The 143492-nt window shown below is 44.5% G+C and overlaps 6 protein-coding genes and 1 non-coding gene across 11 annotated transcripts in view; 3 read left to right on the top strand and 4 right to left on the bottom strand.

The window, feature by feature from the left end:
• Positions 1 to 6954, bottom strand: part of CFC1 (cryptic, EGF-CFC family member 1) — a gene marked incomplete at its 5' end in the record, with an annotated part of 8852 nt that extends 1898 nt beyond the window's left edge. The window contains 4 exons of the mRNA XM_045796717.2: positions 5355 to 5464; positions 5758 to 5872; positions 6621 to 6791; positions 6879 to 6954. Of these exons, the coding sequence (XP_045652673.2) occupies positions 5355 to 5464; positions 5758 to 5872; positions 6621 to 6791; positions 6879 to 6954 (472 nt within the window). The remainder of the gene's footprint in view (positions 1 to 5354; positions 5465 to 5757; positions 5873 to 6620; positions 6792 to 6878) is intronic.
• A 22060-nt stretch (positions 6955 to 29014) lies between these two features.
• On the top strand, positions 29015 to 32994 carry LOC123791751 (ral guanine nucleotide dissociation stimulator-like). 2 transcript variants are annotated; one of them, XM_045796716.2, is made up of 5 exons: positions 29015 to 29122; positions 30274 to 30467; positions 31086 to 31145; positions 32087 to 32280; positions 32543 to 32994. In XM_045796716.2, the coding sequence occupies exons 1-5, from the start codon at positions 29027 to 29029 to the stop codon at positions 32986 to 32988; spliced, it is 990 nt and encodes a 329-aa protein (XP_045652672.1). In that variant the 5' UTR covers positions 29015 to 29026; the 3' UTR covers positions 32989 to 32994. The 2 variants fall into 2 exon arrangements, with proteins under 2 accessions (XP_045652672.1, XP_087721030.1); XM_087864904.1 differs by lacking the exon at positions 31086 to 31145.
• Positions 32995 to 65926: 32932 nt separating this feature from the next.
• LOC123792006 (ral guanine nucleotide dissociation stimulator-like) lies at positions 65927 to 120236 on the bottom strand. 2 transcript variants are annotated; one of them, XM_087865251.1, is made up of 7 exons: positions 120178 to 120236; positions 119035 to 119151; positions 69801 to 69911; positions 68456 to 68649; positions 67780 to 67839; positions 66645 to 66838; positions 65927 to 66382 (listed from the first exon to the last, which is right to left on the bottom strand). In XM_087865251.1, exons 3-7 carry the CDS (start codon positions 69894 to 69896, stop codon positions 65937 to 65939), a joined length of 990 nt encoding a protein of 329 aa, XP_087721377.1. In that variant the 5' UTR covers positions 69897 to 69911; positions 119035 to 119151; positions 120178 to 120236; the 3' UTR covers positions 65927 to 65936. The 2 variants fall into 2 exon arrangements, 1 of the variants encoding a protein (XP_087721377.1); XR_015725989.1 differs by lacking the exons at positions 65927 to 66382; positions 66645 to 66838; positions 67780 to 67839; positions 68456 to 68649; positions 69801 to 69911 and adding an exon at positions 82514 to 83718.
• On the bottom strand, positions 120064 to 120135 carry TRNAE-UUC (transfer RNA glutamic acid (anticodon UUC)). The gene has a single exon. It is a non-coding gene; the product is annotated as a tRNA-Glu (tRNA).
• Positions 120237 to 121289: 1053 nt separating the features above from the next.
• Positions 121290 to 126059, bottom strand: VMA22 (vacuolar ATPase assembly factor VMA22). The gene is made up of 5 exons (XM_045797161.2): positions 125890 to 126059; positions 125707 to 125810; positions 125537 to 125619; positions 123966 to 124097; positions 121290 to 122179 (listed from the first exon to the last, which is right to left on the bottom strand). The coding sequence occupies exons 1-5, from the start codon at positions 125998 to 126000 to the stop codon at positions 122067 to 122069; spliced, it is 543 nt and encodes a 180-aa protein (XP_045653117.2). The 5' UTR covers positions 126001 to 126059; the 3' UTR covers positions 121290 to 122066.
• A 582-nt stretch (positions 126060 to 126641) lies between these two features.
• IMP4 (IMP U3 small nucleolar ribonucleoprotein 4) lies at positions 126642 to 130725 on the top strand. Of its 2 annotated transcripts, XM_045797160.2 has the most exons (9): positions 126642 to 126802; positions 126945 to 127053; positions 128721 to 128804; positions 129525 to 129634; positions 129713 to 129845; positions 129933 to 130087; positions 130169 to 130263; positions 130383 to 130456; positions 130540 to 130725. In XM_045797160.2, the coding sequence occupies exons 1-9, from the start codon at positions 126800 to 126802 to the stop codon at positions 130650 to 130652; spliced, it is 876 nt and encodes a 291-aa protein (XP_045653116.1). In that variant the 5' UTR covers positions 126642 to 126799; the 3' UTR covers positions 130653 to 130725. The 2 variants fall into 2 exon arrangements, with proteins under 2 accessions (XP_045653116.1, XP_045653114.1); XM_045797158.2 differs by having other exon boundaries at positions 129933 to 130263.
• Positions 130726 to 141291: 10566 nt separating this feature from the next.
• PTPN18 (protein tyrosine phosphatase non-receptor type 18) overlaps positions 141292 to 143492 on the top strand; it is a 19306-nt gene continuing 17105 nt past the window's right edge. For both annotated transcript variants that reach the window (XM_087865250.1, XM_045797157.2), the window contains exon 1: positions 141292 to 141943. In XM_087865250.1, coding sequence (XP_087721376.1) covers positions 141851 to 141943 — 93 coding nt within the window. In that variant the 5' untranslated portion in view covers positions 141292 to 141850. The remainder of the gene's footprint in view (positions 141944 to 143492) is intronic.

Here is a 143492-nt window from a genome sequence, read left to right as displayed (position 1 = left end):
CTCTCAGGAGGACCAACGTCACCCGCTGTGCTTAGGGAGAAAATATTAGAACTTAGGAAAATTTACAACTAAGCCTTACAATATTTACTGTACTTATTAGAAACTACTGAATCAATTGTTCTACTGCCATTAACTCACCTCATACCAAAAAGGAAACTCTGCTGTCAGTGGATGACTTATTATAACCTAGGATTTTTATTATATCCTTATCAAAAGGCCTTTTTTAGACTTGGTCGGACATAGCAGAAATTTTTATCACGTGGATTAGTCCTGTGCATATGTGAAAAAGAAGATATAAGTAAAATCAAGTTTGCACATGCTCTGCATGGCAACTGTCTCACCACCACTGAATGGGGGACATACTCAAGTATTTTTACTGGAGTGCAGTGGGAAATTAAAACAGAAAAATGTTTGAAGACCACCCTGGATGAGGATAACGTCATATTTCAATGTGAGGTCCAGAATTTAGCATTCCTAAAACTCTCCAATTTGCAAATACCTCTGGGAGCCACATGGCTCCTCTCCTCCATGACACCCAGAGAATCTTACCCATTGGAATGGCACCTATCATGGGAGAATGTCCCCAGGGGGCAGGGCAAAGGGTCTCTCTCTCTCCCACACAGCATGTTGCAGCTGGAAGGCCATCTCTCCCACAGGCCTACAGGCTGGTTCTGGCCCTGTGAAGTTTGTTTGCTTGTTTGGGTTGGTTGGTGCCAGAAATACATCCTTTAAAACTCAGTTGGAAGCATGAGGTGAAGCCTCACCTGACCTCAATCTGACATCCACATTCCCTGTTTACCCCTGAGGTACCTGAGTTTGCTACTTCACTGTGTCAGTACTTAGACTCTAAATTTTAGAACAGTAAACTGGTTCTTGAGGCTAATGAAATACCAGTTCTTTGAGGCTACGTGTGGGAAGAACCACCACCTTTGTATAATGAGCTTTTGGCCTGGCTCAACACTAAGCTTCCTGCTAGCTGGAAGCTTCTCTCTTTCTCTCTCTCTCTCTCTTTTTTTTAACCATAATTAACTCAATGCGCCTCAATTAGTGGATATTGTTCACAAACTAAAAAACACATTTCGGTAAACTTGCATTTAAATTTCAGATTATGAAATAATTTTTTAAACCTCATTATATTGACTTGAACACTGTTGATGGGGATGATAATAAAATAATAATTTATCTTGTGCATCATACATAACAGATGAAATCCTTTTCATCTTAACAAATCAATGGGGCAAATATTCAGCCCTAATTCTGCAGTTGCAGAGACTGAAACACAAACAAGACATTCAGCCTTACATAAAGATCATAAACATTATACAGGTATTTCTGGGGATTTCGACAAGTATTTTGGAGGGATTTTCCCATGCTTTGGGAAAATCCGCCTCAAGCATATTGTTTTTAGAATACTAAAAATTGTTTCTTTTGATTGCAACATAATAATAGATAACAGCTTATATGGTGTTTCTTCTATGGAGCTGTATTTGGAACTAACTAGTCAAAGACCATCTATTCAATATTTATTTAGAATATTATTCACAAAATACTTTTTAGATTATGGAAGAGAAAAATGACAAAATACCTCACACCAACAAACAAGATTATTTGGCATAAATTTTATCCTTCAACATCTATGTGAGGGTAGAGGGCAGGTTGAGAAACTAATAATGTTCTTCTGAATTAGAATACAAAAACATGCCCTTGAAAAGACATTCCATTTGGCATTAAGAAAGCCTGTCATTCTTGAACCCACAGAGCATCAGAGTAAGAAGGGCCCTTTGAGGTCTTCGGCCTTCAGGTCCCTGGAGGTGCCAGAGGGTCAAGATTTTGTAGTGTGTTGTTACCTACTGGCAACTCACCCATCCACATGTATCCTTGATTCACATCTTTTTCATTATATTATAAACATAATTTACCGTTCCGCCTTCCATATGTTTTTCGAAATCCTCATAACATCCCATTAAAGGATTTAAAACATTCACTTACCTATTACTCTGCTTTTAGATTTAGAATATGGCAATATTTTCAATATTCTAAATAACACTATCAAAAATATATTTAGTTTGTATTGATAATTATTCTTATAGGAAGAGTACAGAAAAGGCTCAGTAGTTAAGATTCACATCCTGAACCTTTTTTTTTTTTTTTTTTTTTATTTATTTATTTGACAGAGATAGAGACAGCCAGCGAGAGAGGGAACACAGGCAGGGGGAGTGGGAGAGAAAGAAGCAGGCTCATAGCGGAAGAGCCTGATGTGGGGCTCGATCCCGTAACGCCGGGATCACGCCCTGAGCCGAAGGCAGACGCTTAACCGCTGTGCCACCCAGGCGCCCCGCACATCCTGAACCTTTATGCACTGTTGGTGAGAATATAAACTGGTGCAGCCACTATAGGAACGGGTATGGGGGCTCTTCAAAAAATTAACCGTAGAACTCCATATGATCCAGCAATTCCACCTCTGGGCATTTATCCAAAGGAAACAAACATACTAACTCAAAAATATATATGCACCTCCGTGTCCACTGCATAGTATTTACAATAGCCAAAATATGGAAGCAACCTAAGTGAACACTGATGGATGAATGGACAAAGATCACATATGATGTAAAAATGTATAAATACGATATAAATGAAATGAAGATGATATAAATATGGATGAAAGAAAATATATGATAGATAACACAAACACACGCAATGGAATATTTGTCAGCCATATAAAAGAAGGAAATCTTGCCATTTGTGACAACAGGGATGGACCTTGAGGGCATTATGCTCAATTAGATAAATCAAATAGAGAAAGACAAATACCATATGCTCTCATTTATATGTGGAATCTTAAATAAAAAAAACAGAACTCATAGATACAAGAAGTTTGGTGACTGTCAAAGGTGGGGGTTGGTAGGTGGGCAAAGTGGGTGAAGATCAAAGATCAAAAGGTACAAATTTCCAGTTGTAAAATAAATAACTCATGGGGATGCAATGTATAGCATGGTGGCTATAGTTAATAAATCTATATTTGAAAGTTGTTAAGAGGGTAGATCTTAAACATTCTCATCACAAGAAAGAAAACTGTAACTATGTGAGGGGATGGGTGTTAACTACACTTAGTGTGGTGATCATTTCACAATGTACAGAAATATCGAATCTTACGTTGGACACCTGAAACTAATATAATGTTATATGCAAATTGTATCGCAATTAAAAAAAAGTTCTTGACAAAGTTCTGGGATGTCCTCATGGACATAAATGGTAGCAATTTTATTCATAGATTAATATTGTTACTATTCACAGACTAATAGTAATTATATCATATGCTATGGTACGTTTATTTGCAGTATTTTTAAATAATTAAATGCTATAAAATATATTATTTCTAAATTGACAATTAGCCTTTTGTGATAATCTCTTAAGAAAAACATATCAGACCTGTTTATTAGCTGTAGGAGTTAACTCCTCTAAGCCTCGGTTTCCTCAAATATAAAACGTATAATAATACCTATTTCATGGGCTTAACAGAATCAAATGGGATAAAGTGCATAAAGTGCCTGAAATATACTGAGAGCCATCATCATTCTCATCATCATCCCTCATGTCATCATAACCTCTGTCAGAAAGCTGCCACAGTCATCTGCCCTGAGGAAGGATCAATGGGTCAAACAGGACAAGAGTGTTCCTGTCCTTTTGGCACCTGACAAATTACTGTTTTGTTAAATGAGCAGAAGTCACGTGTAGGAGCCATGGTCGCTGTCCTTGGCAGACAGCATTCCCAGCCTTGGATGTTTCCAAGGATAGAAAACAGTAAGCAGATAGTCTGGAATCTAGTCCCTGCCCTGTTGCTTCTGAACCCAAGCTGGCCTTGCACAGGAGACTGGAAATGACCACAGCTAGCCCCTTCCCCACCTTACTGCTGGGAGCACCAATGGCATGTAGGAAATGACTTCACCTGTGGGACTACACAGGTCCCACTTGCAATTCTAATACCTGCTCCCTAATTTGTGTCCCTCTTTCTCTGGGGCACAAACGGGACAGCCAGTGAATCAGCGGCATAAGCCCAGCAAATGGAAGGAGAGGGAGGGCTTTGGGAAACCTGGGGGGCATGAGAGAAAGAGGACAACCTGCAACATTTTGCAATACTGTACTCTAATCACTCTCTCCCTACCGGCACTGCCCACACCATCCACAGCAGGATGAGAAGGGAGGGGCAGAAGGTGGGGTTGATGGGCTGTACCCTCATTAAGCATCTCTTGACAGCTCAGCCTACCCAAGGTTGCACAAGAGGGGGGGAGGAGCGGGAAGGTGGACCGGAAGCTGAGCATTCATTAAGTGTGCTCCTCCACTGGTGGCCCCACCAGTGGTGCTGCCCCCCCACTGCAGCCCTGACAGTGGGCAAAGGGGTGGGAAGTGGCCTTGAAGGGCTGTGATATCAGTGAGTGTACCCTTCAACTGTGGGATTTGGCCAGAGATGAAGAAGGTGCACGGAGGAACAGAAAAGGGGGTTTAGGAGCTGTGCTCACTGCACAGCCAAGGCCCCCAGGGCTAATGACGAGGCTGAAGGGGTGTGCCTTCATTCACTGTGCTTCTCACTGGAGTCCACGCAGAGCACACTCAAGAGGGGAGAGGATGCAGGATGTGGGACTGAAATGCTGTGCCTTCTTTACCTGTGCCCCTTGGGCCCTGCCCAAGGTCAACAGCAGAGTGTTACATCTGTTTTCTGACTCAGTAAGGAAATTCATGTTCCTTACTGAGTTTTACAAGCGAAACATTTGCGTTGAGTTTGCTCACTGCTCACAATTCTCACAAATGATGTTCACCCGCTGTGTTCTCCACACCCTCCTGGCTTTTAATATGCGTGGCAGGCCTGAGTTGACGTTACAATGTACCTTCCTTCTCTGGGAGCCCTCCCTGGCTGGCTCTGAAGGGCGGCCCCTGGCCATCCCTGACTGTTCCTGTCCTGCTCCAGTGCCCTCCTCATTTCGCACCTGAAGAGATGGGATTGCCGTGGTGGAGGGAAATCACTGGAGATTTAGTCGGTAACCTCTCTGCCAGGCTTGGCTCTGCTTACCAGCTTGTGTGCTCCCCAAAGTCGGCTCACCGAAAGAACACTTAAGGACACTGTTTGGAAATCACATTTAAACCCAGCAATGGGGGCACAGGAAACTTAGGAATCATTTTAAATAATAATGATAATATGCTATGTGATTCACAACGAATGTGACTTTCCTAAGTGATGAATCAACCCAGCTTCTCATTTCTGTCTCGCCTGGCACAGCTACATCTCTATGGATTCCTAGGTACAAAGGAGCAATGTCCTGCGAGCGTGGACTGTGTGCGCAGGACGCGGATCCTCTTACCGCAGCGGCCCGGTGTCTGCTGGGGGAGACAGTGCAGGGCTGCGAAGACACACCTGCAAAGACGGCAGCGGTGGAAAGTCCAAGCTCCATGCATTAGTGCGCCGCATTCGCTGAGCGGACAGAGAGACAGCGTCAGCCGGGCCCGCGCGCCTGCGCTACCCACGCCCACGCCCACCCATGCCCCGCCCCGCCTGCCCTCCCCGCCCTCCGTGTCTGCTCCCCTCCACGCCCCGCCCCGCGCGTCCTTCGCCCCCGCTCTCTTCACTCCCCGCTCCCCTCCCCCACGCCCTCCCCGGCGCCCCCTGTCCGGCCCCGCTCCCCTCTGCACTGTCAAGCCCAGCTTCTCCCCGCGCCGGCTCTCATGCCCCCGCCCAACTCGCAGCCCGCTTCTGCACGCGCCCACCTGTGCCTCTGGTCATGCTCGCAGTAGCGGCCGGTGAAGCGGGCGGGGCATACGCAGAAGCTGCCCAGCACGCAGGTGCCGCCATTCCTGCAGCAGCGCAGTCGCGGGGACGCACCTGTTGGGGGGAACCCCTGGATGTTAGCGTATGCCGGCCTCCTGGCCCCAGCGTTAGACTGCCCCGGACAGGGCTTCATGAGATTGCCCAGAGAGGCCATAAAATTTAACTCCCTGCCGAGTGTGTTTGCTCAGGTAAACCCTACTCGTTAATTTAAGGATTAAAAACAAACTGCCAGGGGTACTGGGAGGTCAGCAAGCAGCTCAAGGACCCAAAGAGAAACCCTGGCTCCTGCAAGTAGGATTTTCTCTCTTCCTTCCTTTCATATGTTAAAGTCAGACTGTGACTTCCTGGGACAGTGATTAAAAACAGGCCCTCAGGGCAGGGACCACCCACAGGTAGGATGACTCCAGAAAACCCACTCAACCCCTTGTCGCCGCCAGAGGGACAGCTACCCCCCCCCCCTCAGCCAGTGACACGGGGTCTGGAGCCTGAGAGTCTGCAATAAACCAAGCAAGGGTCCGCTTTTAACTTGGGTTGGAGTAGTTGCTTTGAATATATTTAAGTCACACGCCTCTAGACCTGAGCTGCATTGTACCAATGAAAGAGTAAAACTTGTTTTCACAGCAAAAGAGCGGCTCAACTAGGACCTATTTTTCACTTTATCACCATGCGAAGATGATAAAATGTGCTCTCTTGGGTTTCTCATTTTATCCTTAATTTATTCCAGGTTGTTCTCAGTTCCTAAACTGGGAGGCCAGTGATGGAGATGACCACAAAGGTATTTGGGGACAAAGCGCCTTGGGACCTTGGAAAGCCCTGAAGTAGGAACTTGAATTCTGGGGCCGCCAGGCATCCATGCTTCCATTCCCCTCCGCAACGTTATTCAGGGTCCAGCTGAGTGTTTTCTGCTGGAGCTTCTGGGCTGTAGCATTGTTGATTTCTTGTCTGTTACCTTTATGTTTCTCTCTTTGATAACCTTTTAAAAACATTGAAAATATGAGACTAATGATGATTAAGAAATAAATATACAATAAAAAGAGACTATAAATAAAATGCTTCTTACTGTTGTTTCCCAAGTGGATGATGTGTAATGCCAAACTGATAAAAAACAGAAGCCTAGAAAGTTTAAAGAAAACTATTGAAGTTTAAAGTATGAAAAGTAGAAATGTACACATGCTTAAGATGTAAAGCAGTATCTATAAACAGAAGTCTATACAATATTTAATGCACAATAAATATTATGCCATCATTTTGTAACTTGTAGATGTCACTTACTGTTGTCATGACTTAGAAATTTTGAGACCACGGAAACGTCCATGTCCGTTAATGAGAAGGAACAACTGTGCATGCACTGCACCGTATTCTGGAGGCTTTTAAATGCCCCTCCTGGCCCTCAGATCTCGATGATGTGCATCCTTACCTAACGGGGTGTCTCCGGGTCATTTCCCACCGACACGCGTCTGGTGTGAGCGTCTCCTTCTCTCACCAATACACTGAGGATCGGTTTCCAAGGAAGTCGAGTCTTACCGGATTTTGTATTTGAAGGTATCTTTACTCCAGGTCCTGGAAGAACTGCATTAGGACATAAGATGGATAAGGAAAAAAGATACAGACGTTTCTTACCCTCCTCTAGGCCGTGAGAAACAGCAATGAGATCTCTGGGTTCTGCTATTGAAGCCCATTAGCCAGTGAGCTGCTGTGACTGGCAGGGCGCATGCTGAGCCTCCAGGACTGTCCCCTCAAAGAGACCCGGTGGGGGCGGGGTGGGGGCTGGAGGCTTGGGCTGATTCTCTCAGTAGTGTTAACAGTGCTGACAGCCCCAGGATAGTCAACCCCTGATGTAAACATTGGTGGCTAAGGCAACAAGCCTTTTACTCACCGAAAAAAAACAAAAGAAAAAACAAAAAAATTTAAAACCTCACCATGAAATGAAGTTTTAACAGGAAAATGGAAATTTTATATTGCATATCCTTGTATGGTGGTGAGGGCCCAGCTAGAGAAGGGAGCCATTGTGTGGGACTTTGCAGCAGGCATGGGTCCCAAAAGTCTTGACTAGGGAACATGAATATAAAGGAAGACATTTCACCACCTGCTTTCTGAGGATGTATCGATCCTTCCACAGACTGAGCATTTTCTCTGTGCCTAGCTCGGTGGTGACTGTGTCACATACGTTAGCCAGTTAAGACAGCATGCCTCGGGGGCAGCATTTTTATTATCCCCCATGTAAAAGGAGAGGCAACAGAGGCTTAGTCCCTGTGGCAGTTAGATCTTTAAACAGTATGTAATGTACAAATTTTATGAGAAGAAGCCTACCATGTGCTCAGTTTGTGAAGACCACGGAGCACAGAGGTGAGTGCCCCAGTCATTGTTTGATGTTAAGCTCTGGATCCAAGAGGGGAGTGATTGCCAAAATAAGGGCTGGGGCCCTTTTATCACCACTGAAGAGGGCACTTTGCAACTCTGGGGCAAATGGTTCTGTGATTTTAACATAAAAACAGCTTTCTAGAAATAGCATGCTTCCTCCAAGGATGAAATAGTCTTTTTGATACTGATTTAATTCTTAAAACCTTTAAATGTGAGGTTTATGAAAGAGGCTGTTACATAAAGCAATAAAGCAAAGGGAATTGGTGAGCCTTGCTGCCATGGGCCTCCCAAGGACTAGTTCTGTGAGCTGCCAGGACCACGTGGGCACCAGCAGACCTGCTTGGGAAAACTCTGTGGAGGAAGACCCCTCACACCTTCAGGGAAACATCTGTAACTGTAGTCATGACAAATATACCTTTATTTATTTTTTTAAAGATTTTTTAATTTATTCATTTGACAGAGAGAGAGACACAGCCAGCTAGAGAGGGAACACAAGCAGGGGGCGTGGGAGAGGAAGAAGTAGGCTCCCAGCGGAGGAGCCTGACGTGGGGCTCGATCGCTGAACTTCAGGATCACGCCCTGGGCCAAAGGCAGATGCTTAACGACTGAGCCACCCAGGCACCCAACTGAACCACCCAGGCGCCCCGACAAATATACCTTTAAACTTAATGGTTATTGCTGGTTAACTACAGAGTTTCGTTAGATATAAAAGTATATGACTCCAAATCAATAGAAACTTTTTGGAGCAAAATGGATTGTACACTAAAATAAAACCATGTATAATCTAAAGGACTCTATTTCTTTGAATAAGAAGTTTTAAACCTTCAGTTTACATGATGATATCAAATCCAAACTGTTCTGATGACATTACCGTTCTGGGAGTAGCATCCAAAATCGAATGTCCCCCCCCCCAGACTGTCTTTCATTATATTTTGTATTGTGGACACTTTTGAATAGACACAAGAGCCAGGATAATGATTCATTAAACTGGGGTTCATAGATTAAGTATTAACCTTTGTCAATCTTATTTATTCTGCACCCACCCCCCCCATTTTTTTTCTGGAGTCTTCGAAAGCAAATCTCAGAAATCATTATAATGTCTCTGTCAAAGAAGATTCCAAAAATACACACTTTATAAGGAAACTGTAGGGAAAGCAAAGGAAATGTCTTGCCAGCAAGACAGGATTGAGAGTCCAGAAAGAGGGATGGAATGTCCCATCTCTGGCTATTTGCTTAGACAGCTCCAGGGAGGGAAAGGGCTGATGGCCTAGCGGTGAGAAAGCTGCTGATACCTATTTTTCAGCTTTCTGTCACTTGCTCTCATTTACCCACATGTATTGTAGAAAGGAGTTTTGCATTTCATGGCAGAGGAGCCCAGGTTTGCTTGGTGAACAAGGCCCAGCTGGAGGGGGCTGCCTGAGAATGGCCAGAAGCCTGGTGAGGGGTAGTGGATCCCCGGCTCTGGAGAAGGTTCTTTCTTGTTATCAGTTGTAAACAGATAAGATTGGAGCCAACCAACCCACCAGACCTCCAGTGGAACTTCTGACTCCCTTTGAGCTGACATAAAGTGTGTGGGAGTTGGGACACCGTGTCCCAGCATTGAGGACCACCCCACCTCTGTGTTTTCAGTACTTGAAACGGTCTCTGAGGGAAACATTCTGCAACAAATCAGGTGTAATGGAATTCTCTGAGAGTGACGAAAGTGGTAGTTTTCCATGTGTGCTGCCTACTGGCGTCTGTGGGGAAGCTCTGAATCCCTCCTAAAGCCACACCTCAAGCCCTCCTGCTCAGAATCCCTGGCATCAGGATTGTGTAACCTGCTCAGGGAACTCCAGTATTTAGCCAGGACTGCAATCCGACTGCCTGTGTTCTAGGGGGCTCAGTGGTCCCAATGCTGGGCGTGCTCCTTTCGTGTCTTTGCATTCCCACCTTGTAGCCCAGTGCCTGATGTATGGTACCACACAATCTGGTGTTGTTCGTAAGAATACAAGAATAAATGGATTATCATACCTACACCCATTTTTTCAGTGAGGAAATTGAGATCTACCAAGTTAAGAAACTAGCTTGGGGATATGTGACGAACTGATGGCCAGCTGTGTGGAGGCTTGAACCTAGGCTCATCTGATCCACACTCTTGTTTGATTCAAGTTGCTCTAAAATTATTGTTTAACGTAGACCAGGCATACTAGTCTCACTGAGTCACAGATCGTTCTACTTTATTGTCATCCATTCTTACAACATAGACATTAATTTCTCCATCTTCTAGGTGAGAAAAGTGAGGTTTCAAGAGTTGAGGACTTGTACAGTGTGTGCCTCACAGCAGTGGCCCAGGCGGTGAAAGCTGAGCTGCCCCTTGCAACCATGACAGCGTGCTGCCGTCCCCTGAAGGGGGCTGAGGGCTTCTGCGTGGACACAGTGGGAAAGACTAGATGGAGAGTCACTGCCCCAGTTGTGCAGGTAAGGGAGGGGTTTAGAGAGCAGAAGTATTTACCCACACAGGGCAATTCCAGGACGCAAGCTCTGGGGGGCAGTGTTGAGAGCACTGCCTGCTGGAGGGAGGGAAGTCTTATGCGAATGACAAGGAGGACCACCGGGGTCATTAGGAGGGGTGGAAGGGAGGAAGGAGGAGCTGTGGGTGGAGCCACGTGATGCAGGAGGAACTAGAGCATAGAGAGGCCAAACTATGGGGAACCTCTTGGATGCTTGGGCAGGAAGTCATAAAGACCTGAAGAGGGATCAGGTGGGAATTAAGAGGAAAGAACAAACTCTAAACAGATTTAACAACCAATATCATTTTTCTCCAATTTTGAAAGATGTAATATATTCTGATGTTAGGGTGAGGGTGGCCGGTGACGCGGGTGGCAAAGAATTGCACAAAGCGTAGAGCCACAAACAGGGCAGAATTGATTCACTCTCCAAGGGAAGAGAGGGCCAAACACCAAGAGGAAGGTCAGCCCCGAGTTTCTGTCAGGCTGGGCCTTTCAAGGAGTTTTTAAGGATGTGAGAGGGTTGCAGCTGTGCCCATTGAGGGGTGAGGGGAGGGGGTTGAGTCTTGGCCAGGTAGAGCAGGAGGTGGCAGGTTATTTGAGGTGCTCTGTCCCAGATGTAGGTTATGGTCAGGCCAGAGAAGAATATGTTTTGTGGTTGGGGTCTACTTTCTCAGAATGTAGGGCACTGTGATCTAGAAAAACAAACAGGTAGGGCCAAGTGCAGACACTTGTGAGTGTCACCGATTATCAGCACAGTGAAAAGACAACATACTTAACGGAAGGAAATATTTGCGAACTACCTAACTGATGAAGGGTTAACATCCAAACTATTGAAGAACTCATACAACTCAATAACACAAAACAAATAGCAGTTATAAAATCAGCAGACTTCAGAATAGACATTTTTTCCAAGAAAACAAATTCACACACCACGGATCATCAGGGAAATACAGCTCAAAACCCAAAGAGGTGGCACCTGACACCTGTCAGAATGGCTAGTACCCAAAAGAGCAGAAATAACAAGCGTTGGCCAAAATGTGGAGGAAAGGGAACCCTGCGCTCTGTTGGCGGGACTGTAAATGGGTGCAGCCACAATGGAAAACAGTATCAAGTTTTCTCAAAAAATTCAACTTAGGGGCACCTGGCTGGCTCAATCAGAAGAGTGTGTGACTCTTGATCTCAGGGTCATGGGTTCGAGATTCATATTGGGGGTACGGATTGCTTCAGTAGAAATACTTCCAAAGTAGATAACCGCATCCTCTGACAATCCCCCTCCTACGCGTTAGAATCAAAGAGACTGAAATCGCTAACTCCTAAAGATACCTGCGCACCTGTATTCATTGCCACATTATGCATAATAGCCAAGGGGGCATGCTAAGTGAAATACATCAGAAAGAGAAAGACAAATACCACATGAGTTCACATATATGTGGAATCTAAAACAAACAAAACCCAGGAAACAAAACATAAGAAAAGAAAAAACACAATAGCTCAAACTCATAGATACAGGGAACATATATATGATTTGCCAAGGTGAGGGGGGAGAAGTGGATAAAGTAGGTAAGAAGATAGAAACTAACAAAAAAAGAGAATATCGGGGCACCTGTTTGGCTCAGTCAGTTGGGCAGCTGCCTTCAGTTCAGGTCATGATCTCAGGGTCCTGGGATGGAGCCTCCATCGGGCTCCCTGCTCAGCGGGGAGTCTGCTTCTGCCTCTCCCTCTGCCCATCTCGCCCCTGCCTCTGTGAGTGCGCCCTCTCTCTTACTCTCAAATAAATAAATAAAATCTTTAAGAAAAAAAGAGTATATCAAGAGGGAAATTGGAGAGTAAATAGGACTTCAATATATTAACTTCTAGCTTCCTATATTTCAAGTACCTCAGTGAGTTCATTCTATTACATTCAATTCTTCTGACCTATCAGAATTCCTCATTATGATGAGGTCCTATTTTTTGAGATGAGGTGTCCATTTAGTAAGTATTTCAGATCAATAAGTACAGAGTGCTTACCTTCCTAGGTGTGTGAGTCTTTGAATATTTTTATAGCTTTTTGAAGTATAATTATGTAACCAAAACTTCCCATAGATCTAAGTGTACAATTTCATGACTCTTGATATACGTACACACCAGTAAAGCAATCGCTGTAATTAAGGTAATGTACGTGTATCCATCACCCCCTGTTTTGTACTCCATGGTTAGCTTGATGTATAACTTCTGTTGCTCCCTGCAGAGTCACTCTTGCTCAGGGAGAAGTTTTTCTATAGAATGAAAGAATAGCTGGACTTTCTTGCTCTGTATTGATAGGAGGTTGTAATAGAGGTTGATCTAAAGATAAATTTTATGGGCGACTGAGGGGCTCAGTTGGTAGAGTGTCCAACTCTTGATTTTGGCTCATGTCACAAATTTAGGCTTGTGAGGTTGAGCTCTGCATTAGGTGCCATGCGGAGCAGGCAGCCTCCTTGGGGGTTCTCGCCACCCCCCCGCCCTTCCCCTATGACCCCGCTCATAGTCACACTCTGTCTCTCTCAAAAAGAAAAAAAAGAAGAAAAGAAAAGAAAAAAAAAGAAGAAAAGAAAAGAAAAAAGAAGGAAATTTTTGAAAATTAGCCAATTAAAAAGTTCCAAGGCCTTTCCTGAAGGAGAGGCCATACACTGACAGCTTAGAGAACCTAGCCCATTTGTGTTGGCAAAAGCCTGAGTGGCGGGGGTGGAGTAAGTTGTGAGAGTGGTAGACCAAAGGGACAAAATAAAGATATGGGTTGGACTGAATTCATTGATAGGAATATGCTCAGTCAAGAGTTGGGATTTAAAGGACTGCCCTGACCACTTGCACGTGGTATTGATATTCTGGACCCTATATTGAGTCGATAAGGGCCAAATGCTGGGATTTCCTTGGTATACTGTTGAGGAAGGCAGGAAGAAGTCAGGAAGCATAAGAATCAGGAATGTTGGAATGGACCTGTGATGTGTAGTCTGCTCAGCCATCCCTAGTCATGCTTGCTAAGAGATACAGCCATCAGTGCACCACCTTCATCAACACACTTAAAGCTGCATTGGTACAGGAACCAGCGTCCTTGAGAGCTCTGTGGGAGCTGTCCTACACTGTAGGAGAAGATAGGAGGAAAGGACGGCAGGAGAGGATGCTTCAGCCAGCAGAGTCAAGGTGTATGCAGTCCATAGTAGCCAGAGACAGAATGGTAACCAGAGGATGGGAACCTCAGGGGTATGTGCTGTTGGGCAGTTGATTAGGTCTGTCCAGATTGAAATTGTTGAGCAGTGTATGAGAAAAATAAATACCTAGATACAGTAGTTACTACAGTGAAGAGTCATGGTCTCTTCCCCAGCTGTGAGCCCTAAACCAGGGTGGGCCTCTGAGCCCCTAGACTGAGGGAGAGACGAGAGCCCCTTGAGGAATGACTCTACAAACTTCTAGATGTGTGCCATGCATCTCTGCTCCCCACCCCCGGCTAGTTTTCCCCAAATGTCTCCAAAGGTACATATGTTTACCAGTGGGACCAACTCAGGACAAAAGGGAAATACTACATTTTCTGGGAAGTTGTATAGAATGATTCTGAACAGATGCTGATGCCCAAAGACCAGGACTGTTACATGGCCTGCCCATCAGTCGGAGTAGGGCTTTGGGAGGTGTGCAAACAGAAGGAGCCTTGGCCCACATTTAACAGTGTGTTTGCTGAGACCACAGATTCATCCTGTGCTCATTTCCACAGTTCCAGAATGTGGAATGGAAATACATGTATTACCACCTGGTGGAAGTCCCACTTTGGTTTTCTGAACCTTGGAATGATGGTTATATGGGGAGACAAGAGCAAAGAGAGGCCCTTGGAACCATGCCTTCCCTGAGACTAAAGCACAGGACATGCAGCATCCTTGGAGGGGCTAGGAGAGATTAGTAAGATTATGAAGCTCTGCAGAGAGACAGGGCAGGTTATTCCAACCATTGCTCATTTTACTAGACATCTCTACTGCCAATACCAGATGGGTCATGGAGACTGGCATGACTTTGACAAATTTCATCAGATGAAGATGCAACTACATCTGTGATTCTGTCTCTGGATTGCCCTGTGGAGGAATGCTGCCAGGTGGAACCCTGCAGCCCATGGGAACAAACCTCTTGCCCTGAGGCACTGCTTCTGAAGGAATGTCTATGACCAGCAAAGTCATCAGCACAAGCTCAGAGCCACATTAAAATCGTCACTGCTGAAAGCAGGCTAGACAACTGTCAAGGGGGGCCATCTGTTAAGAATGGAGATTTGGTAAATATACTGAGAAATATCCTAGCCAAAAAGACAGCAGAGACACAGGCATACTGAGCTGGTGAGTGGCTGAGGGGAGAATTGCCTGCATCACCTGTTGGTTTTAAATTATAGAGTGATTGGGCAGACACACACCACAGGAGCTGTTTTGACTATAACCTGCCTCCTAGATTGAAGTGAATTCTCTTCCTTGCACCGACAGAACTGAACTTGATTGGGCATTCGGAAGCAGGCACTGAAAGGAAGTAGAAGACCCATGACAGTGATCTATGAGCAAAACTTCTCTGCGGCCCCTCTGTTACCCCTGTGCTACACCCATTCTCCTGGGGACTGCTAGCTTTCTCCAGCAGAAGTCACTCTGCAGGTGAAAGTGGTCATTGGGAGGGAACACTGGCAGGTCACTTGGCTCAGAAGACTTAGTCTGGTTGCCCAAACCTGCAAAGTCCCCAGGGTGGACAAGGCTCACTCCCCCAAATTCTTTCTGAGGTGGCAGCTTTAAGCTGGCTCAGTCACTCCCCACTTAGACTGGCTGCCTCATGGGGTCCCGGGCTTACCATACTCAGGGTGCTCGGGTGTCTCTTACTGGAGGGAATCTCAATCCATCCTGCACCACCTCTCCTGGCAGGGCCGTCCAGATTCCTCTAGGTGTGTCTTCAGGGGGAAGAATATGCACGTTTGTGCAGATTAGCACTTGGAATTACGTGGTGTCCGGGTACCCCAGTAGCTCACTACTGGAACCCAGCCTCTCCCTACAGATGCCCTGGTTCAGGTCCTAGGCTCCCCTGAGCTGTGTCACCCATGCATGTGCAGTATGTACTCTGTCAGCTGGCCTTTGGCACTTGGGGACCTCCAGGCCTGTTGGGCTCAGGCTGGTCTCCCAAAGCTGCATAGCATGCAGAGGGGACAGTGCCGAATCCCCCCAAATCTTCCTGTGGTGGCAGCTTTAAACTGGGGACTACCAGTCCCCATGTGGACTGGCTGCCTGATAGTGCCCTGGGCATACCAGTAAGCAAGTCTCTTAGTGAAGGATACGCTAGCCAGTGGGCTGGGCTGATGCTGGCAGGGCAGTACAATTTCCTCCATCTCTGCCTTCAGGGGGACTGTGCACATTTGTGCCGAGTGGAGCTTCCAGTTAGGCACAGACTTGGTCCTGCAAGAGCTGAATCCTGTGATCAGGACTCCAGAGACCCTTGCCAGTTCCAGATCCCTCCCAACACTGATCTGCACAGCTGCACATGCCCAGCACATAGTCCTTCAGCAGACCTTGGGCACTGGGGCCCTCCAAGCCTGGGGATTAGTGCCTGTCCCCAAATGACTTCATGGTGTAGGGGATGGTGGAGCCCAGCTCCCCAAAATCATTCTGAGGCAGCAGCTGCCAATTGGTGGCACTCAGGCGTCATTTGAAGCTGTTACCCAATAGTCTGCATTGTGTGAATGGAGGTCTCAGTTCTTGGATTCTCCAGAAGATTTATGTGGGGATCTGATCTGTGCTTGAATCAAGACAGTCAACAGGGATGTAGCAAGCACAAAACACTTAAAGTGAAAGTACACTCTCAAGGTGGGAGGATGGGAAAGTTCCGGGAGGTGGAACTGAGGTAGGAAAGAACATTAGGGTTCGAATCCGATGGCCAAGAAAGAATTCTTGAGACCTCTTTGGTGCAGAAAGGTGGTTTTATGAAAGCACAGGGACAGGACCCCTAGGCGTAAAGAGCTGCACTGGGGTCCTGAGGAGTGGCCAATTATATACTTTCAAGTTGGGAGGAAGTTAGGGATAGGGTAAGTCTCTAAAGAATTTTGGAACAAGGTTTCCAGGCCCTTTAGGGGGCTAGCTATTGTCGGGAAAAGGTCATTTATTACCTTCTTAATAAAACCTTAGTCATGAGAACCTTCAGATGGGCCATATGCTTGGGTGGTGATTACCAACACATATCTTGGGGGGTTTAGAGATAAAGGAAGTTTCCAAAGGAATTTTTATATGTTAAAGTAGACCTACAGGATCCGGGCGGGGGGTGGGGTGGGGTTCGGGCTAGTGTTCCCTTTCACCCTTAGCCAAGTTTTGACATCGAGACAGTTGAGCCCCTAGAGGAATGTCACTCTGCCTGTTTCAAGGACTTATCAGTGGGCCGTAAGTAGTAAGGAAACTAAATAATTTTTCTTTTGCCTTTGTTTCCCACACCAGAACTGGCCCCCTAGGTTGTTTTGGGATTAGATATCATAGGGTATCTTAGGGCTGGGAGGAGCTGTTAAGGACAGTGGTGTGCTCTCTAATGGAGGCTGCTTCCAGTCATGTGGGAGACTCTTCCCACAGGCTGGGAGGTGGAGTTTTTGACCCTACAAGATTTGTATGCCAGTAGAGCTCCTGGTTCCCCCCATCCCAGACTCCCTGGCAGAATCCAACCTTCATGCAGTATTTATAGGTACCTATTTGGTGACAGGCCCTGCTCTAGCTGCATGGTGAGCAAACCCCAGGTCCTTGCACTGTGAAGCCTCCACTGGAGGCCTGAGGACATTGAGCTGGGGGCACAGTGGTTAGTTTCTTGCTACCATGGGGCCCAAGCAACCCAATGGAGAGGGCCTTGCGGTGAACAAGAGTGGATGAAGACCACCAAGAATGGGAAATGTGTGACTTCTGCCTGAGAGGCCGCCAGCTTCACCTGGAGCTCACCTGCTTGCAAGGCAGCACGGAGCAGGTGGGAGGGCCTTGGGCCTGGATTTTGGTAGCACCCCCCAGCTCACTCTCAAGAATCACACTGAGGCAGCAGCTGCAAATCCTTATTTGGACTTGTTGCCGGATCAGGTCAGGGGCTCTTCCAGGACCGGAGAACCCAGAAGACTCTTCTTGGAAGAATCACCTTCCAGCCAACGAGCAAGGCCCTGGGAATATATTCCAGTATCTTCCAGCTGTGCCTTTGGGAAAAGTATGCTCATTTCTGCAGGCTATGCCTTGAAATTAGACATACTCCTTATGCCCCTAGAGACGCACCCTATGACCAGGCCTCTCCGGACACTTGCCTTGTTCCAGATCCCGGGCAACCTTGAACTGCAAGGCCCGCATGCACAGTCCACGCACAGTACATCTGGACCGGTTGCCTGATTGGGGACCGGGTGTCTCCCTTGCCAGACGGTGCAGCGGTCTCTTATTGGAGGAATTGCCAGCCAGTCGCCCTTCCTGGCCCTGGCTGGTTCAGTACCCTTCAGCTGTGCCTAAGGTGAGCCTATGCTCCTTTGGGCATGTAAGGCACGTGATTGCACAAACCCCTTGTACCCTGAGAGCCATCTCCTGTAACCAGCGTCTGCAAACCCTTGCTGTGTTCCAGGTCCCTGGTAGCCTGCACTGAGCAGCCCCGCATGTTCAGTGCGCACTCCTTCAGCAGGTCTTGGGCAGCTGGGGCCCGGCCCCAAGCAACCGCACAGTATGCTTGGTTAGAGGGAGCCCAGCCCTAGATCTTTGTGAGGTAGCAGTTTTATTTTTTATTTTTTCAATTTAATTAATTTTTTAAATTGAAGTATCATTGATATACAATGTCATCCTAGTTTGAGGTATACATCAGAGTGATCCGATATTTTTATACACTACAAAATGATCCTTAGGGTAAGTCTAGTGACCGCCTGTCGTCATACAAAGTGACTACAATTATGTTGACTATATTCCCTACGTGTCTATTACATCCCCATGGCCTATTTATTTTATAACTGGGAGTTTGTACTGCTTAGTCCCCTTCACCTGTATCATCTGCCCCCGACCCCATCTTCCCCCTCTGGTAACCAACAGCTTGCTTCCTGCATCTATGAGTCTGTTTCTGTTTTGTTTTGTTTGTTTGCTTTGTTTTTTAGATTCCACATATAAGTGAAATCATACTAGATTTGTCTTTCTCTGACTTTTTTCACTTAGCATAATACTCCTAGGTCCGTCCAAGTTGTTGCAAATGTGAAGATTGCATTCATTTTCATGGCTGAGTAATATGACTTATGTATACATACTACATCTTCTTTATTTATTTATCGACAAACACATAGGGTTGCATCCAGATCTTGGCCCTGGTAAATAATGCTGCCAGAAACACAAGGATGCATATAACTTTCTGGATTGGTGGTTTTTGTTTTCTTCAGGTATATACCCAGAAGTGGAATTGCTGGGTCATACAGTATTTCTATTTTTAACTTTTTGAGGAACTTCCGTACCGTTTCCTGTAGTGGCTGCACCAATGTGCATTTCCACCAACAGTGCACGAGGGTTCCATTTTCTCCACATCCTCGCCAACACTTGTGATTTTTTGTCTTTTTGGTACTAGTGACTCTGACAGGTAGGAAGCCATATCTCATTGTGGTTTTTATTTGCATTTCCCTGAGGATGATGAAAAATGTTTTCTCCCATTGGCTGGGTTGCCTTTTCATTATGCTAATGGTTTCCTTTGTTGTGCAAAAGCTGTTCAGTTTGATATTAACCCATTTGTTTATTTAAGCTTCTGTGGCCCTTGCCTGAGGGGACTGGTCCAAAAAGTGTATTGCTAAGACCAGGGTCAAAGAGCTTCCAGACTATGTTTCTTCTAGGAGTTTTATCATTTCAGGTCTTACAGTTAAGTCTGTCATTCATTTTGAATTTATTTTTGTGTATGCTGTAAGACAGTGGTCCAGTTTCATTCTTATGTGTGTCCAGTCTTTCCAACACCCTCTATTGAAGACACTGTCTTTTCCCCTTGTATGTACTTGCCTCCTTTGTCATCAGTTTATTGACCTTTATAAGCATGGCTTTCCTTGGGCTCTCTATTCCAGTACATTCCTCTATATGTCTGAGTTTTGTAGTAGAGTTTGAAATCAGGGAATGTGATTCCTCCACGGAGGCTGCAGTTTTCAACTGGCCATACTCAGTCCCCATTTGGACTCTGGATGGGGACCTGGGCTAGACCAGCAATAAAGGCTCCCCAGTCGGTCTTACTGGAAGATACCCTGGCCAGCCTGGCCAGCTCTGCCTTGGCAAGATTGGTTTCTCCATCTCTTCCTTCAGTGGAAAACTGTGTTATTAGAGTTTGGAATGAGGCAGGTGGCCTTGTGCCCCCAGAAGCCTGCTCCAGTGACCGGCCTCTCCCGCTTCTTGCCCTGTTGATGCACAGCGCGTGCAGGGGCAGTAAGCACCCTTGGGCAGGCCTGTGTGCTGAGGCTGCTTCCAACCACCTGCATACCTTCCAGGGTAGAGGGAGTCAACCCCCAACTTTTTCCGCAGCAGCTTTTAAATGGTGACAGTCTGCCTGATGGGGTCCAAGTCTTCTCCGGCACTCAGTATTCCCACGTCTCTCATACTGGGCTGGGGCTACTTTGTCAGTCGCCTGGTCCATCCTGGCAACGCAGTGCAGATACTCGTGGTTCTACCTGTAGAAACGATGAGCATTTGTGTAGCTTAGTGCTTGGAAGTTGGCATATGTTGAGTACCCCCTCGAGCTCAGGATGATTTTTGGTGTGTGGGACCTAGAACTGGGCAGAGGTCAGGAGACGCTGGGACACAGGATCAAGATCTTGGGGGAACAAGGCCTCCGTAGAATCCCAAACCCTAACCTACATAAATGTGCATATTTCTCCTGAAGGCAGAGAAAGAGCACACTGTCCTGACTTGTCAAGGTGGGGCCAGTGGGTTGGCTGCTGTAACCTCCAATAAGAGACACTTAGTGCCCTGGTTGTTGGAGAAGGCCGAGACCCTAGAGGAGGCAAGTCCAAGGGGGACGGACCGTCACCACGTGCATCTACAACCTCAGGGTGAATGTGCAAGTGGTTGGGTCTGGGCTCCGGCTCAACAGGCAAGCAAGGCCCTATAAGGCCCTGGTCGGCCAAATGGGCGCGTCCTGCCCACATGCAGGCCGGGAAGTGCAGTGTAGCCAGTGATCCAGAACAGGCCAAGAGTCCCAGAACTGGGCTCTGGGGGGACAAGCGTTAACCTACCCGATGGGCAGAACTCCCCCTGAAGGTAAGGCTCAAGTTTACTCGTCAGCTCCCTGAACAGGGTACTGAGGGCTGGTCAGGGGGCCATCTAATGAGAAACACCTGGGAGCCCTGGTTGCAAGAGCAGGGACTCACCCTGAATGGTGGAGAAGCAGGTGTTCCGGGGCTTAGAAGAAAATGCCATCAAGCTTCCTCGACACCTCCTACTGGCTGCTCTCAGGAATGAAGGAGTCAACAGAGAATAAGAAAGCATGGGATCCAACTGAACTGGAAGAAGACCCTGTCCCATACATTGGGAGAAATGCTTTTTACAATATCTGGAGAAGTCCAGAAAGCAGAACATTTGAAGGCAGAAGGCTCTAGCAGACCATGACTGAAGAAATGTGAAGGAAGTGTTAGTGTGGGCCAGTCGATCAAGGAGGGCCTCCAGGAGGAAGATTTTAAAGAATTTTGGCGGGTGGAGGGGCATGGAGAAAAAAGAGTTGGAGGGTAGACTCCTGTCCGGGGAAGCTGGCAGCTCACTTGCCCAGGCTGGAGAACCACCCTAAGGGCTCTGACAGTGTGGTGGTGATCCTGCAATTATAGTCGGGCCCTGGCCTGGACACTCAGCTCTCCTGAGAAGACTGATAGAGGAGCCAGCGGTGAGCTAACCCTGAGCTGAGCTGTCACTGACAGGAGGGGCTGGAGTAGGGTAGGAAGTGTTCACAGGGCTCTTTTGTCCTTGAGGGAAATACCCAGCCCTGGGCCTAGAGCTGGTTTGGGAGGAAGCTGTTTGGTTAGCTCCCTTTCCCTCCACCCAACCCCCTGCCCTTCCTCTCCTCCCGCACCCGTGACGCCTTGGGTTTCTTCTGGCCACCCCGGGAGGTTGGGCGTTCCCACCTGGGTCAGCCAGTGGCTGGTGGGGGCTGCGGGCTCCTTGGGCGCCTGTCCCACTCTGCCTCCTCCATGTGCACAGCCCAGCAAGGATGGCTGAGCCTTCCCATGTCTGCCTGGATCTGTCCAAAGTGTTCTTAGCACGATGAGGGGTTGGCGTGGGATCTTAGCTCAATAGGGTGTGTGCTGGGGTTAGAAGGGCCCTCGGAGGTGATCAGCCCCCTTGTATTACAGAGGAAGAAATTGATGCCCCTAGAGAGACCTGAGCAGGACTAGGCAGTGCGTTAGTGATGTAGCAGGAATTGGGCCCAGATATCCTTGTTTCTGGTTAAGGGCAGTTCCCACGGCATCTCCCAGAGTCTGAGGAGAAATCCTCAGGGTGAATGGCTTTCTGCAAGTCCTCAGCATTACTCTTCCTAACCCTGTTCCCAGAATGACAGCCGTGCCCTGAAGGCACTTACAGCTTAAAAGACAACTAATTTTTTAAAAGATTTATTTATTTGAGAGAGATAGAGATTGACGTATTTATTTGGGAGAGAGAGCCTGAGAGAGAGAGAGAGAGAGAGTGTGAGCCCGGGGTGGGGGGGTGGGCTGGCGGAGGGAGGAATCTTCAAGCTGACTCCCTGCTAGCATGGAGCCCTACAAGGGGCTTGATTTCAGGACCCATGGTCTCTTGACCTGGGCTGAAACGAAGAGTCAGACGCCTACCAGACTGAGCCACCCAGGCGCCCCAGAAGACAAGTATTTTTCTGTTGCCTCTTGGTAAGCAAAACCTGTCCCTGCCCTACAAAACTGCCCTGGCTCCCCATCACCCAGGGGAGAAAGCTGAGCTGTTTAACACAGCACACATAGCCCTCTGGGAGTGGGCCCACCCTGCCCTGCAGCCCCCTCCAGGCCCTCACCTGGGGGCACATGGGGCCCAGCATCCCTGTGCCCCTCTGGGCCTTTGTCTTTGCCGCTCTCATCCCAGGGTGCCCTTCCCCACTAAGGGTGCGGTCCTACCACCGCTCTTGGCTCAGTTCAAATGTCACCTCTTCCAGGAGCCTGCCCTGTTCTTCCCACTGGAACCAATGTCTTCCTCCCAGAAAACTGCTCTCACACCACTCTGGCTCTCAGCACTTGCTCTCCTGGAGCACAGTCCTTTGCATATGTTGCCTTTGCCTTCCTGTCAGTCCTGGAGGGGAGATCTTACTCATGTTCACGTCTTCCCGAGCACACAGCCTGGGGCTTGAAATATGGGAGACCTCACATTTGCTCAGGGATGTGTCCTTACTAGCACCCCAGGCCCTTGACCCGGGAAGCCTGTATGGAGGACCTATTTTGGCACCTTCCCTTAACCCCTGGCTTCCTCCAACCTCTCTGCTTCCATCAGGCAAGGTGGTCTCCTCTTCCACCTCTACTGTCCCTTCTCTCCAGTCTTCATACAGCCTTCCCTCTCTGCCCCAGCCCCTCCTGACCACTCTGCCCTCTGAAAGCCCAAAGCTCCCCTGTGTGCTACACCTTGGCCCCGAGTGCATCCTGCTTTGCACTGCTGTAATGGCACAGGGACTAGTGGCTAAGAGTTCAGACTGGCTGTGTGACCTTAGGCAATTTCCTTAACCACTCTGTGCCTCACTTTACCAATAAAATAGGATAGTAACAGACCTACCTTGAGCATTAAGACACTATACATAGAAAGTTGAAAGAGCTCAATAAAGAAGAGGTATTACAATTAGTTATCTTTTTATTCATGCATACAAGTATCAGTTGAGCACCTACTATGTGCCAGACAGCAATGCCACATGCGGGGGGAAATTGGTGAGTGAGTGAGAATACATGGACAGGGGCGCCTGGGTGGCACAGTCGTTAAGCGTCTGCCTAGGGCTCAGGGCATGATCCCAGCGTTCTGGGATTGAGCCCCACATCAGGCTCCTCCGCTGGGAGCCTCTGACGTGTTCAAATAAACCTTCTCCCACTGTGTTCCTCTCCTCGTCCTCTGGGACCTCCATTATCCAGATATTATTTCACTTTGTGGAAGTGCTGAGTTCTCAAAATCTCCCTCCGTGATCCAGTAGTTTTCTTTCTCTCTTCTTCAGCTTCCGTATTTTCCATTATTTTATCTTCTATATCACTGACTTCCTCTTCTGCCTCATTCGCCATCCTTTTAATAGTCTTCATTTGGTACTGAATCTCTGTGATAGCATTTTGAATTGGGGCCTGTCTAGATTTTGGTTCTTTTATTTCTACAGTGAGGGATTCTCCAGTGTCTTCTATGCTTCTTTAGCCCGTCTAGGATCTTTCTAATCATTGCCTGAATTCTAATTCAGATATTTGACTTATATCCATAGTGACTAAATCCCTGGTAGTGAGTACTACCTCCTGTTCTTTTTTTGGGGTGAATTTCCCCATCTCATCACTGTGTCCAGAAAAGAAAATCAGAAAGAAAAAATAAAATACAATGAAAGGAATCAAACAAACTATACACATACATATATATACATACACACACTATAGATATGTACACACACATTTATAAAATGTATATGTATAAACAAAAATAAGAAAGATGAAAAAATAAGAAAAAACTGAAACAACAAATAAAAGGCTAAAAAATAAAAATACATAGAATGCTACTCAGTGTTTTCCCTAAGAGCTGAAGTTTTACAGCCCTCTAGGATCAGTAAACTTGACAGGAGTGAGTTGTTTGTGCTGGCCTCCTGGGGGAGGGGCCTGTTGCACTGACTCTCAGGTGTACCTCAGCTAGTGCAAATGCACGTCTCGTAAGCAGAGGCGAGCCTCGGTGTAAGCAGCTCTGGATTCCAGGATGTGGTGCTGTTTCACTCCCTGAAGGCTTGCAGCACCAATGGGTGGGATGAGTATGGCTGAAGGCTGTTCTTTACCCAGGAGCTGAAAATTTGCCCCCAACTCTTCAGCGAGCCCTCACAGAAAAGCAATCAATCAGTCTTAACCTCCTTGGCTTCTGTCAGAACTCTGTGTTCAGGGGCGCCTGGGTAGCTCAGTTGTTAAGCTTTTGCCTTCAGCTCAGGGAGTAATCCCAGGGTCCTGGGATCGAGCCCCACATCAGGCTCCCTGCTCTGCTAGGAGCCTGCTTCGTCCTCTCCCACTCCCCCTGCTTGTGTTCCCTCTCTCACTGGCTGTCTCTCTCTGTGTCAAATAAATAAAATCTTAGGGAGAAAAAAAAAGAACTCTGTGTTCAGCCTGCCAGTGACAAAGCATTTTGATCTCAGGCATGCGACTGAGTTCCAAGTCCAATTTCTATGGATTCCTGTGGCACAGACCCATGCTGTACCTCCTGGGTGTCGTGGGTCTTGCCATGCTTCTGCCTCTTGCTGGACCCTTCCCAGAGAAGTGATCACCCAACTGTGCTGTGATTCGAAGTTGAGGGCTATATAGAGCAGAAAGCCAGTTCCTAGATTCACGGTTTTCAGCCAGCTTCCCCAAACTGATGTCTGGGAACTCTGACGTATTCAGGCACCACCCGTTCTTCTTGTGACCCCCCCCCCCCCAGGACCCTGAGATCATGCTGTCACACCTGGGATTCCACCCCGCTTCGCCACTTGAACACCTGTAAGCCAGGGACATCCCCCACAGTAGCAGACTTCTAAAAGTTACAATTTTGCACTTTCTTCTTACAAAACTTTGCAGCAGCCTCCTTAAGCCTGCAGCCTCCCCTCTGCTGTATCCTCAGCTATATCACCCTCACAGTTTATTCCCACTCACACCACGTGGGCTCTGAAGCTGCAGCCGGTGCCCCAGTGGGAGCTGGAGGTAGCTCTTGAGGTGGTTCAGGATGTTGCTGTAGCTCCAGGAAGAGAAAGTATCATCAGCATGATTGGCTTTCCATGTCCCTTCTAAATAAAGGAAACTTTTCCCACCACTCAGTGTTGTCTGAGTCCAAGAACCAATCCCTGGGAGGTCTGCCCAGACTACAGGCCTTGGGGACAGGGATCTGAGAGTATTCATTACTTCAGGCCCAACCACAGGCGATGGAGGCTTGCTCTGTGTGACCCAACCTGTTCCCTCCCCAGGCCGATATCAGCCACCCCTGTCCTCCTCACCCCAGCCTCTGTCTGTTTTTCCTTCTCCCTCTGGCCCTCCTCCCCTGCTTGTGCTCTTTTCTCTCTAATGAATAAATAAAATCCTTAAAAAATAAATAAATAAAAGAGTGAGTGTAAAGATGGACCTTTTAGGCCTTCTAGACCTGGCGGGAAACACTCTCCTGTGTGTATTTCTTTGTCATTTTTCCCCTTGCGCTGATGGCTCCAGGAGTGCTTGACCTCCTATGGAGTGAGAAGGCCCATTGTGGAGGGACTCTGGGTTCCTGAATGACCACATGAAGGTGTTCAGCCTCCAATCTGAACAGCCACTCAATACCGTCATTTGGGGAAATCTATGGTGACATGCTACCAAAATTTGGGGAGTCATTTGGTAACTCAGCTTAACGTAATATACCTACAAAATGTTGAAATCACCAAGTTAACGTCAATAGTTATCAGCCTAGTACCTTTAAAAATGACCAGAGGGGCACCTGGTTCCTCAGTCAGTAGGGCACGTGGCACTTGATCTCGGGGTTGTGACTTTGAGCCCCACATCGAACACAGAGTTTACTTAGAAAAACAAAACAAAAGAAAACAAAAGGACTTACAAATGACCAAAGTCAATTAGGCTCTAACAGTTGAGCTGGGCGGTGGTGGGCTGGATCCTCTTGCCTGATCATTCAGCCACTGCGACCTGAGCACTCAGATGATGCAAGTGCTTATCAGTCAACCAGGTTCTCCCTCTAGGAGCTCAGGTCTACAGGGGAAGATGGACAAACATGAAACAAAAACATGAATGAGAAGAGCAATTGCTCCGTAGGAAAAGAGCAAGGGACTACAACTGGGTCCTGAGCTCCACCAGGTGAGGGGTCTGACAAGGCTGTGCTGACATGACATTGAGATTTCCTGTGTCAGGAAAAGAGGGAGACAGCCCTGCACAAATCTGAGTATATTTAGCCTGGCAGGGAGCTCAATGATGCAGAGGATTGGGGGCAGAACTTGTTGTCAGAGTGGAGGTTAGAAAGGAGGCCAGGGTGGCTGGAGGAAGCTGAGGAGGAGAGCAGAGAGGAAGGGAAGGAGGGGCAGGGCCTGGGGCAGGTCGACAGTTTCAGGGTCCTGCTCCTAGTGCTGTGTGGCCACATTTTCCCACACTCAGTGGCTTAACCCAGAAACACTTACTGTCTCACAGTCTCAGCGGTGCTCAGTGGGGGGCTCCTGCCAGAGCCTCTCAGTAGGTTGGGGCTGTTGACAACACCAAGGCAGGACCTGCTTCTCTTGGAACCTGAGCTCACTTACGGGTGTTGGCAGGATTCAGTCTATCTCCAAGGCCTGAGTTCTTCTGTCTGTTGTTGGCCTTCAGTGCTAGGCCATGTGCACGTGACTGTGCCATGGTTGAACATAGGGGCTCATTCCCCAGTGCAGGGATCTGAGAGAGAACAGGGGTCAGAGTCAACACGGGGCTGGGCACTGAGCTTTTATAACCAAATCTTGGAAGGAGCTTTGGGTCATGGTGCCATGTTCTGTGGAATGGAAGTGAATCACTAAGTACAGACCACACTCCAGGGGAGGGGGTTACACACGGATGTGTACACAGGAGTTGGGCATCCGAGGGAGCCAGTGAGGAGAGAAGGTGAAGATCCAGGCTGCACCTAAGCATTCACTGGGGGCTCCGGAAAAGGTTGTGTTGAAGTAAGTGGCTATAGACATGGAGATGGCATGGGGGCGAGGGTGAGCATTGATATCCTAGAGAGGAGGCATTCCAGCACCTTCTTGTCTGAGGAGGAGCCCAGGTCATGGCAACCCACTGAGTGGACCCCTAGCCACATCACACCCATTGGAAAGGAGGTGATGGTTGCAGCACAGGACAGGCAGTCTCTAGGGGTAAGGGTGGATTCTGACCTTCTTGGGCCAAGGCTCCAATCCCTTCTTTAGGGTTTGCTTCGGAAATTAGAAAGCCTAAGATCTTGGGAAGCTATTGCTCATCCTTCTGTAGGTGGGGCTGTCATCTTCTGGGCCTCCAGAACGTGAGCACTGATGAACACATGTGTGCACACAAGAGCGAGTGTGCACGTGCTCACGTGCACACACACACACACACACACACACACACACACACACATACCAGTAGGGACTGTGGGGCAGGATCTGACCAGTAGCAGCCTCAGAGAAGGTGAGAAGAGGAGGAAAATGTGGTTGGAGGTATTTCCTACATGTGACACCACTCCTCCAACCTCCTAGATATTATCCCATGTATGCCTGTGGACGTCTGGAGGAAATACATGCTAGAATAATCTGTATTGTACAGACAAGACACAGACCATCCCTGACAGGCACGATGGCATATCCAGGGTCAAAAACAGGTAAGAATGGAGAGTTGTGTCTGAAACCAGGTGTGTTTCCAATTGGTGCCCTGGCTGTACCCAGACCTTCCCTGGGGGCTGTGGAGAGGGGTGTGTTGGTGTTACTGTATACAGATGTGGCCTTGCATGCAGAAAGGGGATGAGCAGCGGGCAGCCCAGAGCATTATTTGGGTAGATGTCAATCCAGGAGTGGACTCAGGGAGGGGATCCCAGGCAGTGAAGTCACTTCCTTGACCACAGACCCCAACAGAATTTGGAACCCCGTAACCAGGCACCCACATTCTAGTGCAGTCCCATATCAGGCTCACTTGGCTGGAGACATTTGATAGTGAAAGATGTTCTCTTGCTGCTTGCCCACTTCCCGGGGCTCTGGCTTCCAGAAACCCCAGGGTAACGGCTTACTCTCATGCTGCAGACATTGGCTCAAACCTCGCCCCCGATGCCTGAGGGCATTTGGTAGGAGGGGTCATAAGGTAATACGGGGAAGCCTAGGCCAGGCCAGGTCACCTCTCTGAGCCATCCCAGGGTAACCCCATCCCTTTCTCTTGAGGTTCAGGGAAAAAGGGACATGTGGGGAGGTCCTGCCCTGGGCTGGAGGAGGTTGCGGGGCAGTGGATACCCTGGTGATTCCTTCATGTTCACTCCAATGTCGTGGTGGGCAGGGTGGAAAGAGGATTCCTGAGGTGCCTCTTACCTGTGCCAGAGTGAATCCAAGGGCCTGAAGCTGTGTCACTTTTCTCTCCTTGGTGGAGCTGTGTGCATGCTGGGGTGTGGTGTGTCTGGAACGCCGTCCCCGGGGTCTGAGGACCAGCAAAGGTAGCCAGAGAGGGCTCTGAGGCCTCCTGCCTGGCTGACACACACTGTCTTTACAGAGCTCCACACAGGACATGGGGCAGGAGCTGGATGATGAGATCCTCTGCTCTACCTCCTCGAAGGACAGGAAGGTGCCCCACAGTGCCAACAGAGACCGGCACTGGCTCAGGGTGAGTGCGGGTGCTGGGGTGACCCAACCCCCAAGGCCCCAATGCAGCAAAGGGGCCCCAGGTCCAGAAGCCAGCCTGCTACTTCCCTGGGCTCCCTCCTAGAGTCCTGCTCCCATAGGACTCTGCATCCCCATCTCCTCCCCAAACTTGCCCTCAGGGCCCTGCCCCTGCCTTGGCCAGATGCAGAGTCACTCTCCACATATTTGTAGGAATATCAGAAAAGAGCCTTTAAACCACGTCTCATCCCATTCATCTAGAATCGCCTTGCGCTGTGCTATGCATTTTCCTAACTAGTGCTCCTAGGGGTCCCCGTTCTTCTGCAAGTCTTGCACCTGAACATGGTGAGTTGGGAGACTCTTCCCCAAAGGCACATGGGGCTCATGGCACTGTCTCTGGCTCTGCCCTTTGGTTGTGAAAGACCACATCCCTGGGACCCCTCCAGGGTGAGGAGCAGGGGTCTCATTGTGCTGCCCAACATTCCAGAAGGCCAGTCAGTTACCACAGCCATTGAGCCCTTCACTGATGCAGGACTTTGATGTGATTCCCTTCTGTTGCCAACTCACAGTGCTGCACTAAACATCCTACTTGCCCTAATATCCTGAGCCCTCTCACCTAAGAAAACGTCTCTGTGTTCTCATCTGAAGAATGGAATATGTTGTCAGAAATCACAGGATCAACGCCATTCACGCAGGGAGGTGCTATCAATACTCAGCTAACAATCTGATCTGAGATACTAACATATTCAGATATCACCTACTTCAATTCCTTGTGCGGATGCCAAGAAGCTTTTTCCTTTTTCCTTAAAGAAGTATCGATCGATTGGTGGATAGATGATTTGAGAGAGAGGCAGGGCTCGAGAGTGGGGAGAAGCAGAGGGAGAGACAGAATCCTCAAGCAGACTCTGCCCTAAGGACGGAGCCCGACGAGGAGCTCGATCTCAGGACATTGAGATCATGACCTGAGCCGAAACCAGGAGTCTTACGATTAACCCAACGAACCACCTGGGCACCTTATTCTTTTTTCTACCGTAGGCCCTCTTGTTCCCCCTCTTGCCATAAGTCACCGAGATCTTGGGGTTTGGTCTGCGCTCCAACTCCCAACCCTCCTGGTGGCTACAGTGCTGACTGCATGTCTCCTCTGTTTCACTTCAGGGTAAAAACGGCTCAACCATGAAGACGAATGAGCCCTGCGTGCTCTGGACCAACCGGGCTGACCTGCTGAAGAAGCGAGTAGAACACCTGGTGCCCGCCTTCCTAGGCAGAGACTTCAGCTACATCTCCACATTCCTGGGCACATACAGGGCATTTGCCACCACCCAAGAGGTGCTGGACCTCCTGCTTACAAGGTGAACACCCTGCCCCTAGCAGTCCAGTGGGATTTGGCCACCTAGTGGTTGTGAGTCTTGGGAATGTCACCAAACTTGTCCGAGCCTCAGTTTGCTCCTCTGACTGGGGCAGAGTTATTATAGGGACTCAGTGGTGTCCTTTAGGGAAAGTACACTTGGGTGCCTGGGCCTGCGGAAAGGTCTGCTAGAGGGGCTGTGGTTGTGCTCATTTATCATTGTCCCGCTCCTCGTGATGAAGCCTCTGCCTCATCCCTCACTATCACCGAGGTCTTGAGCTGAGCTGTTTTGCCATTTGAAAGGGAGATTTGAGACTCCACCTGGGGTCTGTGTCCTGGGTGAAACCAGAGCAGGGATCCCTGGGGGTGAGCAGGGGGCCCAGACCCACTCAGATATTTGTGGTGGGGCTGGTTGGGCCCCTTTCATTCATCAAGCATTCAGGAAGCCCCACTCAGTGCAGGCGCTTTCTCTAGGAGCTGACTGTGATCCCTGCATGGAGCAGACAGCACCCCAGGGCTCCAGACTAGTCGGGGGTCAGACAGTGACACTAGACATGTTTAGAGGTAGCAGCCACAGGACACTGCATGTGATGCCCCCCCCCCCCCGCCCGGCCTCCTCTAGATATGGGTGCGTTCTCTCTGACTGTGATGATCTCGGCGGAGCCCAGAAGCAGTGTAACACGTGAGTAAGAGCTTTGGCTAATACAGGAGGGCCTTCCCTCTCCATGAGGGCAGCGAGGGGACCGTAAGTTGGAGGGCCTTCTGGACCCCCATCCCACACACCTGCGATTCCTGTTTTAGGGTAAAGGTCTGAAGGCTTCTTCTGGAAAAAGGGAAGGGGTCCTGGGCAGCTGTGGGAGGGGTGTAGGCACCGTGGGAGAGCAGAGGGGGCTGGAGGACCGCTTCAGCCCCTAAGAGAGTCATTCCCCATCCCCGCCCCCTCCCAGCCCTGTCTCTACCCCAATCCTGGGACCCAGAACAAAGGGTGTGGGGACCATCACACGCAGTAATCTGTCGGAACCTGGACACTGGGTGTTCAGAAGGTGCTCAGGAGACCCAGTGAGTGTTCAGGGACCAGACGTCCCCCACTCCGTGGGAGATTAGCGTCAGTGGAAGGAGACCCACTCATGGCACCTAGTGAATGAGGCAGCACGTAGGCACAGGAGGTAAAGTTTGGGGTATTGGGAGGGTCCTGGGAAAGCCTGGCTAGAGACAGAATCCCTTTGTTCTCTCCTTGGTTGGACATTCACAGAGCAGTGCTGTGTGCAGTGAGGGCAATGTACAGGCCAGACACCACCCCTCCCTGGCTGCGTGCAGTTGAATTCAAGTGGCAAGTGGGCAAAGAGACAGACTGAGTGCGTCCAGCTCCCCCAAGAAGGACACCGATGGTCACACCGTTGATCAAGGACTCCCACTCACAAAGGCTTTTTGCCAGCCCCTCCTCTGTGACCAGGCCTATCTCAGGCAGGATTGCCAGATCCCAGGTGGACAAGGAGTAGGACAGGCCTCTGACAGTCAGGAGCTGGAGGCCCAGGGGCCCAGGTTCCCACAGGGGTTCCCTGGGACATCTGTGTGGGACGGTGCCCTGTCCTCTGACTCCTCTGCTTACCTGTCTGTCGCCAGGGCCATCGCCTGCATCCTGGACACCTGGCTGGGCCAATATTCCCGGGACTTTTTCCAGCCCCCAGAGTTTCCTTGCCTGAAGATGCTGCTGGCATATATGGCACTCAATATGCCAGGCTCAGACCTGGAGCGCCATACCCAGCTTCTGCTCTCACAGCTGCAACACCTTGAGCCCACGGAGCCAGAGGCTGGGGGTGAGGAGGATGGGGGATGACAGCTGTGGGCCTGTGGAGGGGACATGGTGGGCCACACAGAGCTAGCCTCCATCGCCTGTGCTTGGGCCGAGAGCAGTGAGTAGTCTCAGATCCCTGTCCCTGTGGGCTACAGTCCAGGAAGACCTCCCAGGGATTGGTTCTTGGACTCAGACAACATTGGCTGGTGGGAAAATTTCCTCTATTTAGAAGGGACATGGAAAGCCAATCATGCTGATGATACTTTCTCTTCTTGGAGCTACAGCACCAGCCCCACAGCAAGACCCTGAACCACAGCAAGAACTCGCCCCAGCAGCCACTGTGGTGCCCGCTGCAGCTTCAGAGCCCGAGCTGGCTGAACCCATCACTGCTGCCGGAGCTCAGCAGTCAGACAGAGCAGCGATACCACTTGCCATGGCCGGGCCAGTGCAGCTGGTAGTCACAGCTCTAATTCATTCTCCTGAGCTGGGAGAGCCAGCTGAAACTTTGCCTGTCCCGGAGGTCGAGCAGGGTCCTGCCCCTGCTACTGGGGTTGCTGCCGGGCCTGAGCAACCCCCTGCCTCAGTGGAGGAACCAGCCCTGGCCCCAGAGCAGCAGCTCGTGCTGGCTGCAGCCCCAAAGGATGCCTTCGCCTTCCCTGTCGTTGCACTCTTCGTCATTCTTGTGTGTTTAATACCCCTGTATTGTGGCTTAATATATTTTGTTCTTTAAATAAAGTAGAATTTGAGTTTACATAAAATTTCAATTGTATATCGAGATGCCATCAGGTATATTCAGAGTGTTGCACAACTTCTAGAACATTTCCATCACAGAGACACCTGTGCTACTCATCAGGCACTGCTCATTCCCTCACCCCAGTCCCTGCAACCACTGCTCTTCTCTCTGTCTCTGGTACTTTACCTTTTCCGGCATTTTCATGTGCCTGGAATCCTACAATATGGCCTTTCGTGTCTGGCTACAGAACACAAGAGTGTAACACCCAGTGCACCATGCAATACGTGCCCTCCTTAATACCCATCCACAAGTAATGAATCCTGGAACTTTACATCAGAAACTAGGGATGTCCTGTATGGTGACTAACATAATATAATATAATAAGATAAATAAATAAATAAAATTAAAAAAAAATAAATATATAGATCCTTTCCCAAAGATATTTGAGGATAGAAAAGCCATACTGTAGAGCAGGAGTCAGCAAACTTTTCTGGTAAAAGGCCAGATAGTGAATATTTTAGGCTTTGGGAGCTATACGGTCTCTGTCAGAGCTAGTCAACTCCATTGAGGCAGTGTGAAAGCAGCCTTAAAAATATGTAAACAAATAAATGTGGCTATGTTCCAATAAAACTTTATGGACACTGAAAAAAAAAGAACATAGAGTGATTCATAATTTTGTTCAATTTTTTATAAAAATAACATTGGTATTACAAAGGAATGGGAGTGCTTGTTCCTGAGAGAACAAAGATTATGGGAAGCCCCAAAATGAGTTATTTCCATTATCTGGGATAGGGTTCCCGCTTATAAGGATGCCTCGAAAGGCAGAAACCACAAGAGAAATGTCTGGGTCCACGAGACACATTTAAATTCTTTCGTTTTCCTACATGGGCCACATTTAAACTATTCTAACATGCATCTTAAATCTTCCCATTTCTCACTAACGAGTCAGGTAATAAAGTAAATAGTTCTTTAGGTTTTAGCCATATTATGTGTATTTAGTAAAATAATGATTTAAATATGAAGAAAAGAAGACACATTCCTTCTACCAAGAAATAATCGCCCATAACACATGGTGTCTCTTTTCCAGGCCTTCCCCTCCGAGTGCTGTGTGTGTGTGTGTGTGTGTGTGTGTGTGTGTGTGTGTGTGTAACACGGTGGGGCAGGGAGGGTTCCAGGGCTGGGCTCTGTTCTACCTGATGTCTCCACAGTGGACAGGCACTGTGGCTCCTGTCCCCTTGGGCATTCTCAGTGGTGGCACTCAGCAGCCCCATCCGTTGAACGACTGAGCCATTTCCAATTATTTGACTCTCATAATTTAAGTGATGTGTAGTCTGTGCCATAAATCTCAGTTTCTTTAGGACTGATTTCTACAAGCACAATTTCTGGAACACACCTTACCCACATTTTTGTAGTATTGGCTGCAGGCTCCTCTATCTATGTTCTCTTTATTAAGGGGCAGCCATGCTCGGGAAAGGCGGGACCCCGGAGTCTACAGATGAGACCTGAAATCATGAGATGGACAAGCCAGCAGGGAAAAGCCTGCCCACACCCCCCTCAGGTGTCCTCTCCCACAGGCGTCCTTGCCCCATGTCCTGGGACACACCTCACCCAGACCCTGGCCCATAACACGCTCCAGCCACTCCAGTCCCTCCTGCTCGATAACTCAGCTTCTAACTAGAGCAACCAGACCCAGTTTCCGGGCAAGTGGAGGGGTGCATGCCAGGCCACTCCTGTCAGCTTGCTCCCTGTCCATCCTGGCTGGACCCATCCTCTCAGGGAGGAACCTCTGAGGACAGCACAGGTCAGTGAGTTACAGACATGTGTTCATCCAGATGTAATTTTAGTGGCAACGGCAAGAACTACTTGAACCTCTATGAGCAGGAGAGACCTTTAGAAAGCACACTGGGTGCTCGTGGAAGCTGCAGGGTGGACAGAGCCTCCACCGGGGCTTTGACACTGGACACAGCCCCTCCACAACCCTCAGGCTCCTTCAGCAGGGGCCCTCTGCCCCTGCCATCCCCAACCTTGGTATCCCTGAAGTTCAACTTGTGTGAGAGAGGGGGCTGTGTTTCCTGCTCAAGACACCATGTGAGGAGAAGGGGGAGATCCCTCTCCTCCCATAAAGTCAGGTATGGGGACTCCACTTGATCTGAGGCAGTTAGAGAGGCCATGGTCAGTAATCCCTGTCTTCTGTGCCACAAGATGGAGCTCCCCAGGCACAGAAGATAGATCCTCAGACAGAGGACATTTGGGGCTCTCCCTGCAGGAAGAGAGAGAAACACCATTGAATGGCACTAGGTGAGAAAGGAGAGCTCTGAGCACTAGGGGAAGGGCTGCCATGGGCTGGGGCTCTGCCATATTGGTCAGGGAGTGGCCAAGCTTCGTCCTACCAACATTTCCATCAAAAACCAAATGCACCTCCAGAAAATATTTTCAACTCCAGCCACCAGAAGGCTCTGTGATCCTGGCAGCCAAGGAGGCCTAAGATACTATGTACCAATGATTACATAGTAGGAGGAGAGGGGGACAGGTGTGATGATACTGAGGGCAGCTCATTCTGCTTGCTTTGGAAGGAAAGAGCCCCATCACACTGCACCCCAACATTTGTTCCAAAAACAGGTGACAATTCAGGGAGCTCTAGAGTGCTAGTCTCCACACTGAGGATTGTCCATGTCCAGGACACAAGCTCTGGGTGACGTCCTGTCCCAGGGCTGGCCTGGGTCTGATGGGTGAACACCAACCAGTGTTGTGGGATCCCAGCTGAAGGACATGTCACCCATACTGGAGGAGATGAAGGCTTTCTGGAAGGACAGTTGAGTCAGGGGGAGCCAGCCTTGCCAGGCAGAGGGGACAGAGTAAGTCAGAGGCCCAGAGCCCATGGCAGCAGTGGGCTCACAGTGGGCTGACTTAAGCAGATACAGCTAAGGGTTACTGAGTGTGTTTTGGGAACATGAATCATCTCAGTCCCCATAACAATTTCATGAGGAAGGTAGAAACGCTAGCCCTGTTTGACTGATGAGAAAACCGAGTCTTTAAAAAACTGCCCCCTTCCATGCTCCACAATGAGGCAGAGGCAGGATTTGAATCCAGGGCTTGCCGCCTCTGTGGACCTCACCTGACAAGAAGGCTGCCTCCAGATGCTTCAGAAGGGACTTCTCAGCTCTGAGGTTACGTGAACGTTTGTGCCTGGTGCCCAGGAAGAAACCTCCTCCTGCACAGATAAAGGCTGGCTGGTACTGGGAGAGTCCTCAGGGCCACGGCCTGCCATCGTTAGACAACAGACCCAGGCCAAGCCCCAGTCAGAGGTGGCACCACTGCCCCCGAGTTCAGTGAGGTCTCCAGACCTGGGGGTTTGGATGTGGAGCTTTGCACACCTCTGAGTTCCAGGGAGGAACCGTGTCAATGGAGCACAGAGTCCAATGGCAGAGAGACAACAGTCTAGCCCTTTCTCAGCCTCTTTGTAGCCGGGTGACCCCAGGCAGGGCTCTGAAGCTGCGGACACCGTCCCTAAACTAGAGAACGTAACGGGTACTGCTAAGTGGGTTGTAGAAAGCAGTGACTGGTACAGCTCCTGCCTGGTGCGTGGAGTACATGGGGAGCCAAGAGGAAAGGCAGTCATGTCGGTGACCAATTTACCCATGTATCTGTTCTTCCTCTTGTAGATTCTGGTGTCATCCTTAAGAAAACATGTCAAATCTAAGGTCAGGAAGGTTTATTCTTAGGCTTTCTTCTCTGAGGTTTATAGTTTTAGCTCTTAAGTTTAGGCCTGTGATCCATTTGGGGTTCATTTTCTCTTTCATTTTAGGTGAGGGTCCACCTTCATTCATTCATGTATAATTTTATGTCTCTCCATGTGTAAGAAGGGACACGTTTTAGTCACTGTAGTACCTTAGGTTGTTACTTGTAGGGAATTGTCCATAGATCCCAAAGAATTTGAAGAATAAATAATCCTTGAAGCAATCCCCTAAGACCATAAAGAAAGTCCTAAAGGAGATTAATTTCTATCTGCCCTGGAGGTGGAGCCATGTCCTTATTAAGAGCATACACCACCTTCTGGTGGCCGCAGGAGACATTGCAGGAGTGCTGCAGGGCTCCCTGATCTGTCTGCAAAACAAGGCACATTCCTCCTTGGACATCTTCAAGGATTCCCAGAGAGATCAAAAACAATTCTGTAAACCTCATCTATCAGTGTCTGAGAGACACCTGGTAATAACTCCTGCTCATTATGGATTTTTCAATTTTTACTTGTAATTCTGTTGAGTTTTATCATATATTTTGTAAGACCATAAGTTATGTGCATACAAGTTTGTAATTACAGTAAGTTACTGATAGATTGTTTCTTTTGTGATCCATTTTATCCATAATTTCCCCTAAAATTGTATTTCATTCCATACTAAAATAGCTGTATTAATTTTTAGTTACTTTTCTGGTATACATTTTTCCATCATATGATATTTAATAAATGTTTTAAGCATGTCTTATTAAAAAATTCTGTAAAATTCAATGTTTTGTCTTCCATGAAATCTAAGAAAAAGTAGGCTTTTTCCCAAGTGCACTATTTCTAGAAGTATTTTCTGAGCAGCTGAGTCAGGCACTGGGTTCCACCACAGAAAGTAGAGAGAATGGTGGATGCCTCCCAAGATGCACAGGATGTAGGGTGGGGAAGTGTTGGGAACAACTGGTCTACGCCACAGCTCTGTATATCCGGTTTAAAGAAAACAGCAAATTAAAACAAGTCATACTTATGGGTTCCTTTGATTATATTAACCACAAAACATTTTAGAGAATTTGAGAACTATTGCTCAGCTAATCCGTATCCTTTCTTCTAAGTTAGATGGCATCAACTTATATTCCCAGTTAATTTTTTACTTATTAGGAGAACATTGTATGATATATTGAACACTTAATGACTCTACAAAAATACTCATTGAACTAATAGATGAATTCAGTAATGCTTAAGGACACAGATTCAATATATAAAAATGAATTTCATCTCTATACATGAATAACAAGCTATCATAGAGAGAAATTAAGAAAATAATTTTTAATTTATAACCACTCAAAAAGAACAAAATACTTAGGAATTATTTTCACCAAGAGGTGAAAGACCTATATACTGAAAACCATAAATCATGAGTACAAGAATTTGAAGAAGACAGAATTCAGTTGGAAGACATGTCATGCTAATGGATCCCAAGAATACATGTAATCAAAAGGTCCACACTACATAAAGCAATCTAAACATTCAGTACAAACCCTATCAACATTTAATGGCACTTCTAGAAACAGAACAAATAATCCTACAAAGTGAATGGTACCATAGAAGGCCCTGAATAGCCAAAGCCATCTGGAGGAAGAACAAAACTGGAAGCGTCATGCTTTCTGATGTCAAAGTGTATTACAAAGCGGGGCGCCTAGGGGGCACAGTGGTTAAACATCTGCCTTTGGCTCAGGGCGTGATCCCGGTGTTCTGGGATCAAGCCCCATGTCAGGCTCCTCCGCTGGGAGCCTGCTTCTTCCTCTCCCACTCCCCCTGCTTGTGTTCCCTCTCTCACTGGCTGTCTCTCTCTCTGTCAAATAAATAAATAAAATCTTTTAAAAAAGTGTATTACAAAGCTGTAGAAATCAAAACAGTATGGTATTGACATACAGACAGACACATAGATCAATGAACAGGATAGAGATTCCAGAATTTCCAGTTGATCAAGATTAGAGCAGAGATCAATGAATTAGAAACCAGGAGCACAGTAGAGCAGATCAACAGAACTAGAAGCTGGTTCTTTGAAAGAATAAATAAAATAGATAGACCACTGGTAAGACTTATCCAAAAGAATAGAGAAAGGACCCAATTTAATAAAATTATGAATGAAAAGGGAGAGGTCACAACCAACACCAATGAAATAGGAAGGATTATTAGAAACTCTTATCAACAGCTTTATGCCAATAAATTAAGCAACCTGGAAGAGATGGAGGCCTTCCTGGAAACCTATAAACTACCAAGACTGAAACAGGAAGAAATTGATTTTTTAAACAGACCAATTAATTATGAAGAGATTGAAACAGTGATTAAAAACCTTCCAAAAAACAAAATGCCAGGGTGTGATGGATTCCCCAGGGAATTCTACCAAGCATTCAAAGAAGAAATAATACCTATTCTCCTAAAGCTATTTCAAAAAATAGAAACAGGGGCACCTGGGTGGCTCAGTCGTTAAACATCTGCCTTTGGCTCAGGGTGTGATCCCAGAGTCCTGGGATCGAGCACCACATCAGGCTCATCCACTGGGAGCCTGCTTCTTCCTCTCCTCCTCCCCCTGCCTGTGTTCCCTCTCTCACTGGCTGTCTCTCTCTCTGTCAAATAAATAAATAAAATCTTTAAAAAAAAAAGAAACAGAAGGAAAACTACCAAACTCATTCAATGAGGCCAATATTCCCTTGATCCCCAAACCAGGGAAAGACCCCATCAAAAAGGAGAATTACAGACCGATTTCTTCATGAATATGGATGCCAAAATTCTCAACAAGATCCTAGCTGATAGGATCCAACAGTACATTAAAAGGATTATCCATCATGACCAAGTGGGATTCATCCCTGGGATGCAAGGGTGGTTCAACATTCACAAATCTATCAGTGTGATAGATTATATCCACAAGAAAAATCATATTATCCTCTCAATAGATGCAGAAAAAGCATTTGACAAAATACAGCATCTTTTCCTGATTAAAACCCTTCAGAGTGTAGGGATAGAGGGTACATTCCTCAATCTCATAAAAACCATCTAGAAAAGCCTACAGCAAATATCATTCTCAATGAGGAAAAGCTGGAAGCCTTTCCCTTAAGATCAGGAACATGACAAGGATGTCCACTCTCGCCATTATTATTCAACATAGTACTAGAAGTCCTTGCAACAGCAATCAGACAACAAAAAGGGATAAAAGGTATTCAAATTGGCAAAGAAGTCAAACTGACTCTCTTCGCAGATGACATGATACTCTATATGGAAAACCCAAAAGAATCCACCCCCAAACTATTAGAAGTTATAGAGCAATTCAGTAATGTGGCGGGATACAAAATCAGTGCTCAGAAATCAGTTGCATTTCTATACGCGAACAATGAGACTGAAGAAAGAGAAATTAGGGAATCCATCCCATTTACAAGAGCACCAAAAATCATACGTTATCTTGGAATTAACTTAACTAGAGACGTAAAGGATCTGTATTCTAGAAACTACAAATCACTCTTGAAAGACATGGAAAAAGACAAAAAAGATGGAAAAATATTCCATGCTCATGGATCGGAAGAATTAACATAGTATGTCCATGCTACCCAGAGCAATCTACACTTTCAATGCTATCCCGATCAAAATACCGAGGACATTTTTCAAAGAACTGGAACAAACAGCCCTTAAATTTGTGTGGAACCAGAAAAGGCCCCAAATCGCCAAGGAAGTGTTGAATAGGAAAAACAAAGCTGGGGGCATCACAATGCCGGATTTCAAGTTGTACTACAAAGCTGTGATCACAAAGACAGCATGGTACTGGCACAAAAACAGACACATAGACCAATGAAACAGAATAGAGAACCCAGAAATGGAGCCTCGGCTCTTTGGGCAACTAATCTTTGACAAAGCAGGAAAAAACATCCAGTGGAAAAAAGACAGTCTCTTCAATAAATGGTGCTGGGAAAATTGGACAGCTACATGCAAAAGAACACAACTTGACCACTCTCTCACACCATACACAAAGATAAACTCCGAAAGGATGAAAGACCTCCATGTGAGACAAGAATCCATCAAAATCATAGAGGAGAACATAGGCTGCAACCTCCTTGACATCAGCCACAGCAACTTTTTTCATGACACATCTCCAAAGGCAAGAGAAACAAAAGAAAAAGTGAACTTGTGGGACTTCATCAAGATAAAAAGCTTCTGCACAGCCAAGGAAACAGTCAAAAAAACTAACAGGCAGCCCACGGAATGGGAGAAGATATTTGCAAATGACACTACAGATAAAAGACTGGTATCCAAGATCTACAAAGAACTTCTCAAACTCAGTACATGAGAAACAAATAAACAAATCAAAAAATGGGCAGAAGATATGAACAGACACTTTTCCAATGAAGACATACAAATGGCTAACAGACACATGAGAAAATGTTCAACATCATTAGCCATCAGGGAAATTCAGATCAAAACCACACTAAGATACCACCTCACACCAGTTAGAATGGCAAAAATGGACAAGGCAAGAAACAACAAATGTTGGAGAGGATGTGGAGAAAGGGGATCCCTCCTACACTGTTGGTGGGAATGCAAGTTGGTACAGCCGCTCTGGAAAACAGTGTGGAGGTCCCCTTAAAAAGTTAAAAATTGAGCTACCCTATGACCCAGCCATTGCACTACTGGGTACTTACCCCAAAGATACAGACATAGTGAAGAGAAGGGCCATATGCACCCCAATGTTCATAGCAGCATTGTCCACAATAGCTAAATTGTGGAAGGAGCCGAGATGCCCTTCAACAGATGACTGAATTAAAAAGTTGTGGTCCATATATACAATGGAATATTACTCAGCCATCAAAAAGAAAAATTTCACAACCTTTGCAGCAACATGGACGAGACTGGAGGAGAGAATGCTAAACGAAATAAGTCAAACAGAGAAAGACAATTATCATATGGTTTCACTCATTTATGGAATATAAGATGTAGGAAGATTGGAAGGAGAAGAAAGGGAAGGAGAAAGGGGTAGGGGTAAACAGAAGGGGGAATGAACCATGAGAGACTATAGACGCTGGGAAATGAACTGAGGGCTTCAGAGGGGAGGGGGGTGGGGGAATGGGATACGCTGGTGATGGGCAGTAAGGAGGGCATGTATTGCATGATGCACTGGGTGTTATACGCAAGTAATGAATCATGGAACTTTACATCAAAAACTAGGGATGTCGTGTATGGTGACTAACATAATATAATTAAAAATTATAAACAGAAGGGGGAATGAACCACAGGAGACTATGGACTCTGGGAAACAAACTGAGGGCTTCAGAGGGGAGGGCGAGGGAAATGGGTTAGGCTGGTGATGGGTAGTAAGGAGGGCACGTATTGCATGGTGCACTGGGTGTTATACAGAAGTAATGAATCATGGAACTTTACATCGAAAACTACGGATGCACTGTATGGTGACTAACATAATATAATAAAAAATATTATAAAAATTATTATAAAAAAAGAAATGTGAAATCAAAACGTAGCTTTTGGGCAAAATCCCATGGAACTGTTAATAGGAGAAAAAAAGAAAAGAAAATGGACTGTGTTAAAAAAAAGGATTTCAGGAGACCGGGAACTCCCGGAGCGCGCACGGGGCGGCTGGCGGCTGGCGGGCCACCTGCACGGGGGAGCGGGCGGACTCGCGGTCGGCACCCGCGAAACAGCAGACTGAGACCCTGAACCGGGTGCGCGCGCCACCAGGCTTCTCACGAAACTCCGGAATCGAGGTGTGCTCACCGGGCATAGACTGAGACCGGGAGACCCGGGAGCGCTCGGAGCGGCCGGTGGCTGGCGGCATTAGAAACACAAAGGACAGAGATGCGCCGGCCCTGGAAGTGAGGGCAGGGACGCCGGGTGTGGGGCGCACATCCCGGGACGCTGCAGGGTTGAGCAGCACCAACAGTAATAGAGTTAAAGTGGCCAGAACATCAGTGGAGAACGGGCCGCAATCCCTCTGTTCTGTGACAATTCAGCCTCTGCTGCTCTGACCCTCAGGAGAGGCATAGCCGGCCGCCAGTGAAAGCCGCCAGAGAACAAAAGCCTGGAAATACCAGCTCAGAGAGTGCCCATCCCCATCCTCCCTCGCAGGGGACACGGAGACTCTAACCAAACAGGGTTGCCTGAGTATCGGCGCGGCAGGCCCCTCCCCCAGAACACAGAAGGCAGGCTGAAAAATCAAGAAGCCCACAACCGGAGGCACCTGGGTGGCGCCGTCATTGAGCGCCTGTCTTCGGCTTAGGGCGTGATCCCAGCGTTCCGGAAAGGAGTCCCTCATCGGGCTCCTCCGCTGGGAGCCTGCTTCTTCCTCTCTCACTCCCCTGCTTCTGTTTCGTTCTTGCTGACTGTCTGTCTCCCTCTCTCAGATAAGTAAATAAATAAAATCTTTAAAGAAGAAGCCCACATCTCTAAGATCCCTATAAAACAAGGGGCACGGCCTGGGACCCAGTCAATAATTTTGGGCTCTGGAAACCCCGCAACCTCTCTTCATCAGAATGACAAGAAGGAGAAGCCCCCCCCCCCAGCAAAGAAAAGACAGTGAGTCTGTGGCCTCTGCCACAGAAGTAACGGATATGGATGTAACCAAATTATCAGAAATGGAATTCAGAGTAACAATGGTCAAGATAATGAGTAGACTTGAAAAAAGTATTCAGGAAAATATTACTGAGAATATACAATCCCTAAGGGCAGAAATGAGAGCGAATTTGACAGAAATTAAAAATTCTATGAGCCAAATGCAGGCAAAACTAGAGGCTCTGACGGCCAGGGTCACGGAAGCGGAGGAAAGGGTTAGTAAATTGGAGGATGGGTTAATAGAGGAAAAAATAAAAATAGAAGATGGTCTTAAAAAAATCCACGCCCACGAATGTTGGCTACGGGAGATTACTGACTCAACGAAACGATCCAATGTTAGAATCATCGGCATCCCCGAGGGGGTGGAGAAAAACAGAGGTCTAGAAGAGATATTTGAACAAATTGTAGCTGAAAACTTCCCTAATCTAGCAAGGGAAACAAAAATTCGTGTCCAAGAGGCAGAGAGGACCCCTCCCAAGCTCAACCATGACAGACCTACACCACGTCACGTCATAGTGCATTTCGCAAATATGAGATCCAAGGAAACAGTATTGAAAGCGGCCAGGGCAAAGAAATTTCTCACGTACCAAGGCAAAGGCATCAGAATTACATCAGACCTGTCTACACAGACCTGGAATGAGAGAAAGGGTTGGGGGAGCATTTTTAAAGCTCTTTCAGAGAAAAACATGCAGCCAAGGATCCTTTATCCAGCAAGGCTGTCATTCAGAATTGATGGAGAAATAAAGACATTTCAGAATCGACAGTCACTAGCCAATTTCGTAACCACGAAACCAGCCCTACAGGAGGTATTACGGGGGGTTCTATAAAAGTAAAAAGGCCCCAAGAGTGATACAAAACAGAAAGTCACAGCCAATACAAACAAAGACTTTACTGACAACATGGCAGAATTAAAAGCATATCTCTCAGTACTCAGCCTGAACATTAATGGTTTAAATTCTGGCTTCAAACGCCACAGGGTTGCAGATTGGATAAAAAGAAATGACCCATCCATTTGCTGTCTACAAGAGACTCATTTCGAACCCAAAGATGCATTCAGACTGAGAGTAAGGGGATGGAGTACCATCTTTCACGCAAATGGACCTCAAAAGAAAGCTGGGGTAGCAATTCTCATATCAGATAAATTGGATTTTAAACTACAGACTATAGTTAGAGATGCAGAAGGGCACTATATTATTCTTAAAGGAAGTATTCAACAAGTGGATATGACAATTATAAATATATATGCCCCCAACAGGGGAGCAGCAAGATACACAAGCCAACTCTTAACCAGAATAAAGAGACATATAGATAAAAATACATTAATAGTAGGGGACCTCAACACTCCACTCTCAGAAATAGACAGAACACCCTGGCAAAAACTAAGCAAAGAATCAAAGGCTTTGAATGCCATACTCGACGAGTTGGACCTCTTAGATATATATAGAACACTACACCCCAGAACCAAAGAATACTCATTCTATTCTAATGCCCATGGAACATTTTCAAGAATAGACCATGTTCTGGGACACAAAACAGGTCTCAGCCGATACCAAAAGATTGAAATTATCCCCTGCATATTCTCAGACCACAACGCTCTGAAATTGGAACTCAACCACATGGAAAAATTTGGAAGAAACTCAAACACTTGGAGACTAAGAACCATCCTGCTCAGGAATGACTCGATAAACCAGGAAATCAAAAATCAAATTAAACAATTTATGGAGACCAATGAGAATGAAAATACAACAGTCCAAAACCTATGGGATACTGCAAAGGCAGTCCTAAGGGCGAAATACATAGCCATCCAAGCCTCACTCAAAAGAATAGAAAAATCTAAAATGCAGTTTTTATATTCTCACCTCAAGAAGCTGGAACAGCAACAGAGGGACAGGCCTAATCCATGCACAAGGAAGCAGTTGACCAAAATTAAAGCTGAAATCAATCAAGCAGAAACCAGAAGTACAGTAGAGCAGATCAACAGGACTAGAAGCTGGTTCTTGGAGAGAATCAATAAAATTGACAGACCACTGGCAAGACTTATCCAAAAGAAAAGAGAAAGGACCCAAATTATTAAAATTATGAATGAAAAAGGAGAGGTCACGACGAACACCATTGAAATTGGAAGGATTATTAGAAGTTTTTATCAACAGCTTTATGCCAATAAACTAAGCAATCTGGAAGAGATGGAATCCTTCCTGGAAACCTATAAACTACCAAGATTGAAACAGGAAGAAATTGATTTCTTAAACAGGCCAATTAATTATGAAGAAATTGAGTCAGTGATAAACAACCTTCCAAATAACAAAACTCCAGGCCCGGACGGTTTTCCTGGGGAATTCTACCAAACATTCAAAGAAGAAATAATACCTATTCTCCTAAAGCTATTTCAAAAAATAGAAACAGAAGGAAAGCTACCAAACTCATTCTATGAGGCCAATATTACCTTGATCCGCAAACCAGGCAAAGACCCCCTCAAAAAGGAGAATTACAGATCGATTTCCCTAATGAATATGGACGCCAAAATCCTCAACAAGATACTTGCTAATAGAATCCAACAGTTCATTAAAAGGATTATCCACCACGATCAAGTGGGATTCATACCTGGGATGCAAGCGTGGTTCAATATTCGCAAATCAATCAGCGTGATACATCATATCAACAAGAAAAGACTCAAGAACCATATGATCCTCTCAATCGATGCTGAAAAAGCATTTGACAAAATACAGCATCCTTTCCTGATTAAAACCCTTCAGAGTGTAGGAATAGAAGGTACATTTCTCAATCTCATAAAAGCCATCTATGAAAAGCCTACTGCAAATATTATTCTCAATGGGGAAAAGCTGGAAGCCTTTCCCTTAAGATCAGGAACACGACAAGGATGCCCACTCTCGCCACTATTATTCAACATAGTACTAGAAGTCCTTGCAACAGCAATCAGACAACAAAAAGGGATCAAAGGTATTCAAATCGGCAAAGAAAAAGTCAAAATGTCTCTCTTCGCAGACGACATGATACTCTATATGGAAAACCCAAAAGAAGCCACTCCCAAACTATTAGAAGTTATAGAGCAATTCAGTAACGTGGCGGGATACAAAATCAATGCTCAGAAATCAGTTGCATTTCTATACACGAATAACGAGAATGAAGAAAGAGAAATCAGGGAATCCATCCCATTTACAATAGCACCAAAAACCATACGTTACCTTGGAATTAACTTAACCAGAGACGTAAAGGACCTTTATTCTAGAAACTATAAATCACTCTTAAAAGACATTGAGGAAGACATAAAAAGATGGAAAGATATTCCATGCTCATGGATCGGAAGAATTAACATAGTTAAAATGTCCATGCTACCCAGAGCAATCTACACTTTCAATGCTATCCCGATCAAAATACCGAGAACGTTTTTCAAAGAACTGGAACAAATAGTCCTTAAATTTGTATGGAACCAGAAAAGACCCCGAATCTCCAAGGAACTGTTGAAAAGGAAAAACAAAGCTGGGGGCATCACAATGCCGGATTTCGAGCTGTACTACAAAGCTGTGATCACAAAGACAGCATGGTACTGGCACAAAAACAGACACATAGACCAATGGAACAGAATAGAGAGCCCAGAAATGGACCCTCAGCTCTTTGGGCAACTAATATTTGATAAAGCAGGAAAACACATCCGGTGGGAAAAAGACAGTCTCTTCAATAAATGGTGCTGGGAAAATTGGACAGCTACATGCAAAAGAATGAAACTTGACCACTATCTCACACCATACACAAAAATAAACTCCAAATGGATGAAAGACCTCGATGTGAGACAGGAATCCATCAAAATTCTAGAGGAGAACATAGGCAGCAACCTCTACGACATCAGCCAAAGCAAACTTTTTCATGACACATCCCCAAAGGCAAGAGAAACAAAAGATAAAATGAATTTATGGGACTTCATCAAGATTAAAAGTTTCTGCACAGCCAAGGAAACAGTCAGAAAAACTAAGAGGCAGCCCACGGAATGGGAGAATATATTTGCAAATGACACTACAGATAAAGGACTGGTATCCAAGATCTACAAAGAACTTCTCAAACTCAATACACGAGAAACAAATAAACAAATCAAAAAATGGGCAGAAGATATGAACAGACACTTTTCCAATGAAGACATACAAATGGCTAACAGACACATGAAAAAATGTTCAAAATCATTAGCCATCAAGGAAATTCAAATCAAAACCACACTGAGATACCACCTTACGCCAGTTAGAATGGCAAAAATAGACAAGGCAAGAAACAACAATTGTTGGAGAGGATGTGGAGAAAGGGGATCCCTCCTACATTGTTGGTGGGAATGCAAGTTGGTACAGCCACTCTGGAAAACCGTGTGGAGGTCCCTTAAAAAGTTAAAAATTGAGCTACCCTATGATCCAGCCATTGCACTACTGGGTATTTACCCCAAAGATACAGACGTAGTGAAGAGAAGGGCCATATGCACCCCAATGTTCATAGCAGCAATGTCCACAATAGCTAAATCGTGGATGGAGCCGAGATGCCCTGCAACAGATGACTGGATTAAGAAGTTGTGGTCCATATATACAATGGAATATTACTCAGCAATCAGGAAGAATGAGTTCTCAACATTTGCTACAACATGGACGGCACTGGAGGAGATAATGCTTAGTGAAATAAGTCAAGCAGAGAAAGACAACTATCATATGATTTCTCTCATCTATGGAACATAAGAACTAGAATGATCAGTAGGGGAAGAAAGGGATAAAGAAAGGGGGGTAATCAGAAGGGGGAATGAAACATGAGAGACTATGGACTATGAGAAACAAACTGAGGGCTACAGAGGGGAGGGGGGTGGGGGAATGGGATAGACCGGTGATGGGTAGTAAGGAGGGCACATATTGCATGGTGCACTGGGTGTTATACACAACTAATGAATCATCGAGCCTTACATCGAAAACCGGGGATGTACTGTATGGTGACTAACATAATATAATAAAAAATCATTATTAATAAAAAAAAAGGATTTCATTAAAAAATAAGTTCTGGAAATTGATAGTGGTGATGGTTTCACAGCATTGTGAATATACTTAATACCACTCAATTGTACACTTACCAAAATGGTCTATTCATATGCTGTATATTTCCACAGTGAATACAGTTTCTTAATTAAAATAATATGCATTAAAAATAAATAAATAAAATAAAATGAGAAAAAAAATACAAGGGTGACACTTAAAAGTCAATCTAGTGAGTCCTAAAGTCTTAAGACTGTTTAGAAATGAGAAAACTGCTCTCAAGCACACATCTTGAAGAGGGCTACGTATTGAATCTCTAGCCTCACTGCAAATTTAAGTGAAATAATTATGTGTACCTATCTTCACTGACATAGAAATGAATATCAACTTATATATATACATAACTAGAAAGCAGAGGAGAAATATAGAATCATTACAAATAATTCATCAAAAAAAGAAATAAAGCTGAATATCAAAGATAGTCACAAAGGACAATTAAAATTACTATCATTAATAGAGAAATACTGGAAAAAATAGAATAATTAAAATAATTTATCAAAACCAAAAGCAGAAAGAAGTTTAAAGAATCAAAGAGCAGGAAGGTGGCACAAAACAGAAAGATTTGCATGTATTGATTCCACGAAATGTAGGTAGACTAATGAGAAGCAAATTCCAGCAAACACAGGCAGACTGAAATAAACAACAGACCGAACTCTATGCTGACTGAAACTGAAAAGTTGAAACTAAAAAGATGCACAAATGAACACTGTGCAGAAACAAACAAACAGAAAGCTGTGGAGCTCTATTACTATAAGACAAACACCAACACCAAGTGAAGAATTATTACCTGAGGAAGATGGACTATTTCATAATTAAGAGGGCAGGGCAGCGGGACAATATAAAAATATTATATTTCTATGCACTTAACAACATGACCTCAAAATAAAGGAAGAAACAGAAAATCCCAAAGCATCACTGGAGGTTTTACACAGTCTCAAAATAACTGCTAGAACAAGCTGGAAAACCCAGTCGTGACATGGAGAATAGAAAAACCTGACTGACCAACTGGGCCGAATATATCCAACACTACACATACCAACTCCAAATATCCCTCCTTTGGCATTCAAGTTGAAATGATTGCCAAGACAGACCATATGTTGGATGATGAACCAAGTTTCAACAAATATTAAAAGAATGAATCACACCGAGTAAACCCTCTGAAAATTGTGGATTTCAATGGGAAATCAACAACAGAGAGAAACCTGGAAATCCCTTCTGGTTCAAATATGAATCAATACACTCCTACATGAGCCATGGGTCAAGAAACACATTACAGTAAAATTTAGAAACTATTCCAGACTGAGGGTAAGAAAAACACAGTTTTGTGTGGGATGTGGTGTAGAAGGACAGTGAGAGTTTCATGTGTCTTAAAGAAGAAGAAATGCTGAAAATCAAGTAAGGAAGCTTCTCCCATAAGAAACAGAGAAGGAATAGCAAACGGTACCGAAGGACGTAGTAACAACTACGTTACAAATATAAAAGCAGAGCTTCATTAGAAGACAGCAGATGCAGGGTAGGGAAAAATAGTAAAGCTTAAAACTGGTGCTCTGAAAAACTGAGATAAATGTGATTTTTAAAAAAATAGTAGGCCACAAAAAAGGTAACCACTGGAAAGATGATGATAGAGGCCAGTGAAGTGTTGGGACAGGAAGCTCTGCCAAGAGTGTCAGCATCAGAAGACAAGTGCACAATGGGAAGCAGCTGGCTCGATGTGCCTTCAATTGCTTGTTAGGGTTTGCCTTGTTCTTTCCCTCATGGACACCAGGTGGCACCCCAATGTCCAGACTTCACTGCCCCTGCCACTCCCAGCCCTGAACCCCTCTCTATCAGGGAGCTGTTCTGGCCACCCTTGATGCTTCCAACAGCCGGACACATGCACTCACTTTCACCAGAAAAGTGAGTAGCTTACTTCCTAAATGAAATTCCATCAGACAATATCAGATAAACGGTCAGTATCCAAAAATCTATAAAGAACTGAACAAAATCAACACCCAAAAAAAACAATCTGGTCAGAAATGTGAAGACATGAATAGACAATTTTGCAAAGAAGACATCCAGAAGTGATGTCATTTGAAAAAATGCTCAACATCACTCATCAGGGGAATACAAATCCAAGCCACACCTGTCAGAACGGCTAAAATGAACAACACAAGAAACAAGAGGTTGTTGGAGAGGATGCGGAGAAAGGGAAAATTTTCTGACACTGTTGCTAGGAATGCAAATGGGTCCACTCTGGAGAATATTATGGAGGGTCCTCAAAAAGCTAAAAATAGGACTACCCTACAAACCAGCAATTGCACTACTAGGTATTTACACAAAGGATATAAAAATACAGATTCAAAGTGGTCCATGCACCCCAGTATTTATACTAGCATTATCAATAATAGCCCAGTTATGGAGAGAGCCCAACTACCCATTGACTGATAAATGGATAAAGAAGGTGTGGTGTATATATGGATATACATATTTATATGTACATATACACACAATGGACTACTACCTATCAAAAAGAATGAAATCTTGCCATTTGCAACAAATACCATATGATATTACTCATATTTAGAATTTAAGTATCAAAACAGATGAACATATTGGGGGGAGAGGAAAGAAGGGAGGGAAATAACCAGAGATTCAAAATGATAGATAACAGAGGGTAGAAGAAGGGAGGTGGGTAAGGGGATTGGCTAGAAGGTTGGCATATATTAAGTAGGGTCCTTACTGTGATGAGCACTGGGTGTTATATGTAAGTGATGAATCACTGAGTTCTACTCCAGAAACCAATATTTGTATTTTAGCTAAAATTTAAATAAACAAACAAACAAACAAACAAACAAACAAACAAGTAGGCTGTGTTCCTGTCACTGGTGGGGTCTGCATCCTGAGTAGATGCTGACCTTGTTAACACATCTCATGTTGAACTGAATAGTCTGGGATTTGACTTTTCTGTCTTGTTTGAATGTAACAAATATCAGTGCTCTAGGGAAGGAGGGAGAAGTGATTGTGAAAAAGCAAAAGGGATATTTCTGGAGTTATGGAAATGTCCTGAATCTTCTTTTGAGCAGTTGTTACAAACACTACCGAAAAGGACATTGCAAAAGTTTCTAGAACTTTAGAATATTTCCAGACAAACTAAAGAACTTCCATAAATCACACAGTATCTCAAACTTGACTTAATATGGACCAAACATCCAAATAGGAACACTAAAATTGTAAACTTTTAAGAGGAAATCTGGACATTATCTTATAATGTATGTTACAAATATATTACATCTATTATGTTTGCTGTATTCAATATCAAGTATTTATCTGATGCATTTGTGTAACACATTAAATATTGTAGATATTGTATATCTCTAGTATATATTTATATATCAAGTACATGAGAATTTTCATATACACATCAAATAAAATTCATATCAGTATTGCACATTTACATATACAATATGCATATATTTATATATCATGTAAATACATATATATTTCTTAAGTGTACTGGAATCGAACAGATAGAGAAATAGAGATACTTCCTTCTCCTTGTTAATTAAAACAACCTGTTGGCTCAGTCAGTAGAGCATGCAAATTGATCTTAGGGTCCTGAGTTTGATCCCAACGATGGGCATAGTGCTTACGTAAACAAACAAACAAACAAACAAACCAAAAACTGGCATGAAAATGAAAAAGTGAGCCCTGCACTCTGCCAGTGGTCAGAAAGCCCAGCATCATGGGCTGCTGAGTGGCCAAACCTGCTCACCTACACCAGGAAGGGAGAGCCCTCTTAGTCCCAGGAACGGCCCCTGGTGGTGGTAAAACCAGATGGGGTACAGCAGTGGCTTGGTGTCTGGTTGAGGATGTGATCCAGCACTTTGAGAGGAGGGGCTTCAAGCTACTGGGAATGAAGATGCTGTAGGTACTTGAGATCCTCTTTGCTGAGCACCAACCATTCTGCAGAGGAAGTCCTGCTCAGTCCCCATCAGCAACACAAGCTCCAGCCCCACAGTGGCCATGGGTTGGGAAGGTCCCAATGTGGTCTGCACCTTACCAGCCAGGACAGGGTACACCGCATAGACTGAGACGTCTCCAGGAAGAATGTCATCAGTGCCACTGACTCCATGGAGGAACCAAGAGGGAGACCCACCTTGGATCTAGAGCAGTGAGCTGGTGGACTGGGCATATGAAGGACACCAGAGCATCCACACCGGACAAACTACCTCTGGGAATAAAAACATTAGCCTCTGCCCAGGCTCTGCCCATCTGTTGCAGACCACATCCCTGTCCACCTTTTGCCTCAGCCCAGCCCAGAGGGGTTGAGCCACAAACTTTATGTGCCTTTTAGTGTCCTAAGCCAGCAAGAGATGGGAGCAAATCCTTCCTGCATCAAAGTGCCAGACAACATTTGGAATGTCTCTTAAAGTGTGCAGTTTGACTTCCCTTCTTGCAAGTGTGAGCAAGAGGGCGGATTTAAATTCACTGTGCTGTGCAAAATAAAAAAAAAAAAAAGAGAATAAGAAATGATGGATTGTCCTTCTTAGAGGAAAATGGTGGTAAATGATGTGGAGAACAAAGGTAAATAGAATATGTAGATAAAATTACATTTCCTTATACCCTGCAGCCCATTGACAAAATTGAGGCAGGCAGAGTATAACATTACACCAGGAAACTCCCAACTGTCTTAATGTTAAAACTATGTTGAAGGGGGAAGAACAACCTTAGTTTGAAAATAGCTAGGAACATTGCATCAAAAACTGGGGATGTACAGTATGGTGACTAATATAACAAAATAAAAATTATTTTTAAAAATAGCTAGGACTCCAGGATCCTGTGAATCTTCTCCCACATACGAAAGTCCTTTCAGAAACTTCCCTTTGTCTTTATCTCACCCAACTCCAAAGCATATAACCAGCCATTCCTCACAAACCCAGGGCAGCTCTTGCAGTCCAGGTGTTCTGTCCCCCTGCTTTAATAAAACCACCTTTTTGCACCAAAGAAGTCTCCAGAATTCTTTCTTGACCATAGGCTCAGAACCCCAGCACTTCAAACCATATCAGTAAACAGGGGCACAAGGTTCAACATGAATAGTTGTCAGGAAAAACAAATTAGAACTAAGAGACCTAATACTCAAACTCAAAGGGCTAAAAATTGAAAAACACATCATCACCAAGGGTCAGAGAAGATCTGACGCTACCAAAACACTCATAAGTTACTTGTGGGGGTGTAACATGGTACACTCCAGGGCAGTTTCTCCTAAAAGTAAATAAACACCTACCATAGCCCAGTAACTCCAACCCTCAGTACTTAGTCAAGAGAGAAAAAACAAGGGTCCACAAGCAGAGTTTTATCAAGTTTTTAGCTACCTTTTCATAGGAGATCCAAATTGGAACCAACTCAAATATCCGTCAAGAGGACAAAGGCTAAGTGAACCCACATACTATATTTTTATGAAAGAAAGTATTCTTTCTCAGCAAAGAATCAAGCTTTCGATCAAGGTGATAAAATTGAAGAATCTCAAGAACATCATGTTATTCCAAATAAATAAAAAACTGAATAGTACATAAAATATAAATCCCCCTCCTGCCATTGAATTATCTTTGTGTTTGGTCAAGAAACCAGTATGTAAAGTGTAGATCTATTTCTGGACTCTGCTCTTTGATCAGTCTTTTCTGAAGCCTTTTATACCACACTATCTTGATTACTATTGTTTTCTTACAGGTCGTAAAATCAAGAAATGTGGTTCTCCTGCTTTGTTCTTTTAAAGAGTGTTTGGACCTTTCTAGGTCTTTCAGCAATGTACTTTTAACTGCTCTAACCTTCGGTTAGAGTGTTACAGTGTAAATGGACTGAATGCTCCCATCAAAAAACACAGAGTTTGAGACTGGATTAAAAAAATGTAGGATCCATCCATATGCTATCTACAAGAGATTCATTTTGGAAACTAAAGACACCTCAAGATTTAAAGTGAGGGGATGGAGAACCATTTACCACACAGAAGAACCTCAAAAGAAATCTGTAGTGCAAAACTCATATCAATCAGATTTTAAATCAAAGACCATAGTAAGAGTAGAGGGACACTACATCATACTTAGAGGGTCTATTTAACAGGAAAATCCAACAACTGTAAATATTGAGATCATGCTTGCTGAGCACCCAATGTGGGAGCAATTATAAGGACAAATTAACAAACAAAATAAAGAAATATATTGATAATAACACATTAATTTTACAAACAGGAATAGACAGATGATCTAAGCAGAAGATCAGCAAAGAAATTATATAGAAGTGTTTTCAGTTGTATGTTTAGAAGCATAAGGGAAACAACATTGTAGAGAAACGGTCTTTCAACTAACATCTTTTCTGAAGATAGAAGCATTTACAAAAGTATGAGGAAAAGCATAAGAAAAGAAACATATACTAAACTCTGACAAACAAGTCTGTGTACAATAGACCTTTCAACCATCTTGTTTTTTGGATACAAGCATTTTCAAATATATGTGTGGAAGCCTAAGAAAAGTGTTAATCGCTTAACTCCTGAAAAAGTAATGTACAGAACACACTTTCTTTCTTTTTCCAAAGAGAATACAAATTTCTTTTTTATTAAAATATAGAAACCCTCCTTCAATTAACATCTCCTTTCCTGAAGATGGAGGCATTTTCAAAATGTGTGTAAAAGCATAAAGTAAGTGCCATATACGTAAACTCTGAAAAGCAAGTCTGTGAAGAATACATCTTTCCAGGAACATCTCATTTCATGAAGATAGAAGCGTTTTCAAATGTATGTATAGAATCACAAGGAAAGTGCAATACACATAAGACTAAGAAACAACAATATTGAAAAACTGTGTTTCAACTAACATCTTCCCTGAATGTAGAAACATTTGCAAAAGGGTGTGTTAAAGTATAAAGAAAATGCAATATACTTAACTCTGACATACAAGTCTGGGGAGAACACATTTTTCCAATAAAATTTGGTTCCATTAAGATAGAAGTGATTTCAAATGTATTATGGAAGGCTAAGGAAAATGCTATATACTTAAATCTATGAAAAAAAAAACTATATAGAAATGTTTTTCAACTAACATCTCTCCTGAGGTTAAAAGTATATTGGAAAGTCTGTGCAAAAACTAAGGTGCCATATGCTTACCTTTGAGAAACAAGTCTGTGTAGAACGCACCTTTTAACTCACATCATGTTTCATGAAGATGGAAGCATTTTCAAATGTATTTGTGGAAGCCTAAGGAAAGTGCTATATACTTAAACTCCAAGAAAAAACAGAATATAGAAACCATCTTTCAACTAACATCTTCTCAAGGCACATTAGATTTGGATCAAATGACAAATGCCAGACTAATCAGTCAGGAGCACAGTAGGTACCCATGCCACTTGCAAATAACAGGGGTTGCTCAAAAATAGGATTTGAGCAAAATCCAGAAAGGCAACAAAATGGTAAGCATAGTACCGATGCCAATTCCGAAGCCTGTGTCTCATCCTATGTCAGACCTCCACACCACACACACGATAAGACTTGCACTTACACGATTTGGCCTCTAATGTCTTCGGGACTATACCCCAGATCCTAGCCCTGGATGTGGCCCTGAGCAGAATGAAACCCTAGTTGTGAGGCACAATGGATTTGAGATACCTGGGAAAAGCCAGGCTATTCAAGCAAGAACAAAGAAGAAAACCCTGGAACTTGAAACTCCGAGGGATGTTGCTGGAGATCATGATTCTACCGAAGACACCATGCCTCAGGGAACAATAGGAGCATCTCCCTGAGACAAAATGGGAAGGAGATGCTCACCCTAAGGGCACTTCTCCAGACAGCCATCAGATAGGTGCTGACCATTTTCTGGATTCTTACACTAAACCTAGGGAAAGCTATGGATCTTGTTGGGTCAGAATACTAAAGCTGAGGAACGACAGGATTTGGGACACAAGACTAGAACAGGACAATCCCCAAATAACGCGGAAGGAATCCAAGCCAAGGGAGAACACCATGGTGGAGCTAAGAGAATGATTCTGGCAAACTTCCAAAGTGACAACAAATTGGGCAGAGTCCCCAACACCAAAACCTAACATTGACCTTAAACACAAAATGGCATTAAATCAAACGTCTGGGCAGGTATCCAAACTGCCATCTGATAACCCCTTGAAGCTCCTGAACAATAGCCATAAACCATGCTCTGCTGTGGAACTGCCTGAGACAGAAACCTAGCCCTCAGTAAGACTACATATGGTTCATCTACCTGAGGTCAAATGAGAAGCCAGAGGCTCACCTAAATGGCAGCCGTCAACTCATCCCACCTGGCAGTTCTCCATACCACTATCATCTGGATGCCTAACATCTCCAGCTTCTCAGCTTAACCCTTGGCATGGTTCTGGCCCTTTGAAGGCCTGAATTTGAAGTCTGAGGAACCCTGGGATTCAGGATACAAGAATGACGGGGAATAAAACCACGAAATGAGGAAGCAAGCCCTGTCATGGACCACCACCAGGATGGAACTAAAAGCCTGATGCTTGTGAAAACCAGTCCCTCAACTACAGGCTGAGCTAGTCCCTGAGACGAAACCCTAACCTTGCGCTTCACCCAAAAGCTGGCCCTTCACTCAGGTTCAGGGCTGGTCTCCACACTCACATTGGACCCACCTTTCCAGCACCCAGATGGTAACACTAAACCTAGCCCTGGCTGTGGAACTGACTGTGCCTGAAACCTAGCCCTGGGTAGCACTGTTGGTGGCTCACCTGACCGATGCCACGTAACCACTCAGGAACACAGTAGGAAACTGTGCCACATGCAGACACAGCTGTTACTACCCGAAACCAACTTCTGAGGGAGCATGGATTTCGCACACCTGACTGATGCGAAACGAATCAATCAGGAACAGAGAGGGAAAGCCTGCCAGGTCCAACCACCGCCAATTGCTGGAAAACAGGATTGAGGCCAAAAAACAAAAACTTAGCAGGACAGTGAGCCTCTGCATAACCCCAAACACAAAGCCTGACGCTCCCCTTCATGAGAACCATCATTTAGCCCTGATGATAGGACTGTACTCTGTCATGCGTAGGCCCCTAACATATTTGAAACTATAATCCAAACGTTCGCACTGGATGTGGCCCTGACCTAAGCCATATCCTATTTCTGAGGGGACAATGGATTTTGCGTACATGGGACATGCCATGCTAAACAGGAAAAACAAAACAAAACAAAACAAAGAAGTTAAGCCTGAGACTTGCGGCCCTGGAGGATCTTGCTGAGGACCATGAATCTACAGAGGACACTATACATCAGGAACACAAGGAACATCTCCCTGAGCCAAACTAGAACTCAGATGCTCACGCTAATGTGAGCCCCCAACTCACACCTCAGGGCACTTCTCCGCACTGCCGTCTACTAGGTGTTTACCCTCTCCCAGATTCTCGCCCTAACCTTGGGCAGGACTCTTTCCCTCCTCAGGTCCAAATTCTAAGACCGAGGAAGGGCAGGATTTGGATCACAAGAGCTACGCAGAAGAATGGCCCAAGAATTCGGACACAACTCATGCCATGGGGACCACCATCGTGGGGCTGTTATCACAATGCTGGCAAAAACCTGCCCCTCAGTCCCACATGGGCTAGTCCCTCAGAACAAACCCTAGCCCTGTGCTTCACCCTCAAGCTCATCCTCAACAGGCCTCAGGGATGCTCTCCACTATGCCACCTGATTAATATCTTCTGGCGCCTTTACTGTAGAAATGACTGTGCCTTAAAACCTAGCCCTGAGGGAGCACTGCATTTGGCTCCCTACCTGAAACTACATAACCACTCAGGAACACAGTAGGATACCATGCCACATGCAGCCACAGCTACTGTTGCCTGAAACTTAGCTCTGCAGGAGCAAGGCTATGGCTCCCCGAGCTGATGCCAGACAAAATGGTGCGGAACAGAGAAGGTCAACGTGCCACTTCCAACTGCTGCATATTCTTTTGCACGACAACCAAAAACCTGAAACTCAGCCAGAGAATGAGCCTGTGCCTGACGCCAAACACGAAGCCTGAGTCTCTCCTTCATGAGAGCCCTCCATTCAGCACTCACGATAGGGCTGTGCACTGCTAGGCAATTCGCCCATAACAGATTCAGTAGTATAACCCAGGCACAAGCCCTGGATGTTTTCTTCGCGGAAGCTGAACGCTATTTATGAGGGGACAATGGATATTGGACAGGTGGGAAGAGCCATGCCTTCTATGAGGTGATGACCCTTTCCCGGATTCTCACCCTAAACTTGGGCAGGGCTCTTTCCCTCCCCTGGCCCCAATTCTAAGACCAAGGAAGGACTGCATTTGCAACACAAGGGGGGATGATGGAGAAGAATGGCCCAAGAATTTGGAAACAACTCATGCCATGGGGAACCACCATGGTAGGGCTATTAGCGTAATGCTGGCAAAAACCTGCTCCTCAGTCCCACATTGGGTGAGTCCCTCAAAACAAACCTTAACCCTGTGGTGCTTCACCCTCATACTTGCCCTCAATTCAGTCCTCAAGGATTGTCTCTGCCTTGCCATTGGATTGATGTCTTCTGGTGACCTTGCTCTAGATATAACTGTTCCCGAAAACCTAGCCCTGAGGGAGCACTGCATTTGGCTCACATAACCGATTCCAGATAATCTTAGGGATCCTTGTAGGAAACCGTCCCACATGCTGCTCTGGGCTTTGCTGCCCGTCAGGTTTCGAGACCAAATCCGGGAACTCAGCAAAACAAGGAACATCCCCTGGCCAAACCTGAAGTCTAAGTTTTACCCCTTTGGAAGCTGTCCATTCAGAACTCAGTATAGAAGTGACCTCTGCCATACTTTGGCCCTGAATGTCTTTGAACCCAAGCCCTGGATGTGGCCCTGACCATAGCTGAACCCTATATGTGAGGCTAGAATGTGTTTCGGACACCTGGAAAATGTCCCGCTAAATAGACAAGATGTTAGAAGGAAATCGCATGACTTACAACCCCTCGGTATGTGAGTGGAGATCATATTCTTAGTCAAAAAACTATAGCTGAGGAACAACAAGTGCTTTTCCCTGAAACCAAATGGGAGTCTCCCTGAAATGGAAGATTTCAGCCTTGGCTGCTTGTCACTTCTCCATACCCTTATCAATTCTGTGCCTTACACTACGCATTCTCACCCTAACCTTTGGCATGGTCTGGCCCTTTGTAATTTTGAATCATAAGTCTGAAGAACTACGAGATTTATCACACAAGACTGGCAGTGGACAAATCCTCTAAGAATGAAGAAATAACTCATGCCACGTGTAGCCACCAGCGTGGGTCCAATAGCATGATGTTGCAGAAATCCTGCCCCTGGATCCCACAATGGGCCTAGTCCCTGAGAACAAACCCAAACCCCGCGCTTCACCCTAAAACTCTCCTTCAACTCAGGCCTCATTGATTGTCTTCATAGAGCCATCGCATAGACCCTCTTCCACCTCCCGAACTGTAATCCTACACCTAGCCCTGGCTGTGGAAATGACTGTGCTGAAACCTAGCCCTGAGGGAGCACTCTCTTTGGCTCACCCAAGCAATGCTAGATAATCAGTTTCAAGAACACAGAAGGAAGCCATGACACATGCATTCACGGCTGTTGCTGCATAAGTTTGGAGCCAAAACCCGGAAACACAGCAACATAGTGAGCATCCCCGTGATCAAACATGATGCTTGAGGCTCTCCCTATGCTACTCCTTCACTCGGGCTGTCAGATAGGACTCTGCACTTCCTTGCAATTGTCACCTAAAGTCTTCAGGCCTATAACCCAAGCCCTAGCCCTGGATGTGGCCCCGAACAAACCCGAACCCTAGTTGTGAGGCTTCAATGGATTTTGGTCACCTGGTCATCACCAGGGTAATTAGCAATAACAGAAAAGGAAACTATCCAACTTGCAACCCCCAGGTCTGTTGCTGGAGAACTTGAAGGCCCAATGGGAAGCCAGATGCTCACCCTAATTATAGCCTTCAAATCAGCCTTCTATACATTTCTCCACTCTTCCATCTGGTAGGTGTCTACCATTTGGGATTTTCACTCTATCCCTAAGAATGGTTTTGGCCCTCCTTGGACCCTAATGCTAAGTCTGAGCATGGACAGGATTTGGGACGCAAGACAGCACAATTTCTTGAAGAACTCACAAGGAAGCCATGCAATGGGCCTCCACCTGGGTGGAGCTAATAGCATAATGCTGGTGAAAACATGACTCTCTATCCCACGAAGGGCCTACCCCTGAGACCAAACCCTAACCCTGAGCTTCACCCTAAAGCTCACCCTCAACTCCAGCTCAGGGCTGGCCTCCACACTGCCATCAGTAACTCCCGGACTGTAACCCAACTTCTAACTTCCGGACTGTAACCCAAACCCTAGCCCTGGCTTTGGAATTGATGATGCATGAACCCTAGTTCTGAAGGCCCTGTGGATTTGGCTCTACTGACCATACTAATAAGTCAGGAACACAGAGGCAAACCGTGCAATTGCAACCCTCTATTTTTGCTGGGCAACAGGATTTGAGCCCAAAACCCAAAATTCAGCAACTCTGTGAGCATCCCTCTTGAGGCCAAACCCGAAGCCTGAAGCTCACTATACTGCCAGCCCTCCACTCAGCCCACAGGATAGGACTCTGCACTGCCATCCAATTGGTCCCTTTCAGGACTCTAACAAAAACCCTGGCTCTGGATGTGGCCCTGACCTGGACTGAACCTGATCTGTGAGGCTACAATGGATTTGGGATACCTAGGCAATGCCAGGCTAATCAGGCAAGAACAACGAAGGAAACCATGGGACTTGCAACCTCGAGAGATGTTGCTGATTATGATGATTTTAGTGCAGTCATCATGCCTCAGAAACACTAGGAGCATCTCCCTGAGGGCACATGGAACACCAGATTCTACCCTAATGCTAGACTTCAATGCAGCCCTCAGGGTACTTCTCTGCACCACCATCACATAGGTCCCTACTATCTCTCAGATTCTCACCCTATCCCTAGGCATGGCTCTTGCACTTCTGGCCCAAATGCTAAGTCTGAGAAACAATGGGATTTGGGACACAAGATTGGCAAAAGACAAATTCTCCAAGAATGCAGATGCAAGCCAAGTTCTGGGTAATCACCAGGGTGGAGCTAATGATGCTGGCGAAGACATGACCCTCCTCTACCCCACGATGGGCCTAGTCCCTGAGACCAAATCCTAAACCTGAGCTTCACCCTAAAGCTTGCCCTCAACTCATGTCTCAAGGCAGGTCTCCACACTGCCATGAAATTGCATCTTATCCTCTCCTGGACTGGAACCATAACCCTAGTCTTGTCTGTGGCACTGACTGTACTGAACCCTAAGCCTAAGGGCATAAAGGTTTTGGGACACCTGACCAATGCCAAACTACTCAGGCAGGAATACAAAGGGAAAGGGTGTCTCATGCAACCCCCAGAATGTAGGGGAAGAAGAGGATTCTAGCGAAAATCTGATCAGTATCCCCCTGAGGCCCCAGTGGAATCCAAAATTCACCCTAATGCAAGTCCTCAACTCAGCCCTCAGGGCTATTCTCCACACTACCATCCTATTGGTCACAACTGCCTTCTGGCCATGCATCCTAACCCTACACATGACCTCTCATTTTGAAAGGGCCCAAACCTTAAGTCTGAGTTTACAATGGATTTGCAGCACCTGGCTGATGCCGGACTACTCAGTCAGAAACACAGAAGGAAACAGTGTCACATGCAGCCCCTGGCTTCTATTGAGAGAGCACGATTCTAGGGATAATCCTAACTTTCACTATCACTATCAGCATCCCCTTGATAGCAAAACCGGAAGCCAGAGCCTCGCCCTACTGTTAGTCCTCAGCTGAGTCCCCAAGGCAGGTCTCCACACTGCCTTCCAATCGGCCCTACCATTTCTGCGATGGACCCCTAACCCTGGCACTGTCTGTGGCAATAATAGGGACTGAACCCTCAGTCTGAGGGCACAATGGATTTGGGACACCTGGTGGATGTCAGAGTACTCAAGCAGTAATGCCGAAGGGGAACGTGCCAAATGCAACCCCAAGAATGGAGAAGGAGAGTAGGATTGTAGTGAAAATTGAACCCTCACCATAGCTGCCAGCAACCCCTGAGGCCACACGGAAAGCTGGAAACTCACCCTAATGCTAGTCTTCAACTCAGCCTTCATGGCAGATGTCCGCACTGCCATCAGATAAGCCACAAATAGCTTAGGGGTAATCATTTTCACCCTATACAGTCCTGTGGGTCCGAAATGATCTGAACACTAGGACTCAAGGCACAAGGGATTCGACACAATTGAAACAAAAGAGTTTTGAAATGTGTGTAGAGATTTAAGCAAATTGCCAGGTACTTATGTCTAAGAAAGAACACTATATAGAAACCATCCTGGAATTGACATTTTTCAGGAGGATAAAAGGGTTTTTAAACGTATGTGTGGAAGTCTAAGGAAATGCCATATACCTAATTCTAAGAAAGAATACTGTAGAGAAATGGCCTTTAAACTAACATAAGCTTACCTAAATATAGAAGCATTTACAAAAGTGTGTGTGAAAGCATAAGTACAATAGACTTAACTTTGAGAAAAAGTCTGTGTAGAATAAAACTTGCAACTAATATCTTGTTTCATTAAGACAGAGCATTTTCAAATGTGTGTGTGGAAACATAACGAAAGTGTCATACTCTTAACTCCAAGAAACAAAGGTGTTAAGAAATTGTCTTTCAACCTACATTTTCTTTCCTGAGGATGGAAGCATTTTCAAAAGCGTTTGTGAAAGCATAAGAAAGTGGCATATACTTAACTCTGAGAAGCAAGTCTGTGTAGCATGTATTTTCAACTAGCATCTTGTTTCATGAAGATGGTAGAGTTTTTAAATGTTTATGTAGAAGCCAGAGGAAAGGGCAATACACAGCTCTAAGAAACAACACTGTAGAGAAATAGTCCTTCAATGAACATCTTTCTTGAGGTTAGAAGTATTTCAAAAGTGTGCCTGAAAGAAATAAGTCTGCATAGAATGGAACTTTCAACGAATATCTTGTTTCATGAGGAGAGAAGCTTTTCCAAATATATGCGTGGAAGCAGAGGAAGTTGCCATATACTTAACTCAATGAAAAAAAATGGTATATAGAAATCATCTTCCAACTAATACCTTCTTTCCTGAAGATGGAAGCATTTTCAAAAGTGTATGAAAGCATAATAAAGTGCCCTATGTTTAACTTGGAGAAACAAGTCTGTGTAGAATGCATCTTTCCATTCAAAATTTGTTTCAGGTAGAAGTGTTTTCAAATGTATATGTGGAAGCATAAGGAAAGTGCCATACACTTAACTCTAAGAAACCACAGTGTAGAGAACCTGTCTTTCAAGTAATATCTTCTTTCCTGAAGAGAGAAGCATTTTCTAAACTATGTTGTAAAGCGTCAAGAAAGTGCCATATGCTTAACTCTGAGAGAAGTCTGTGTAGAATGCAACTTACAGCGAACATCTTGTTTCATGAAGATAGAAGGATTTTCAAATGTATGTATGGAAGCATAATGAAAGTGCCCTAGAGTTAACTCTAAGAAACCACAGTGTAGAGAAAGCATCTTTCAACTATCATATTCCTTCCTGAATATAGTAGCATTGTCAAAAGTATGTGCAAACGCATCAGGAAAGTGCCATATGCTTAACTCTGAGAAGCAAGTCTGTGTAGATTGCAAATGTCAACTAACATCTTGTTTCATAAACATAGAAGCGTTTTCAAATGTATGTGTGGAAGCAGAAGGAAAAAGCCATCCACAACTCTAATATAAAACACTGTAGAGAGAAATTGTTTCAAATAACACCTTATTTCTTGAAGATAGAAGCATTGTCAAAAGTATGTGTGAAACCATCAGGAATGTGCCATATGCTTCCATCTCTGAGGAACAAGTCTGTGTAGAATGTAACTTACAACTAACATCTTGTTTCATGAAGATAGAAGGGATGTTTGTGGGGAAGACACCCTTATACAGGCTCTTCCTTGCTCTATGGGTCATTCTCAGGTATCTTGAGGGTCTCAATGCTGGCTTCTCATCCTCATGATTTCAGGGTTCATCTACAGACTTGGGGCTCCCTCTTTTCCCGAAAAAGACTAAACCTTTATAGATAAGCATAGATGTAGCCTGCAACCAATACTCCAAAATGTGGTTAAAGTGTGTTCCAGAAATTGTGCTTATAAGAAACAGATTTATGACACAGACATACTTAACAATTTAATTATGAGAGTCAAATAATTGGAAATGGCTCAGTCATTCAACAGATGGGGCTGCTGAGTGCCACCACTGAGAATGCCCAAGGGGACAGGAGCCACAGTGCCTGTCCACTGTGGAGACATCGGGTAGAACAAGAGCCCAGCCCTGGAACCCTCCCTGCCCCACCGTGTTACACACACACACACACACACACACACACACACACACACACACACACAGCACTTGGAGGGGAAGGCCTGGAAGAGAGACACCATGTGTTATGGGCGATTATTTCTTGGTAGAAGGAATGTGTCTTCTTTTCTTCATATTTAAATCATTATTTTACTAAATACACATAATATGGCTAAAACCTAAAGAACTATTTACTTTATTACCTGACTCGTTAGTGAGAAATGGGAAGATTTAAGATGCATGTTAGAATAGTTTAAATGTGGCCCATGTAGGAAAACGAAAGAATTTAAATGTGTCTCGTGGACCCAGACATTTCTCTTGTGGTTTCTGCCTTTCGAGGCATCCTTATAAGCGGGAACCCTATCCCAGATAATGGAAATAACTCATTTTGGGGCTTCCCATAATCTTTGTTCTCTCAGGAACAAGCACTCCCATTCCTTTGTAATACCAATGTTATTTTTATAAAAAATTGAACAAAATTATGAATCACTCTATGTTCTTTTTTTTTCAGTGTCCATAAAGTTTTATTGGAACATAGCCACATTTATTTGTTTACATATTTTTAAGGCTGCTTTCACACTGCCTCAATGGAGTTGACTAGCTCTGACAGAGACCGTATAGCTCCCAAAGCCTAAAATATTCACTATCTGGCCTTTTACCAGAAAAGTTTGCTGACTCCTGCTCTACAGTATGGCTTTTCTATCCTCAAATATCTTTGGGAAAGGATCTATATATTTATTTTTTTTTAATTTTATTTATTTATTTATCTTATTATATTATATTATGTTAGTCACCATACAGGACATCCCTAGTTTCTGATGTAAAGTTCCAGGATTCATTACTTGCGGATGGGTATTAAGGAGGGCACGTATTGCATGGTGCACTGGGTGTTACACTCTTGTGTTCTGTAGCCAGACACGAAAGGCCATATTGTAGGATTCCAGGCACATGAAAATGCCGGAAAAGGTAAAGTACCAGAGACAGAGAGAAGAGCAGTGGTTGCAGGGACTGGGGTGAGGGAATGAGCAGTGCCTGATGAGTAGCACAGGTGTCTCTGTGATGGAAATGTTCTAGAAGTTGTGCAACACTCTGAATATACCTGATGGCATCTCGATATACAATTGAAATTTTATGTAAACTCAAATTCTACTTTATTTAAAGAACAAAATATATTAAGCCACAATACAGGGGTATTAAACACACAAGAATGACGAAGAGTGCAACGACAGGGAAGGCGAAGGCATCCTTTGGGGCTGCAGCCAGCACGAGCTGCTGCTCTGGGGCCAGGGCTGGTTCCTCCACTGAGGCAGGGGGTTGCTCAGGCCCGGCAGCAACCCCAGTAGCAGGGGCAGGACCCTGCTCGACCTCCGGGACAGGCAAAGTTTCAGCTGGCTCTCCCAGCTCAGGAGAATGAATTAGAGCTGTGACTACCAGCTGCACTGGCCCGGCCATGGCAAGTGGTATCGCTGCTCTGTCTGACTGCTGAGCTCCGGCAGCAGTGATGGGTTCAGCCAGCTCGGGCTCTGAAGCTGCAGCGGGCACCACAGTGGCTGCTGGGGCGAGTTCTTGCTGTGGTTCAGGGTCTTGCTGTGGGGCTGGTGCTGTAGCTCCAAGAAGAGAAAGTATCATCAGCATGATTGGCTTTCCATGTCCCTTCTAAATAGAGGAAATTTTCCCACCAGCCAATGTTGTCTGAGTCCAAGAACCAATCCCTGGGAGGTCTTCCTGGACTGTAGCCCACAGGGACAGGGATCTGAGACTACTCACTGCTCTCGGCCCAAGCACAGGCGATGGAGGCTAGCTCTGTGTGGCCCACCATGTCCCCTCCACAGGCCCACAGCTGTCATCCCCCATCCTCCTCACCCCCAGCCTCTGGCTCCGTGGGCTCAAGGTGTTGCAGCTGTGAGAGCAGAAGCTGGGTATGGCGCTCCAGGTCTGAGCCTGGCATATTGAGTGCCATATATGCCAGCAGCATCTTCAGGCAAGGAAACTCTGGGGGCTGGAAAAAGTCCCGGGAATATTGGCCCAGCCAGGTGTCCAGGATGCAGGCGATGGCCCTGGCGACAGACAGGTAAGCAGAGGAGTCAGAGGACAGGGCACCGTCCCACACAGATGTCCCAGGGAACCCCTGTGGGAACCTGGGCCCCTGGGCCTCCAGCTCCTGACTGTCAGAGGCCTGTCCTACTCCTTGTCCACCTGGGATCTGGCAATCCTGCCTGAGATAGGCCTGGTCACAGAGGAGGGGCTGGCAAAAAGCCTTTGTGAGTGGGAGTCCTTGATCAACGGTGTGACCATCGGTGTCCTTCTTGGGGGAGCTGGACGCACTCAGTCTGTCTCTTTGCCCACTTGCCACTTGAATTCAACTGCACGCAGCCAGGGAGGGGTGGTGTCTGGCCTGTACATTGCCCTCACTGCACACAGCACTGCTCTGTGAATGTCCAACCAAGGAGAGAACAAAGGGATTCTGTCTCTAGCCAGGCTTTCCCAGGACCCTCCCAATACCCCAAACTTTACCTCCTGTGCCTACGTGCTGCCTCATTCACTAGGTGCCATGAGTGGGTCTCCTTCCACTGACGCTAATCTCCCACGGAGTGGGGGACGTCTGGTCCCTGAACACTCACTGGGTCTCCTGAGCACCTTCTGAACACCCAGTGTCCAGGTTCCGACAGATTACTGCGTGTGATGGTCCCCACACCCTTTGTTCTGGGTCCCAGGATTGGGGTAGAGACAGGGCTGGGAGGGGGCGGGGATGGGGAATGACTCTCTTAGGGGCTGAAGCGGCCCTCCAGCCCCCTCTGCTCTCCCACGGTGCCTACACCCCTCCCACAGCTGCCCAGGACCCCTTCCCTTTTTCCAGAAGAAGCCTTCAGACCTTTACCCTAAAACAGGAATCGCAGGTGTGTGGGATGGGGGTCCAGAAGGCCCTCCAACTTACGGTCCCCTCGCTGCCCTCATGGAGAGGGAAGGCCCTCCTGTATTAGCCAAAGCTCTCACTCACGTGTTACACTGCTTCTGGGCTCCGCCGAGATCATCACAGTCAGAGAGAACGCACCCATATCTAGAGGAGGCCGGGCGGGGGGGGGGGCATCACATGCAGTGTCCTGTGGCTGCTACCTCTAAACATGTCTAGTGTCACTGTCTGACCCCCGACTAGTCTGGAGCCCTGGGGTGCTGTCTGCTCCATGCAGGGATCACAGTCAGCTCCTAGAGAAAGCGCCTGCACTGAGTGGGGCTTCCTGAATGCTTGATGAATGAAAGGGGCCCAACCAGCCCCACCACAAATATCTGAGTGGGTCTGGGCCCCCTGCTCACCCCCAGGGATCCCTGCTCTGGTTTCACCCAGGACACAGACCCCAGGTGGAGTCTCAAATCTCCCTTTCAAATGGCAAAACAGCTCAGCTCAAGACCTCGGTGATAGTGAGGGATGAGGCAGAGGCTTCATCACGAGGAGCGGGACAATGATAAATGAGCACAACCACAGCCCCTCTAGCAGACCTTTCCGCAGGCCCAGGCACCCAAGTGTACTTTCCCTAAAGGACACCACTGAGTCCCTATAATAACTCTGCCCCAGTCAGAGGAGCAAACTGAGGCTCGGACAAGTTTGGTGACATTCCCAAGACTCACAACCACTAGGTGGCCAAATCCCACTGGACTGCTAGGGGCAGGGTGTTCACCTTGTAAGCAGGAGGTCCAGCACCTCTTGGGTGGTGGCAAATGCCCTGTATGTGCCCAGGAATGTGGAGATGTAGCTGAAGTCTCTGCCTAGGAAGGCGGGCACCAGGTGTTCTACTCGCTTCTTCAGCAGGTCAGCCCGGTTGGTCCAGAGCACGCAGGGCTCATTCGTCTTCATGGTTGAGCCGTTTTTACCCTGAAGTGAAACAGAGGAGACATGCAGTCAGCACTGTAGCCACCAGGAGGGTTGGGAGTTGGAGCGCAGACCAAACCCCAAGATCTCGGTGACTTATGGCAAGAGGGGGAACAAGAGGGCCTACGGTAGAAAAAAGAATAAGGTGCCCAGGTGGTTCGTTGGGTTAATCGTAAGACTCCTGGTTTCGGCTCAGGTCATGATCTCAATGTCCTGAGATCGAGCTCCTCGTCGGGCTCCGTCCTTAGGGCAGAGTCTGCTTGAGGATTCTGTCTCTCCCTCTGCTTCTCCCCACTCTCGAGCCCTGCCTCTCTCTCAAATCATCTATCCACCAATCGATCGATACTTCTTTAAGGAAAAAGGAAAAAGCTTCTTGGCATCCGCACAAGGAATTGAAGTAGGTGATATCTGAATATGTTAGTATCTCAGATCAGATTGTTAGCTGAGTATTGATAGCACCTCCCTGCGTGAATGGCGTTGATCCTGTGATTTCTGACAACATATTCCATTCTTCAGATGAGAACACAGAGACGTTTTCTTAGGTGAGAGGGCTCAGGATATTAGGGCAAGTAGGATGTTTAGTGCAGCACTGTGAGTTGGCAACAGAAGGGAATCACATCAAAGTCCTGCATCAGTGAAGGGCTCAATGGCTGTGGTAACTGACTGGCCTTCTGGAATGTTGGGCAGCACAATGAGACCCCTGCTCCTCACCCTGGAGGGGTCCCAGGGATGTGGTCTTTCACAACCAAAGGGCAGAGCCAGAGACAGTGCCATGAGCCCCATGTGCCTTTGGGGAAGAGTCTCCCAACTCACCATGTTCAGGTGCAAGACTTGCAGAAGAACGGGGACCCCTAGGAGCACTAGTTAGGAAAATGCATAGCACAGCGCAAGGCGATTCTAGATGAATGGGATGAGACGTGGTTTAAAGGCTCTTTTCTGATATTCCTACAAATATGTGGAGAGTGACTCTGCATCTGGCCAAGGCAGGGGCAGGGCCCTGAGGGCAAGTTTGGGGAGGAGATGGGGATGCAGAGTCCTATGGGAGCAGGACTCTAGGAGGGAGCCCAGGGAAGTAGCAGGCTGGCTTCTGGACCTGGGGCCCCTTTGCTGCATTGGGGCCTTGGGGGTTGGGTCACCCCAGCACCCGCACTCACCCTGAGCCAGTGCCGGTCTCTGTTGGCACTGTGGGGCACCTTCCTGTCCTTCGAGGAGGTAGAGCAGAGGATCTCATCATCCAGCTCCTGCCCCATGTCCTGTGTGGAGCTCTGTAAAGACAGTGTGTGTCAGCCAGGCAGGAGGCCTCAGAGCCCTCTCTGGCTACCTTTGCTGGTCCTCAGACCCCGGGGACGGCGTTCCAGACACACCACACCCCAGCATGCACACAGCTCCACCAAGGAGAGAAAAGTGACACAGCTTCAGGCCCTTGGATTCACTCTGGCACAGGTAAGAGGCACCTCAGGAATCCTCTTTCCACCCTGCCCACCACGACATTGGAGTGAACATGAAGGAATCACCAGGGTATCCACTGCCCCGCAACCTCCTCCAGCCCAGGGCAGGACCTCCCCACATGTCCCTTTTTCCCTGAACCTCAAGAGAAAGGGATGGGGTTACCCTGGGATGGCTCAGAGAGGTGACCTGGCCTGGCCTAGGCTTCCCCGTATTACCTTATGACCCCTCCTACCAAATGCCCTCAGGCATCGGGGGCGAGGTTTGAGCCAATGTCTGCAGCATGAGAGTAAGCCGTTACCCTGGGGTTTCTGGAAGCCAGAGCCCCGGGAAGTGGGCAAGCAGCAAGAGAACATCTTTCACTATCAAATGTCTCCAGCCAAGTGAGCCTGATATGGGACTGCACTAGAATGTGGGTGCCTGGTTACGGGGTTCCAAATTCTGTTGGGGTCTGTGGTCAAGGAAGTGACTTCACTGCCTGGGATCCCCTCCCTGAGTCCACTCCTGGATTGACATCTACCCAAATAATGCTCTGGGCTGCCCGCTGCTCATCCCCTTTCTGCATGCAAGGCCACATCTGTATACAGTAACACCAACACACCCCTCTCCACAGCCCCCAGGGAAGGTCTGGGTACAGCCAGGGCACCAATTGGAAACACACCTGGTTTCAGACACAACTCTCCATTCTTACCTGTTTTTGACCCTGGATATGCCATCGTGCCTGTCAGGGATGGTCTGTGTCTTGTCTGTACAATACAGATTATTCTAGCATGTATTTCCTCCAGACGTCCACAGGCATACATGGGATAATATCTAGGAGGTTGGAGGAGTGGTGTCACATGTAGGAAATACCTCCAACCACATTTTCCTCCTCTTCTCACCTTCTCTGAGGCTGCTACTGGTCAGATCCTGCCCCACAGTCCCTACTGGTATGTGTGTGTGTGTGTGTGTGTGTGTGTGTGTGTGCACGTGAGCACGTGCACACTCGCTCTTGTGTGCACACATGTGTTCATCAGTGCTCACGTTCTGGAGGCCCAGAAGATGACAGCCCCACCTACAGAAGGATGAGCAATAGCTTCCCAAGATCTTAGGCTTTCTAATTTCCGAAGCAAACCCTAAAGAAGGGATTGGAGCCTTGGCCCAAGAAGGTCAGAATCCACCCTTACCCCTAGAGACTGCCTGTCCTGTGCTGCAACCATCACCTCCTTTCCAATGGGTGTGATGTGGCTAGGGGTCCACTCAGTGGGTTGCCATGACCTGGGCTCCTCCTCAGACAAGAAGGTGCTGGAATGCCTCCTCTCTAGGATATCAATGCTCACCCTCGCCCCCATGCCATCTCCATGTCTATAGCCACTTACTTCAACACAACCTTTTCCGGAGCCCCCAGTGAATGCTTAGGTGCAGCCTGGATCTTCACCTTCTCTCCTCACTGGCTCCCTCGGATGCCCAACTCCTGTGTACACATCCGTGTGTAACCCCCTCCCCTGGAGTGTGGTCTGTACTTAGTGATTCACTTCCATTCCACAGAACATGGCACCATGACCCAAAGCTCCTTCCAAGATTTGGTTATAAAAGCTCAGTGCCCAGCCCCGTGTTGACTCTGACCCCTGTTCTCTCTCAGATCCCTGCACTGGGGAATGAGCCCCTATGTTCAACCATGGCACAGTCACGTGCACATGGCCTAGCACTGAAGGCCAACAACAGACAGAAGAACTCAGGCCTTGGAGATAGACTGAATCCTGCCAACACCCGTAAGTGAGCTCAGGTTCCAAGAGAAGCAGGTCCTGCCTTGGTGTTGTCAACAGCCCCAACCTACTGAGAGGCTCTGGCAGGAGCCCCCCACTGAGCACCGCTGAGACTGTGAGACAGTAAGTGTTTCTGGGTTAAGCCACTGAGTGTGGGAAAATGTGGCCACACAGCACTAGGAGCAGGACCCTGAAACTGTCGACCTGCCCCAGGCCCTGCCCCTCCTTCCCTTCCTCTCTGCTCTCCTCCTCAGCTTCCTCCAGCCACCCTGGCCTCCTTTCTAACCTCCACTCTGACAACAAGTTCTGCCCCCAATCCTCTGCATCATTGAGCTCCCTGCCAGGCTAAATATACTCAGATTTGTGCAGGGCTGTCTCCCTCTTTTCCTGACACAGGAAATCTCAATGTCATGTCAGCACAGCCTTGTCAGACCCCTCACCTGGTGGAGCTCAGGACCCAGTTGTAGTCCCTTGCTCTTTTCCTACGGAGCAATTGCTCTTCTCATTCATGTTTTTGTTTCATGTTTGTCCATCTTCCCCTGTAGACCTGAGCTCCTAGAGGGAGAACCTGGTTGACTGATAAGCACTTGCATCATCTGAGTGCTCAGGTCGCAGTGGCTGAATGATCAGGCAAGAGGATCCAGCCCACCACCGCCCAGCTCAACTGTTAGAGCCTAATTGACTTTGGTCATTTGTAAGTCCTTTTGTTTTCTTTTGTTTTGTTTTTCTAAGTAAACTCTGTGTTCGATGTGGGGCTCAAAGTCACAACCCCGAGATCAAGTGCCACGTGCCCTACTGACTGAGGAACCAGGTGCCCCTCTGGTCATTTTTAAAGGTACTAGGCTGATAACTATTGACGTTAACTTGGTGATTTCAACATTTTGTAGGTATATTACGTTAAGCTGAGTTACCAAATGACTCCCCAAATTTTGGTAGCATGTCACCATAGATTTCCCCAAATGACGGTATTGAGTGGCTGTTCAGATTGGAGGCTGAACACCTTCATGTGGTCATTCAGGAACCCAGAGTCCCTCCACAATGGGCCTTCTCACTCCATAGGAGGTCAAGCACTCCTGGAGCCATCAGCGCAAGGGGAAAAATGACAAAGAAATACACACAGGAGAGTGTTTCCCGCCAGGTCTAGAAGGCCTAAAAGGTCCATCTTTACACTCACTCTTTTATTTATTTATTTTTTAAGGATTTTATTTATTCATTAGAGAGAAAAGAGCACAAGCAGGGGAGGAGGGCCAGAGGGAGAAGGAAAAACAGACAGAGGCTGGGGTGAGGAGGACAGGGGTGGCTGATATCGGCCTGGGGAGGGAACAGGTTGGGTCACACAGAGCAAGCCTCCATCGCCTGTGGTTGGGCCTGAAGTAATGAATACTCTCAGATCCCTGTCCCCAAGGCCTGTAGTCTGGGCAGACCTCCCAGGGATTGGTTCTTGGACTCAGACAACACTGAGTGGTGGGAAAAGTTTCCTTTATTTAGAAGGGACATGGAAAGCCAATCATGCTGATGATACTTTCTCTTCCTGGAGCTACAGCAACATCCTGAACCACCTCAAGAGCTACCTCCAGCTCCCACTGGGGCACCGGCTGCAGCTTCAGAGCCCACGTGGTGTGAGTGGGAATAAACTGTGAGGGTGATATAGCTGAGGATACAGCAGAGGGGAGGCTGCAGGCTTAAGGAGGCTGCTGCAAAGTTTTGTAAGAAGAAAGTGCAAAATTGTAACTTTTAGAAGTCTGCTACTGTGGGGGATGTCCCTGGCTTACAGGTGTTCAAGTGGCGAAGCGGGGTGGAATCCCAGGTGTGACAGCATGATCTCAGGGTCCTGGGGGGGGGGTCACAAGAAGAACGGGTGGTGCCTGAATACGTCAGAGTTCCCAGACATCAGTTTGGGGAAGCTGGCTGAAAACCGTGAATCTAGGAACTGGCTTTCTGCTCTATATAGCCCTCAACTTCGAATCACAGCACAGTTGGGTGATCACTTCTCTGGGAAGGGTCCAGCAAGAGGCAGAAGCATGGCAAGACCCACGACACCCAGGAGGTACAGCATGGGTCTGTGCCACAGGAATCCATAGAAATTGGACTTGGAACTCAGTCGCATGCCTGAGATCAAAATGCTTTGTCACTGGCAGGCTGAACACAGAGTTCTTTTTTTTTCTCCCTAAGATTTTATTTATTTGACACAGAGAGAGACAGCCAGTGAGAGAGGGAACACAAGCAGGGGGAGTGGGAGAGGACGAAGCAGGCTCCTAGCAGAGCAGGGAGCCTGATGTGGGGCTCGATCCCAGGACCCTGGGATTACTCCCTGAGCTGAAGGCAAAAGCTTAACAACTGAGCTACCCAGGCGCCCCTGAACACAGAGTTCTGACAGAAGCCAAGGAGGTTAAGACTGATTGATTGCTTTTCTGTGAGGGCTCGCTGAAGAGTTGGGGGCAAATTTTCAGCTCCTGGGTAAAGAACAGCCTTCAGCCATACTCATCCCACCCATTGGTGCTGCAAGCCTTCAGGGAGTGAAACAGCACCACATCCTGGAATCCAGAGCTGCTTACACCGAGGCTCGCCTCTGCTTACGAGACGTGCATTTGCACTAGCTGAGGTACACCTGAGAGTCAGTGCAACAGGCCCCTCCCCCAGGAGGCCAGCACAAACAACTCACTCCTGTCAAGTTTACTGATCCTAGAGGGCTGTAAAGCTTCAGCTCTTAGGGAAAACACTGAGTAGCATTCTATGTATTTTTATTTTTTAGCCTTTTATTTGTTGTTTCAGTTTTTTCTTATTTTTTCATCTTTCTTATTTTTGTTTATACATATACATTTTATAAATGTGTGTGTACATATCTATAGTGTGTGTATGTATATATATGTATGTGTATAGTTTGTTTGATTCCTTTCATTGTGTTTTATTTTTTCTTTCTGATTTTCTTTTCTGGACACAGTGATGAGATGGGGAAATTCACCCCAAAAAAAGAACAGGAGGTAGTACTCACTACCAGGGATTTAGTCACTATGGATATAAGTCAAATATCTGAATTAGAATTCAGGCAATGATTAGAAAGATCCTAGACGGGCTAAAGAAGCATAGAAGACACTGGAGAATCCCTCACTGTAGAAATAAAAGAACCAAAATCTAGACAGGCCCCAATTCAAAATGCTATCACAGAGATTCAGTACCAAATGAAGACTATTAAAAGGATGGCGAATGAGGCAGAAGAGGAAGTCAGTGATATAGAAGATAAAATAATGGAAAATACGGAAGCTGAAAAAGAGAGAAAGAAAACTACTGGATCACGGAGGGAGATTTTGAGAACTCAGCACTTCCACAAAGTGAAATAATATCTGGATAATGGAGGTCCCAGAGGATGAGGAGAGGAACACAGTGGGAGAAGGTTTATTTGAACACGTCAGAGGCTCCTAGCGGAGGAGCCTGATGTGGGGCTCAATCCCAGAACGCTGGGATCATGCCCTGAGCCCTAGGCAGATGCTTAACGACTGTGCCACCCAGGCGCCCCTGTCCATGTATTCTCACTCACTCACCAATTTCCCCCCGCATGTGGCATTGCTGTCTGGCACATAGTAGGTGCTCAACTGATACTTGTATGCATGAATAAAAAGATAACTAATTGTAATACCTCTTCTTTATTGAGCTCTTTCAACTTTCTATGTATAGTGTCTTAATGCTCAAGGTAGGTCTGTTACTATCCTATTTTATTGGTAAAGTGAGGCACAGAGTGGTTAAGGAAATTGCCTAAGGTCACACAGCCAGTCTGAACTCTTAGCCACTAGTCCCTGTGCCATTACAGCAGTGCAAAGCAGGATGCACTCGGGGCCAAGGTGTAGCACACAGGGGAGCTTTGGGCTTTCAGAGGGCAGAGTGGTCAGGAGGGGCTGGGGCAGAGAGGGAAGGCTGTATGAAGACTGGAGAGAAGGGACAGTAGAGGTGGAAGAGGAGACCACCTTGCCTGATGGAAGCAGAGAGGTTGGAGGAAGCCAGGGGTTAAGGGAAGGTGCCAAAATAGGTCCTCCATACAGGCTTCCCGGGTCAAGGGCCTGGGGTGCTAGTAAGGACACATCCCTGAGCAAATGTGAGGTCTCCCATATTTCAAGCCCCAGGCTGTGTGCTCGGGAAGACGTGAACATGAGTAAGATCTCCCCTCCAGGACTGACAGGAAGGCAAAGGCAACATATGCAAAGGACTGTGCTCCAGGAGAGCAAGTGCTGAGAGCCAGAGTGGTGTGAGAGCAGTTTTCTGGGAGGAAGACATTGGTTCCAGTGGGAAGAACAGGGCAGGCTCCTGGAAGAGGTGACATTTGAACTGAGCCAAGAGCGGTGGTAGGACCGCACCCTTAGTGGGGAAGGGCACCCTGGGATGAGAGCCGCAAAGACAAAGGCCCAGAGGGGCGCAGGGATGCTGGGCCCCATGTGCCCCCAGGTGAGGGCCTGGAGGGGGCTGCAGGGCAGGGTGGGCCCACTCCCAGAGGGCTATGTGTGCTGTGTTAAACAGCTCAGCTTTCTCCCCTGGGTGATGGGGAGCCAGGGCAGTTTTGTAGGGCAGGGACAGGTTTTGCTTACCAAGAGGCAACAGAAAAATACTTGTCTTCTGGGGCGCCTGGGTGGCTCGGTCTGGTAGGCGTCTGACTCTTCGTTTCAGCCCAGGTCAAGAGACCATGGGTCCTGAAATCAAGCCCCTTGTAGGGCTCCATGCTAGCAGGGAGTCAGCTTGAAGATTCCTCCCTCCGCCAGCCCCCCCTCACCCCGGGCTCACACTCTCTCTCTCTCTCTCTCTCAGGCTCTCTCTCCCAAATAAATACGTCAATCTCTATCTCTCTCAAATAAATAAATCTTTTAAAAAATTAGTTGTCTTTTAAGCTGTAAGTGCCTTCAGGGCACGGCTGTCATTCTGGGAACAGGGTTAGGAAGAGTAATGCTGAGGACTTGCAGAAAGCCATTCACCCTGAGGATTTCTCCTCAGACTCTGGGAGGTGCCGTGGGAACTGCCCTTAGCCAGAAACAAGGATATCTGGGCCCAATTCCTGCTACATCACTAACGCACTGCCTAGTCCTGCTCAGGTCTCTCTAGGGGCATCAATTTCTTCCTCTGTAATACAAGGGGGCTGATCACCTCCCAGGGCCCTTCTAACCCCAGCACACACCCTATTGAGCTAAGATCCCACGCCAACCCCTCATTGTGCTAAGAACACTTTGGACAGATCCAGGCAGACATGGGAAGGCTCAGCCATCCTTGCTGGGCTGTGCACATGGAGGAGGCAGAGTGGGACAGGCGCCCAAGGAGCCCGCAGCCCCCACCAGCCACTGGCTGACCCAGGTGGGAACGCCCAACCTCCCGGGGTGGCCAGAAGAAACCCAAGGCGTCACGGGTGCGGGAGGAGAGGAAGGGCAGGGGGTTGGGTGGAGGGAAAGGGAGCTAACCAAACAGCTTCCTCCCAAACCAGCTCTAGGCCCAGGGCTGGGTATTTCCCTCAAGGACAAAAGAGCCCTGTGAACACTTCCTACCCTACTCCAGCCCCTCCTGTCAGTGACAGCTCAGCTCAGGGTTAGCTCACCGCTGGCTCCTCTATCAGTCTTCTCAGGAGAGCTGAGTGTCCAGGCCAGGGCCCGACTATAATTGCAGGATCACCACCACACTGTCAGAGCCCTTAGGGTGGTTCTCCAGCCTGGGCAAGTGAGCTGCCAGCTTCCCCGGACAGGAGTCTACCCTCCAACTCTTTTTTCTCCATGCCCCTCCACCCGCCAAAATTCTTTAAAATCTTCCTCCTGGAGGCCCTCCTTGATCGACTGGCCCACACTAACACTTCCTTCACATTTCTTCAGTCATGGTCTGCTAGAGCCTTCTGCCTTCAAATGTTCTGCTTTCTGGACTTCTCCAGATATTGTAAAAAGCATTTCTCCCAATGTATGGGACAGGGTCTTCTTCCAGTTCAGTTGGATCCCATGCTTTCTTATTCTCTGTTGACTCCTTCATTCCTGAGAGCAGCCAGTAGGAGGTGTCGAGGAAGCTTGATGGCATTTTCTTCTAAGCCCCGGAACACCTGCTTCTCCACCATTCAGGGTGAGTCCCTGCTCTTGCAACCAGGGCTCCCAGGTGTTTCTCATTAGATGGCCCCCTGACCAGCCCTCAGTACCCTGTTCAGGGAGCTGACGAGTAAACTTGAGCCTTACCTTCAGGGGGAGTTCTGCCCATCGGGTAGGTTAACGCTTGTCCCCCCAGAGCCCAGTTCTGGGACTCTTGGCCTGTTCTGGATCACTGGCTACACTGCACTTCCCGGCCTGCATGTGGGCAGGACGCGCCCATTTGGCCGACCAGGGCCTTATAGGGCCTTGCTTGCCTGTTGAGCCGGAGCCCAGACCCAACCACTTGCACATTCACCCTGAGGTTGTAGATGCACGTGGTGACGGTCCGTCCCCCTTGGACTTGCCTCCTCTAGGGTCTCGGCCTTCTCCAACAACCAGGGCACTAAGTGTCTCTTATTGGAGGTTACAGCAGCCAACCCACTGGCCCCACCTTGGCAAGTCAGGACAGTGTGCTCTTTCTCTGCCTTCAGGAGAAATATGCACATTTATGTAGGTTAGGGTTTGGGATTCTACGGAGGCCTTGTTCCCCCAAGATCTTGATCCTGTGTCCCAGCGTCTCCTGACCTCTGCCCAGTTCTAGGTCCCACACACCAAAAATCATCCTGAGCTCGAGGGGGTACTCAACATATGCCAACTTCCAAGCACTAAAGCTACACAAATGCTCATCGTTTCTACAGGTAGAACCACGAGTATCTGCACTGCGTTGCCAGGATGGACCAGGCGACTGACAAAAGTAGCCCCAGCCCAGTATGAGAGACGTGGGAATACTGAGTGCCGGAGAAGACTTGGACCCCATCAGGCAGACTGTCACCATTTAAAAGCTGCTGCGGAAAAAGTTGGGGGTTGACTCCCTCTACCCTGGAAGGTATGCAGGTGGTTGGAAGCAGCCTCAGCACACAGGCCTGCCCAAGGGTGCTTACTGCCCCTGCACGCGCTGTGCATCAACAGGGCAAGAAGCGGGAGAGGCCGGTCACTGGAGCAGGCTTCTGGGGGCACAAGGCCACCTGCCTCATTCCAAACTCTAATGACACAGTTTTCCATTGAAGGAAGACATGGAGAAACCAATCTTGCCAAGGCAGAGCTGGCCAGGCTGGCCAGGGTATCTTCCAGTAAGACCGACTGGGGAGCCTTTATTGCTGGTCTAGCCCAGGTCCCCATCCAGAGTGGGTCCAAATGGGGATTGAGTATGGCCAGTTTCAGTGCCCTGAGTATGGTAAGTCCTGGACCCCACGAGGCAGCCAGTCTAAGTGCGGAGTGACTGAGCCAGTTTAAAGCCGCCACCTCAGCAATATTTTCAGAGGGTGAGTATTGTCCACCCTGGGGACTCTACAAGTTCAGGGAACCTATCTAATTCCAACAGGTCTGGAGGCCTGGCAGCCCAATGCTGCTGGCTGACACAGTGCAGAGGCTCTTGGAGCACACTACTTGTCTCTCCTGGTTTAGCATCTGAAGGAGCTGATTAAACTCCCATTTCCTCTCCTATCTTTACCTGCTAGACCTAACTGGCCATCATCTGCATGTCTCCATACTTACTGCCTGCATTATATTATGTGTACATCTTGGATTCCTTCCTTCCTTCCTTCCTTCCTTCCTTCCTTCCTTCCTTCCTTCCTTCCTTCCTTCCGTTTGCTTAGGCTAACTGGAATGCATTAATTTGTCTAAAGCTTTTATCCCCTTGCTTGGCAGGGTATCCAGATAAACTGTTGGCCCTAAGGGTAGTTTTTCTAAGTATGTCACAGCTACGCATTAGCCAGGTGAGTGATTCAGGTAGCTCTATACTGAAACCAGTTCTTGTCAAGTGTGCCTGGGATGTTAAATTGCTCAAGGCTGTTTACCACCCTTCATGGGCCATCCACACCACGGTTAAACTGCAGGTCTGGACGACCAGGGAGAGGACAGTCAGGGCTTACAGGAAGGGCACCGGAATGTAAGGGACCCTGACTAGCAGGGCCACAGGATCCCCCAGGTATCTCTAGGGCACTTCAACCTTGGCTTTAAGGGCTGAGGCTGGGGTCCTGGTGACCTCCTGGAAAACTTCCTGCCTCCCGCAGCCCAGTGCCCTGTAGTGGGTAGCTCCTGGATGAAAGGGCTGCTAGCACAGGACCAGGTGGCCCCAGTGACGTGCAAGCAAGTACTTGTGTACATCTTGGATTTAGGGACTCTTTGGGTCTTTCTTCTCACCTCCTTCTGCTTTTCCTTCCTCCTTGCCTGCTTCTCTGCTTCTCTGCATTCATCATCTGCTCTTCTATGGGCCCACACACCTATTCCATGCCTGCCGTGTGCCACTCAGCAAGATGTGCCTGAGCATACTGACATCTTAAGGGATACTTGTTCACCATTTTTTAACCAGCCAAGTTGGGTATCTAGGCTTTCTACTGGTAACTAAAACTAGTTGAATTTAAGCTAGATAATTACTCACATTTTCAGTTAGTTGAAATTAGTTATTTTAATTGACATGTGATTGAATCAGTGGTGAAAGTAGGATGATACTTTGCTAGAATTTGTGTTGAGAGAACAGCTATTCCTATTTTTGTGCAACTGATATTAAAATAGCAATGATGAGGAGCACCTGGGTGGCTCTGTGGTTAAGTGTGGTACTCTCGATCTCAGCTTAGGTCTTGATCTCAGGGTCCAGTTCAAGCCCCTTTGTCTCCATGCTGGCATGGAACCTACTTAAAAAAGTAAAGAATGAACTAAAATAGCAATGATCACACAGTAAGTCTGAGCTTCCAAATATGCACTTTATTGGTAAAGAAGAGGTAGGGGAAATAGAAAATTTTATGGTTTTGTTCATTCCTGCTTTTGCATTGTAAGTAATAATCTGATGTTAATAAAATATAGCATTAAAAGGCCATTAGGAAGAAACAAATAAGTATTGCCTGTGACTTGATAGGTATAGGATATAATTTTAGTGACTGAAAATGTCCTAAGTCTTTTTTATATTAAAAATATACATATAGGGCAAATATGAATTCTAATCTTTTGAAATGGGTGAGAGGTGAAAGGAAATAGGCTCACTTATGTCAAAGGGTTTCAAAATGGAGCCAGGAGGCCATTAAGGAGGTGGACCTTACCCACGTCCTCACTGGGTGGACTGTGACCTTATGAACAGGGTGAAACCACAAATACTCCAGGAGCTCTGCAGGAACACCTGTAACTTGCTACAGTAACAGACTTTTGTTCAATGATGGCATTAAGAACCAGTGCTGTTTAGCCAAGATTAGGTTTCTTTTTTCCCCTTTTATTTAAAAGTTTTATTTTTTATTTTATTTATTTATTTTTTAATATGTTCAATTAGCCAACATATAGAACATCATTAGTTTTTAATGTAGTGTTCAAGATTAGTTTTCTGCCACCAACACCAATCATAAATATTTTTAAACAACACGTACAAGTATTGCCTTTTGTCTTTAAAAAAAAAAAAACTCACTCTTGTTCCCCAGGGAGACACAATTTAGGTTACCACCTGAATCTGTGCTCCCCAATTGCAATTCTAAGATCTCAAATAAATGCTTTGGTCTTATTGCACATCTGTCTTTTTCCTCAGGTGACAAATGATAGTTAGTAAAGCAAGGTATTATTATATCCCAGTTATAAGAACAAACAATGACAGTTAGTAGATCTGTAAGACATTGCTAACCATGCTGGAGAATATTATCCTTTGACACCTGCACCACTATGGATGAGAGAGGGAAAATATGGGCCTTCCTCCTTTCCAAGGATGTACTTGGAGGTGTTGATTGGATAGGAAAATAGCTGCCAGTCCGTGGACCCACTGGAAGTGTTATTACTGTTATGACACAGCTGTGGTAGGCCGAAAATAGTCCCTTTATTTTCCAGAAGATGGAATACTTTCTTGAGAAATGTAAGCTTTTTTTTCTTTTTAAATTTCTCTATATTTAGGTTTTTTTATTGAAGTATACTTGAAATACAATATTATATTAGTTCCGTGTGTACAACACCTGTATTCACTTTTAACAAAATGTTCTTGTTGTCTTCTTCAAGACTCTCTGTCTTTATATTGATTGGCTTTATCTGTGAATATTTCCTCCTTTCTTTGTGTGCTCTGCTGAAAGGTGCCTCCTACCATCACTCAGCATCATTTGATTTTCCTCATCAATCATACTACAAAAAAGGTCTTTCATCTGTGCTTTCCCTTTGCTAATTAATTAAATGTAATCAGCTGAAATATAATACAATTCATTTGTAATTTTAATCTTTAAATTGATTGGTTGGTCACCAACATGGAAGTAGGAGATTATTTCCCTCTGTGTAAGACTTCATTCTAAAAGCCTGTGTTGTCATAATGAAAACAATGTAGTTACTCAGCATGTTCTTTGTTACAAACAGTTATCTCCACAGTTACCAAAGACATTTTTCAGGCAACCACTTGGATTTTTTTAATTTAAATTCAATTAACCAACATACACTACATCATTAGTTTTTGATGTAATGTTCAATGATTCATCAATTGCATTTTACACCCAGGGCTCATCACATCCAGTGCCCTCTTCAATGCCCATCACCCAGTTACCCCATCCCCCCACCCACATCCCTTTCCACAACCCTCAGTTTGTTTCCTAGAGTCAAGAGTCTCTCAAGGTTTGTATCCCTCTCTGATTTCTTCCCCTTCAGTTTTCACTCCCTGTCCCTATGATCTTCTGCGCTATTCCTTATATTCCACATATGAGTGAAACCATATGATAATTGCCTTTCCTCTGATTGACTTATTTAACTTAGCATATTTCCCTCCAGTTCCACCCATGTCTATGTAAAAGGTAGGTATTCATACTTTCTGATGGCTGAGTAATATTCCATTGTAGACATGAACCACATCTTCATCCACTCATCTGTTGAAGGGCATCTCGGCTCCTTCCACAGTTTGGCTATTGTGGATATTGCTGCTGTGAACTTTGGGGTGCAGATACCCCTTCTTTTCACTACATCAGTATCTTTAGGGTAAATACCCAGTAGTGCTATTGCTGGGTTGTAGGGTAGCTCTATTTTTAACGTCTTGAGGAACCTCATACTGTTTTCCAGAATGGCTGTACCAGCTTGCATTCCCATTTACAATTGCACCAGAAACCATAAGATACATAACCAAATATGCCTAACCAAAGAGGTAAAGGATCTGTACTCTAGAAACTACAGAACACTTATGAAAGAAATTGAGAAAAACACAAAGCAATGGAAAAATATTCCATGCTCATGGATTGGAAGAATAAACATTGTTAAAATGTCTATGCTGCCCAGAGCAATCTACACATTCAGTGCAATCCCTATCAAAATGCCACTGACCTTTTTCACAGAGCTGGAACAAACAATCCTAAAATTTGTATGGAAACAGAAAAGACCCTGAGTTGCCAGGAGAGTGTTGAAAATGAAAACCAAAGCTGGGGGCATCACAATGCCTGACTTCAAGCTATATTACAAAGCTGTGATCATCAAGACAGCATGGTGTTGGCACAAAAACAGACACATAGATCAATGGAACAGAATAGAGAACCCAAAAATGGACTCTCAACTCTATGGTCAGCTAACCTTCAACAAAGCAGGAAAGAATAGCCAATGGAAAAAAGACAGTCTCTTCAATAAATGGTGCTGGGAAAATTGGACAGCCACATCAGAAAAATGAAACTGGACTATTTTATTACACCGTATACAAAATAAACTCAAAATGGATGAAAGACCTCAGTGTGAGACAGGAATCCATCAAAACCCTGGAGGAGAACACAAGCAGTAACCTCTTTGACCCCAGCCACAGCAACTTCTTGCAAGACATGTCTCTAAAGGCAAGGGAGACAAAAGCAAAAATGAATTATTGGGACTTCGCCAAGATAAAAATCCATTTCAATAATAGAATGATGAAAATGAAAGCTCTTATCATCTGGCCCTTTTGGGATCAGTAAACAGGCTCTCCAGATTGCTGGCCAGGTTAAATATAAATCTAAGTGTTTCTCTATGCACTGCATGCTGTAATAACCAAGTTAATTATTATACAGAAATTATATTATAAGCACTCCTGTTAAACTTTGGGGTTTCACAGAAATATTAAATGTGAAAAGATTCATAGACTCCACTCCACACTTATCAGATCTAACTTTATTTAAAATAACTCTTGAAATTTCTACTGGTTCTTCAAGAATTCTAGTTTTTAAAAACTAAGATCAATATAATACTGTGAAAAACGTCAATGAGTACACCTTTAAAATAATAGTAAGATATGCAAATTTTCATTCCATACCCTGCTAAAGCAACACATGCAACTGAGACTATTCTAAGAATATAGATAATGTATTTCTACCCTCATCAATGACTATACTTACAGTTTGGATATTTAAAGAAGTCGAAATATTTTTGACTTTGAGATGAATAGCCACTTTGGGGAACGACTAAGCTTATTCTCTCCTAACAAGAGATCCTATCAAAGCCAAGCTGACTAGAAATTCTTACTATTCATGGAGAATATATAATGAAGACCCCAAAGAAAAGGAACTCTAAGAAAATAAAATTTTGATAGTGTTTCCTCCCTTTGCTTTTTAGTTGTTATGAGCAAAAATATCTGCTCATAATTTACATATTTAAAAGTTTACATGAAAATATGTAAAAACACTTTAATATAGCATAAACCTGCCCAGGACGAAAGTTTAAAATGCTTGTCACCACAAATAAAAAAAAAATACCATCCCCATACCATCACCATTTAAAACTTTAAGTGGTAAATTAGGGAGGTATCTAAGTCTGTATTTCCAAGTCAAGCAACCTGTTAATTGCTCAGACTGATTACTATTGGTAATGCACTGTCAAAGCTAACTATCTGCTTCTCACTACATCCCTTCGGGTAGAAATTATTATTTCCCTGTTACAGGCTCAGAGAGTATGTGGTACTCATCCAAGGCTGCATGCTTTGTAACTGTAAGATTTAGAACAAAACCAGAATTCTGCAGAGGGGGATCAGGAGTAAAAGCATAGTAACTATAAGGGAGACGGTACTTCCTAAGACAGCTGGTAGACTCAGTGAAATGGCTGCTTTATGTAGTTGAGATAAAATGTTTGGAAAGATTCAGTGCGGTTCCATTTTATAGGTTCTAAATACTAGCTCAGAAGGCTAAATTTTATTCAACAAATAGTGAGAAACACCCAGGGATTTAATAGGGTGCGATATGAGAAAAAAAGAATTAAACCGGCAGCAGCAGCAGAAAAAAAAAATTTTAAGGTCCTATTAGCATAGTTCCATGCAATTTATAATGTAGTATAAAAAGCTGGAGAGATGAGAAGCAAGGTGTGCAAAAAATAAGTCAATAAACATGGAGGGAAAGAAAAGCTAATACTGAATACAAGCAGAAACAATGGATCAAATTATACTTTAAATGATTAATGCAACCACTCTGAAGAAAACTTCTGAATATTTTGACTATTATACCTTCAGCCTGGGTGGGGGGAAGAAAAAGAAAAAAAGAATTCCAAAGAAATCTTGAATTCTACTTAACAGGTTTGGTTTTTGCAATGGTAGGTGAAGACTTAATCTATTCTATGTGTATTTTAGAATTAAGCAAATGAGTACATATACTGAAGTTATTGGGAACTAGGTTCTCAATGTGGTAAAACAGAGATTCAATATGGAAAAGGAAAGGGAAGTAGAAACCTGTGGTGTCAAATGTGAAGTAAAAGGAACATGGTGACTGCGTGATTAAAATTATACATAAGGCAATTTCATATTCAAATTGCTTGTTTTCTCCCAGCTCTGGGTGCTGAAAAAGCCTAGGAACAGTGATACTCCAACAGTAATGAGCATAACTGGTGCCATGATCTTGGTTTCCAGTCATCATTTCCCACTAAAAGGCATCAAGATGCTTTCAAAAAATAGTTGCTTCCAGGGAGGAGCAGAAAAAGTTCAAGATAAGCCTGGAACATCTGGTAAAGCTAGAAAGTAAAAAAATCCTCAAGAAAAAAATGTTGGGGAAAGATCAAAAGGACACGGGAGCCACTCGGAAGAGGATGCCACAGAGCAAGTCTGGACCAATTTGAGCATCAATGTGAATAACTGTATATAAGTCATATATACAGTTTATATACTACATATGCAAATAAACCACGTTTATAAGCCACAAACACTGTCTCACACATAAAATAAAAGTTAATGAGTCTGGTGGATAATAAATAAATAAGTGGTGGATATGGGAAAGCTCATTTTTAAAGGAGAATGCCAACTAATTAATGTAAGAAAAATAACAGAGTTAGGATAATCACTATTTTACAGCCATTATAGTAGAGACAGGAGAAAGCAAAAATCATCAATGGATACTATAATTTCTGGGAAGTTTAAAAAGAAATAGGATATTTACAGTTTCCTTACAGATTATTTATTAAATACAAGGACTAAAAATAGTAACTTTGCAGTGCAGAAACCCAAAGAACACCAGCACAACTAAATGATTAAAGTTACCATCACTAATAACGGGGCAAAATGATATCATGTACCTCCAGGCTGATGCACCGAGGACACAACATCACTTATGTAGGCTTCTGCCTAAAAAAGCAAAGCCTGAATCCAATAAAGAGGAAACATCAGGCAAACTCAGATTGAGGGATGATTTACAAAACAACTGGACTGTACTCATCAAAATTCAGAGTCAACAAATACAAAGAATGTCTGAGAAGCTGTCTCAGGTTAAAGAATAATGAGATAAAAGAGTTAATTGTAATGGATGAAGCTGTCAGAAGAGAGCTTTCAGTTGCTCCCATCAATATTATCTTACCCACCCCCTTCACCATGTGTCCTGCCTTCTCTCCTAATACTATGAGTGAACTGTCCATCTCCTAAGACTAACCCTCCCCTTGCATATTACATCTTGTCCCTCTGACTTTCTTAAGGACATTGCTCTCACAATTGTCCCTTCTTGCTTCTTGTATCATCAATATCCCCTCTAGTAACTCATTCTCCTAAGTATACAAACATGCTGTAATTTCTATCATTTTAGAAAAAACATTCTCCTGACCTCACATTTCCCTTCAGATACGGTTCTATTTCTCTGCCTCCTCAAAAGAAAAAAAATCCTCCAAAAAGTTGTCCATATTTTTTCATTCTAATTCCTCTCCTCCCATTCTCTCTTGAGACCATTCCAAAAAGTGTTTTTTAAACTTCATCTTGTACCACTAAAAATGATCCTGGTCAGGACCACCAGCAACCTTTACATTTTATTTTATTTTTTTAATTTTTTATTATGTTATGTTAGTCACCATACATTACATCCTTAGTTTTTGATGTAGTGTTCCATGGTTCATTGTTTGCGTATAACACCCAGTGCTCCATGCAATATGTGCCCTCCTTAATACCCATCATCGGCCTATCCCAATCCCCTACTGGCCTATCCCAATCCCCCCAACCTTTACATTTTAAAATCCAAAAATTGGGGCACCTGGCAGGCTCAGTCAGTGGAGCATATGACTCTTGAGGTTGCGAGTGTAAACCCCATGTTGGGTGTAGAAATTACTTAAATGGAATCTTGAAAATAAATAAGTAAACTCCAAAAGTCATTCTCAGTCCCCTTCTTGGTCAATCAGTATTATTTGGTAGTTAACTGTTCCTCTACTTTGAAACACATCTTTCTCAAGACATAACATTTGGTGTTCTTCCTATGTCCGTAGTCATTCTTCTCTATGAATCTCCTCCTCCTCTTTCATCCTTATTTTTCTGACCTGGAAGGAAGCGCCCCAAGGCTCTGTCCCTCTTACCACTTCTCTATCAATACTTACCTTTTTTACAATCTAATTCAGTTTCATAACTTCATTTAAATACTACTTAAACACTGATTTTTCCCAAATTTCTATCCCCAGCCCATACCTTTCCCCTCTACTCCAGATCTATATATCCACTTCCTATGCAAGTGTTCCACTTATAGGTCTAATAGACATCTCAATTTTATTATGTCCTAAACTGAAATTTGGTCTTCTCCATCTGAAAAGCACGCCTCCTGCAGTCTCTTCCATCTCAGATGTAAAAGATCTGCACCATCTGCACCACAACCACTATGGTCCAAGTTATCACTTGCCTAGATAACTGTTACAGCCTCCTAACTGGCCTCCCAGTTTCTGTCCCTAATCTCTCTGTAATCTGATCTTAATAAAACAATTAAGACTTAAAAAACTTGGATTATTTTATTCCTCTGCACAAACACTGACAGTGACCCCTCATTTATTTCACTTATAGGAAAAGCCAAAGCCCTTATAACGGTACAATGCCTTACATAATCTGGCCCAAGTTTGGTGTGTGTGTGTGTGTGTGTGTGTGTGTGTGTGTTTAAAGGAGGAGGCAGGCAAAATAGTAGAAAACCTGTTACTGATTTTTAAGTAGTTTAATTAGCAAACATCTATAGAGTATTACTTATGTATGTGCTACTGTTTAAAACATTTCACATAAATTAAGTCATTTAATATATATAACTACCCTGTGAGGAATGGATTATTATTACTACATTTTACAGATTAGGAAATGAAAGAACAAGATTAGGGCATGTGCTCAAGGACACACAGCTAGTAAGTAATAGAGCCAAAATTCAAACCCCGAAGTCTGGCTCCAGAGTCAAAGCTCTTCACATCATTCTATTCAGCAGAACATGATAAACTGAATGAATGAAAGTGACCTCTTAAAATATGAAACAACAACAACAACAAAACAAAAAAAGAAGACTACGTATTAAAAGGATCAGTATTCCTCAGCTCTCATAACTTCTTAGCCAAACATTTTATGAGATTTCATTCAGCTTAAATAATATTTGGAAATGTCCATGACTAGTAATTGTCAGGATGAGAAGAGACAGTCAAAATCCAAGACAGCTTTGTGACATTTAATTTTGGCTAAAGTTTCAAGAATCTTTATCTTAGGGCTAAACCACATGTTCCCATATGGTCTCTTCCTGCATTTGTATATTATGAAATATAATCTCTTATAGCAATTCAAAATTGCAAAATAACAAAACCAGGAAATGGCGTAAAATAAATTTAATCAAGTAACACAAAAGGTAAATGATCTGGCTGAGAACTAGTAACAGTTGGGTTACTGACTTATTTCAGGCCCAGATAAATATCTTATTTAAGTTATCTTTATCTAAGTCAAAATTAAACTACTCATATCTCTGGTTTTAGTTTATCCTTTACCATTTTCCTAATAACAGCCTCATCCATTTGCCAGCGCATCTAGAGAAAATGGTTTTAATCTGAAAGATTGTCCAGGCTGAAATATCTACAACCTCTTTTACTATAATTAGTAACACATATTTAGGCCAATAGATCTATACTTAGAAAGTCCAATAATTCTTTATGTAAGAATAAAAATTAGCATAGAAAACAGCAAGGCCATTATTATCTCCATCTCTCCTAAATGTAAGATTATCTTTTTTATATACATGTGATTATATACCATGCTTCATTTATTGCTTACCTAGATTTTTTTTTAAATGGAAAGACACCCAGAAGAGTTTTTCACAGAGAATTCATTTTTGTACTAAAACAACATGGAATGTTCCAGTTTCTTGGCAGAACATTTAGTGTTTTTATACTTTATAGCACAAATACAAGATGAAGATATGAATGCTTTCAATAAATGAAGTTATAATTATCTAACTAGCCTGCTTGGTGGGAGTCCAGTCTTGAACAAAGAAGGAGGAGAGTAAACCTGGCTTTTGTAGATGGAAGTGTGCTTCCTTCTCTGCATTTCCAGTTCTTCCCTGTTGGACCTTTAAAAAAGAGGTTATTATAGCTTATTTAATAGAACCTTCAAACATAATACACAAAAGGTGTTGAATAAATTTGTAACATCAGATTTGAAATTAAATATGAAGAATGCTTTGTTGATGAATATTTAATAAAATTACCCTATTTAAGAACAGCATTACGTGAAAGGCACCAAAGATGGATTAGGGGATCAAAATGTTCCCAACCACAAGAGACTATGGACTCCGGGAAACAATCTGAGGGTTTTAGAGGGGAGGAGGGTAGGGGGATGGGCTAACCCAGTGACGGGTATTAAGGAGGGCACGTATTGCATGGAGCACTGGGTGTTATATGCAAACAATGAATCATGGAACACTACATCAAAAACTAATAATGTACTGTATGTTCACTAACACATCACTAAAAAAAAAAAAAAAAAGAAATACCCTGGGGGGGGGATGTTCCCAACCATTGAAAAGTTCACACTAATGTCACTTAAAAGTCCAATAAGCTGTAACTCTTCAGTCCTTTCATAAATTCCCTTAAATCTCCACAAATAAGTCCAAAATACTTGGTTATGACTCCGTGTTTCAGAGTTCAAAACCTTGAAGAAACTTCCCCTTCTATGTTTACTACCATTCTAAGAAACAACCAGTGACCATTTTGGCCATTCTGACCATTTCCTATTCAGACTGTGATTTGCTCCAACATGAGTATTAATAACTTGGTCCTTCACTTCCATACCAGTTGTTCTCCCTCATCATCAGTAGGACCACCATCCTGCCAGTTCAGTACACCTAGAAGCTTGAAGGCAGTCATCTGTCTCTTTAATAACCTCTTTCCCCCCTTTACACTCACTTTCAAACCAGTTATCTACTTATCCATAATTTCTCCCAGTTTTAGCCACCCTTTCTGTTCCTAGCACATCTTTTGAGTATGGTCCAGTCATACTCCTTTAGACTGGTGAAATTCTTCTTTATGCTCTTTTGCTTTTATACTCACCTTCCTATCTTAAATTATCATTAATTTATTAAATTTAAACAAACTAAGTTGCCCTACACTTGAATAACATCACACCATATTTTATGTCATATTTAAATTCCCCTGTTCAGTCTAAATTCAGTATCATTCTCTTTCCCCATGAGGTAAAGGCCAAGAAAATCTCAGACACCCTGACTCTGATACATTCAAAACATTGATTCAATTCCAGAAACCGCCTACCTCTCACATAATCATTGTGTGAGAAGAAGAATATATTTGAGGCATTAAAGTCAGATCTTTCATTAATACTACTGAACCCAATCTCTAATGGGTGTCTTCATATAACTAGGGTTTAACATTGATGGTTTGGAATTCCACTCCTTGAAAAAAAATCTATTTAAGGGCCCAGATCCTAGTGAGGGATGATGGAGGATCAGCACTAAGAAAATCAGGATAGAAAGAAAGAAATGGATTTGATAGACACTTGAAAGATAAACTGACAGAATGTGGTGACAGGGGAAATAAACATGGTTCACTCATCAAACATTAAATATTTATTATCTGTTATCTAAAAATGTATTATCAAAGGCTGAGACTAGAGAGAGAAATACAACAAAATCTCAGACCATGGGACCAGACACATGAACAACCAGAGCAATACAATAAATGCTATGAAAAAAGTATCTGTGTGAGAAAAGATGCTATGTGAACACAGAAAAACAAATGCAATATTCTTTCTGCAGATGTCAGGAATATAGAGAGTTGACAGTATGGTCTCAACGGTTCCCCTGAGCTCCAATAATTTATATCCAATGTCTTACATATCTAATAAGCAACTTGAACTTACCATGGCCAAAGCAAAGCTATTGATTTCCCACCACCCCTCAATCTGACCCTCTCCAAGACTTCCCCATGAGTAAATAGCACCATCATCTACTGAGTTGCTCAAGGAAAAAAAAAAAAAGAAATCCTAGCAATTAGCCAACAGATATGGCCATCCAATGTCAATTTTACCTTTATGATACACACCAAATTCGATCACTGATTATGTATACCCCTAAAATCCAGGTTATACCTACTACCACTTCTTAACTGTTCTGCTAAATTTTGTCCTTGTTTTAGTCTTACCTCTGTAAAATTCATCCTCTATATACAGGCAAGCCATCTTATCAAAAAGTGTGAATCAACTCATGTCTCTCCTTTGCTCAGAATTCTCCAATAGTTTCCCAATGCAAACAGAAAAAAATCTAAATTTATCGTGTCCTACAAGGATATACACTGCATTTAGGTTTTATTCAAATCTGTATCCCAAGTACCTAAAAACAGTGCCTGGCATGCAATCAGTGCCCAATATATATATTTTTTACTTGATTGACTTTGGGACTCAGCTTAAATGTCACTTCAAAGTCTTTCATAGGATATGGAGCTTATAGCTATATAATTTTTGGCCCAATTATCTAATTAATGACTATTCCTCCCATTAAGTCAGAAAAACTCTAAGATCACAAAGTCTAGGTCTATAATGCTCCCCTCCCCTCCCTACTCAAGCCTGAAATGCTTCCTGGCACAGTCAACACTCAATTACATGCTGGGAAGGGGAAAGGGAGAAGAGTTGAAGAAGAGAAGTAGAAGAGAGGGGGAAAAAAAGAGAAAGAAGAGAGCACAGATGAAAGATTATTTACAATAGGGGGAAAGCACGAAAAGGCATCAGGAAAAGTCACTACATTTTTAAACATGTAAAAATTGCTTCTGTTTCCTCACTTAGTTTTCTTTTTCTCCTTAATTTCTTTGTAAAATACTCTTATTAATTCTGAAAATCTTTGCCATTTTAGCAACTATCCTAATCAATCTGCATCTGCTTGTCTTCAGATGTTACACTCAGGACTACAGAGACTCAAAACTTGTTTAACCAGAATGGGACTACTTTTTTTTAACATGATCTAATATTTTGAGAAATGACTGTAAGATACCATGACAGTTTTCTAAAAACAAAGTCATGCCAGGTCTTACATATCCAAACAAAAGTTGAATGAAGTCTATAACCTTGAGAAGGTAAACATTTATGCAAATTATGTTGCTGGTGTACCAAAACTTATATTAATCCGTGAAATTTCCTTCAGCTGGCCTTCATAGCATTATTTATAATATCTAAAAAGACATTAGAAAGCAGAGAAAAAGTAGAAACATAATAGAAGAAAATATACCAGAAATGAAGGATATGTGCTTCCAGAGTATGAGGGTACAAATGAATGGTTGGTACAATAGATGATAATAGACCAAGACACATAGTTGTGTAATTTCAAAGCATGGTGACAAAGCTTATCCTTATCCAGAGAGGAAAACAAAATCATCTATGCCTGTGTGTGCACGTGCAGACATAAAAATATTTTCAGAGAAGATTGTAGTCAATTTTTTCTTACATGCATATGTTATCCATTCCCACTAGTCCCCTTACTCCAAATTAAATAATCACACAATTGTTTTTGTACCCAATTAAGTGCTTTTATTGTTATACCTATTAAAATTCATCTCCTTTCAATTTCACTAAAAACAAAAACCAAAAAAACAAAACCAACAAAAACCTTATTTATATTGAAGTATATAAAAGATTTTAAGAATGTCAAAATGTTAAGAATCACTGAGGCATTTATAATAAACACATAGGGGTTCATTTGTACTATTTTATCTACTTGTTAGTATGTTTGAAAATTTACTTAAAAGGAAAAAATGTTATTTTAAAGAGGCTGGTAAACTACTTGTGTCTTAGTTGATTAAGGATTAAAAAGAGTATCTTTGCAGTAGACATGAAAAGAACTTAAATTATGATCCTTAAATCTATTCCTTTTTCCATTTACTAGCTTAAGAGGGTTTCCTCATTCATTTCATTCTTACAGTACTGCAATAGCTCCTTATCTGGTCTCTGATTTCCTTTTCTCCTCCTTACATTCTAAAGCCTACCGTTCTAAAGAACACTTGTCAGTTCTTTTCCTAAAAGCCAGATTTGCTCAGGCTATTCTCCTACTCAAGAACTTTCAAATGGCCTGCACAAATCTGCAGCCTAGTTTAAGATTAAGGTCTTTCACATCATGGCCCACACCTACCATTTCCAGGCTTCTCTCCTATAATATCTCTCATTTACCCCAACTCTCCTTTCATGCTATCTGGTTTTGCTCATATTGCTCTCTTTGCCTACAATATTCTATACTCCCCTCTCTTCTACTAATGAAAATCACTCATCTTTCAGTCATCACGTTTGAATCCTAGACTGTACTGTAGGATAACCCACTCTATCCTCTGAACTCCCTACTGCACTTTGATAATACCACTAACATAACATTTCTCACAATATATCATGGTTAGTTCATATATGCATGTAACACAGATCATGAGCTCCTTGAATACAGAGACCCTGTCTTACTACAGTATCTAGCACAGTGCTGTGCACATTAGAGGTGCTCAGACATAACAGGAAAATTGGGGAAGTCCTTTTCTTTCTGTTTCATCAACCCTAATAATTGTAATTCAAATAGTAGACTAGTAAATAAGAGCTTAGACTTTTTTTTTTAAAGATTTTTATTTATTTGAGAGAGAGAGAGAGAGAGAGCACAAGAAGGGAGAGAGTCAGAGGGAGAAGCAGACTCCCTGCTGAGCAGGGAGCCTGATGCAGTACTTGATGGGGAGCTTAATCCTGGGACTTGATCCTGGCTAGGACATGATCCTGGGACTCCAGGATCATGATCTGAGCCAAAGGTAGTTGCTTAACCAACTGAGCTGCCCAGGCACCCCAAGCTTAGACTTTCTTTTTCCAACCACACCTTACACAGCTGCCAGAATTGATACTTATAAGTCACTTGCAGAATTATGTTACTTATAAGGCACTTTCTTGCTCATAAATAAGTAATAACTCCTCCAACTTGTCCTTGTTTCTAGGCTTTCTAGAACTGAACCACCCTATAAAGCCACCTCTTTTCTGCTCCTTTCCAAAAATAACTCATCCAATAAGGCTGATTTTTTAAATAATACACTCATCCACTATCTACTCAAGCTGAGTTTCTTTCTTTGCCCAAGCCATTTCCTAAACTATAATACTTTTTCTTTCTGTTCTCCACACTCACAAGGTTCTAATTAAAATGGCACATGCTTCTCTAATACTGCATCTTTAGACTGTTAAAAAAAATACAGAAATAGAAAGGAACTATATATAGCACTCAATGTTATTTCTAATCCCAGAGTACTTTCTTATCAACTAATTTATCCAATTTCTATAGCATTTTGTCCAAAATAAACATTTTGGTACCTAATAATCCCTAAGAAATTAACCTCTGCATATTTGGGATACCCATTACATTCTTATAATATTTTTTGCATTCTCCAGAATTGCAAAATAGATAGTAAAAGACAACTCAGACTTTTTTAAAGAATAATAGTCCTACAGAAATTTGAACAAGGATATTTCTTTATTTAAGGTGACAGAAACTTGTCTGAAATTTAATGTCAAACTGCAGTCTAAAAATGCCAAACACTCCCACACAACCAGTAGTTGAAGATTTTGAGCAACATCAATAAAATATATCCTACAGATCACAATATACATAAAAAGCATGAGCCACACACATTATTAAAATACACACCCTAGGGGTGCCTGGGTGACTCAGTCAGATAAGCATCATATTCGTGATTTTGGCTCAGGTCATGATCTCATGGGTCATGAAGGTGAGCAGCCCATTGGGCTCCATGCTTAGCAGGGAATCTGCTTGAGATTCTCTCCCTCTGCCCCTTCCCCACTCGTGCACACACTCGCGCGCGCGAATAAATACTGAAAAATAATAATTAAAAAATAAAATACACACACTATTTCTAAATCAGCATTTCTAACAGATGAATAATATTTAATGCACATTATCAAGGCAAGAAAGACCATTAGACTACACCCATCATATTCAAATCTTTATTCATTCAGAACCAGATAAGTCAGAATGGAACAATGACCTCCTCTCATATAACAAAAGAAAATATTTTCAAAATAATTTTGATAGTATGTATATAAAAAACTCATTCATGGTACCCCCCCTTTTAAAAGAAGATTTTATTAATTTAGTTGAGAGAGAGAGAGTGAGAGAACACAGAGGGAGATGTAAACTCCCTGGAGAGCAGAGGACCCATTGTAGGACTCAATTCTAGGACCCTGAGATAATGACCTGAGCCAAAAGCAGACACTTAATGGACGAGCACCCAGGCATCCCACAGTGAACACTTTCAATAAGAGACCAACCCCTAGGAGTGTCCTTTTTATTCTTTAGTTTCAGAGGTCTATAGCAAAAAGACAAAGTATACAGAACTGGGAAGTTTACCAAGGCACCTTGTTTTCATTTGTTAGAAAAAATTAAAAAAAGGACCACTGCAAATGAACTATTTATCATCAAGACAACTTTTCTACCTATTCATTGTAAACAAGTGTAATGATATATTCAATCCTTAAATAAGAAGATAGCACTGAAAAGAACCTGATGACCATTTAAAATAGTATGGCGACTAACATAATATAATAAAAAATATTATTATTAAAAAAAAACAGAATGGACATCATCGCACACTTTCAAAAGATTTACAGCAGAACAAGTACCAAATACTTACCCAAAGTAGAATGTAAATTAAAATTAAATTCTCACAGTCTAAACTGGATGCTCTGATGGCCAGGGTAAATGAGGCAGAAGAACAAATTAGTGAATTGGAAGATGGGATGATAGAAAAGAAGGAAAAAAATGGGAACTTGGCTCAAAAAAATCCAATCTCAAGAATGTAGATTACGGGAATTTACTGACTCAATGAAACGTTCTAATTCAGAATCATTGGCATCCCTGAGGGGGTGGAGAAAGAGAGAGGTCTAGAAGAGATATTTGAACAAACTGTAGCTGAAAACTTCCCTAATCTGGTGAAGGAAACAAGTATTCATGCCCAAGAGGCAGAGAGGAGCCTTCCCAAGATCAATGAGAACAGACCAACACCATGTCACATAACAGTACAATTTGCAAATCTTGGATCCAAGGATATAATATTGAAAGTGGCCAGGGGGAAGAGAATCCTCACTTACAGAGGGAGGAGCATCAGAATAATGTCAGATCTGTCTACAGAGACCTGGCAAGCCAGAAAAAGGTGGCAAGACATATTCACAGCACTAAGTGAGAAGAACATGCAGCCAAGGATCCTTTACCCAGCAAGGCTGTCATTCAGAATGGATGGAGAGACAAGGACCTTCCAAGACCGGCAGAAACTGAGAGAATATGTGACCACAAATCCAACCCTACAAGAAATATTAAGGGGGGTTTATAAACCTAAAAAGATCCCAGAGTGATACAGAACAGAAATTTACAATCTATAGAAACAAAGACTTCACAGGCAACATGATATCATTAAAATCATATCTCTCAATAATCACTCTCAATGTGAATGGCCTAAATGGTCCCATAAACGGCATAGGGTTGCAGATTGGAAAAAAGACATAACCCATCCATTTGCTGTCTACAAGAGACTCATGTTGAACCTAAAGATACATCCAGACTGAAAGTGAAGGGATGGAAAACCATTTTTCATGCCAATGGACCTCAAAAGAAAGCTGGGATAGCAGTTCTCATATCAGACAGATTAGATTTTAAACTAAAGACTATAGTTAGAGATACAGAAGGACACTATATTATTCTTAAAGGATGTATCCAACAAGTGGATATGACAATTATAAATATCTATGCCCCCAACTGGGGAGTAGCTAGATACACAAGCCAAATGTTAACCAGAATAAAGAGACATATAGATAATAATAAGTTATTATTATATGTTAATATGTAGGGGACCTCAACACTCCGCTCTCAGCAATAGACAGATCGCCTAAGCAGAAAATAAACAAAGAAACAAGAACCTTGAATGACATACTGGACCAGATGGACCTCATAGATACATAGAGAACAGTACACTCCAGAACAACAGAATAGTCATTCTTTTGTAATGCACACGGAACCTTCTCCAGAATAGACCATATATTGGGTCACAAAACAGGTCTCAACCAACACCAAAAGACTGAGATTATTCCCTCCATATTCTCAGGCCACAATGCTTTGAAACTAGAATTCAATCACAAGGAAAAATTGGAAGAAACTCAAATACCTGGAAACTAAGAACCATCCTGCTCAAGAATGATTGGGTAAACCAGGAAATTAAAAATCAAATTAAGCAATTTTTGGAGCCCAATGAAAATGAAAACACATCAGTCCAAAACCTATAGGACACTGCAAAGGCAGTCCTAAGGGGAAAATACATAGCCATCCAAGCCTCACTCAAAAGAATAGACAAATCTAAAATGCAGTTTTTATATTCTCACCTCAAGAAGCTGGAGCTGGAACAGAAGAACAGGCCTAACCCATGCACGAGAAGGCAGTTGATCAAGATTAGAGCAGAGATCAATGAATTAGAAACCAGGAGCACAGTAGAGCAGATCAACAGAACTAGAAGCTGGTTCTTTGAAAGAATAAATAAGGTTGATAAGCCACTGGCCAGACTTATTCAAAAGAATAGAGAAAGGACCCAAAGTAATAAAATTATGAATGAAAGGGGAGAGATCATGACCAACACCAAAGAAATAGGAAGAATCATTAGAAACTATTATCAACAACTATATAACAATAAATTAAACAACCTGGAAGAAATGGATGCCTTCCTGGAAACCTATAAACTACCAAGACTGAAACAGGAAGAAATTGATTATTTAAACAGACTGATTAATTATGAAGAGATTGAAGCAGTGATCAAAAACCTCCCCCAAAACAAGAGTCCAGGGCCTGATGGATTCCCCAGGGAATTCTACCAAACATTCAAAGAAGAAATAATACCTATTCTCCTGGAACTCTTTCAAAAAATAGAAACAGAAGGAAAACTACCAAACTCATTCTATGAGGCCAATATTACCTTGATCCCAAGACCAGGAAAAGATACCATCAAAAAGGAGAATTATAGACCAATATCCCTGATGAATATGGATGCCAAAATTCTCAACAAGATCCTAGCTAAGAGGATCCAACTGTACATTAAAAAGATTATCCATCACGACCAAGTGGGATTCATCCCTGGGATGCAAGGGTGGTTCAACATTTGCAAATCAATCAGTGTAATAGATCACATCAACAAGAAAAGAGTGAAGAATCGTATGATCCTTTCAATTGATGCAGAAAAAGCACTGGACAAAATAAAGCATCCTTTCTTGATTAAAACTCTTCAGAGTGTAGGGATAGAGGGTACATTCCTCAATTTCATAAAAACCATCTATGAAAAGCCTACAGCAAATATCATTCTCAATGGGGAAAAGCTGAAAGCCTTTCCCTTAAGATCAGGATCATGACAAGGATGTCCACTCTTGCCATTACTATTCAACATAGTACTGGAAGTTCTTGCAACAGCAATCAGACAACAAAAAGGGATAAAAGGTATCCAAATCAGCAAAGAAGAAGTCAAACTGTCTCTCTTCGCAGATGACATGATACTCTATATGGAAAACCCAAAAGACTCCACTCCCAAATTACTAGAACTCATAGAACAATTCAGTAATGTGACAGGATACAAAATCGATGCTCAGAAATCAGTTGCATTTCTATACATGAATAATGAGACTAAAGAAAGAAATATTAGGGAATCCATTCCATTTACAATAGCACCAAAAATCATACGATATCTTGGAATGAACTTAACCAGAGAGGTAAAGGATCTATATTCTAGAAACTACATATCACTCTTGAAAAACATTGAAGAAGACTCAAAAAGATGGAAAAACATTCCATGCTCATGGATCAGAAGAATAACATAGTTAAAATGTCTATGCTACCCAGAGTAATCTACACTTTCAACGCCATCCCGATCAAAATAACAAGGACATTTTTCAAAAAACTGGAACAAACAGCCCTTAAATTTGTATGGAACCAGAAAAGGCCCCGAATTGTCAAGGAAATGTTGAAAAGGAAAAACAAAGCTGGAGGCATCACGTTGTCGGATTTCAAGCTATACTACAAAGGTGTGATCACCAAGACAGCATAGTACTGGCACAAAAACAGACACATACACCAATGGAACAGAATAGGAGCCCAGAAATGGACCCTCAGCTCTATGGGCACCTAATCTTTGACAAAGCAGGAAAAAACATCCAGTGGAAAAAAGACAGTCTCTTCAATAAATGGTGCTGGGAAAATTGGACAGTTATATGCAAAAGAATGAAACTTGACCACCCTCTCACACCATACACAAAGATAAACTCCAAATGGATGAAAGACCTCGATATGAGACAGGAATCCATCAAAATCATAGAGGAGAACACAGGCTGTAGCCTCTTCGACATCAGCCAGAGCAACTTCTTTTATGACACATCTCCAAAGGCAAGAGAAACAAAAGAAAAAATGAACTTGTGGGACTTCATCAAGATAAAAAGGTTCTGCACAGCAAAGCAAACTGTCATCAAAACAAAGAGACAACACACAGAATGGGAGAAGATATTGCAAATGAAACTACAGATAAAAGACTGGTTTCCAAGATCTATAAAGAACTTCTCAAACTCAGTACATGAGAAACAAATAATCAAATCAAAAAATGGGCAGAAAATATGAACAGACACTTTTCCAATGAAGAAATACAAGTGGCTAACAGACACATGAAAAAATGTTCAACATCATGAGCCATCAGGGAAATTCAAATCAAAACCACATTGAGATACCACCTTACGTCAGTTAGAATGGCAAAAGTGGACAAGGGAAGAAACAACAAATGATGGAGAGGATGTGGAGAAAGGGGAACACTCTTACACTGTTGGTGGGAATGCAAGTTGGTACAACCACTTTGGAAAACTGTGTGGAGGTCCCTCAAAAAGTTCAAAATTGAGCTACCCTATGATCCAGCAATTGCACTACTGGGTATTTACCCCGAAAATACAGATGTAGTGAAGAGAAGGGCCATATGCACCCCAATATTCATAGCAGCATTGTCCACAATCGCTAAATTGTGGAAGGAGCCAGGATGCCCTTCAACAGGTGAACGGATAAAGAAGATGTGGTCCATATATACAATGGAATATTACTCATCCTTCAGAAAGAACAATTACCCAACATTTGCAGCAACATGTATGGGACTGTAGGAAATTATGCTAAGTGAAATAAGTCAAGCAGAGAAAGACAATTATCATATGGTTTCACTCATTTATGGAACATAAGATATAGCAGGGAGATCGGCAGGAGAAGGAAGGGAAGAATGAAGGGGGGTCAACAGAAGAGGGGATGAACCACGAGAAACTATGGACTCTGAGAAACAAACTGAGGGCTTCAGAGGGGAGGGGGGTGGGGGATTGGGATAGGCCGGTGATGGGTATTAAGGAGGGCACATACTGCATGGAGCACTGGTTGTTATATGCAAGCATTGAATCATGGAACACTACATCAAAAACTAAGAATGTATTGTATGGTGACTAACATAACATAATAAAAATTTTTTTAAAATAAAAATTAAATTAAATTAATATCTCTATACAGAACTGTGTCCAGCAGAGCAGCTATATCTGTGGCTATAGCACACGTATTGCATAAGGCAGTATTGTGGTGGACAGGGCTGCAACCCCAAAAGGATCACAGGAAAGTTCCTTCCCACAAAAGTTCCCTGAGTATATAACCTGATCTAAAAGTCACTCCCAGTCTTCATTCCAGTCTCATTCAATACAAGAATTAAGAACTAAGAATTAATAAGGTAAAGGAAAAAGAGGATACAATCAGGTTTCGAAAAAAGTTTGTAGGTTGCTGTGTATTGTAGAAGTATGAAAATATGACATTATTCTTTTAATTGGGTCTGTGATCATATGGAATAGAGAAGTCAGAAGTCAGACTTGATACCCAAGTGGGAATATCAACCTGCAAATCCCTACCTAAACCTAATCCTTTTAAGTTATTAACTTTAAAAATCAATGATTTTATCCTAGTCTGCTGAGTCTTTCTTAGACTCTCAAAAATGCCTATCCTTTGGGGTAAATACCTAGTAGTGCACTCGCTGGGTTGTAGGGTAGCTCTATTTTTAATGATGTCTTGAGGAACCTCCATACTGTTTACCAGAGTGGCTGTACCAGTTTGCCTTCCTATGCTTCGGGGTAAATACCTAGTAGTGCACTCGCTGGGTTGTAGGGTAGCTCTATTTTTAACGTCTTGAGGAACCTCCATACTGTTTACCAGAGTGGCTGTACCAGTTTGCCTTCCCACCAATAGTGCAAGAGGGTTCCCTCTTCTCCACAATCTTGCGAACACCTGTTGTTTTCTGTCTTGTTAATTTTGGCCATTCTAGCTGGTGTAAGGTGGTATCTCTCATATGTGGAACATTAGGAATAGCACAGAGGACCACAGGGGAAAGGAGGGAACACTAAATGGGAAGGAATCAGAGAGGGAGATGAACCATGAGAGAGTCTGGATTCCGGGAAGCAAACTGAGGGTTACAGAAACGGGGAGTGAGGGGATGGGGTGACCAGGTGATGAGTATTAATGAGAGCATGTGATATGATGAGCACTGGGTGTTATACGCAGCTAATGAATCGTTGACCACTACATCAAAAATTTATGATGGCTATATGTTGGCTAACTGAACACAATGAAATTTTTTAAAAAATGCTATAAACTATAAGACACATTATACCAATAATTTTAGTGTCATACAGATAATAAGCAGTATACCATCTTCCTTACCATTTTTAAAAAAAGAAAATTAGGAAAAATAAGCCTCCAACTCTGATAAAAATTATAGCATGATCTAAAATGAAAGCTTAGTCTATTGGTTTGAACTTTTATGTCTGACAAACAAACATATACTATAATTCAAAATAAAATCACGCCATACAGCAAGAATAGTTTTACTTGGTATTTGTTAGTATAATAGGCTATAAGTTCACATGCTTGCAAAAATGGAGATAAAACAACAATTAGCAAATTTGGAAAGAAGCTGAAGGTTTGGAAAAAAGGTAGGTATTTCCACTTTAATCTCATTCCTTGAGTAGTGGTATGGGAGCAGACTCAAGAACAAAAAATGAGAGCAAGAAAGGATAATTTACTAAAATTCATCTTAAAAAGATTGAATCTGCCATTTTGGATCTCTGCACCTGGTGTAACTTCCATAGTAGTCTTCAGCCTAAGTTAAATAACATATTTCCCCATTAAGATACCACATAATTTTTAATTGATAGGCCATATAAAGACAAACTAGCTGTGGCTAGTCTATAATTTGAAACTAAAAACATTGGATAATCATTAATATGAAACTGAAAGGGAAGGAAGGGAAAAAAACAAACATGGTAAAGAGAATGAAAATTTTAAACTATCTTATAGCATTTAACCACCTTAATGGGGGAAAAGTGATTTATCTGGGGAGTAAATTTGGGACTGTAGAAAACGCTGGAGTATTCTGGAATATTTACTTAATTACCATAGTTTTATTTGTAGTAGAGGTAACTGGTATAACTTCAAGTCCCATTTGTAACCTCTTTTGTTTTCACAGTAAGCTTTTCAGGTACCTTCATTAAACCCATAATTAAAATAATCAGAAAGTTCAGCACCTAAAGGTAAATCGCAGTGTTAGTGTACAAATATTTCAATTCTATTTTTATGCCCCATATAAAATATAATAAACTATAAAAATATAAATTTTATGTTCTATCAGTTTTATCACCCCTTCTAATTTTCCCAATTCTCCCAATTACTACCATAAAGCAACAGGACTATAAAAATTTTGATCAAAAGTATTTCCTTTAAGCTAGAGAGTATTATGCTAAGTGATGTAGGTCAGAGAAAGACAAACACCATATGATTTCACTCATGTGGAATTTTTAGAAACAAATGAACATAAAAGGGGAAAAAGTATTTCCTTTAGAAATGGCATTAAGGAGGGCACATGATGTGATGAGCACTGGGTGTTATACTGAACTGATGAATCACTGAACATTATATCAAAAGCCAATGATGCACTATACCTTGGTTAATTGGATTTAAATAAAAGAAAGAATCGCCATTGTAAAGTTAAAAAAAAAAGAAGTGGCATCATAATGAAACAATATGCAAGTCTACTTTGATATTATGCATGAAAGGGTGGCTTAAAAAAATCCATTTTGGGTGACTGAATCTTAAAGTTCCAGTAGTCCAAGGATTTGCCCCAGATGGTTGATGAGAGGGACTCTGTTATAAATAGGTTTTAAATCATGTGGCCTTGAGAGAGGGAAACTCAAGAACTCCATAAAAATCTTTTTGCTCCTTCCTGCTTCTATTCTTTCTAGGAACTGCATCCCCACTTTATACATGCCCCATAGGGCAAATAGTGTATGTCTTCCTTGTAAGGAATAGGGTTAATAATTTCTTTAGAGTCTTCCAGCAAAATAGACAACATCTAAGGAAGGACTAGGTGAGAATGACCAGAAGAAACCATTATACACACATTCCAGACCGTTGGTGCTAGACATTTCCATCCCAAGACCCCCTGGCTCCAAGGAATAATTGACTTATGAAGGACACTGGGAGCTTGTCCATGTTCTAACCAGTTCCTGGATGCTTGAGAGGACATATACACTGGACTACAATCCTCAGGAAAATCTCCAGACCCAGAGCAAAGACAATGCTCTCTTCTTTCCTTTCTGAGTCTCCCAGACATTCTGTCTGTCCCTGCTCTCTCTGCATACCTTCAGTAAGCTCTGCTCTCATCTCCTGATGGCTTGCATTTGATTTCTATCCTGTGTGTAGCCAAGGAACTTCTTGGCTGGTGCTGCGAGACACCCCCTCTGGGTCCTTGGACCCAGCCTTCCTGCATCAGCCTGGGCACTTTAGGTGTTGTTAATAAGGGCATCAGGTTGCCCTTATTAAATATATGTGGCTGAGGTTGGAGCTCCAGCATTAATCTGTAGGCAGGCCCTCTAATATGGCCAATTACTATGAGCCCTTTGCCTCAGTTGTTGGCTTGACTGGTGATGGGCAAGTTTCTTTGGGTTGTAGGGTTTACATTAGCCAAACAAATGGCATGTGGGCCTCAGCATTTGCCATGTTTAGTTGAAACTGTAGCTTATTTGGAGCGCCTGGGTGAGTCAGTTGGTTAAGCGTCTGCCTTCGTCTCAGGTCATGATCCCAGAGTCTTGGGATCGAGTCCTACACTGGGCTCCCTGCTCAGCAGGAAGCCTGCTTCTCCTTCTTCCTCTACTGCTCCCCCTACTTGTGCTCTCTTGCTCTGTCAAGTAAATAAATAAAACCTTTAAAAAGAAAAAAAAAGAAACTATTGCTTATTTGGAGGGTTTGGGCCTCTCTATTATAGACCAATGAAAGCACTTAGACTAATAGCAGTAAGACAACAGTCAACAGAATGGTGTGCAGCTGCAGTCAATGAGCTTTTGTTGTCTGATATTGTTTTTCCTCTGGAATATATCATCATTATGGGGTATGGTGTTGATTTTATTATTATCTCTAACTGTGATTTTTATTTAATAAGTGGAATTTTCTATCTACCTTTTTTGGTATTCCACATTTTCTATGGGAATGGCCCTGGAGAACTAATTTTCATTTCCTAAAGGGGATTAGAGAGAGAGTCCAGTTTAATTATGTACCTCTTATAACTAAATATTCAGGAAGACTTTTTTGTTTTTGTTTTAGGGATTTAAGGTTTACTTGAGTGGTATAAGTTTAGACTCAAATGGGTCCCATATCAGCTGGCTACTACCTGGCCCAGCGGGCAATCAATGGTTAATGAATCCCAGGAGAGTATGCACCCTCAATCAGGACTCCAGGTCTTATGGGATGAAGATGAAATTAAAAGTTTAGAGAGATAGAGCCATATTAAAGGGCTCTTTATATACATGGAAGCAAAACATAACCCCCCTTCAAGTATAGGAAAGAATAATGGTAAAATTTGGGGTTATTTTTGTTGTTTTTTAATTATTTTTTTATTAACATATAATGTATTATTTGTTTCAAGGCCACAGGTCTGTGATCAGTGTTACAGAACACACAGCCCTTACCACAACACATACCCTCCCCAATGTCCATCACCCAGCCACCTCATTCCCCCAGCCCCCTCCCCTCCAGCAACCCTCAGTTTGTTTCCTAAGATTAAGAGTCTCTTGTGGTTTGTCTCCCTCTCTGGTTTCGTCTTGTTTCATTTTTTCCTCTCTTCCCCTATGATCCTTTGCCTTGTTTCTTAAATTCCACATATCAGTGAGATCATATGAGAATTGTCTTTCTCTGATTGACTTATTTCACTTAGCATAATACCCTCTAGTTCCATCCATGTTGTTGCAAATGGCAAGATTTCTCTTTTTTCTTTTCTTTTCTTTCTTTCTTTCTTTCTTTCTTTCTTTCTTTCTTTCTTTCTTTCTTTCTTTCTTTCTTTCTTTCTTTCCTTCCTTCCTTCCTTCCTTCCTTCCTTCCTTCCTTCCTTCCTTCCTTCTTTCCTTCTGGCTTCAATGGGAAAGTTTTTTAAAGTTGGTTTATCAGTCAGGATTTTTCAGAGATGCAGGCTAGCATATCCAAAATCTGCCTGATAAGCTAGCAGGCTGCAAACCATGAGAAACAATGCTGCAGTTACGGTCTAAAGGCAGTTTGCTATATAACCAAGAAGGACTGATATTACAGATGAAATTGGAAAGAAATCTGCTGGAGAATTTTCTCTTGCTCAAGGGAGGCTAGTGTCTTTGTTCTGCTCAGACCTTAAAGTGATTAGATGAGGCCCACCCACCCACGCACATTAGAGAGGACAATCTGCTTTACTCAAAGTCTACTGATTTAATTGTTAATCCCATCCAAAAATGCCCTTACAGAAACACCTGGGCACTCTCTGGCCCAGCCAAGTTGACACACAAAAATTAATAATTATGGTTGTGAATTAGATATTAAGGCTTGGGGCAAGAAAAGATTCATTAGACTGGAATTTGAAAAGGAAATTGTTTGAGACCATATGTCTCTTAATTAAACTATCTGGGAACTATCAAGGACATAAAAGTTCTGCTAACACCTTTTTAAAAGAGCCCAGCACTGTGTATTCTGAGAAGTGAAATTTGTACCTTGGGAAATGTCTGTAACTCTGAAGACAATAAAGAACATCCTGGCAAGGCTTCATATTGTGGTCTCAACATATGTAGATTATTATTTATATTTTGGTGTATGTGAGGCAGGAGATTCCAGATTTCTTTTTTTTTTTAATAATGATTTTTTATTATATTATGTTAGTCACCATACAGTACATCCCCGGTTTCCGATGTAAGGCTCGATGATTCATTAGTTGTGTATAACACCCAGTGCACCATGCAATACGTGCCCTCCTTACTACCCATCACCGGTCTATCCCATTCCCCCACCCCCCTCCCCTCTGAAGTCCTCAGTTTGTTTCTCATAGTCCATAGTCTCTCATGTTTCATTCCCCCTTCTGATTACCCCCCTTTCTTTATCCCTTTCTTCTCCTACCGATCTTCCTAGTTTTTATGTTCCATAGATGAGAGAAATCATATGATAGATGTCTTTCTCTGCTTGACTTATTTCACTTAGCATTATCTCCTCCAGTGCCGTCCATGTTGTAGCAAATGTTGAGAACTCGTTCTTTCTGATAGCTGAGTAATATTCCATTGCATATATGGACCACAACTTCTTAATCCAGTCATCTGTTGAAGGGCATCTCGGCTCCTTCCACGATTTAGCTATTGTGGACATTGCTGCTATGAACATTGGGGTGCATATGGCCCTTCTCTTTACTACGTCTGTATCTTTGGGGTAAACACCCAGTAGTGCAATGGCTGGATCATAGGGTAGCTCAATTTTTAACTTTTTAAGGGACCTCCACACTGTTTTCCAGAGTGGCTGTACCAACTTGCATTCCCACCAACAATGTAGGAGGAATCCCCTTTCTCCACATCCTCTCCAACATTTGTTGTTTCTTGCCTTGTCTATTTTTGCCATTCTAACGGGCGTTAGGTGGTATCTCAGTGTGGTTTTAAGTTGAATTTCCTTGATGGCTAATGATTTTGAACATTTTCTCATGTGTCTGTTAGCCATTTGTATGTCTTCATTGGAAAAGTCTCTGTTCATATCTTCTGCCCATTTTGATCTGTTTATTTGTTTCTCGTGTATTGAGTTTGAGAAGTTCTTTGTAGATCTTGGATACCAGTCCTTTATCTGTAGTGTCATTTGCAAATATATTCTCCCATTCCGTGGGCTGCCTCTTAGTTTTTCTGACTGTTTCCTTGGCTGTGCAGAAACTTTTAATCTTGATGAAGTCCCATAAATTCATTTTATCTTTTGTTTCTCTTGCCTTTGGGGATGTATCATGAAAAAGGTTGCTTTGGCTGTTGTCGTAGGGGTTGCTGCCTATGTTCTCCTCTAGAATTTTGATGGATTCCTGTCTCACATCGAGGTCTTTCATCCATTTGGAGTTTATTTTTGTGTATGGTGTGAGATAGTGGTCAAGTTTCATTCTTTTGCATGTAGCTGTCCAATTTTCCCAGCACCATTTATTGAAGAGACTTTTTCCCACCGGATGTTTTTTCCTGCTTTATCAAATATTAGTTGCCCAAAGAGCCGAGGGTCCATTTCTGGGCTCTCTATTCTGCTCCATTGGTCTATGTGTCTGTTTTTGTGCCAGTACCATGCTGTCTTTGTGATCACAGCTTTGTAGTACAGCTCGAAATCCGGCATTGTGATGCCCCCAGCTTTGTTTTTCCTTTTCAACAGTTCCTTGGAGATTCGGGGCCTTTTCTGTTTCCATACAAATTTAAGGACTATTTGTTCCAGTTCTTTGAAAAATGTCCTCGGTATTTTGATCGGGATAGCATTGAAAGTGTAGATTGCTCTGGGTAGCATGGACATTTTAACTATGTTAATTCTTCCGATCCATGAGCATGGAATATCTTTCCATCTTTTTATGTCTTCCTCAATGTCTTTCAAGAGTGATTTATAGTTTCTAGAATATAGGTCCTTTACGTCTCTGGTTAAGTTAATTCCAAGGTAATGTATGGTTTTTGGTGCTATTGTAAATGGGATGGATTCCCTAATTTCTCTTTCTTCGGTCTCGTTATTCGTGTATAGAAATGCAACTGATTTCTGAGCATTGATTTTGTATCCTGCCACGTTACTGAATTGCTCTATAACTTCTAATAGTTTGGGAGTGGCTTCTTTTGGGTTTTCCATATAGAGTATCATGTCATCTGCGAAGAGAGACATTTTGACTTCTTCTTTGCCAATTTGGATACCTTTGATCCCTTTTTGTCGTCTGATTGCTGTTGCAAGGACTTCTAGTAACTATGTTGAATGCTAGTGGCGAGAGTGGGCATCCTTGTCGAGTTCCTGATCTTAAGGGAAAGGCTTCCAGCATTTCCCCATTGAGAATAATATTTGCAGTAGGCTTTTCATAGATGGCTTTTATGAGATTGAGAAATGTACCCTCTATTCCTACACTCTGAAGGGTTTTAATCAGGAAAGGATGCTGTATTTTGTCAAATGCTTTTTCGGCATCGATTGAGAGGATCATATGGTTCCTGAGTCTTTTCTTGTTGATATGATGTATCACGCTGATTGATTTGTGAATATTGAACCACGCTTGCATCCCAGGTATGAATCCCACTTGATCGTGATGGATAATCCTTTTAATGTACTGTTGGATTCTATTAGCAAGTATCTTGTTGGGGATTTTGGCGTCCATATTCATTAGGGAAATCGGTCTGTAATTCTCCTTTTTGAGGGGGTCTTTGCCTGGTTTGCGGATCAAGGTAATATTGGCCTCATAGAATGAGTTTGGTAGCTTTCCTTCTGTTTCTATTTTTTGAAATAGCTTTAGGAGAATAGGTATTATTTCTTCTTTGAATGTTTGGTAGAATTCCCCAGGAAAACCATCCGGCCCGGAGTTTTGTATTTGGGAGGTTGTTTATCACTGACTCAATTTCTTCATAATTAATTGGCCTGTTTAAGAAATCAATTTCTTCCAGTTTCAATCTTGGTAGTTTATAGGTTTCCAGGAAGGATTCCATCTCTTCCAGATTGCTTAGTTTATTGGCATATAGCTGTTGATAAAAATTTCTAATAATCCTTCCAATTTCATTGGTGTTGGTCATGACCTCTCCTTTTTCATTCATAATTTTAATAATTTGGGTCCTTTCTCTTTTCTTTTGGATAAGTCTTGCCAGTGGCCTGTCAATTTTATTGATTCTCTCAAAGAACCAGCTTCTAGTCCTGTTGATCTGCTCTACTGTACTTCTTGTTTCTGATTGATTGATTTCTGCTCTAATTTTGGTCAACTGCTTCCTCGTGCATGGATTAGGCCTGTCCCTCTGTTGCTGTTCCAGCTTCTTGAGGTGAGAATATAAAAACTGCATTTTAGATTTTTCTATTCTTTTGAGTGAGGCTTGGATGGCTATGTATTTCCCCCTTAGGACTGCCTTTGCAGTATCCCATAGGTTTTGGACTGTTGTATTTTCATTCTCATTGGTCTCCATAAATTCTTTAATTTGATTTTTGATTTCCCGGTTTATCGAGTCATTCCTGAGCAGGATGGTTCTTAGTCTCCAAGTGTTTGAGTTTCTTCCAAATTTTTCCTTGTGGTTGAGTTCCAATTTCAGAGCGTTGTGGTCTGAGAATATGCAGGGGATAATTTCAGTCTTTTGGTATCGGCTGAGACCTGTTTTGTGTCCCAGAACATGGTCTATTCTTGAGAATGTTCCATGGGCATTAGAATAGAATGAGTATTCTTTGGTTCTGGGGTGTAGTGTTCTATATATATCTATGAGGTCCAACTCGTCGAGTATGGCATTCAAAGCCTTTGATTCTTTGCTTAGTCTTTGCCAGGGTGTTCTATTTCTGAGAGTGGAGTGTTGAGGTCCCCTACTATTAATGTATTTTTATGTATATGTCTCTTTATTCTGGTTAAGAGTTGGCTTGTGTATCTTGCTGCTCCCCTGATGGGGGCATATATATTTATAATTGTCTTATCCACTTGTTGAATACTTCAAGAATAATATAGTGCCCTTCTGTGTCTCTAACTATAGTCTCTAGTTTAAAATCCAATCTATCTGATATGAGAATTGCTACCCCAGCTTTCTTTTGAGGTCCATTTGCGTGAAAGATGGTACTCCATCCCCTTACTCTAAGTCTGAATGCATCTTTGGGTTCGAAATGAGTCTCTTGTAGACAGCAAATGGATGGGTCATTTCTTTTTATCCAATCTGCAACCCTGTGGCGTTTTATGGGAACATTCAAACCATTCACATTAGCGTTAAGAGCTGAGAGATATGATTTTAATGATGCCATGTTGCCAGTAAAGTCTTTGTTCGTATTGGCTGTGACTTTCTTTTGTGTATCACTCTTGGGGCCTTTTTACCTTTATAAACCCCCCCTTAATATCTCCTGTAGGGCTGGTTTCATGGTTACAAAATTGGTTAATGACTGGCGATTCTGAAATGTCTTTATTTCTCCATCATTTCTGAATGACAGCCTTGCTGGATAAAGGATCCTTCGCTGCATGTTTTTCTCTGAAAGAGCTTTAAAAATGCTCCCCCAACCCTTTCTCTCATTCCAGGTCTGTGTAGACAGGTCTGATGTAATTCTGATGCCTTTTCCTTGGTACGTGAGAAATTTATTTGCCCTGGCCGCTTTCAATACTGTATCCTTGGATCTAATATTTCCGAAATGCACTATGATGTGACGTGGCATAGGTTTGTCGTGGTTGAGCTTGGGAAGGGTCCTCTCTGCCTCTTGGACACGAATGTTTGTTTCCCTCGCTAGATTAGGGAAGTTTTCAGCTACAATTTGTTCAAATATCTCTTCTAGACCTCTGTTTTTCTCCACCCCCTCGGGGATGCCGATGATTCTGACATTGGATCGTTTCATTGAGTCAGTAATCTCCCGTAACCTACATTCGTGGGCTTGGATTTTTTTAAGAGCAGCTTCTATTTTGGTTTTTTCCTCTATTAACCCATCCTCCAATTCACTAACCCGTTCCTCTGCTTCTGTGACCCTGGCCGTCAGAGCCTCTAGTTTCGCCTGCATTTGGTTCATAGAATTTTTAATATCTGTCAGATTCGCTCTCATTTTTGTCCTTAGGGATTCTATATTCTCAGTAACCTTTTTGTTAATAGTTTTTTCAATTCTACTCATCATTTTGACCATTGTTACTGTGAATTCCATTTCTGATACTTTGGTTACATCCATATCCATTATTTCTGTGGCAGAGGCCAAAGACTCACTGTCTTTTCTTTGCTGGGGGGGCTTCTCCTTCTTGTCATTCTGATGAGGAGAAGTTGCGGGGTTGTCCAGAGCCCAAATTATTGACTGGGTCCCAGGCCATGCCCCTTGTTTTATAGGGATCTTAGGGATGTGGGCTTCTTCTTTAAAGATTTTATTTATTTATTTATCTGAGAGAGAGAGACAGACAGTCAGCAGAATGGGAACAGAAGCAGGGGAGTGGGAGAGGAAGAAGCAGTCTCCCAGCGGAGGAGCCCGATGAGGGACTCCTTTCCGGAACGCTGGGATCACGCCCTAAGCCGGAGACAGGCGCTCAATGACTGCGCCACCCAGGCGCCCCGGGTTGTGGGCTTCTTGATTTTTCAGCCTGCCTTCTGTGTTCTGGGGGAGGGGCCTGCCATGCCAATACTCAGGCAACAGTGTTTGGGTAGAGTCTCCGTGTCCCCTGCGAGGGGGGATGGGGATGGGCACGCTGTGAGCCGGTATTTCCAGGCTTTTGTTCTCTGGAGGGTTTCCCTGGCGGTTTGCTGTGCCTCTTCTGAGAGTCAGAGCAGCAGTGGCCGAACCTCAGCCTCTGTCTCAGAACAGAGGGATTGCGGCCTGTTCTCCGCTGATGTTCTGGCCACTTTAACTCTGGTACTGTTGGTGCTGCTCAACCCTGCAGCGTCCCGGGATATGCGCCCCCTACCCGGCGTCCCTGCCCTCACTTCCAGGGCCAGCGTGTCTCTGTCCTTTGTGTTTCTCATGCCGCCAGCCGCCCCGCGCGCGTTCTGGGAGCTCCCGGTCTCAGTCTGGATCCAGTGAGCACACCGGGATTCCGGAGTTCCCCGAGATGCCTAGTGGCGCGCGCACCCGGCTCACTGGTCTCAGTCCGCTCTCTCGCGGGTGCCATCCAAGAGTCCGCCCGCTCCCCCGTGCAGGTGGCTGCCGCTTCCTGGCACCCGAACGCGGCGGCTCCCTCCCCCTTCCGTTTATCTTCCGATATCCGTGCGCGGTTTCATGGCTCCCCTCTTCGTACCTCAATACTCAGCACTGGAGATGTTCATTTGTAGAGATCCAGATGTATCTTCCTGCGTCTCAGGCTAATTCCATGGTTATTTAGGCTGGTCTGGTACCTATCCAGCTCGACTCAGGGGACCTGCTGAAAAAGGGGTCCCCTACTCCTCCGCCATCTTAACTCTTCCCCCCGAGATTCCAGATTTCTTTACCCTGAAGGGGACAACTCTCAGCAATGATCCAAAAGTTTGTAATGAATGTGTGGATGGGACCATCTGATGGCCAGAGGATCCAATCTGGTGCTAAGATGACTGCCTTAAGTTTGATCAATTGCATTGATCCCCAGTCCATCTATTATCAGAGATATCTTGGCTACAGGATGAAAGTCAGCAACATTCCACTGAGCTCCATTTGTGATGGTGGCAATGCTGTCCATACAGTCTATATATTTCCATCTCTGTTCACTCAATTTATTTCAAGAAACTCACTGGGTAGCCAAGTGATCTTGAGGAGGGGTGACCTCCTCTGGCACTGTGGCATCTGGCAAGGGACTAAGGACAGGGAAGGCCATCCCCTCTTGTAGGAGGAACATGCCAGAGGGCCCAGGATTGCCTCCATCCTGTCTTCAGGAGACCTGTATAGCCATGTTGAGTTTGCAGTATAGCATTTCCATGATCCAAAGCATAATGGGCAGCTGGGTATGGATGGTCACAGGCTCAGAGTCTGTGAGAGCCCTTATTTACAGGACATCCCAGTATGTAGCCAGCAGTTTCCTTCTTAATAAAGTTTATCCCAGGGCCAAGAGGACCAACTTCTTGTACCAGATGCTTTGGGGCAACTTACAACATTATATGTGGTCCAGAGACCCCAGGGGGCATGAGAAAAGGAGTCAAACCTCTCCAGTGAAGGAGTCTCTGAGGGCACTAACAGAAGTGCCTGTTGATTTTAATTTGGGCAGATTCTAGAGTATTTGTTGGAGGAACCACATTTAAAATAGGCTGATTTGTAAGTAGCAGCATCAGTGAGATTAAGAAATATTTATAAATGAGGAATATGTTGCCACCAGAACCCAAAAAAGATTTTTATGTCCTTAATGAATGTGTCCAATGAAGATCCTTGGAGGATGGTCATCAATGTAATGTCATACTGGTGTTTGTGGGGAAAGGCAATGTAGTTAAGATCCTTTCTGTAAAGATTATGGAGTATGTGTGATGGTAAAGCTGTGAGGAACCCCATGGGCAGCCTGGAAACAGAATACTGTGTCCCTTTGGAAGTGAGGCAAACTACAGCTGAGAGGCTGCTGAAATTGGCACTGAACAGAACATGTTAGATAATTCTGTAATATAAAATATTTACTGGTTGTTGATTGGAAGCAGTCAGCAATTTTAATAATATTGGGCACTAGGTATAAAACAATTACTGGATGAGACCACAAAATTATGGTTGCAGTAATCAATCCTGAATCACCCAAGCTTTTTTTGTTATTTAAATTCAGGCAAAATTGAGCTGTTGAAGAATCAATGGGGATAATCACTCCTTTATTAATTAGGTCTTTTATAATAGTTTTACTCCTTAAAGGCCCCGTTCTAACCTACATGGGGTCATATTAACTGGAGGTCTGTGGAGGTCTCACTATTATCCTGCCAATTTGTAAATGCCAAACAATTTTAATTGATTCCTCATTGTGTTAAAGGATCTGTGTCCAATGTGGGATATTTTAGAGCAATAAGTACTATGATTATGGGAAATTTAGGCAAGGCTATCGTTAAAGTGAGGCATACTTATTTTTCTCTATTTTATATTTAGTGACTTTCCTAAGATTATAGGGGGTACGATGTTTATACGTAGTGGGACTCCAGGTATAACTGTCATTTGAGACCAAGCATTGATTAAGACCATGAAACTTTGTCAGTTGGTGCATTTTAGCAGATGTTAAAGTTCAGTTAGAACCTATACTGTTGAGGCACAAAAGCCAATCAGTGCCCCTTTTGTTTTTTGTTATATGAATTTTTTAAGTAAATTTTCCACTTATAATTGAGTCAAATTAAATATATATGCTTTATTTACTTTTTATTTTCCACCCTGCATCTACATTTCTTTGTTTTGTTTTGTTTTGTTTTTTTTTCTTTTTTTGGTTTGTTCATTTGTTTGTCTTAGTCTTTTAGCTGCCTGAATCCATAATTTCTAGTTTCTGTCTCTGGCTAATAAGACTATGTGTGTACCTTCTAAGTGGTTACAGCAAAATCAGGGGAGAGAGAGGAGCCCCTAATAGGTGGCACTTTCTCCTTCCAATCCATCCAAATACGTCTCCCAAAGACTGGGGTTTGCACTTAGAGATCTACAACAGCCTCTTCTTGGGATAGTGCAGTTAGGGAATTGATTGGCCTGCAGCCAGAGCCTCAAAACCGAGTCAAGATAACATTTGTAAGAACTATATTACAAGAATCCACTCGTCTTGTAATTTGTTCCATGTGCTCAGTAGTGGGGTAAGTAGTGTCTTCCCCCAAATTCATGTCCACGTGCAACCTCAGTGTATGATCTTATTTGGAAATAGGATCTTTGAAGATGCAATTAAGATGATGTCATACTGGATTAGAATGGGCCCATATCCAATTACTGTTGGGTTGGGCCCATATCTAATTGTCCTTATAGGAAGAGAAGAGGACACACAGAGACACTAGAGGAAAGAAGGCCATATGAAGATGGAGGTAGAAATTGAGCAATGCATCTACAACCTAAGGAATGCCAAGGATTTCCTGGAGCCACCAGAAGCTAGGAGGAGGCAAGGAAGGAGTTTTCCCTAGAGTCTTCAGAGGATGTGTGGTCCTAGCAACAGCTTGATGTTAGACTTCTGGCCTCAGAACTGAGAGACAATAAATTACAAAGTCACGTATAACGGCAGCCCTAGGAAACTATTACAGATTTTGATACCAGGAAGTAGGGTGCTCCTCTAACAAATAGTTAAAAATGTAGAATATGGCTTTGGAATTGGATAAGGGGTAGAGGCTGGAAGAATTTTGAGGCACAAGATAGAAAAAGCCTAGAATGCCTTGAAGAGATGGTTAGTGGAAATACATATGGACATTAAAGGTTATTCTCATTAGACTTAAGAAGTAAGTAAGGAGCACCGTAGAGAATGCTTCTATCCTCTTAGAGAATAAATATATTGACATGAACAGAATGTTAGTAGAAATATGAAGGTTAAAGGTGCTTCTGGCAAGAACTTAGAAGGAAATGAGAAACATGTTATTGGACACTAGAAGAAAAGCAATTCTTATTTTAAAGTGGTAGAGAACTTGGATCAATTATATTCTGTTTGACAGAAAGTAGAACTTAGAAGCAATGAACTTAGATATTTAGCTGAAGAGATTTCTAAGCCAAGTGTTGTAGGCACAGACTGATTCTCCTTGATGCTTACAGTAAAAAGCAAAAGCAAAGAAGTAAATTAAGAAAAGGACAGTTAAGCAAAAAGGCGGCAGCTCTTGATGATTTGGGTGGTTCTCAGGCTATCCAGATTACAAAGGATTCAAATATTAAGAAATACACTGTTGGAAAGTGTGCTCTGAAAAAGGGAGCCAAGGGTGTGGCTGGACAATCTTTTGCTAAAGAGACTGGGCTTGTGACTCATGGATCCAACTGGCCATCTCAACAGAAACGAGAAGAGAGATGGGGTTATCCAGCAAAGATCTATGGAGGACCTTCTTGTCTGAGGACTGCACAAGAGGCTGACAAGTGTTCTGAGAATGTTATACCAGGAAAACTACTGGCAACCTGAACTCCAAAGAACAGAGATAGAAGGAAATGAAGGGAAGTTGTGGGACTTCCAAAAACCTACAAATAGGACGTGGGCTGATAGAGGTTCTCAACTATAGTCACGCTTTATCCTCCAGCTTTCAAGTTTTTATTGAGAGGTAGACACAAGGGGTACCTGGGTGGCTCAGTTGGTTAAGCATCTGCCTTCAGCTCAGGCCATGATCCCAGGAAACTGTCTGCCTTTGACTCAAGTCATGATCCCAGGGTCCTGGAATCGAGCCCTGCATCGGACTCCCTGCTCAGTGGGAAGACTGCTTCTCCATCTCCCTCTGCTGCTCCCCCTTCTTGAACTTGCTCTCTCTCTCTCTGTCAAATAAATAAATAAATAAAATCTTAAAAAAAAAAAGGTAGACGTGATATATCAGGTAAAAGGAATTAAGTTAAACAGGCTTTTAGTGTGAGCTTTTATATTTATCTGGCTAAGAATCACTCTGTGTTTATTGTTTGCTGTGGCTTAGGTATCAGAGACTAAAATTTCCTCCAGTGTTATTTTAGTCTCCTCTGCTGTGTTCGGCTTTCCCATCAGATTTCTTACATAGATTCTGAGCCCTGTAGTTCTTTCAGTTGTATTATATATTATGATATAGATATACACACACACACACACACACACACACACACACACACACACACATCATAACAAGAACCTCAGTGATGTGGTGATAATATGTGGGAGGAGGGGAAGTACTGTATAAACTTATAGTCTTTTACTGAGCTTCTGCCCTGAGGTATAACTTTCAAAAATGCTTCCCAGCTTTTTTTCTCCCTTTATGTGACATAGGGAAGCTAGAGAGGGTTGGGTATTTCTCTTCCCCTGGGTTGGGTGGGCTCTAGTAAAATAGTTTCCCTGAGGACAGGCCTTTTCAAGGAGAACTGGGAGCTCTGGCATATTCAAAGTGGTTACTTTTCCCTCCTTGCCAGAAGCACCAGAGATTCTTCTCCAGTCTTGACCCTAAGAACCTGGTAGGGTTCCTGGAGGTAAAACCCACAAGAATGTGAGGGTTGTCAATGCAAAATGAAAAAAACTCTTAGAAACTCCAAAAGAAAGAAAGTTTTATTCCAGCTCAAGTTAGGACAGCTGCCTGGAAAACACACTCTTCACAGGAAAGATAATGCTCCAGAGAATGAACACTTTGTACAGGGTTATAGATTTTTTTTTTTTTTTATGTCTTGTAAAAGGTCAAAGGATTACAGATTAACCTATAGGCAGGAATCACAACTTTTAATGTTAAGAAATGCAAGGAGTAGGAATATTCATCGATACCTTAAGGACAAGATGGTTTTCCTTTATGGCTTGGTGGGCCATAAATCAGGCTTTTGGTTTAAACAAAGTTCATACAGTAATGATAACTTAGAAATCTAAAATGGCCTCCCCTTGGAAAAAATTAAACAAAGATGATACTGCAGATAGAAATCTTCTCTTCTTTTGCCTTTGATCAATGTCATACTCAAGGGCTTTATTCTTTCACAAAATCTGTACATGCTCAGGCTGGGGCCTCTTCATTTCCTTAGTTTTTAAATAAGAATGTCCCAGTTCCTCTGGTGAAACTGCTTGTTTCTCTCTGTCCTGGCTGAGGAGTTAAGGGCAGAGGTGAGGTTGTGCTGACCACCCTGCAGCTCAGGTAGAAAACCTTTGACTTTGCCATCTCTGGGGAATTTCTTCCAGTTTTCCTGAGGGCTCTGAGTCCAGTGGCCCTTGGATCCCTGCCTAGATCCCAAACAGAGTTGGAAACTGTTCTAACTGGCAAAATCCTGTGTTTTTTTTTTTTCAGTTTTCATTTGAGGAAAACGAGCATTTCCTTGATTGGCTATTTCTAGTCTGTTTGTAGATGTGTGAGCTGGGTCTGAACCTGCCAGGAGTAAACACCAGAGCGTTATGGGCTCCATGTTGAGGACAGCCACAGGCACAGTGATTTTCCCACATTGAGAAACTTGAAAATCATATTAATAATTGTCTACATCACAGCCAAGTTATATTGCTTTATACCAAACTGTGGAGAATTAAAAGTGCATTGTACAAAATGTTTATACTGTTCTTGTATTTCACCTATTTCATATTCATGTGACTAGATCAGTACTTTCTAGAAAATGGTTCTGTTAATAATTTAGTGAGTCACTGTTAAATCTGCTATGGTAATAAATTGACGCCTCTTAGCTATTTTTGTCTAAATTAAGACACCATGGTAGCACCTACCTAGGATTCCTGTTCTGCAAAAGAACAATAAATGTTAAACATGTCAAAATAAGATTAAAAAAAGTAAAATAAATAAAATAAAATAAAAAGCTTCCCTTATATATCAGGCCTTTAGGCAGTTTTTCTCTCATCAGGGTCAATTAGCCTTTAAGTTTTCCTACCAGTTACTGGCTCCAGCAGCAGCTTCTGAGCCTGGGATACTATGACTCTCTGCCTTCATTCTTCTCCGCAACTGTCAAGGCAGCAATTCACCCCGTGACTTCAATTTTCTCATGGATCTAAGAAGAGTTGTTGAATTTTAGTTTATTCAGCTTTTTTTCTTGTAAGGACCAGAGTGATGACTTCCCAGCTCCATTGTGTCCTATTTTAACCTACACATTTTCAATTAATATGATTACAGAAATAATTTCTCCCCCCAAAATGTATGAGTGAATAAGTCAGCGTAGCGGTACACTTCTGAAGGTAGGACCTCAGCCTTGCACATAACCTCCCTGGGTTGACTAAGTGAGTGAGACAAAAGGGGTAGAAAACTGACAAAGGCACTTAGTGACTCAGGTTTTTAAGTCTGGCTCTCCTTTTGACTAGAAGTGTGCAAGTGCTGGGGGGAGAAGGATTCTTTAAAAGTTTTAAGTAATTTCCATGAAGGGTAGGGGGCAAACTGGATTGCTTAGGAACTCTAACCACTGGACTAGAAGGCAAACAAAGCAGCCACAAGACCGGAGAAAATTAAATTGCCAGAGACTTCTTCCAACTGGCCCTCTCCAGTCCATTCGTGCACTTCATCCCATGCCCCTCCAGAGACTCGGCTCCACTTGTTGCAGTCCAGCCTCTGGACTGGCTCTGGAGCAGAAGCAAGTAGACTCCACCCATCCCTTCCTTCCTCTCGGAGGGGGCTCCCACCCAGAGGTGTGTGGGAGGGGCCGGGCAGTGGTCACCTTTCACCGAGATTGACAATAAATTTTGCGTATTTTAAATATTATTCAATATTTAAATATAGTGGTATTCACATCTATAATGCATATGGTATTTTATAGAGAAAACAATTTAATGATGTGATGAAAATACAGAATGATAGGTCCCAGGGCTCCCCGGGCCCCAATTTCTCCGGGGTTAAATGGAAAGAAATGCCCAATTTGACCTGAGGCACTCTAGTGGCGAAAATATAAGTAGAAACGAAAAACTCAACACCCTTCCCATACCGGGAGTCGAACCCGGGCCGCCTGGGTGAAAACCAGGAATCCTAACCGCTAGACCATATGGGAAGAATTGAAAACACATCTCTCGTTTCTGTACACATCACTTACCTCAGCTTGCCGTCTGCCCCTCAACGCAATTACTTCATACTCATCGGGTTTGCTCCGCCCCCGGAAATTCTGACTGCGGCTGCGCGAGTCCCAGCTTCAGGCCGCGCCCCCCCCCCCCCCCCCCCGCCCGCGCCCCGGGCCCTGCGCTGGAACATCCGGGCCTCTCTAGGGGGCGAGAACTCCTGCTCCCAGAAATCTCCCAAAAGTCTAGAGACGGGGAAGGTTGCAGAGCGTTTGTGGTTTTCTCAGTCCCTATTTGCTGACCCTCCCGGGCACGGGGACATACCCAAAGCCGAACTTCAAACAGTAAAGTGAAGGCTATTGCTTGACCTTCGACATCAACTGACATCTAAAATAAAGGACCCCAACCGGCACGGAGTTCCACATGAATATCTTTTCTGTGAAAAACAAAACCGTATTGTTTTTACTTACTTTGGCTTCAAAATCCCACTGGTTGACACTTCCTAGCAGGATTTTGTTCTGAAATTCGACCTGTGTGGGAAGGGATGTACCTTTTTTCTCTAGTTTCCTTTTGAACGCTTCCATTAGGTTTTTCACTGACAACTCAAGCTCAATGTGGCAAAAACAAAACAAAAAAACAATCCCCCCATATCCAACCACAAATATGACCTACTGCAGTTAAAGTATTACAACAGTGTGGTACCTGTATACTGACTGACGGTAAAATCAAGGAAACGACGGAAGCTCCAAAATACAGTATGGGTATAACATTGGGATTATGCAAAAGTAAGCAAGGTGGCACCTCAAATCAGTGGCTCAACATACAGCATGTAGACCTATGGTAGAAAACACAGCTGGATGCAGGATTCACCCCGTACCTCAACTGAAACCACAGAAGTTCTTAAGGAAAATAATGCAGAATTCCTTTATCATATCATTTACAACCCCAAATCCAGAAATGATAAAATAGCTGATTGATAAATTCAATTCTTAAATCAATTAAGAAAATTAACTAAAACTTAAAAAAAATAGTAGAGCTGGCGATGGTTACTATAGCTTTCACCTTAGTTATTAAACTATTCAATTATTTTGAGCAGTTTAATGTGTTTTATTTTACAACGGAGGTTTAAAAAAAAACACCATAAGCAAAGTTACAAGAGAAATGGGAAAATATTTATGTTTCATATTATGAATAAAAGATTAATTTTCCCCAAGCACAAAGATTACCTCCTAGAAACTGCTAAAAATACCAATGACCAGGAGGAAAATGAAGCAAGGACAAAGATCCCATCACAGGAAATACATTTGGTCTTTCAAAAATTATAAGGTCTCACTCCTATAAAGATAAAGGAAGAGTTCCTAGAGTTCCCTTGAAAATCTAAGATCTTTCTTACTTTCTGGCTTAAAACCTGCCAAGGACTACCGATCTACTTAGGTGTTCATGTTTTTTATTGACGTGGAATCATACTGTCCTGATTTGTTAGCCATGTTTGTTTTTTTTTCTACATCAAAATCAGTTTTGAGAATCTAGTGAAACTGAAGCACCTATTTGTTGTCCTTCCCTGCCACTAACTGTGCAGTATTTCATCCTGTAAAGAAACCACAGCTGATATATTCATGAAGCTGTTCTGGCTATTTATGAACTAACCTAACAGCTTTGCCCCTGCTTTGCCCCCACATGAATGTGTCCCAGGAGAATACAAGGTTAGAAGTGGTTTCACAGTAGTGACTTTCAACATTATTCAGTTTGCCTCTTCAAACTTTCACACCTAACAAAGCTAGAAACATGCAAGCCAGAGAAATTTTAAGGAGTAGGGATTAGTTGGGGTGGGAATAGGGGCAGGGGCAATCTGTGAAGGAAGAAGCCCTGAGATAAGGCAGCCACACCGAAGAACAGTTGTGCTCACTGCCCTGCCTCTGGTCACAAGTCAGGCAGACTCAGGCTCCAGCTGCTTGAGTTTCTCCTGGAGCCCCTGGAGTTGGCTTCGACCCCAGTCAATGCGAATCTGAAGGCTGGCCATGTCTGCAGCCAGCTGCAGGCCTAGAGGAAGAGATAAGATTGTCACCATGGTATCCTCGATGTGACACATGACTCAGGGGGCTCCGAACATCCCCAGGGACTGGAAAGGCCCCAGAACTTTCTGGCCTCCACACTATTCCTAAAATATTCCAGGAAGAGCCTTGCATTGGCTGCTTCAGAACCTCACTAGACCCACACCCTCACCTCCTTCACATCTTTACTAAAATGTCACCTCTTCAACAAACTTCCTCTACTCCCTTATACTACCCACCAGGGACTAAAAATTCATAGATCATAACACTGTTGTATGCCCTCATTTCTCTCCTTCTTTCCTTCGTTATAATAGTCCTTCACTGTTCTCGCCCTCTCTCTGTTTTCTCTGCCCCCGAGGGTGTTCCACATTCTGGATCCACACCTTGCTGGCTTTTTCCTGATGCTTCTGTTTAACAGTCTTCTGGACCCCCCATGCTCTGTCCACACGCCAGTCCAGTCTTCAGCTTACCTGCCAGACAGCAGAACTGGCCACATATCTGCTCACCTCCCTCCAGGAAGTACTTTCTCCTCTTGGCTTCTGGGATCTCTCACCCTCTGGTTGTTGCTCCTGCCTCACCGCTACTTCTCAGTCTCCTCGAGTGGTTTCTCCCCTTCCTCCTCCCACCTTCTGTCCACATTCTGAGGCCCTCTGCTGATCTCAGCTTAAATGCTGTGTCTGTGTCGGCAACTTGGGAATTTAAACACCAGTGTTATGTGGTGGGCTCCCAAATCTCTCTTTCAAGCCCAGGTCTCTTCAAACTCAGAGACATGTGCCCAGACACCCGAGCACTCACCACCACAAGCACTAGGAACACACTCTCACCCAACTCCTGACTTACCCTTGGCTGAAGCTCTCTCACACCAGGTGAGGGCAGCTTCATTCTCCCAGGTGTTCCTTCTGGAATCTGTGGGCTCATCCTTCATTCCTCTCCTTCCCTTACTCTGAAATTGATCTGTCAGTAGATCTTGTGGCTTCTACTCTCAAAACATGCCGGTTCCCATTACTTACCCTCTCCTTCACTGCCTCCACCTACATATCAAGCCTGGCTGCTCTCTAGCACCTGCTTCCTCCGTCTGCTCTTGTCTGTTCCCACCCAGCACCTGCAGTCTTTCTATCACTCTGTGGGTCCAACTGCACCTCCCTCTCTTCAGAGTCACCCATGACTACCAAAGTCCTCATCAGGGCCTATACCTCAAATCACCTAGGCCCAGCCCCCTCTGACCTCAGCTCCTGGCACTCCCTGATGCATAAACTCCACTCCAACCCATTTGGCCTCCTCACCCTAAACATGATCTCACCTCAAAGCTTTTGCCCTGGCTGGTCCCTCTGCCTACACAACTGATCCCCCAGATCAACTACAAAGTTCTCTCCATCTTTTCAGAGAGGCCTTTCCCAGACCACCCTTCATAAAATAGCTCCGCCCACCCACTCCTGTCCCACTCCATTCACCATACCCCATCTTATTTTTCCATAACAATTCTTACTACCTGGTGTTTTTTTTAGGGCCTACTTATTTATTTGCATGTTTTCATTCTCTCCTCAATAGAATAAACATTCTATGAGGTGTGTTTCTCTCTTTTGTTTCCTGCTGTATCTCCAGCACCTAGCATGAGTCTGGAACACTGTCAACAGCCAGTAAATGCTTTTTTGAAAAAAGCAGGTGTGCAACAAAAGCCTGCTATGGAGAAGATCTGGAAAACCCTTTGCAGATTAACCCCAGCCAGTCATGGCCTTAGTACTCAAGTTCTCCCTGTAGACAGAGGGTCTACTTACCCTCCCGGAAGCTGGTTTGGGCATGACGCAGACTGTGAGGAACCAGGATTCCAAACCAGTTCAGAGGGTCCCGGGGGGCTGGGGAGGACTCCAGCTCTGGGGTTCTGGTGTGACCCTTGCGCCTGCGCAAAGCTGGAGAAAGACAGACTGGAGGTTGGGGGTCTCATTACCTGTCCCTTGTCGTCTCTGTGACAATGTTGAACTTGATCTGAGCTCACGATCCTGACACACACCGAAGGCTGGAAAAAACCCCTCCAACCATTTATGTTCCAGAAAACAGCTTACCACAAAGAACAACCCTTTGTGATTTAGATGAGATGCCCTGACCACTCTTTCTCATGACTCTCGTAAGATCAGCAGATGACACCCTTGTTTACCTATGACAGAGCCACACACTGACTTTTCCCATTTTGCCTGAATATGCTGAAAGGCCAGACAGACCCTCCAACTCCCTATTTGTCTCATAAATGATTCGAGATTAGAAGTTTGTCCCTCTGAAACCAGTCAGATATATAAACATTTTCTGTTCAACTGACTGAAACTTCCCCCGACTGCAAAACTATCCCAACTGTAAAGGATCTCGCCTATAACTTGTCTATTTCTCCCTACAGAAGTCTAAAGCAAAAAAACATTGAGATACCACCTTACGTCAGTTAGAATGGCAAAAATTGACAAGGCAGGAAACAACAAATGTTGGAGAGGATGTGGAGAAATGGGATCCTTCTTATATTGTTGGTGGGAATGCAAGTTGGTACAGCCACTCTGGAAAACAGTGTGGAGGTCCCTTAAAAAGTTAAAAATAGAGCTACCCTATGATCCAGCAATTGCACTGCTGGGTGTTTACCCCAAAGATACAGACATAGTGAAGAGAAGGGCTATGTGCACCCCAATGTTCATAGCAGCATTGTCCACAATAGCTAAATCGTGGAAGGAGCCGAGATGCCCTTCAACAGATGACTGGATTAAGAAGATGTGGTCCATATATACAATGGAATATTACTCAGCTATCAGAAAGAACGATTACCCAACATTTGCAGCAACATGGAGGAGATTATGCTGAGTGAAATAAGTGAAGCAGAGAAAGACAATTATCATATGGTTTCACTCATTTATGGAACATAAGAAATAGCAGGGAGATCAGTAGGAGAAGGAAGGGAAGAATGAAGGGGAGGCTAATCAGAAGGGGGAATGAACCATGAGAGACTATGGACTCTGGGAAACAAACTGAGGGCTTCAGAGGGGAGGGGGTGGGGGATTGGGATAGCCCAGTGATGGGTATTAAGGAGGGCACATATTGCATGGAACCCTGGGTGTTATACGCAAATAATGAATCATGGAACACTACACCAAAAACTAAGGATGTACTGTATGGTGACTAACATAACATAATTTAAAAAATTATTATTAAAAATAAATAAAGCAAAAAAAAACAGCCTGCTGAGACATTGTGATCCTCCAATCTGGGCCGCTCTCTATCGCAACACCCTTAATAAAATCATCTCCTCAATTACCCTGTACATTTTGTTTTCGACATAGGGAGGACGCCCTGGCGGGAAGAAAGAGGGACTCACCTGCCTCACGGGGTCCCACATCTTCTGGAGTCTGGACGCTGGCTCTCATCACCCAGAACTTCTGGAGTCCGTCCTGGGCCTCGCTGAAGAAGGAGAAGGTAGGATCGACATTTGGAGGCCCCAGCCTGGACCCTGCCCGCCCACCTCTTTCAACATGCACGGCTCCTCACCTAGTGTAGACGCAGACCTGAGGCTCCATGCGGGAGGCATACTGCAGAGGACCTACAGACTTGGCACCCATGGCATAGCGAGCTTTGGAGAGCGAGAGCCAGCCCTGGGGTAAGAGGAGAGTGGTGAAACTCAGTTTACCTCCGCACGCCCGCCCAACCCTCCCTCCCTCTCCAAGATCCCACCTCCTCCACCCGGGCGTTCAGTGCCGCCCGCTTCGCCTCCAATTCTTCCAGGTCCCGCAGCAGTTGCAGAAGGAGCGAGTCCACCCGCGTCCGTAGGTCCCGCGCAGCCATGGGACCACCGCACTGAGGTCTGGAACTAGCCTCCTCACAGGTCGCCCAATCGCCGATCGGCATACCGGCATGACAACCAATTGGCTCACTTTCAAGGGGCGTTCCCAGCCGTGGGCCGAATTGCCCAACATTTCTAAAGCCAGCGCTCTTAGAAGCAGCGGTACGAAATTGACTAGCTGGGTTCTCTGAAGCGTGTAAGCCAACGAAACAGTCGGCTAGAGCTGCGGGTGTTTCCGAGTCGCTTTTGGAAGAGGCCGCATTTTACACTTGATCTTAGCCAAGAGGCGAGAAGCGATAAGAGACCGCATTTTAATAGAGCGATACAACTATCTGGTGATGGAAGAGACATATGTATGGCAGCCATTTTAAGGAGATTAATTCCAGGAGCCGGTAGGCGAGGCTCCAGTCAACCATTGTGCTGCTTTTACAGTTGCTGGATCATTTCGAACCGCCAAATATGATTGCTCTAGCCGTTCATCATCTTAAACTTGGTCATCCTGCGCTGCAGTGATAAGTAATGAAGCCACGCACGGACATCTTTAGTAAGGGCGATCCTTGGCGACGCGACAACGTTTTGACGCCAGCCTATTGGCTGTTCCAGTAAGCATGCGCGTCCAGATTGGCCAATCGCCTTGCGACTCCCTCCCCACCCTCCGCCATCTTAACATTGGGCACTCCCGACAGTAGCAGGATGTAGCGAAGGCGCTAGCGACCTTCTTGGTTGAGGGCAGAATCGAGGGTGGCGTTGCTTATACTGCCCCCGGCATTATCCTGGACCCACGTGGAAGCCGCGCTCAGGATGGTAGGAGGGATGTTTGAGCTCCGGTTTTTGATGTTGGGGGCTCGCGCAGGGCTGGGGATGATTCCTGGGCTTGGGGCTGGTGGCCCCCGGGGCCCGGTTGTGCATGGCGAGAAAGAGGCTGATCGGACCCGTTGTTCCCTAGCTGCGTCGTGAGGCCCGCCTTCGCCGCGAGTACCTGTACCGCAAGGCCCGCGAGGAGTCGCAGCGAGCCGCCCAGGAGAAGAAGGAGAAGGTTCGGCGCGCCCTGGAAGGTAGGCACGTCTCCGCCCCCCCGGGGGACTTTAAACTTGTCATTATAAAGACCATTGGCTTGCATTTTAGAATCCAACGGAATAAAAGACCAAATGGTATAAAACTCGTTTAATTAGCATTTCTTAGTGTTTGTGTGACTGAGCATCCTTTCAAGTATTTATTTGCCCTTTTCCTTGCCTTTTGGGTTTGCAAATGCCCCTTCCGTGATGCTATAAATTTCATATCTTGTCATATATGCTGCGGTATCTAGATTTTACAGTTTGCCTATTTTATTTACAGGGTGTTTAGTTCTTCTCAAATTTTAAATTTTTACGTTGTCCTATATAGGTAGATATTCTCCCTCCCGCACCTCCGCCCATTGTTTTTCTTTTTGGTACCTTCTTCAGTGCAAGAATATCTTACTGCCTTTTGGCGCTATTGTGATTCCGTTGCATTTTAAAAGTGTTAAACCGTAGAGAATTTAATTTTATTCGAGTTGTGAATTAGGATCTAACTTTGCAATATTTTTTCGACTTTTTATTTGTCATACTGATGAAGAGTGTTAAATGCCTGAATTTCCATTGTATCCCTATTTTCTTGGTTCTTGTGTGGGTAGAACTTTGTTTCCTATCTGGGTGGTACCGCAGCTTACTACCTCTGATTATTTTAAATTCACTTTGATTTTCTGTTTTAGACATATAAAGTGCATGTGGTATGTGTCTATATATTTACATTAAGTGTTATGTTACTCTAGTATGACCTACCTGCCCACATTAGAAATAAAAAACGCTCAATGTATTGAAATTCAGGAATATTTTCCCCAACTCAGATAACCACAATACAGGATACTGTTTAAAAATAAGCCATTTCCTTGCTTTTCTTGGTACTTATATCATACTTGTTTGTATCCCTAAATCACATGGGTTGATTTTAGTTTTAAATGTAGTTATTTGGGTTGTATATATTCTTTCCCAGCTTTAAGTTTTCATTCAATATTGTTTCTAAGATCTATTGAGTGTAGTGGGGGCTCTCATTTCCCTGTGCTTGGTGTTGACCTTATGTTTTAGTCTGGGACAGTTAGGAGTAGCACTGCTGCTATGAACCTTCTCTTCCATGTGCAAGAATTTCTCCAGGGCATATTGGAAAGACATGCTGGTTCCAAGGGTATGTTCATATTGAGCTCTGTACTCCAAAGTGGGCTTGCCCACAGCCCAGCCCCCCCCCCTTTTTTTTTTTACCAAGTCTTGCTTTAGTTCGTAGAGGAAAGTTCTGACCCAAAGCATCAGGTTTAGCAGTTTTATTGTCAGAGGGTTTCAGGGTTTCTGGTCCACCTTCATACAGAAAGAGCACTCTGTATTTGTTCTTTTAAAAATTAGTTTGTTAATTTTTTTCTCATTACAAAAACTATGTATTTACAACTAAGTATTTTAGAAAGCCCTCAAACCGTGAGACTCAGGAACCATAGAAAATGAAATCTCCTGTAACCATTGTTAACAGGTTGGCATGTAGACAAAAGTAGTCTCCCTCTTCCCCCTGCCAAAAAAGTCGTGTATCACCTTTCTACACAGAAAAGAGTAAAAAGGATACTTTTTAATCAAGTCTGTACAGTTTTTGTAAGCCACGGTGTTGTATAAACTGAGGGTTCCATGCATGTGTCTTACTCAGCCTGTCTGTTTTCTCCCTGCAGAGAACCTCCTGATTCCCACTGAGTTACGCAGGGAGGCTCTGGCCTTGCAGGGTTCCCTGGAGTTTGATGATGCCGGCGGTGAAGGTAAACTTTCCTGACACAGGCCAGCTTCTCCCCCTGCCGTTGAGCCTGCTGGTTTCCATGTCATTATGCAGAAACCTTCAAGGAAAGGATGTGCAGCATCTCCTTGGGAAACTGTCTCCCAGATGCCCTCATGACTCTGCACAGATGGCACCTCAGGAGAGCTCTTTGTTGGTGCTCCCAATTTCGTTTATATAACACATACAGTATTATCCCACTTACTCTGTTTTGTCTGTTAATTGTCCCCCTTACTAGAATATGAACTCTTCTGAAGCAAGACAGTGTCCATTTTGTTCACTGCCATGTCCCCAGCTCCCAGCACTTCATTAACACCCATATGTTTTATTCATTGTATTATTCAACAAATAGTAAAGATATCACAAACATTGTACATTTTTGTTATGAGGAAAGGAGTCTGTTACTTTTGGCCTTAGCAGAATCTGGACTTGTGCTTAGATGGTAGCCATTAACCCTGTGTGATGAATATAGTTAAAATGAACTAAAATTAAATCAAATTTAAAAATTTAGTTTCTCAGTCATACTTGTGTTTATAGCCAATGTGGCTGGGGAGCCACCCTCTTGCTCAGTGCAGGTGTGGAGCATTTTATTTTCATCATCGAAGGTGTTGTCAGACAGTGCTGCTCTAGACAGATTCAGCCACCCTCAAGGTAGCATTTTATTTCCCAAGACAATGTCACCTTCTTGCCCCTTATGCTCTGACAGGTGTGACCAACCACATGGATGATGAATATCGATGGGCAGGGGTTGAGGATCCTAAGGTCATGATCACTACCTCCAGAGACCCCAGTTCCCGCCTCAAGATGTTTGCAAAGGTACCAGTAGTGGGAAGTGAGTGGGAGATGCTAAGGCACTGGTGGCCCCAGTCCCAACTGAAGTGCGTTCATGTACAGGAGCTGAAGTTGGTGTTCCCAGGCGCCCAACGCATGAACCGTGGCCGGCATGAGGTAGGGGCACTGGTGCGAGCCTGCAAAGCCAATGGTGTCACTGACCTGCTGGTTGTCCACGAGCATCGAGGCACACCTGGTAAGACTGTGGGTGGGAACAGGCTGTCTGCTGGGGTGGTCGTCTGAGAGCAGATTAGGTCTCTGACGGCCCACCTGGCCCCACCAGTGGGGCTCATTGTCAGCCACCTGCCCTTCGGCCCCACTGCTTACTTCACACTGTGCAATGTGGTCATGCGGCATGACATCCCTGACCTGGGCACTGTGTCCGAGGCCAAACCTCACCTCATCATGCATGGCTTCTCCTCCCGACTAGGCAAGCGGGTGAGTGTGGGTCCACAGGGTGAGGGCTGGGGGCAGGGAGTTCCAGGCTGGGCATCTGCCGCTCTCCTTCCTCTGACGCAGGTCTCTGACATACTCCGTTACCTGTTCCCTGTGCCCAAAGATGACAGCCACCGGGTCATCACTTTCGCGAACCAAGATGACTATATCTCCTTCCGGTAGGTGCATGGGCTGGCGTCAGAATGGAGTCCTGATCTTTGTGACCCACTGTGTTTGTTATTGACGCACATCTGCTCCCAGTCTTCCCTCACCCCTGCCCTGCCTCCCCTTGCCCCAGGCACCATGTGTATAAGAAGACCAACCACCGCAGTGTGGAGCTGACTGAGGTTGGGCCTCGTTTTGAACTGAAGTGTGAGTTTGGGGCTTTATTCCACTTGTGGTGGTGGTGGGGTGCTGGCAGTGTAGGTGACCATGTACCCATGTCCACCCCCCAGTGTACATGATCCGCCTGGGCACGCTGGAACAGGAGGCCACAGCCGATGTGGAGTGGCGCTGGCACCCATACACCAACACCGCACGCAAGAGGGTCTTTCTGAGTGCTGAGTGAACCCACTCGTCAGGACGTGGACATGGACCCGGGACTTGGGGAGGAGTCAGAATAAAGTCTATGTGCCACACCACCCATTTGCCTCTGTGTGGTCAGGACAAGCCCACTGTCAGGCCGAACGTGAGGGACAGTTTCCATTGGGTCTTAGGTGGGGAGCTGACAGCTCAGGGACATTCTCAGGTCTGCTGTTGACATTTTGTCTAGGACAAGGCAGGTCCAACCTGCTGGTTTGCCCCTTAGCCATAGGATGGGTTTGGGAGATTTGGTGTTGTTGTCACTTGGGAGTCGGGGGCCCTGTGAGAGCCCATCTCAGACTGGGACTGGTATGTACCCAAGGACACTGGTTTTGCACAGATCTTGGGCCAGGCCTATAAAATAAGGCAGGCAGGGGGATGGAGAGTGGGGAAGACCTCTGCAGGTGCCCTGAATGCTACAGGATGGCATGAAGCAGCAGGGACCACCTGGATGACCGATGTAAAGACCCTGAGGTGGACATGCTCATAAGTGTTCCAGGAGCAACAGTGGCCTAGTGAGAGGAGTCTTGAGGGAGAGTAGGCAATGGGACTTCATGGGATGTCTGTGACTTCTGGCCCCAGTCATGTGAATCCAGGGCCTTCCCGAGCCTTTCTCACCTTGCCATAACCTCGGCTCACAAATCAAAGATATACCACTAAAATTTTTATGCAAGTTATAGGAATTCCAAAATACATACAAAGTAGAAGTAGCATGATGTTTAGATTAGTTTTCTGGGACTGCCGAAACAAACTGCCACAAACTGGGTGGCTTAAAACAACAGATTTATTCTCTCAATTCTGGAGGCCAGAAGTCGGATCAAGGTGTTGGCTCCACTCCCAACCCCTCCTCCATTACTTGCCTCTTCCAGCTTCTGGTGGCTACTGACAGTCCTCAGCATTCTTTGGCATGTAGGTGCATTGTTGCGGTCTTTGTCTTCACATGGTCTTCCTCTACAGTCAAGTTTCCTCTGTGTGTCTCTTATAAGGACACTTGTCATTAGATTTATAGTGCATCAGACAATCAAGGATGACCTCTTCATTTAAAGATTCTGAACTTACGAGGCGCCTGGGTGGCTCAGTCGTTAAGCCTCTGCCTTCGGCTGATGGTGTGATCCCGGCGTTATGGGATCAAGCCCCACATCAGGCTCCCTACTGGGAGCCTGCTTCTTCCTCTCCCACTCCCCCTGCTTGTGTTCCCTCTCTCGCTGGCTCTCTATCAAATAAATAAATAAAATCTTTAAAAAAAAAAAATACAGATTCTGAACTTAATCACGTCTGCAAAGACTTTTTTTTTCCAAATAAGATCATGGGCTCCAGGAATTAGGCTGTGGACATATCTGTTGGGGCCACCATTCATCCGACTACATGTCCTCATTCCTCACCTTCAGTAGCTGTGGGGCTCCTACCCTTCCTGTTTACTGTGTCCCCCATACCTCTTGCAGACATCACAGGCATGAGGATGATGCCCCCCTGCTAACTGAGCATCCTCCCAGGGGAGCACCATGAGGCCTGGGGGTCCGCACTCACTGTTTCACCAAGCCTAGAGCAGGCCCTTACTCACTGGTGGTTTACTTTTTAATAACAGCACAGAAGTCTTAGAGCAGGCCTTTGTGCTGGGGGCCAGCTCTCAGCCAGGGACAGGCAGAAAGTAAGATGCAAACTATTTATTCACTTCATTGTGACTTCCACTGCTAAAGAAGCCTTTGAGTGTAATTCTTTCAAGTTCCTCAGAGAAGCCAAAACATTTAGGCTCACCAGTAGTGGAGGGCTTTATGAAAGACAATTGGGTCCACGTTTTGCTCATCAGCTGTGTTTACCCATTGGATGTGAATGGTATCTAGTGTTAAGTGATACTGGAGGAGAGAGGACCCCTCATATTGTGCTGGTGGAAGAACCTGTGGGTAAAGGCTTTTCAGATGGCAGTTTGGTAGAGTTTCTTAGCATTTAAAATGTTCTTGAGTCACCATCCTAGGGTCTGAAGTGGTCACTGTGATGCTGCTGGGGACATCTTAGGCACAACTTTGCCTGGATGTTATAGCAGGGGAGTTTGTAAAGTGAGTTTATAAAATAACAGTAATTAAAGCAAGAAAGGAGTGGGACATGTCCACTGTAGTGCCTTGTGTATCACACAGGTAATATCCTGAGGACCCACAGGGAGCCTTGGATTTGAGGCGTGGTACAGTGCTTAAAGGGATATTTATGCATCTTTTATTTGACTTTTTTAGGAAGAAATCAGTTCTTGTATGGTTTTGAAATGTGAAGGACAAGAGAGGTGACAGATGTGGGCGCGGGCTTTGGTGTGTACCATTTGGAGCATGTCCTCTGGCCAGAGAGCAGTGGCCCAGAGAGAGTAGAGGGACTTTGTGGTCAGGAAAAGCCCTGTGTCATGTCTGCAACTGATGTTCATATTCTAGTGTCCTCAATATTCAGAAATATTAACATGTGGCGTATCCAGGTTAAGGGCATGAGAGATCTGTGCCCTGTTTTTGCAACTTTTATGTAAACATGACATTTCAAAATAAAAGTTATAGAAGTTTTAAAGGAATTACTGGTAATCTTATTGGGTAACAACATAACATTGGAGTTCCTTTAGAAAATGTTCTTAGTTTTTAGACAATGAAGTATTTAGGGGTGAAATATCAGCCTGATACTTGCTTGAATGCCTCAGCAGAGGGGGAAAAAGCTGAAGCAAAATACTAATTGTCACATTTAGGTGATGCAGACAGGGTTTGTTACAGTATTCTTTCTACTTTGATATATGTTTTAAGTTTTTCACAGTAAAGGATTAAAAGGAAGGTAATTACAAATGCCTACTGTTGTTATTAAAGCATTTTTCATATCTTTAAGTTATTAAAAATCTTCAAGTAAAAAGGTTGAGGTGTGAAAGTAAAAGGGAACCTCCTTTACAATAAAGTTGGAAAGCCAGCAGGGATTGATCTCACGCCCTATCGCTCCTTAAACTCCTCAATTGCAGACCCTAGTGGAAGAGAAACCTTGTCAGTCCCTGCTACTTTAGCTGCTACTCTAGTATCTGGCAACAGCCCAGCCAATGAGAGACAGTCAACTCAGCCAATGAAAAGCCGCTATACTTTGAACTCCCAGTTTACTCTAATGGACTTTTTGCTTATAACAGCCCTCCCAGCGTCTCCCTTTCCTCTGTAAAAGAGCATTCCTCTCTTTTGTTCTCTGGTCTTGTCTATGGTTTTTCCCTACCATGCTTGTCTTGGATTGCAGTTCTCTGCTATTGCCAAATAAACGCGGTTTTTTTGCTGGTCAAACAACTGCCGGTTTTATTTTTAAAGTTAACAAAGGAGATGGGCCGACCATTAGTGGTGGTTGAAAGCCATTGAGAGTTAGGGCCAAGGGGTCGTGGTAAAAAAAGAGGAAAGAGAACGTGCTCATGTACAAAAAAAAGTGAAAATTCAAGCATAGTATGAGATCCATTTTAGGCATTGGTTCACCAAACTGACTTTAGTGAACATCTTGCCCACTATCCCTTATTCTTTCCCTACGGTACACTCCTAGAAGTGAAATTTCTGATCCAAGGAGATGCGCAAGTCTAAGCCTTTTGATATTTACTACCAGGAAGGTTATAGCAGGAGACCATTTTTATCAGATTGGCAAAGATGAAGAAGGTTCAATATGGTTCATAAAGGTGTGGGGAGTTGAGCTTTATACAATAGATACAAAAGTTTGCGGGGAAATTTTATAATTTCTACTTTGATCCAGTAGCCAGAGCTAGGAATGCGGCCAACCTGCACACCACGTACACAGTGGTCACCGTGCAAGGTTCTGTACCATTGTTTGTAGCAGCGAAAGCCCGGAAACAGCCTGGGTGTCCATGAGCAGCACTGAAGTTACATAAATTAGGATGTATCCACAGAGTGGAATACTGTAGCCACTGGGCACCTCCAGATAAAGTGTGGAATAAAAAGCATGGTGACATGCCATATGTGATATGCTGCCAGTGTGCAGAAGGAAGGGGGAGGGCCTTGTGCTGGTGTATCAACTGAATTATCTCCAGGAGGGTAAACATTCAACTGGTGCCTTGCAGGAGGGAATGGTGCACTGGGGATCCAGGGAAGAGGGAGAATTTAGTCCTTCTGTGTGTAGACATTTCATTTACTTGTTGGCCACTTTTGTGAGCTCCCTTCTGGGTTCTCTGCCCAGTTTTCTTTGGCATGCAGGGAAGGCACTTTGATTTTGTCTGATTGCCTTCAAGAGTTTGAAGATGTAAATACTTCTCCAATACTGACACTTCTTTAAATTACAAAAGTAACACACCTTATGTTTTAAAAAAATGACAGAAATGCACAGTGAAAAATAAACCACCTTACTCCTGTCTGTGCCCCCAACAATCCCACCCTACTGCCCAGAAGCTATGGACTATTGACTTAAAAAAATATATATGGCCAGATGTTTCCTCTTCATGGTATTTTTTTGGCCCAAAAATCATGCTGCATACACCATTCTGAATCTTCCTGTCTTTCCGTTTAATGATCTCTTTCAGCTACCTCTAGGTTATGAAGGATATCCAGTATATGTGGGTCCACCTCCTATTTAATGCTGCACATTCAAGTTATTTTCTGTTTTTACTACCAGAAAACTTGCTTCAAGATCGTCATTGAACATACCTCTGTGTATACTTATGCAAGTATATCTGATGAATAAATTCCTGTGAGTGGAATTTTGTCTTTAAAATGATGATAGATGCTGCTGAGTTGTCCTCCAGGAGACTGTGCTGGCTACTGTCAGTAGATCTCGGTACGTTTCTGAGTCCTTGCTGACACTGGGTACTATCAGACTTTTCATCTTGGCCAAGCTCTAGGTGCAAAATGGTTCCCCAGCTGAATTTGTATTTCTTTAATTATGATGGAGATTGTGCTGCTTTGGCCATTTGTATGTGTGTGTTTTCTCTGAACTGTTTGCTCTCTTTCTCTATAGAAATGATTGTTCACCTCTATATTGATTGATTTAAATATTTTAACTGTGCAAAATTTGAAACATGCAAGAGCAGAGAGGCCCATACAGTGAGTCCATGAGCCCGCCTCAGTGTTGAGCAGTCTGCTTTCCTTCATAGCCCCGTCTACTCCCTATGTCCACTTACTTGTTTATTTTGAAGCAAATCCTTGCCATCATGTCATTTCATCCATGAATATCTCTGTAGAGATCTCCAAAAGATAAGCACTCAACAAGAATAACAATACCATTATCACACCAATTATTCCAAATATATATTTTATATATTATATATTCCAAATATATTATTTCAAATATCCAGTTAGTGTTGAGTTTTCCCTGATTACAGTATGTTAGTTTGAACTACGATCCAAATGAGGTCCATTCGTTACAAATGATTGAAAAGTCACTTGTCATTCTTTTTAAATAGCTTTATTGAGATACAATTCACATATCACACAGTTCACCCATTCAGGGTACACAATTAAGAAATATATACAATTGGGGTGCCTGGGTGGCGCAGTCGTTAAGCATCTGCCTTCGGCTCAGGGCGTGATCCCGGCGTTCTGGGATCGAGCCCCACATCAGGCTCCTCCGCTGGGAGCCTGCTTCTTCCTCTCCCACTCCCCCTGCTGTGTTCCCGCTCTTGCTGGTTGGCTGTCACATAAATAAATAAAATCTTTAAAAAAAAAAAAAAATATATATATATATATACACACACAGTTAAACTTTTTTATCATCTTCACAGGATTGTGCAACCATTGCTACGATCTAATTTTAGAACATTTTTCTCCCTCCTAAAAGGAACCCCGTACCCATTAGCTGTCACTTCCCATTCCCCTCCAGCCATCCCTCCACCGTCAGGCCCTTGCAACCACTAATCTACTTTTGGTCCATAGACTTGCGTATTCTGGACATTTCGTACGAATAGAATCATACAATATGTGGTGTTTTTTGACTGCCTTCTTTTACTTAGCAGTGCATTTTCAAAGTTTATCCCTGTGGTAGCATGCATCAGTACTTCATTTCTTTTTACTGCTGAGTAATAGTCCATTGTATGGATATACCACATTTTATTTATCCATTTATCAATTTATGCAACTTGGGTTGTTTCCACTTTGGGGCCGTTATGCATAATGCTGCCATAAGTATTTGTCTATACATCCTAATTCTCTTTTAACCTATAGGATTCTCTCTCTTTTTTTCAATGTTTTCTTTGCAATTTATTCAATTAAGAAACTGGTTTATTTGTCTTACAGAGTTTCCAAAGTCTGAATGTCTGTGATCTTGTCCCTGTTGTGTCATTAAACATTTTTCTTTGCCCTTCTATTTCCTCTGAATTAACATTTAGATCTAAAGGCTCAATCAGGTACAGGTTTAAATTTTGGTGTTGGAAATACTTGGTGGAGTGTTGTGTTCTTTTACCAGGAGGATGATAATGTGTGGGTATCTTTTTGTGATGGTAGCAGACATTAATATCATTGCTTAGCTCTATTAATTCAATAGGGGTTTGGAACTTGGTGCCTATTTTTCAAGAAATTAATAGATTTTTTTTGCATTACAGTTTCAAATTCATTTTTGCTGCACTATGGGAAAGTGATTTCTGTATGTATATGTGTGATGTGTGTATGTGTATATTATATTTCAACTGGATACCTTATTAAATTTTCTTGTAAGCACTTATGGCTTTTCATAAGATTTTCTAGAACTTTCTAGCTGATTATGCCATGTGCCAGTTACACAGTATTTTTGACAGACCCCCGCTCTTTCATTCTCCTTGCCACAGTGCATCGGCTAGGACTTCAGATTACCGGGTAGCAGCAGCAGCAGCAGCAGCAGCATGAGATGCCCTCTGCCCTTGCTTTTGGTCTTGTTACAGGAATCCTTCCAGAGGTGTTCATACTTGCCCAGACATAGATGTGCACTTAACTGCTCTCTGGTTTTATAATTGAGTGGCAGAAGCCGATGGAGAAGATCCATACCTCCCTTTGGTTGTGATGCCGTGGGCTCTGCATTCAGCACCCACAGAAGAGCCCTAAGCTATGCAGGACTCCAGCCAGACTAAGCTTAAAAGAACGTGGCTAGTTGGTCTTTTTGAAATAAAGTGCCACACACAGAGGTGTGTGTGGGCTGAGCTAAAGTTGGGTTTGGAAGCTGCAAGCCAAGGATGCAGGGCGACCTGACCAGAGGCCCCAGGATGCTACCAGCATCTCAGAGCATTTGTTTGCCTAGAGCTTACAGCAGTTGGAGCTGTTGGCACAGAGAGCCCAGGACTGAGTTTATTTCCTCCAAAGGCATGTACTAGCATCTGGGGCTCACTCTGGGTGATGAAGATATCCAGGCTCTGCCCTGGAAGAAGTGGGGCTGGTTGATATGAACATTTTAAGGATGTCATTTTTTAAAGATGAGGAAGAGGGCTTTCCCCCTCCTTCTATGAAGCAGAACAACAGGGCAGCTCCCAGGGGTAGAAACCAGCCTCCACAGAGAGGTCATGTGGGTTGGCAGCAGGACTGAGAAACGGTAGGTAGGGTGGCTTTCTCCTTGGGCTGTGTTCCCCCAGCTCTAAGCTGCCGCTTTTTTTCCCCCAGAAAGGGACCAGGAGGGATCCTCAATTCAGAACACTGAAATCCAGAACCCCGGAGAAGAGTTAGAGGAGACTAACAAAAGCCCTTGCAAAGGTAGTTAGCTGCAGTCACTGGTGGGCATGAGCTGCCCCTATTGGAGAAAGTGTCATCTTTCTTGTTCGCCAAGCACCACATTTGTGGATGAACGAACAGGTCAGCCCACCCCACCTGCATGTTCTTAACAAGAGCAGTGGGAGAATTTTTTCAAATGTCTTCAGCCCCTTTTCAGTCTATCAAAAAAGGAAGCCAGAGAAGAACTGTACAGTAGTACTATCAATAGTTTCAAAGTATTTCCCAACAAGCTCACTGGGTTAAGGTGGTATCTATGTTTCTCCATTATAAAGTTACAATTTTTCCCTTTGCAATATTGGCTCAGCCTGGGTTCCTCACAGCATTAAGAAGGCTTACCCAAGCACCTTCCAGCACCCAGTTCACTTGCCTCTGTTGAGTGAGCACTCTGAGCTGGCAAACAGATTGGCATGTGGCATGTGGGCATTGGCATACTTAGGATCTTCAAGGGCAGTGCCCACTGCTCCCACTTCATGGGATTGGCACTAATAGGGTGAATAAAAGGGACCCTAGCAGCAGCAAATTCCATTGTAAGAACATGGCATGCAATTCTCTGGGAGAAGAGAGGTAGGACAGGCAGGGCTACTGGAGGAACTCTCATGGGTCTTCCCATCCCCCACACCCAGCCTGAGTTGAGTAGATTGCAAGCCAGGAGCATTTGGATATCTGAAGAGACCTAGAGGGATAGTCAGTGGGGCAGGCAAATTAAACAATGAGAGGAGGGCATGGAGTAAGGGTGAACATGCAACCAAAAATACAGCAAATCCAGGGGGAAGCATGACAGGGGGGCCACAGCCTGAGCCATTCTGTTCATAAGCCATAAGATTTTGAACCAGATAGAAAGATCCCCAAATAGGCAGACATGCAGACCCTTGGCTAGACAGACTTCTGGATGGACAAAATCCCAGGGAGATAGACTCCAGAGGGACAGACAGCCAAATGGACAGATTCTTGAACAAATGGGAAGATCCCCAGCCAGACATCCAGAAAGATTTGTGGTCAGACATATGGACACCTCCCAGTACCAGCCAATTAATAGGTGATCCCAGCCAACCAAAATACAATCCCTCCAGGACAGTCAGAACCCCCCCCCCATAGACAAATAGACATTACCCCAGCAGAGAGATATCCCACCTACCCAGTCAAGTAGCCAACCAGCCCTCAGCTTGATAGGCTTACCTCCTGCCAGTAAGACAGACCCCAGCCTGTGAGAAAGCCAGGCCCTTAGCAAGATAAACATCACCCTGAAAAGCCAGGTGGACAGGTAGATACTGGACAAACAGACCCTCAGTCACTAGTCAGAAGATCCCCAGCTACCCAGACCCCAGCTTCTGGGTCAGCCTTCCTGCCTCCCAGTCACTACCACAGATGATATGGATGGACCAATGACCCTTCAATGTTGCATCTGCTCCTAAGGTACCACCAGTTTCCAGTGACCTTTGACCTCCAATGACATCCACTAACACCAGGGTCCACAAAGACCTTTCATCATCCCACAGTGACTCTTCCATGTTTACTCTGGTATCCACTAGTCCCTAATGACTGTCATTAGTATCCATGAGTACTCAGAAACTAAAGAGTGCCCATGACTCCTCCATTGAACATCCATATCTTCTCCAAGTTCCCTGAAACTTCTGTGTCCCACCTCCCTGAGTCTCCAAAAACCCATGATTTCATCTACAAAATCTCAGTGATTTCATTGACATACACTATAGTGCACTAAATAGGAGCCCTCAATGACCCTTCCTTCTTTGGATCCCTCAATTACTTAAACTACCACTCCAAATCCCGATAGCCCTTCAGTGACTTTCATTGTCTTTCACTGACCTCCAATGACTGCCATTAACATCTGATGACAGTTGCCCATGAACGTCCAAAGAATTCTCACTGACCTCCAATGAATTCATTATAAGCGCCCATCCTCAGAGACCACTACTGACCATCTTTGAACTCTTAGAGATGAAACTAATAACCACTGAGTCCATGGTGACCTCGCCTAACCCCTCAATAAAGGAAACATCCCCACTGATCATCCACTTTGACTTCCGTCACTTAAACCTGGGTCAGTAAACCACACAGCCTCAGGCCACACACACACACACACAAATGTTTTGTGACACATGAAAATTACATGAAATTAAAATTTCAGTGTCCACAAATAGTTTTATTGGAATATAGCCACACTCATTTCTTTACATGTGGCCTATGGCTGCTTTCACAATGCCCTGGGGGAGCTGAGTAGCTGGGACAGACACCAGAGACAGCAAAGCCAAAAACCAAAGCCTTTTGAAAAAAAGAGTTTGCCCATCCCTAACTCAAACAACACTCTAATAACCCATAATTAATTAAATCCACAACCTGAACCAATGACCTTGTTGCCCCCTCAATCACTTAAAGTACACCTCACCCCATTGGTTAACCTTTGATACTTTAACGACCTCAAACTGGACTCCACAGACACCCCCTCCAGTCGGACGCCCCCAGAAATTCCTTCCATGATCCCTGGAGCCCCGCTGGGTGAGGGGTGGGCTGGCCCATTTACCTAGACAGGAACCCAAGGTTCCTCTCAGCTTTCTCCAGCCTCCCCTTGGTGACCCCGGGTACTGGGTCACTAAATTGTCCTCTTGGCCTTTTCCTGCCCATTTTCTGAAGGTGAGGGTGTGGAGACAGCAAGAAAGAGAGAAGCTTTTTGAAAGCCTTGAGATCTTTCCCACTGGAACCCACTTTTGACGGCCTCAGTTCTGTTTCCCTGCAGGTTTATGCGGGATGAGAACCTTAAATTCAGAAAGGATCCTGGCGCCCCCAGCTCCTCCTAGCCCGATCCAGAAAAAGGAACCTCAGGAAATACAGAGGTACAGAAACATCCGCTTCCATTCGGCCTTTCTCACAGCAGGGGTGCCCGGGTGTCATTTCCCCCCCGCGGCAACCTCAGCAACCTCCCTTGACCTTCCTCTGGGCCCTGCCGCCGGAGCGCACAGTGAGGGACGCCCCCAACCCAGGGTCCTCGAGGCAGGAGTCACAGCTCAATCTCGGCGACCATCTCCACTCACAGCTGCCGCGCCGCCACTCTGGCTTGGAGCCCAGTCTATCTCTCAGGGGGATTGGACGTGGGAGGCCGGGCGAGGACGCAAGGCCATCTACCCAACGCGGGCCCTTGGAGGAAGGTTGGCCCCGGGCGAGGATCCTGGGACTAAGCAGGAGAAAGTGTCCAGGGGATTGTGCGGACTCAGCCAACATGCCTGGCGCCCATAAAAAGGGAAGCACCAGCGCTGAACTCAGTTCCCAGGCCCAGCGGGAGAGGACTTGGGGCTCCGGCTGCGCCCCGGACCGGGAGCCTGTGGGAGGCGCAGGGAGAGAGGGAGATAGTCATTGGCCAAGGGGCGCGCCCTGCCGCCTGTTGCGCGCTTCCATTGGGTCGCAAGATCGGAGGCGGGGCCTCCGCAGCCCGCCTCCGCCGCCCGCTTTCTTGCTACTAGCTAGCTAGCCTCGCGGAGCGCAACAGCTGGACCGGACTTGTGGGGCGCACAGCGTCATGAGCCGCAACTTGGACGCTGCGCGGAGCTTCTTGGAGCAGTTGGACGCGCGAGGCGGCCGGGAAAGGGCGGTCCTTGCCGGCGAGTTCAGCGTAAGTGGGCGAGAGTGGCCAAGCCAAATCGCGCGCTCCGGCTCCTGGTCCTGGACTGTCCGGATGTCTGTCCTGTGCACCCTGCCGCGCTTTGCCTATCTCCCTCTCTCCCAATCTCTCTCAGTCTCTCTCTCTCTCTCTCTCTCTCTCTCTCTCTCTCTCTCTCTCTCTCTCTCTCTCCATTTCGGCGTCCAAGGGTGTCTCCTCGCCTCAAGGTCTATTTTTCTCACCCCAGCACCTCTCTGTCACTCTTAACCCCGTCTCTGTCCTCATCTTCTGCCTGCAGAGCCCCAGAGGGCGAAGTCCACGGCCGGGTTGGGCGGTGCCGCACACGCCCTTGGGTCCCCTGTGCCCTCATCCAGCTCCCGGAACAGTCCCGCTGCTGGGTCGGGCTGGAGAAGCCGGCGCAACAAGGGAAGGCAGGCGCTCACTTGCTCTGGACACCTGTCACCGGGGGCCTCTCCAGGCGCCCCGGTGATCACTTCTGTGACCATGTGGAAGAAGGGTCTAGGGGAAGAGGAGCCAAGAAGCCCTGCTGAGGGTGGGGGGAAGAGGGGATGGTGGTGTGGATGCCGGACTCTAATAGGCTCTGTGATCTAGGGTACTTTACCCGGGTCCTCTGGCGTCAGTTTTTCCTTGGGTAAAACGCGACCGTTAATGACTAAACTGGCGTGAGGAACTGGTGTGGGTAAAAAAGAGCTTACACATCTTGAGCGCTCACTTTGTAGGATCCTTTGTCACTAATTATAAATGCGCTAAACATTACAATGCCGTGATGCAAGCCATGTGTAAGGAATACTAATGCAGCGTCGTAGGCTTTGGTAGGTGTTACTATCTTCTGATTATGAATAGCTGATGATGGTGGTAATACAAATTATAATAATGTAACAGTAATAAAGTATCTGTACTATTTTGTTACATAAGTAATGTTATACATTATAATCATATACATTGGATATTGTCATATACCTAATACATCATCATGTTCGTTATATTACATACATATTATGTTACAATTATCGTTTACAATACAATGTAGCACAGATTGAGTGTTTAGGGGGTAGATGCTGAGAGGTTTGAGAGCAACCCTCACTGTTCCACTTCCTGGGTGGGACTTTCAGCAAGTCAATCAACCATGTTGTGCCTCAGCTTTCTTACCTACACAGTGGGGACATCGATAATAGTACTAGCTTCGGACCCAATGACCCAGCCATTGCACTACTGGGTATTTACCCCAAAGATACAGACGTAGTGAAGAGAAGGGCCATATGCACCCCAATGTTCATAGCAGCAATGTCCACAATAGCTAAATTGTGGAAGGAGCCGAGATGCCCTTCAACAGATGACTGGATTAAGAAGTTGTGGTCCATATATACAATGGAATATTACTCAGCTATCAGAAAGAACGAGTTCTCAACATTTGCTACAACATGGACGGCACTGGAGGAGATAATGCTAAGTGAAATAAGTCAAGCAGAGAAAGACAACTATCATATGATTTCTCTCATCTATGGAACATAAGAACTAGGATGATCGGTAGGGGAAGAAA

The sequence above is a fragment of the Ursus americanus genome, chromosome 10, assembly GCF_024610735.1.
Source record: "Ursus americanus isolate L20-20 chromosome 10, mUrsAme1.1.p, whole genome shotgun sequence".
Taxonomy (NCBI): domain Eukaryota; kingdom Metazoa; phylum Chordata; class Mammalia; order Carnivora; family Ursidae; genus Ursus; species Ursus americanus.
Note: the sequence above shows the minus strand (reverse complement) of the source record. Positions and strands in the feature narration are given on the sequence as shown.

Excerpts from the sequence above, each read along its gene's own strand:
- LOC123791751 (XM_045796716.2), top strand. The coding sequence starts at position 29,027 with ATGGGGCAGGAGCTGGATGATGAGATCCTCTGCTCTACCTCCTCGAAG. Across the intron at positions 31,146-32,086 it reads GCCCAGAAGCAGTGTAACAC|GGCCATCGCCTGCATCCTGG; the intron begins GTGAGTAAGAGC and ends GTCTGTCGCCAG. Across the intron at positions 32,281-32,542 it reads CACGGAGCCAGAGGCTGGGG|CACCAGCCCCACAGCAAGAC; the intron begins GTGAGGAGGATG and ends TTGGAGCTACAG.
- LOC123792006 (XM_087865251.1), bottom strand. The coding sequence starts at position 69,896 with ATGGGGCAGGAGCTGGATGATGAGATCCTCTGCTCTACCTCCTCGAAG. Across the intron at positions 67,840-68,455 it reads CTGGACCTCCTGCTTACAAG|ATATGGGTGCGTTCTCTCTG; the intron begins GTGAACACCCTG and ends GGCCTCCTCTAG. Across the intron at positions 66,839-67,779 it reads GCCCAGAAGCAGTGTAACAC|GGCCATCGCCTGCATCCTGG; the intron begins GTGAGTGAGAGC and ends GTCTGTCGCCAG.
- VMA22 (XM_045797161.2), bottom strand. The coding sequence starts at position 126,000 with ATGGCTGCGCGGGACCTACGGACGCGGGTGGACTCGCTCCTTCTGCAA. Across the intron at positions 125,620-125,706 it reads CAGGTCTGCGTCTACACTAG|CGAGGCCCAGGACGGACTCC; the intron begins GTGAGGAGCCGT and ends CTCCTTCTTCAG. Across the intron at positions 122,180-123,965 it reads CCAAACCAGCTTCCGGGAGG|GCCTGCAGCTGGCTGCAGAC; the intron begins GTAAGTAGACCC and ends CTCTTCCTCTAG.
- IMP4 (XM_045797158.2), top strand. Across the intron at positions 129,635-129,712 it reads GCCTCAAGATGTTTGCAAAG|GAGCTGAAGTTGGTGTTCCC; the intron begins GTACCAGTAGTG and ends GTTCATGTACAG. Across the intron at positions 130,264-130,382 it reads GATGACTATATCTCCTTCCG|GCACCATGTGTATAAGAAGA; the intron begins GTAGGTGCATGG and ends CCCTTGCCCCAG.